Source organism: Pseudophryne corroboree, chromosome 6 (genome assembly GCF_028390025.1).
Source record: "Pseudophryne corroboree isolate aPseCor3 chromosome 6, aPseCor3.hap2, whole genome shotgun sequence".
Classification (NCBI taxonomy): Eukaryota; Metazoa; Chordata; class Amphibia; order Anura; family Myobatrachidae; genus Pseudophryne; species Pseudophryne corroboree.
In genome coordinates this window covers 28,226,774-28,370,952 of record NC_086449.1, presented here as the reverse complement: position 1 = coordinate 28,370,952, position 144,179 = coordinate 28,226,774, and the positions used below count along the sequence as shown (strand labels likewise).

General features: G+C 47.4%; 1 protein-coding gene and 1 pseudogene across 1 annotated transcript; both read left to right on the top strand.

The window, feature by feature from the left end:
- The first annotated feature begins 31,427 nt into the window (after positions 1 to 31,427).
- LOC134935971 (gastrula zinc finger protein XlCGF17.1-like) lies at positions 31,428 to 92,535 on the top strand. Its single transcript, XM_063930833.1, has 3 exons — positions 31,428 to 31,636; positions 78,011 to 79,297; positions 90,878 to 92,535. The coding sequence occupies exon 2, from the start codon at positions 78,202 to 78,204 to the stop codon at positions 79,234 to 79,236; it is 1,035 nt and encodes a 344-aa protein (XP_063786903.1). The 5' UTR covers positions 31,428 to 31,636; positions 78,011 to 78,201; the 3' UTR covers positions 79,237 to 79,297; positions 90,878 to 92,535.
- On the top strand, positions 46,563 to 46,680 carry LOC134937415 (5S ribosomal RNA; annotated as a pseudogene).
- Positions 92,536 to 144,179: the final 51,644 nt, after the last annotated feature.

The following is a 144,179-nucleotide window of genomic DNA, read 5'->3' as shown; positions in this document are numbered from 1 at the left end:
GTGGCGTTTACCAGTGCTAGCAATCCGGAGGCTACACTGGTTTTCATCTTTTCACCGGTTACCATTAATTGAAATGTATGTGAGTTGATAAGTGTTAGTAAAAACTACTTGTGATTTACCACTCACGATTGCGCCCTCAATTTCTTTTTCTTTAACATGTTTGAGGAGTACGGTAACTCCTGGAGGACAGCGGCAAGTTACATTTCGGACTTTTATTGCAATTAAAAGACTTTGTTTTTCTCATTACGCGGTCTTGTTCACCCATATATATATATATATATATATATATATATATATATATATATATATATATATATATATATATATATATATATATATGCTCCTCGTTACAGTCCGGCACTCTCTCTCCTCCTGGGAATTTGCTCCGGTGCCCTCCTCATGGAGTGCTTCTCCAAATGCATGTGCAGAAGAGAGGCGGCACTCAGAGTCTTGAGTATCAAGTGAAAAATCGACCCGTGTTTATTTCAACGTTTCGGGGGACGGACCCCCGTCTTCAGGAAACACAAAACAAGTGTAATGTACAATGTGCAAACTTAAATAACTCACCCCATCCGTGAAACGCCAGCCTCCGGTGCGAAGGTGGTTTGGGAACTAGAGGCTGTATCACACACTGGGTACCTGCAAAAGGAAGCTCGCCATAGCTACAGCAGACACCCATCACTGGGTGTACTAACCGATAACGCACATGGCTACCAAAGAGGGTGATCCAGGTGACCCCTTATCCTATGTATTACAGTGTGAGAATTACGACACACTAAGCTTCTCGGACATTGAAGCTGAACTTATACTCATTAAAGAGGGTGATCCATGCGAGGACTCCACTGTTACAAATGATGAACTGTTTCGTGAGCTATTTAAACTACGTAAACGGGAGATTGATTTTATGTATCACGGAAAGACCCTTTCTGATTATTTCAGAAATAAGCAAATTCCGAGAGGTTTTCGTGTACAGAACACCCCCACCATTGGGCGGTATAATGCCTCATTCTGCAAACGATGGATTTCGGTCCTGAACAAGTGCGCAATGGACCTGATGCTGCTCGTCATAGAGGAGTCCACCCGGGAAGTCAACCTTACAAAAGAAAAATTGCGCCTATTTGAAGAAAAACATCTACAGACGCTAGTAGAGGATAAATCCGCAAACTGGCTGGAAAAACTGAAGTCACAGGTGGACACATATAGAATTGAACTTACCAAATACAAAAAAGAAAAACTACGCAAGGTACAGGCTGACTACGAACAGCACAGAGTCTACACATGGCTAGCTAACACCGCCAGCAATCAAGGAGGCGCACGCCCAGGCCGGGGACGCAGATGGAGAACAGTGAGACATCAACAAAGTACATCAGCTAGCGACACTGATGACACAGTCGCCTCTGACACAGTTTCTATCACGAAGGAAGTCCCTTTAGGGGCCGTTACCCGGGCAGTGGCCTCGGGAAAGAGAAAAAATCCACAAGGAGGGGCGGCCAGTCGAGGAGGCAGACGGGGCGGAAGACCCCCCCGGTCGCATCGGACTTAATTTTCAACCTGTCCTCCTCCCCTCTTTCCCCAGCAGAAACATCAGTGCTCAGTAAGGGCCTCTCTTACATACCTACCAATGCTCCGAGCAAATTTGGATGGAAGGTGGAGACATACAAGTTTAACAGGTCGTTAAAATTAAAGGAGTATTTTGGTAAATCCACGGAGAAATTCACGGAGAGTGCCTTGAAGCCTCAGATCAGGAAATTGGGACAATCTTCGCTATTTGATCCAGTGTCACAACATCCTTCTATTAGAACTTTCACACGCATGATGGACTCTCTACAGGATGAACCAGCCCCGATGATGTATAAGAACCTCACCAAAGATGAAAACCTTGCACTTAAGTCTCTCAGGGACAGGCAGGACATCATCATCAGGGGGGCGGATAAGGGGGGTGCTATTGTAGTGATGAACACGACAGATTATATTATGGAATGCAACCGGCTATTGGCTGATGGTGATACATACTTAGCTTTAGATAGCGACCCCACCACGGTCTTTAAGACCGAACTTGACTCCATATTAATGGAGGCCAAGGGTGAGGGACTTATATCATCAGAAGTGTATAACAAATTAATCTGTGCACACCCTGTGGTGCCTGTGTTCTACATAATTCCAAAAGTCCATAAGGATGCGAAAAATCCCCCTGGGCGCCCGATTATATCGGCCAGGGGTTCCTTATGCGAACCAATATCCATTTTTTTAGACACGTTCTTACAACCGTGTGTACAGGCTACTTCTTCACATTTGAAAGATACAAATATGCTCCTTAATAAATTGTTATCTTTAGATAGGATACCATCTGGGATGACTATGGCATCCATGGACGTCACCAGCCTATATACATGTATTCCCCACCAGGCAGGCATCATGGCAGTAAAGCATTTGATTCTTAACAACTGTGCTTACGAGGGGCCTGATATTGAGCTTTTTGTGCGGTTATTAGAATTTACGTTAACCAAGAATTATTTTCTATTTAACGGGCGGTTTTTTCAGCAAACCGCCGGATGCGCAATGGGGTCGGCCGTGGCTCCATCCCTGGCTAATGCATATATGTGGGAGGTGGAGAGACAACTGTTCTTCACGGACAGATCCATCTCCACACACATAATACTGTATTACAGGTACATTGATGATTTACTGTTGTTTTGGGATGGGGATCCGGAAGTCCTGAGATTCTTGGTAGACAAACAAAATGCCTCAGATAGTCCAGTTAAGCTTACACTAGTCATGGATGCACAGCGAATTTGTTTCTTGGACGTGCAAATTATGATTAAACATGGCAAGATTCAGACATCCATTTATACCAAACCCACAGACCGCAACACTCTGTTGCGGTTTGATAGCTTTCATCCTCCAGCCACAGTCAGAGGTTTGCCTTTCTCCCAGTTCCTCAGGGTCCACAGGATTACCAGTGAACCCGAGGAGCTGGAAGTACAACTTAACATCATGACGAAAAAATTTTTACAAAGAGGATATCCCCTGAAATTGTTACAGATAGCGAAAAAGAAAGCAACTGCCAAAAACAGATTGGAGTTACTCCGTGGCCAGCCGGCTAAATCTGCGGACAACAGGGTTCCGTGGATAAATGAATTTAATACAGCTAGTCGGAGAACGGGGAAACAAATGAAACAGCTGTGGCCGATGGTGGCATCGGACCCCAGTTTACCCGCTTTACAACATAAAACAATTATGCCATGCTACACTCGCAGTGCAAATCTAAAAGATCTTCTGGTGAAAAGTGACGTCACAGGGTTTACCAGTACAGCGGCCGCCACAAATTTTTTGAGTCGTAAGCCAGGTTGCTATAAGTGCCTGGGATGTACGACCTGCAGCTATATGCTGACAGGGAATTATATATCACATCCCCACACGGGTAAAAAGATCCCAATCAAAAGGCCACTGACATGCAGCTCCAATTTTGTCATTTACGTGCTCACCTGCCCATGTAGTACTTACTACGTGGGAAAAACACAGTGCCAATTTAAGGAACGAATGGCCCAGCATAGATCGGCCATCCGGGCAGCACTGCAATCAGGAACAAGTGAGCAGCCAGTGGCACGACACTTTGCCCAAGCCCAACATCCACTAGCTTCACTGCGATACAAGATAGTAGACCAAGTCCCAGCATCCCTGCGGGGAGGAAATAGGGCAAAAAAACTGCTACAGCTTGAATCGCGGTGGATCTATAAATTAGACACCATTACCCCAAGAGGTTTGAATGATGGCCTAGGGCTGAGTTGTTTCCTTTAAAGATAACGGATCAGTAGCATGTGTAATATGCATTGACCAGAGGGCTGCTGAGCTTTATAATGATCTGGGTGATCGGATTGGTGACACACTAGGGAAGGGATGGCCTGGTGCCAGAACAATGAATGCTATGAGCAGTTAAATATGTTCACACAATAATGTTACAGATATAATGTTAGTAGGGATTTGCAGGACCCAGAAGTTGATACAGAGTCTATTTTAACTTATTTTATTATATTTTATTCTTAGCACGTTTCACACTGGAATATTTACAACCAGTGTGTCCTATATGGGCACTTTTTATTACACTTTGTATATGACTGACAGTCTGTATATGTATATGATTATGTCCTTTCAGCCCTAATGTGAGATTGGGCTGCACGAAATGGTGTTGGGAATATTCACTGTGTTTAAGATGTGATATTTGTATTCATTGACATGTTTCCATGCCAACAGCCGCTGCAGGACGCCGTCGGGCTACGTGGTGACGCAGCTTCCGCAAACAGGGGAGTCACGTGACCGGAAGTTCGGGACCCGGAGCCGCGGGCGGCGCCTTCGCACCGGAGGCTGGCGTTTCACGGATGGGGTGAGTTATTTAAGTTTGCACATTGTACATTACACTTGTTTTGTGTTTCCTGAAGACGGGGGTCCGTCCCCCGAAACGTTGAAATAAACACGGGTCGATTTTTCACTTGATACTCAAGACTCTGAGTGCCGCCTCTCTTCTGCACATATATATATATATATATATAAAGTGAATGGCCTGCAATGGTGGGAGACAGAAGTCCACTGACGAAGCCTGCTAGACAGGCGAAACTAGTTGATGCTAGAGCACCACAACACGTCTGCCGGCGGACATCTGATGCTTTGCTCTCCTTACCACCTATGGATTTACAAGTAAGTTGCGGTGATTCCCAACTTTGAAGAACAAGTCAGGCTGTTATTGCATATGCTCTTGATTTAGATATGGATATTACCAGCCTGTTAGGATATTCTTGAGAAGGATACTGCACACTATTCTGGACTTACCAGCTGATACACCAGAGAAGAGATTTAACATTCTTATCCTTCAAGGTGTTAGACTTTTTACATTCACTTTTTTGGAGAATTTATGTTTTATGTGGTATTGTCATGTATGTAGTATACCGGTATTAGAACTCACTTTACAATAGGTAGTAAATTGGTTTTGTGTAGTAATGTTTTAAATTATATTTCAAATAAATATAGATTTATTCCAAATGGATGTGTGATTACTTGTTAACTCAAATATCTGATACTAGCGTGATTTAACAACTAAAATAGAAGTGTTATCATCAGATGACATAGCGCTTGGGGGTTTTTGTCTTTGTCTAAACGGAATATTGGGAAAGGTGGATTCCCTTCACACTCCGACAGCAGCTTACCCATCTGATAGCGATAAGCGCAGTCCTTGATTGTTGTTTTTTCTTTAGAAGTCCACTGCACCCGTGTCACAAAACCAGGCGGCACTGCACGGATTTGGTGAAAGAAGTCAAAATTTATGAAAGAAACAACATGAGGGTCCGACGTTTCAACACCGCGGCGGGTGTTTTTTTCAAGGACACATGGTGAAGCAAACAGTGGTTGAACAATTCTTACCTTAAATACTTTACACAAACCACTGCAACCAATCGGGCGCGGGACAGTCTCCGGCGGCGCCAGCGTCCGGCCACAGAGAATGACGTCACCGTTGCCAGGCAACCAGTCAACAAACCGCCCGGCGCGTCCTATTGATGCAGTGGAATGTGAGATACAAACTAACAATAAAGGGGGTAATTCCAAGTTGATCGCAGCAGGAATTTTTTTTAGCAGTTGGGCAAAACCATGTGCACTGCAGGGGGGGGGGGGGGCGCAGATATAACATTTACAGAGAGAGTTAGATTTGGGGGGGTTATTTTGTTTCTCTGCAGGGAAAATACTGGCTGCTTTATTTTTACACTGCAATTTAGATTGCAGATTGAACACACCACACCCAAATCTAACTCTCTCTGCACATGTTATATCTGCCCCCCTGCTGTGCACATGGGTGGTCATTCCGAGTTGTTCGCTCGCAAGCTGTTTCTCCAGCCACTCCCGCGTTTTTCCCGGAAACGGTAGCGTTTTTTCGCACACACCAATAAAACGGCCAGTTTCCGCCCAGAAACACCCACTTCCTGTCAATCACATTACGATCACCAGAACGATGAAAAAGCCGTGAGTAAAATTGCGCAATGAGCGGAAAATCGCTGCGATGCGAAGAAAAATACCGAGAGAACAACTCGGAATGACCACCATGGTTTTGCCCAACTGCTAACAAAATTCCTACTGCGATCAAATCAGAATTACCCCAAAGTGCAATGTGCATAGTGATAAATAAAGTGACAAATGCAAATGTGATGAGTAAATTACTAAGAGGAAACAAGATAATGTTTCTAACAGCGTGTAAGTGAAAAATTAAAACTGGCTGTATATTATAGAATTGGTTGATTGCACCCCCTCCTATATAAAATACTCTCTAATATTAGGAAGAAAGGGGTTTATATTAAGTGGGTTTATGGTGACGAAAAACATATACCCACAATATATTAGTACAATATTGAGTGTGCAGATACTATACTTGTGTGTATATTATAGAACCGGGAATTAATATTAGAAAGCTCAAAGTAAGCAAATGCTTGAATCATAAAAATAAGAATTTACTCACCGGTAATTCTATTTCTCGTAGTCCGTAGTGGATGCTGGGGACTCCGTAAGGTCCATGGGGAATAGACGGCTCCGCAGGAGACTGGGCACAATTAAAGAAAGATTCAGGACTATCTGGTGTGCACTGGCTCCTCCCCCTATGACCCTCCTCCAGACCTCAGTTAAGATACGGTGCCCGGAAGAGCTGACACAATAAGGAAGGATTTTGAATCCCGGGTAAGACTCATACCAGCCACACCTATCGCACCGTACAACTCGTAATATGAACCCCGGTTAACAGTATGATAACGGAGCCTCTGAACAGATGGCTCGCAATAACAACCCGATTTGTGTAACAATAACTATTTACAAGTATTGCAGACAATCCGCACTTGGGATGGGCGCCCAGCATCCACTACGGACTACGAGAAATAGAATTACCGGTGAGTAAATTCTTATTTTCTCTGACGTCCTAGTGGATGCTGGGGACTCCGTAAGGACCATGGGGATTATACCAAAGCTCCCAAACGGGCGGGAGAGTGCGGATGACTCTGCAGCACCGAATGAGCAAACTCAAGGTCCTCCTCAGCCAGGGTATCAAATTTGTAAAATTTAGCAAAAGTGTTAGACCAAGTAGCCGCTCGGCAAAGTTGCAATGCCAAGACCCCTCGGGCAGCCGCCCAAGATGAGCCCACCTTCCTTGTGGAGTGGGCTTTTACTGATTTTGGCTGCGGCAGTCCTACCGCAGAATGCGCAAGCTGAATAGTGCTACAAATCCAGCGAGCAATAGTCTGCTTAGAAGCAGGACCACCCAGCTTATTGGGTGCATACAGGATAAACAGCGAGTCAGTTTTCCTGACTCCAGCCGTCCTGGAAACATACATTTTCAGGGCCCTGACTACGTCCAGCAACTTGGAATCCTCCAAGTCCCCCGTAGCCGCAGGCACCACAATAGGTTGGTTCAAGTGAAAAGCTGAGACCACCTTCGGGAGAAACTGAGGACGAGTCCTCAACTCTGCCCTATCCATATGGAAAATCAGATAAGGGCTTTTACACGACAAAGCCGCCAATTCTGATACACGCCTGGCCGAAGCCAGGGCCAACAACATGACCACCTTCCACGTGAGATATTTTAAATCCACGGATTTAAGTAGCTCGAACCAATGTGACTTCAGGAATCCCAAAACCACATTGAGATCCCAGGGTGCCACTGGAGGCACGTAAGGAGGCTGAATATGCAGAACTCCCTTGACAAAAGTCTGAACTTCAGGCAACGAAGCCAGTTCCTTTTTAAAGAAAATCGACAGCGCTGAAATTTGAGGCCCATCGTCACCCCTGCTTGCAGGAAATGCAGGAATCGACACAGTTGAAATTCCTCCGTTGGGGCCTTCCTGGCCTCACACCAAGCCACATACTTCCGCCAAATGCGGTGATAGTGGTTTGCAGTGACATCCTTCCTGGCCTTGATCAGGGTAGGGATGACTTCCTCCGGAATACCTTTTTCCTTCAGGATCCGGCGTTCAACCGCCATGCCGTCAAACGCAGTCGCGGTAAGTCTTGGAACAGGCAGGGCCCCTGCTGCAGCAGGTCCCGCCGTAGCGGTAGAGGCCATGGGTCCTCTGAGAGCATCTCTTGAAGGTCCGGGTACCAAGTCCTTCTTGGCCAGTCCGGAACCACGAGTATAGTTCTCACTCCTCCTCTTCGAATTATTCTCAGCACCTTGAGGGGGAAACATGTAAACCGACTGGTACACCCACGGTGTCACTAGAGCGTCCACAGCTATCGCCTGAGGGTCCCTTGACCTGGCGCAATACCTTTTTAGTTTTTTGTTGAGGCGGGACGCCATCATATCCACCTGTGGTCTTTCCCACCGGTTTACAATCAATTGGAAAACTTCTGGATGAAGTCCCCACTCTCCCGGGTGAAGGTCGTGTCTGCTGAGGAAGTCTGCTTCCCAGTTGTCCACACCCGGAATGAACACTGCTGACAGTGCTAGCATGTGATTTTCCGCCCATCGGAGAATCCTTGTGGCTTCTGCCATTGCCCTCCTGCTTCTTGTGCCGCCCTGTCTGTTTACATGGGCGACCGCCGTGATGTTGTCTGATTGGATCAGTACCGGTCTGTTTTGAAGCAGGAGTGTTGCTTGGCTTAGGGCATTGTAAATGGCTCTTAGCTCCAGGATATTTATGTGTAGTGAAATCTCCTGAGTTGACCACAGCCCTTGGAAATTTCTTCCCTGTGTGACTGCTCCCCAGCCCCGAAGGCTGGCATCCGTGGTCACCAGGACCCAGTCCTGTATTCCGAATCTGCGGCCCTCTAGAAGATGAGCCCTCTGCAGCCACCACAGTAGACACCCTGGTCCTTGTCCACAGGGTTATCTGCTGCTGCATCTGGAGATGCGATCCGGACCACTTGTCCAACAGGTCCCACTGGAAAATCCTTGCGTGGAACCTTCCGAACGGGATTGCTTCGTACGAAGCTACCATTTTTCCCAGGACTCGCGTGCATTCATGTACCGACACCTGTCCTGGTTTTAGGAGGTTTCTGACTAGAGATGACAACTCCTCGGCTTTCTCCACTGGAAGAAACACTTTTTTCTGGTCTGTGTCCAGAATCATTCCCAGGAACAGAAGACGTGTAGTCGGGACCAGCTGTGACTTTGGGATATTGAGAATCCAGCCGTGCTGCTGCAGCACTTCCCGAGAAAGTGCTACCCCCACTAACAACTGTTCCTTGGACCTCGCCTTTATCAGGAGATCATCCAAGTACGGGATAATTAAAACCCCCTTCTTCCGAAGGAGTATCATCATTTCGGCCATTACCTTGGTAAAGACCCTCGGTGCCGTGGATAACCCAAACGGCAGCGTCTGGAACTGATAGTGACAGTCCTGTACCACAAACCTGAGGTACTCCTGGTGAGGAGGGTAAATGGGGACATGCAGGTAAGCATCCTTGATGTCCAGGGAGACCATGTAATCCCCCTCGTCCAGGCTCGCGATAACCGCCCCGAGCGATTCCATCTTGAACTTGAATCTTTTGATATGTGTTCAAGGATTTTAAATTTAAGATGGGTCTCACCGAACCGTCCGGTTTCGGTACCACAAACATTGTGGAATAGTAACCCTTTCCTTGTTGAAGGAGGGGTACTTTGATAATCACTTGCTGTGCATACAGCTTTTGGATAGCCACCAACACTGCCTCCCTGGCAGAGGGAGTTGCTGGCAAGGCAGATTTTAGGAAACGGCGGGGGGGAGACGTCTCGAATTTCAGCCTGTACCCCTGAGATACTACTTGAAGGATCCAGGGATCCACCTGTGAGAGAGCCCACTGTGCGCTCAAATTCCTGAGACGGGCCCCCACCGTACCCGGGTCCGCCTGTGCAGCCCCAGCGTCATGCTGTGGACTTACCGGACGCGGGGGAGGACTTCTGCTCTTGGGAACTAGCTGTGTGCTGCAGCTTTTTCCCTCTACCTTTGCCTCTTGGCAGAAAGGATGAGTCCCTAGCCCTCTTGCTTTTCTGGGGCCGAAAGGACTGTACCTGATAATACAGTGCTTTCTTTTGCTGTGGGGTAGCCTGTGGCAAAAATGTCGATTTCCCAGCCGTAGCTGTGGAAACGATGTCTGAAAGACCATCCCCAAACAGTTCCACCCCCTTATAAGGCAAAACTTCCATGTGCCGTTTTGAATCGGCATCACCTGACCACTGCCATGTCCATAACCCCCTCCTGGCGGCAATGGACATTGCGCTTATTTTTGATGCCAGCCAGCAAATATCCCTCTGTGCATCACGCATGTATAAGACAGCGTCCTTTATATGCTCTATTGTCAGCAAAATATCGTCCCTAGCCAGAGTATCAATATTCTCCGACAGGGAATCTGACCACGCAGCTGCAGCACTGCACATCCATGCCGATGCAATAGCTGGTCGCAATATAATGCCCGTGTGTGTGTATATAGCTTTAAGGGTAGCCTCCTGCTTTCTATCAGCAGGTTCCTTTAGGGCGGCCGTATCCGGAGACGGTAGTGCCACCTTTTTTGATAAACGCGTAAGCACTTTATCTACCCTAGGGGGTGTTTCCCAACGTGATCTATCCTCTGGCGGGAAAGGGTACGCTGCCAGTAACCGTTTAGAAATTATCAATTTCTTATCGGGGGAAGACCACGCTTCCTCACACACCTCATTTAATTCCTCAGATGCAGGAAAAACTACTGGTAGTTTTTTCTCACCAAACATAATACCCTTTTTTGTGGTACCTGGGGTACTATCAGAAATGTGTAATACATTTTTCATTGCCTCAATCATGTAACAGGTGGCCCTATTGGAAGGTACACTAGTCTCATCGTCGTCGACACTGGAGTCGGTATCCGTGTCAACATCTGTGTCTGCCATCTGAGGTAGCAGGCGTTTTAAAGCCCCTGATGACATTTGAGACGCTTGGACAAGCACAAGCTGAGTAGCCGGCTGTCCTATGTCGTCAAACCTTTTATGTAAGGAGCTGACACTGTCACGTAATTCCTTCCATAAGTCCATCCACACAGGTGTCGACCCCGCAGGGGGTGACATCACATTCACAGGCATTTGCTCTGCCTCCACATCATTATCCTCATCATACATGTCGACACAGCAGTACCGACACACAGCACACACACAGGGAATGCTCTGACAGAGGACAGGACCCCACAAAGCCCTTTGGGGAGACAGAGGGAGAGTATGCCAGCACACACCAGAGCGCTATATACCACAGGAATATCACTATACAGAGTGTTTTCCCTTATAGCTGCTTATAATAAATATACTGCGCCTAAATTTATTGCCCCCCCCCTCTCTTTTTTACCCTTTCTGTAGTGCAGGACTGCAGGGGAGAGCCAGGGAGCGATCCTTCCAGCGGAGCGCCAGTGTGCTGAGGGAGATGGCTCCGCCCCTTTTTCGGCTGGCTTTCTCCCGCTGTTTTTGTAACTCTAGCAGGGGTAATTTACACCCATATAGCCCCTGGGGCTATATATGGTGTCAGTTTTGCCAGCCAAGGAGTTAATATTGCTGCTCAGGGCGCCCCCCCCCCCCCCCCCCCCCCCCCCCCCAGCGCCCTGCACCTATCAGTGACCGGAGTGGGTGGTGTGCATGAGGAGCAATGGCGCACAGCTGCAGTGCTGTGCGCTACCTTGGAGAAGACAGAAGTCTTCAGCCGCCGATTTTCCGGACACTTCTTGCTTCTGGCTCTGTAAGGGGGAAGGCAGCGCGGCTCCGGGACCGGACGACGAGGTCGGGTCCTGTGTGCGATCCCTCTGGAGCTAATGGTGTCCAGTAGCCTAAGAAGCCCAAGCTACCACCAATTAGGTAGGTTCGCTTCTTCTCCCCTTAGTCCCTCGTTGCAGTGAGCCTGTTGCCAGCAGGTCTCACTGTAAAATAAAAAACCTAAAATATACTTTCTTTCTAGGAGCTCAGGAGAGCCCCTAGTGTGCATCCAGCACGGCCGGGCACAGAAATCTAACTGAGGTCTGGAGGAGGGTCATAGGGGGAGAAGCCAGTGCACACCAGATAGTCCTGAATCTTTCTTTAATTGTGCCCAGTCTCCTGCGGAGCCGTCTATTCCCCATGGTCCTTACGGAGTCCCCAGCATCCACTACGGACTACGAGAAATAGAATTACCGGTGAGTAAATTCTTATTTTTATGATTCAAGCATTTGCTTACTTTGAGCTTTCTAATATTAATTCCCGGTTCTATAATATACACACAAGTCCCCAGCATCCACTAGGACGTCAGAGAAACAATAATGACTGACTATGGAAAACAGCTCTGTCACATCCTGCACTACTGAACTGGGCTCAATGTTATATGTTAAGGAAAAGCAGTGGTAACTAGAGACATGATGATTAAATAGCAACGGTGTGTCATTAAAGGAATACGCTCCATGCTAATTTTTCATTAAGTCCATGCGGTGCTACAGTGTTCAGCAGGACAATCCACCGTGTTTCACGTTGTGACAGCAATTTCTGTCTATCGCCGCCTCTAGTAGAGATAGGGATATGATCCACTATTTGATATTTCAAACTAGATAATGGATGTTGGCAAAGTTTGAAATGGCGTGCGACTGGCTGGTCGCCTGGCAACGGTGACGTCATTCTCTGTGGCCGGACGCTGGCGCCGCCAGAGACTCTCCCGCCACCCGTGCCCGTTTGGTTGCAATGGCGTGTGTAAAGTATTTAAGGTAAGAATTGTTCAACCACTGTTTGCTTCACCATGTGTCCTTGAAAAAAAACACCCGCCGCGGTGTTGAAACGTCAGACCCTCATGTTGTTTCATTTATAAATTTTTACTTCTTTCACCAAATCCGTGGAGTGCCACCTGGTTTTGTGACACGGGGCAGTGGACTTCTGTCTCCCACCATTGCAGGCCATTCATTTTGTACACTTGAAGGAGGGCACCTCGGTCATATGTTTTTGTAATTGAGTGGCAGCTACACCGTACGGAGATATATATATATATATGTATATATATATATATATATATATATATATATATATATATATAAAACCCTCCAATGGCGGCACTCCAGGGTTCAAGAAAAAATTATACCATGGGATCACTCTATCTAACTATTATAAGGATAAACGTATCCCGCGTGGGTTTAGGATTAAAAACTCACCCACGATTGGGAGATTTAATGTAGAATTTTGCAAAAAATGGACAGCTATTTTAAATAAATGTTCCTTTGATTTAATATTATTAGTTATTGAAGAATCCAAACGTGAAGTATCTTGCATCAAGGACAAGATTGTTACTTTTGAATCTAATCATTTGGCTACATTGTCTACTGACAAACAAACTGATTGGATTACAAAACTGAGTTCTCAGCTTGAGGTCTATAAAAATGAACTTGGTAAATTTAAAGCTGATAAAAGGAGGAAGGTTGACATGGATTATACCCAACAGCGTGTGTATCCTTGGTTAACTGGGGCTTACCCCAGTAATAATAGACGTCCTTTGTTTAGGCGGACTTGGAATAAAGAAAGGGGTGTTAGGTCAGACGACACTGGTACAACTGAGAGTGACAATGACAGTAGTCAGAGTAGAGGTAGGGGTGTCAAGAATCCAGCATCTGGGCCACGTACTAGGGCCCGTTTTTTAGATCAAAGTCCAGGTACACCCGTAGAGGTGGGCAAAACAAACCCCCAAAGGCGAGGAAGACCTAGTCTATAATTTATCTGATAGAAGTTTGACAGAGAATGAGCTTAGTGTTTTGCGCAAAGGTCTTTCATTTGTCCCGACCGTACCCTTTGATCCTATACGTTGGAAAATTGAGTCATACCAGCTTAATCGTAGCTTAAAGATCAAGGAGTTTTTTGGTAATAAACCTCCTAGTCCCACCACATTACCCCCACAATTGCGCAAAATACAGGCTCGTTCTAAATTTGATCCAGTTAGCAACAACGCCTCTATTAAAACATTTACTAGGCTATTAGATAAGGAGGTGTGTGAGTCCCCCCTGGCAAAGAAACCACCATTCTGGAATTTGTCCAGGGAGGAACGTATGGCATTGAGCAATTTGTGCACATATGACGATAATAAGATTTTACTTACCGATAAATCTATTTCTCATAGTCCGTAGTGGATGCTGGGGACTCCGTCAGGACCATGGGGAATAGCGGCTCCGCAGGAGACAGGGCACAAAAGCAAGCTTTTAGGATCACATGGTGTGTACTGGCTCCTCCCCCTATGACCCTCCTCCAAGCCTCAGTTAGGTACTGTGCCCGGACGAGCGTACACAATAAGGAAGGATCTTGGATCCCGGGTAAGACTCATACCAGCCACACCAATCACACCGTACAACTTGTGATTTGAACCCAGTTAACAGTATGATAACAATGAAGTAGCCTCTAAAAAAGATGGCTCACAACAATAATAACCCGATTTTTTGTAACAATAACTATGTACAAGTAATGCAGACAATCCGCACTTGGGATGGGCGCCCAGCATCCACTACGGACTATGAGAAATAGATTTATCTGTAAGTAAAATCTTATTTTCTCTAACGTCCTAGTGGATGCTGGGGACTCCGTCAGGACCATGGGGATTATACCAAAGCTCCCAAACGGGCGGGAGAGTGCGGATGACTCTGCAGCACCGAATGAGAGAACTCCAGGTCCTCCTCAGCCAGGGTATCAAATTTGTAGAATTTTGCAAACGTGTTTGCCCCTGACCAAGTAGCTGCTCGGCAAAGTTGTAAAGCCGAGACCCCTCGGGCAGCCGCCCAAGATGAGCCCACCTTCCTTGTGGAATGGGCATTTACAGATTTTGGCTGTGGCAGGCCTGCCACAGAATGTGCAAGCTGAATTGTACTACAAATCCAACGAGCAATAGTCTGCTTAGAAGCAGGAGCACCCAGCTTTTTGGGTGCCTACAATATAAACAGCAAGTCAGACTTTCTGACTCCAGCCGTCCTGGAATTATATATATATATATATATATATATATTTTCAGGGCCCTGACAACGTCTAGCAACTTGGAGTCCTCCAAGTCCCTAGTAGCCGCAGGCACCACAATAGGTTGTTTCAGGTGAAACGCTGACACCACCTTAGGAAGAAACTGGGGACGAGTCCGCAGTTCTGCCCTGTCCGAATGGAAAATCAAATATGGGCTTTTGTAAGACAAAGCCGCCAATTTTGACAATCGCCTGGCCGAGGCCAGGGCCAACAGCATGGTCACTTTCCATGTGAGATATTTCAAATCCACAGATTTGAGTGGTTCAAACCAATATGATTTGAGGAATCCCAACACTACGTTGAGATCCCACGGTGCCACTGGAGGCACACAAGGGCTGTATATGCAATACTCCCTTGACAAACGTCTGGACTTCAGGAACTGAAGCCAATTCTTTCTGGAAGAAAATCTATAGGGCCGAAACTTGAACCTTAATGGACCCCAATTTGAGGCTCATAGACACTCCTGTTTGCAGGAAGTGCAGAAATCGACCTAGTTGAAATTTTTTCGTGGGGCCTTCCTGGCCTCACCCACGCAACATATTTTTACCACATGTGGTGATAACGTTGTGCGGTCACCTCCTTCCTGGCTTTGACCAGGGTAGGTATGACCTCTTCCGGAATGCCTTTTCCCTTAGGATCCGGCATTCAAACCGCCATGCCGTCAAACGCAGTCGCGGTAAGTCTTGGAACAGACAAGGTCCCTGCTGGAGCAGGTCCTTTCTTAAAGGCCGATGCCACGGTTCCTCTTGGAACAGACATGGTACTTGCTGAAAGCAAATCCCTTCTTAGCTCCCGAGGCCATTAGTCCTCTGTGAGCATCTCTTGAAGTTCCGGTTACCAAGTCCCTCTTGGCCAATCCGGAGCCACGAGTATAGTTCTTACTCCTCTATGTCTTATAATTCTCAATACCTTGGTTATGAGAAGCAGAGGAGGGAACACATACACCGACTGTTACACCCACGGTGTTACCAGGACGTCCACAGCTATCGCCTGAAGGTCTCGTGACCTAGCGCAATACCTGTCCCATTTTTTGTTCGGGCGGGACGCCATCATGTCCACCTTTGGTCTTTCCCAACGGTTCACAATCATGCGGAAAACTTCCCGATGAAGTTCCCACTCTCCCGGGTGGAGGTCGTGCCTGCTGAGGAAGTCTGCTTCCCAGTCGTCCACTCCCGGAATGAACACTGCTGACAGTGCTATCACATGATTTTCCGCCTAGCGAAAAATCCTTGCAGTTTTGCCACTGCCCTCCTGCTTCTTGTGCCGCCCTTTCTGTTTACGTGGGCGACTGCCGTGATGTTATCCCACTGGATCAATACCGGCTGACCTTGAAGCAGAGGTCTTGCTAAGCTTAGAGCATTATAAATTTGCTCTTAGCTCCAGTATATTTATGTGGAGAGAATTCTCCAGACTTGATCACACTCCTTGTGTGACTGCTCCCCAGCCTCTCAGGCTGGCCTCCGTGGTCACCAGCATCCAATCCTGAATGCCGAATCTGCGGCCCTCTAGAAGATGAGCACTCTGTAATCACCACAGGAGAGACACCCTTGTCCTTGGATATAGGGTTATCCGCTGATGCATCTGAAGATGCGATCCGGACCATTTGTCCAGCAGATCCCACTGAAGAGTTCTTGCGTGAAATCTGCCGAATGGAAGCGCTTCGTAATAAGCCACCATTTTTACCAGGACTCTTGTGCAATGATGCACTGATACTTTTCCTGGTTTTAGGAGGATCCCGATTAGCTCGGATAACTCCCTGGCTTTCTCCTCTGGGAGAAACACCTTTTCCTGGACTGTGTCCAGAATCATCCCTAGGACCAGCAGACGTGTCGTCGGAACAACTGCGGTTTTGGAATATTTAGAATCCACCCGTGCTGTCGTAGAACTACTTGAGATAGTGCTACTCCGACCTCCAACTGTTCTCTGGACCTTGTTCTTATCAGGAGGTCGTCCATTTTCTTTGAAGACGAATCCTCCTTTCGGTCATTACCTTGGTAAGGACCCGGGGTGCCTTGGACAATCCAACGGCATCGTCTTGAAACTGATAGTGACAGTTCTGTACCACGAACCTGAGGTACCCTTGGTGAGAAAAGGCAAATTTTGGGACATGGAGGTAAGCATCCCTGATGTCCCGGGACACCATATAGTCCCCTTGTTCTTTGCTATCACTGCTCTGAGTGACTCCATCTGGATTTGAACCCTTGCAAGTGTTCAAATTTTTCAGATTTAGAATAGGTCTCACCTAGCCTTCAGTACCACCATATAGTGTGGAGTAATACCCCTTTCCTTGTTGTCGGAGGGGTAATTTTATTATCACCTGCTGGGAATACAGCTTGTGAATTGTTTTCAATACTGCCTCCCTGTCGGAGGGAGACATTGGTACAGCAGACTACAGGAACCTGCGAGGGGGGAAACCTCTCGACATTCCAATCTGTACCCCTTGGATACTACTTGTAGGATCCAGGGGTCCTGTACGGTCCCAGCGTCATGCTGAGAACTTGGTAGAAGCGGTGGAGGGCTTCTGTTCCTGGGAATGGGCTGCCTGCTGCAGTCTTCTTCCCTTTCCTCTATCCCTGGGCAGATATGACTCTTATAGGGACGAAAGGACTGAGGCTGAAAAGACGGTGTCTTTTTCTGCAGAGATGTGACTTAGGGTAAAAAACGGTGGATTTTCCAGCAGTTGCCCTGGCCACCAGGTCCCATGGACCGACCCCAAATAACTCCTCCCCTTTATACGGCAATACATCTTTGTGCCGTTTGGAATCTGCATCACCTGACCACTGTCGTGTCCATAAACATCTTCTTGCAGATATGGACATCGCATTTACTCTTGATGCCAGAGTGCAAATATCCCTCTGCGCATCTCGCATATATAGAAATGCATCCTTTAAATGCTCTATAGTCAATAAAATACTGTCCCTGTCAAAGGTATCAATATTTTTAGTCAGGGAATCCGACCAAGCCACCTCAGCTCTGCACATCCAGGCTGAGGCGATCGCTGGTCGCAGTATAACACCAGCATGTGTGTGTATACTTTTTAGGATATTTTTCAGCCTCCTATCAGCTGGCTCCTTAAGTACGGCCCTATCCGTAGATGGTACCGCCACTTGTTCTGATAAGCGTGTGAGCGCCTTATCCACCCTGTGGGGTGTTTCCCACCGCGCCTTAACTTCTGGCGGGAAAGGGTATACCGCCAATAATTTTCTATCGGGGGAAACCCACGCATCATCACACACTTCATTTAATTTATCTGATTCAGGAAAAACTACAGGTAGTTTTTTCACCTCACACATAATACCCTTTTTTGTGGTACTTGGAGTATCAGAAATATGTAACACCTCCTTCATTGCCCTTAACGTGTGGCCCTAAAAGAAAATACGTTTGTTTCTTCACCGTCGACACTGAAATCAGTGTCCGTGTCTGGGTCTGTGTCGACCGACTGAGGTAAATGGGCATTTTACAGCCCCTGACGGTGTTTGAGACGCCTGGACAGATACTAATTTGTTCGCCGGCCCTCTCATGTCGTCAACCGGCTTGCAGCGTGTTGACATTGTCACGTAATTTCCATAAATAAACCATCCATTCCGGTGTCGACTCCCTAGAGAGTGACATCACCATTACAGGCAATTTGCTCCGCCTCCTCACCAATATTTTCCTCATACATGTCGACACACACGTACCGACATACAGCACACACATAGGGAATGCTCTGATAGAGGACAGGACCCACTAGCCCTTTGGGGAGACAGAGGGAGAGTTTGCCAGCACACACCAAAACGCTATAATTATCCAGGGACAACCTTTATATAAGTGTTCCTTTTATAGCATTTTAATATATATACATATCGCCAAATCAGTGCCCCCCCTCTCTGTTTTAACCCTGTTTCTGTAGTGCAGTGCAGGGGAGATCATGGGAGCCTTCCCACCAGCCTTTCTGTGAGGGAAAATGGCGCTGTGTGCTGAGGAGAATAGGCCCCGCCCCCTTTTCGGCGGGCTTCTTCTCCGGAGTTTTAGATATCTGGCAGGGGTTAAATACATCCATATAGCCTCAAGGGCTATATGTGATGTATTTTTCGCCATACAGGTATTATACATTGCTGCCCAGGGCGCCCCCCCCCAGCGCCCTGCACCCTCCGTGACCGCTGTGTGAAGTGTGCTGACAACAATGGCGCACAGCTGCAGTGCTGTGCGCTACCTGATGAAGACTGAGAGTCTTCTGCCGCCTGGTTCCGGACCTCTTCATCTTCAGCATCTGCAAGGGGGGTCGGCGGCGCGGCTCCGGGACGAACCCCAGGGCGAGCCCTGTGTTCCGACTCCCTCTGGAGCTATGTCCAGTAGCCTAAGAATCCAATCCATCCTGCACGCAGGTGAGTTGAAAATCTCTCCCCTAAGTCCCTCGATGCAGTGAGCCTGTTGCCAGCAGGACTCACTGAAAATAAAGAACCTAAAAACTTTTTCTAAGCAACTCTTTAAGAGAGCCACCTAGATTGCACCCTTCTCGGCCGGGCACAAAAACCTAACTGAGGCTTGGAGGAGGGTCATAGGGGGAGGAGCCAGTACACACCATGTGATCCTAAAAGCTTGCTTTTGTGCCCTGTCTCCTGCGGAGCCGCTATTCCCCATGGTCCTGACGGAGTCCCCAGCATCCACTAGGACGTTAGAGAAATTGTCTTTCGACAGGCAGATAAGGGTAGGGCATTGGTGGTGTTAAATCTGAGTGATTATAAACTGGAAGTTGAGCGTCAATTAAAGGATAATCTACGTATCGACTGTTAGATGCTGATCCTATGGTCACATTTAAGAATGAACTTGACAGTTTGTTGAGTGAAGCTCATACACAAGGGTGGATCTCCAGTGAGATTAAGAGTGCTTTAGTGGTTCAATACCCTATTGTACCACTTCTATACATGATTCCTAAGATTCACAAAAATCTTCATCAACCCCCAGGGCGACCTATCATCGCTGCTAGGGGGTCCTTGTATCAGCCTATCTCCACGCCATTCTACAACCATGTGTACAGGCAAGACCAACGTATTTGAAGGACACCAATACGTTGCTATTGTCTTTACAAAGGTTACCTGAGCTACCCGATTCTTGTTTGCTGTGTTCTGTAGATGTAAGTAGCCTGTATACTTGCATCCCACATGGTGCGGGATTACAGGCTACACGAGAGTTGATTACAGATAATGCACTGTTTCAGGGTCCTCCTGTGGATTTCTTCATGAGACTTTTGGAATTGGTACTGACAAGAAATTATTTCTTTTACGATAGTAAGACATACCTACAAACATCGGGGTGTGCGATGGAGTCCAATGTGGCCCCATCGTACGCCAATACCTACATGTTCCGTATTGAAAAGGATCTATTCTTTTTTGATGTCTGTGTTTCTGATAAAATCTTAGCATTTTATAGATACATAGATGATTTGTTGATCATATGGGGAGGTACAGCTGACGAGTTTACAACACTTATGGATACCTACAATGCCAGTGACAGCCCAGTAAAGTTTACCTACACATTGGATGCTAATTGTGTAAATTTTCTTGATGTAGCTTTAACCAAATGTGAAGGCAGGCTATGCCCGGCGTTGTATACTAAACCGACAGACAGAAATAACTTATTAGCCTCTAGTGCCCACCCTGAGCCCTTGAAACATGCCCTCCCCTATTCACAATTTTTAAGAGCATTACGCATTTCCACCAATAGGGAGATGGGAGAAAGACAATTAGATTCCATGTTTGAGAAATTTTTAAAGAGAGGCTATGGAATTAATGATTTGATTAAGGCAAAAACCAAGGCCATGGCAGTATCCCCTGATTTACTATTGGTGTCTAAGAAAAAGGATAACTGTTCCAATCGTCATATGTGGAGTAATCGTTACACACATATGAGTTCTGTGATCAATAAAAAAGCGAAAGCCTTATGGCCAATAGTTGAATCTGACAAAAACCTTCCGGCTCTCCAACACAAATCATTAATGGTATGCTATAAAAGAGGCAAGAATCTCAGGGATTACCTGGTACGTAATGATATATCAGGTATGAATAAACCCGCACATGGGAGTTTCTTGGGCAAACCTAAAAATGGTTGTTTCAGGTGTCCGAATTGTACCACTTGTGGCTTTTTACAGACGGGCCCGAGTTTTCACCATCCATTCACAGGTCGAAAATTTGACATTAGACACCGGCTTACATGTACTAGCCGGTTTGTTGTCTATGCCATCACATGTCCATGTGCGAAGGTGTATATAGGCAAAACTGAAGTTACTTTTCGTGAACGCATGGCACAACATCGTGCTGCCATACGTGCAGCTTTGAATTCAGGGTCGAGTGTACAACCTGTCGCACGTCATTTCGCTGAGGCAAAACATAATTTGTCTACTTTGAGATATCGGATTATAGACCATGTGCCGCCACTTACTAGAGGTGGAGACAGGTCTGTAAAATTGTTACAACGTGAGTGTGAATGGATCATGCGTCTCGATACATTGGTTCCCCGTGGCCTAAATGAGACATTGGGCTTACAGGTCTTTATTTGATTGAGATTAGCAGTGTTCTTTATAATGTAGCATTTATAGCTTTTAGTGTAAGTCACGACATGAAATATCTTGATACATTTGTTGCTCCTTTAATGTTGTTACTTCTATTGATATTATGCTATTAAATTTTCTACAGCTAAAGATATTGAATAAATAACAGTTTGATAATGCTGTTGTTTAGATGTAACTGTTTGTGGTTCTCAGATACAGCCTGTTGTTTGTAATCATTGTTTGTCTTTTTAATTATATGTATGTGTATCTATTTGTATTCATGCATTACACAGTTGTGGTGATTTGTTAGGTTACTATGGTAACAGCCCTGCAACCTGAGCAGGTCTGTGGGGTGACCTGGATACGGAAGTGGGCGGAGCCTATGGTGGTGGGAGCACTTAAATACCGGTATGTGTCAATCACATTTGTAACTGGCTTGATAAAAGCGCTGAACGGCGCTGAAACGTTGCCTTAAACAGCCGACTTGTGTCATTTTTTCTTGAACCCTGGAGTGCCGCCATTGGAGGGTTATATTACGTGGAGCCGTGCAGGTTTACATGAGGAAGGCACCGGGTGCAGTATGATATTTATGTCAGCGGAGTGCCAGACTTGGAGAAATATATATATATATATATATATATATATAATAAAACAAACAAAAAGTATGAGCGCAAACAAAAAAGGTAATAAACCTTCTTTCAGATGTTATAATGTATATATATATATATATAAAGTCCCATAGAGGTCAAATGTCCTCAAGATTGAACAAGAAGAAGTGATCTTCGAACTCGCTGACAGCCAATATCGTTTGGAAAGGAAATTTGTCAGTATGCACTTCTGGAACTTCCAGCTGTCGCCTCCCCAATAATACCCGATCCCGAACGGGTGGAAGTCCTGGCAAGAAATTGAAGAAGCAGGGAGCGCCAATAGTGCATTAAACGAGTACAATGATTTTTATTTTTTTTAAAAATCCAAATCGGTCACAAGTAAAAAAAACCCGTACCATAAAAGGCGGTCAAACCACCGCTTGTATAACCAGCTTAATATTTTACCCCACTGTGCAAAGCAGTGATCTCGATTTCAAATCCACAACGTCAGACCACGCGTGGTCTGACGTTGTGGATTTGAAATCGAGATCACTGCTTTGCACAGTGGGGTAAAATATTAAGCTGGTTATACAAGCGGTGGTTTGACCGCCTTTTATGGTACGGTTTTTTTTTACTTGTGACCGATTTGGATTTTTTAAAAAAATAAAAATCATTGTACTCGTTTAATGCACTATTGGCGCTCCCTGCTTCTTCAATTTCTTGCCATATATATATATATATATATACACTGCTTAAAAAAAATAAACCCAGGGCCAACCGCACCAGCATATGGTCTCACAAGGGGTCTGAGGATCTCATCTCGGTACCTAATGGCAGTCAGGCTACCTCTGGTGAGCACATGGAGAGCTGTGCGGCCCCCCAAAGAAATGCCACCCCACACCATTACTGACCCACTGCCAAACCGGTCATGCTGGAGGATGTTGCAGGCAGCAGAACGTTCTCCTTGGCATCTCCAGACTCTGTCACGTGTTTAGTGAGAAATTGCTTTCATCTGCGAAGAGTGTAGAATTTGACAATCTTGGTGTTCTCTGGCAAATGCCAAACGTCCTGCACAGTGTTGGGCTGTAAGCACAAGCCCCACCTGTGGACGTCGGGCCCGCATACCACCCTCATGGAGGCTGTTTCCGATCGTTTTAAGTAGACACATGCACATTTGTGGCTTGCTGGAGGTCATTTTGCAGGGCTCTGGCAGTGCTCCTCCTGTTCCTCCTTGCACAAAGGCGGAGGTTGCGGTCCTGCTGCTGGGTTGTTGCCCACCTACGGCCTCCTCCACATCTCCCGATATACTGGCCTGTCTCCTGGTAGCACCTCCATGCTCTGGACACTACGCTGACAAACACAGCAAACCTTCTTGCCACAGCTCGCATTGATGTGCCATCCTGGATGAGCTGCACTACCTGAGCCGCTTGTGTGGGTTGTAGGGAGGTCATACAGGCATGTGGAGGCCACACACACTATTGAGCCTCACTTTGACTTGTTTTAAGGACATTACATCAAAGTTGGATCAGCCTGTAGTGTGTTTTTCCAATTTAATTTTAAGTGCGACTCCAAATCTAGACCTCCATGGGTTAATAAATTTGATTTCCATTGATAATTTTTGTGTGATTTTGTTGTCAGCACATTCATCTATGTAAAGAACAAAGTATTTCATAAGAACATTTCATTCATTCAGATCTAGGATGTGTTATTTTAGTGTTCCCTTTATTTTTTTGAGCAGTGTATATTTAGCAGAATGGATTTCCTCCTCCTACTGCTGTGGCCCCCAGGGTGTGATGTTGTGGTCTGTGACCGCCCTCATCACTCCAGAAATCACACACCAGAATGCATGATCATCAGCCCTCTCCTCCCGACTGACGCTTTCCTGCACTCTGCTATAAGGTGTGGAGATGGGTCTATATTGGGTGGGTGGATGGGAAGGTAACAGGGGTCATCTCTTGGCACTGGAGTGGGATCACTGCCCCTCAAAAAGGTTTTGCTTAGAGGGAAGAATAAATTTAAAATAATAAATGACATATGGGGGCACTAAATAGTGGGGGTCCCATAGACACTGGGATTGAGGATGGTGGTTCTCCCACACGGATCCATTGCCATGAGGGGGTGGGGCTGGATGGAGATGAGTATCTATTTCCATTGGGGGGCTATTTTTGACAGGGGGCAGGGACATAATTTTACAGTGGGGGTCTAAGGATATGGGTATGGGGGGGGCAAAACCCTCTAGATTTAGTTTTTAAAATACAGTTTACTATATTAGAAATACTTCATTAAACAGGATTTTAATACCTACCGGTAAATCCTTTTCTCCTAGTCCGTAGGGGATGCGGGGGTCCACTTCATGACCATGGGGTATAGACGGTTCCGCAGGAGCCATGGGCACTTTAAGACTTTTCAATGGGCGTGAACTGGCTCTTCCCTCTATGCCCCTCCTCCAGACCTCAGTTATAGGAACTGTGCCCAGGGAGACGGACATTTTGAGGAAAGTATATACTTTAATACTAGTGGTGAGATATATATACCAGCTCACACCTCAACCATGCCGCACAACATGGCATTCAACATGACACACGCCAACAGGCATGAACCAATTACAGCAACACGCTGAACTAATAAAACAACCTGTGTAACTCTAATGAACTAAACTGCAGGTAAAGTACGCACTGGGACGGGCGCCCAGCATCCTCTACGGACTAGGAGAAAAGGATTTACCGGTAGGTATTAAAATCCTGTTTTCTCATACGTCCTAGAGGATGCTGGGGTCCACTTCATGACCCAGTACAGGCGGGAGAGTGCGGATGATGCTGCAGCACCTATTGACAGAACTTGAGGTCTTCATCGGCCAAGATGTCAAACTTGTAAAATTTTGCACGTGTTTTACCCCGACCAAGTAGCTGCTCGGCAAAGTTGTAATGACGAGACCCCCCGGCCAGGATGAGCCCACCTTCCTAGTGTAATGGGCCTTCACCGACGTCAGTATCGGCAATCCAGCCGTAGTATGAGCTTGCTGAATCGTACCTCTGATCCAACTCGCAATAGTCTGCTTGGAAGCAGGACACCCAATCTTGTTGGGACCATACCAGACAAACAAAGACTCTGTTTTCCGAATTCGAGCTGTTCTAGCGACATAAATCTTCAAAGCTCTAACCACATCTAGAGACTTTGATTCAGTGAACGTGTCAGTAACTACCGGCACCACAATAGGTTGGTTTATGTGGAAAGATGAAACCACCTTTGGAAGAAAATGTTGAAGAGTTCTCAACTCTGCCATATCTTCATGTTGTATCAACACTTTCCAAGTGAGAAACTTCAACTCTATCTCTCGTAGAGGCTCAAACCAGTTCGATTGAAGGAACTGCAACACCACATTAAGGTCCCATGGTGCCACTGGAGGCACAAATGGAGGCTGGATGTGCAGAACCCCTTTCACAAAGGTCTGAACCTCTGGAAGAGAAGCCAATTGTTTTTGGAAGAACACTGACAAGGCCGAAATCTGGACCTTGATTGATCCCAATCAGAGGCCCACCTCCACACCAGCCTGCAGAAAATGGAGAAAACGTCCCAAGTGAAACTTCCATAGGAGTCTTCTTGGCTTCACGCCAAGACACACATTTTCTCCAAATACGGTGGTAATGTTTCGATGTTACTCCTTTCCTGGCCTGAATAAGTGTGGGAATGACTTCTTTCATCATACGCTTTCGGGCTAAGATCCGGCGCTCAACAGCCATCCCATAAAATGTAGCCGCAGTAAGTCCCGATACACACACGGCCTCTGCTGCAGCAGGTCTTCGCGAAGAGGAAAAGGATCTTCTATGAGCAACTCCTGAAGATCTGGGTACCAAGCCTTCCTTGGCCAGTCTGGGGCAATGAGGATTGCTCGAACTCTTGTTCTTATGATCCTGAGAACTTTTGGGATCAGCGGAAGTGGAGGGAAGACATACACTGACTGGAATACCCACTGGTTCACTAGCGCATCCACCACTATTGCTTGAGGGTCTCTCGACCTGGAACAATATCTCTGAAGCTTCTTGTTGAGACGAGATGCCATCATGTCTTTTTGAGGAACTCCCCAAAGACTTGTCACTTCTGCAAAGACTTCTTGGTGGAGGCCCCACTCTCCTGGATGAAGATTGTGTCTGCTGAGGAAGTCTGCTTCCCAGTTTTCTACTCCCAGAATGAAAATTGCCGACAGAGCCTGTACATGCTTTTCTACCCAGAGGAGGTTCTTCGCCACCTCTGCCATTGCCGCTCTGCTTTTCGTTCCGCCTTGACGGTTTATGTACGCGACTGCTGTTACATTGTCCGACTGGATCTGCACGGGATGATCTTGAAGAAGATGTACCGATTGTTGAAGGCCGTTGTTAATGGCTCTCAATTCCAGGACATTTATATGAAGGCAGGATTCCTGACTTGACCATTTTCCTTGGAAGTTTTCCCCCTGAGTGACAGCTCCCCAGCCTCGGAGACTTGCATCCGTGGTTACCAGGACCCAGTCCTGAATCCTGAACCTGCGTCCCTCTAGTAGGTGCGAACTGTGTAGCCACCACAGGAGTGAAATCCTGGCTTTTGACGACAGAACTATCTTCCGGTGCATGTGTAGGTGGGATCCCGACCATTTGTCCAACAGGTCCCACTGGAATATTCTGGCATGGAACCTGCCAAACTGTATGGCCTCGTAGGCCGCCACCATTTTTCCAAACAACCGAATGCACTGATGGATTGACACACGTGATGGTTTCAATAACTGTTTTACCATTTTTTGGATTTCCAGAGCCTTTTCCGCCGGAAGAAAAACTCTCTGAACGTCTGTTTCCAGAATCATCCCGAGAAAAGACAATCTTGTCGTCGGCTCCACCTGTGTCTTTGGAAGATTTATGATCCAACCGTGTTATTGGAGTAGAGACAGGGAGCGTGTGATGTTCTGCAGCACCTGCTCCCTCGATCTCGCCTTTATCAGGAGATCGTCCAGATAAGGAATTATACTGACTCCTTTTTGACGAAGGAGGACCATCATCTCTGCCATCACCTTGGTGAATACCCTCGGCGCCATGGAGAGACCGAAAGGCAACGTCTGGAACTGGTAATGGCAGTCCTAAACCGCAAATCTCAGATAAGTCTGGTGAAGAGGATAAATAGGAACACGCAGGTAAGTATCCTTTATGTCTACTGACACCATGTAATCCCCCTCCTACAGACTGGAAATCACCACCCTGAGTGATTCCATTTTGAACTTGTACCGTTTCAGATTTTTTAGGTTTAGGATCGGTCTGACCAAGCCATCTGGCTTCGGAACTACAAAGAGGCTTGAATAAAACCCCTTGTTGTGGCAAAGGTACCAGGACTATGACCTGGTCCTGACATAATTTTTGAATTGCCGCTGTTACTGCTTCTCTTTCTGGAAGAGAAGCTGGCAAATTCAATTTAAAAATCTGCATGGGGGAACGTCTTGAAACTCCAGTTTGTAACCCTGGGACACTATTTGTAAAACCCATGGATCCAGGCCAGATTGAATCCAACCCTGACCGAATAGTTTGAGACGTGCCCCCACCAGAGCGGCCTCCCGCAGGGGAGCCCCAGCGACATGCTGTAGATTTGGCAGAAGTAGGGGTAGACTTCTGCTCCTGGGAACCTGGAGCCGCTGTGGACTTCTTTCCCTTTCCCCTACCTGCAAAGAAGGGGGAACCTCTTGCTTTTTTCTATTTACTGGGCCGAAAGGACCGCATGTGAGGGTGATATGTCTTTTTTGCCGGTGCCGGCGCATAGGGCAAAAATGTCGACTTACTGCGGTAGCCGCCGAGACTAACGCATCCAGTCCATCGCCAAATAAGGCCTCACCTTTATATGGGAGGGCCTCCATATTTCTTTTGGAATCTGCATCCACGTCCCACTGGCGAATCCACAACGCCTGCCGAGCCGATACTGCCATGGTAGCGGCTTGTGAACTTGAGTCCAATATCTTTAATTGCTTCCAGCATGTAGGCGGCAGCGTCTTTCATATTCCCTAACTTAAGGAGTATCTCATCTCTATCAATCGTGTCAATTTCTGATGACACACTTTCTGACCATTTTTCAGTAGTGCGACTAACGCACGCACAAGCAATTGTGGGTCTGAGTAGCGTACCATTTGCAACATAAATGGATTTCAACGTAGTTTCCATCTTTTGGTCCGCCGGCTCTTTTAGTGAAGCCGTGCCAGGTGCAGGGAGAATTAGCTTCTTTGTCAACCTGAACAGAGCACTGTCTAATACAGGGGGTGACTCCCATTTTTTCGGTCCTCCATCGGGAAAGGATAAGCTATCTGAATTCTCTTGGGAATATGAAATTTATTTTCGGGATTCACCCACATCCCTTCAAAGAGAGTATTAAGCTCGTGGGAAGGAGGGAAAGTGACCTTAGATTTATTTTCTTTACCTAAATAAGCCTTCTCCTGAGGTACAGGAGTGGATTCTGTGACTTCCAGAACTTCCCTTATAGCTACAATTATATATTGTATATTTTTCGCCAATTTATGATCTATTTCTCTGGAGTCACTGTTATCGACACAAGAATCAGTGTCCGTGTCAGTATGCACAATATTCGCAAATGGTCTGTTATGTGACCCAGAGGGGTCGCCTGCGGATAGAAGAACAGAGTCCCGAAATATCACATCCTCCACAGATTTTCTCCAGCAATCAGCATGAGATTCAGATTTATCTAATCTCCTATTGATATGATGCATACTATTGCAAACAAAGAATTGTATATCCCGCACAGAACTTAGAAACTAATAAATAAATGCAATTGTGTTTAAACCAACTTATATATGAATTATCTCACATTAATTTAATGTCAACGCTGGAGGTGCTCTACGGAACTGAATATCACATACTCAAAAACAAGGAAACCCAGAAATGATTTCCAAAAGAAAAAAGTCCCTTTTTGGAGCACTCTTTTATATGTATGTATATATATATATATATATATATATATATATATATATATATATATATGAGTTAGTAATTAAATAAAACATAAAAGAGTAGTGGTATTTCACCAGCGGCGCCCCGTGGAAGGGGGCCGGGGGCCTCCCACTTATCCTACACCTCTCATGTCTCTTCACCGTTGCAGACTAGAGTCAAGCTCAACAGGGTCTTCTTTCCCCGCTGATTCCGCCAAGCCCGTTCCCTTTTATGTTTTATTTAATTACTAACTATATATATATATATATATATATATATATATAAAAGAGTGCTCCAAAAAGGGACTTTTTTCTTTTGGAAATCATTTCTGGGTTTCCTTGTTTTTGAGTATGATGCATACTATCACGTATTTCTTTCACCTATGCAGGCTCTCGGTGTGTCGGCAGCGCCACCACATTACAACTCTGTGTCCCTAACATGGTTTCCTCCAGGGAGGAACTCCCTGCCTCAGACATGTCTCACACACGTGCACAACACACACACGTGCACAACACACACACAGACACACTGGTACTTATAGGGGACAGACCCACAGTAAAATCTGTCAGAGGGACACAGTTGAGGAGCAGCCAGTTCACAACCCCAGCGCCAGTATCTAATGCCTGTGAACACAGAATGCCCACTGACATGCAGCGTAATTTACACAGTATGAACACACTTGTAAAGCACCAAAATCACTTGTTATGCACCCTGATACTTGTAGTCAGAAGTGGAGGACCAGCAACGTCTCTGCAGCCTGAGGGGAGAGAGAAAATAGCGCTGAGCAGTGTGCTGGCTGCCTGAGGAAGAAGCTCCACCCCCGCAATGGCACGTTTCTACCTCAGAGACTTTAAAGAATATTTATACTGGCGGGGGTAGGGCTGTGCCTGGGCATCTTATGCCCCCTTTATGCCAGTTTATTGAGGTATTTTGCTGCCCAGGGCGCACCCCTTGCACCCTGCAGTGCCTGTGTGTGTGGGCAGCAATGGCGCACTGCGCTCCCGCCAGCCGCGCTGTACCTTAGCCGTCACTGTACTTGATAGAAGATCTATCTTCTTCTACTCACCTGTCTCCTGACTTCTGGCTCTGCGAGGGGGGTGACGGCGTGCTGTGGGAGTGAGCATCTAGGCACGGCTAGCGTTCAGTTCCCTTCAGGAGCTAATGGTGTCCTGTCAGCCAGAAGCAGAGCCATGAAACTCTTCAGGAAGTTGGTTCCTACGTCTGCCCCCTCAGTCCCACGAAGCAGAGAGTCTGTTGCCAGCAGTTCTCCCTGAAAATAAAAAACCTAACATAAGTCTTTTCAGAAAAACTCAGTAGAGCACCTCAGAGTGCATCCGGTCTGCCTGGGCACATTTCTAAAACTGAGGTCTGGAGGAATGGCATAGGGGGAGGAGCCAGTTCACACCCATTTAAAAGTCTTAAGAGTGCCCATGGCTCCTGCGGAACCGTCTATACCTCATGGTCATGAAGTGGACCCCAGCATCCTCTAGGACGTATGAGAAAATAAAAAAATTCCAAAGATTTGTGAGTGGCATTTGGGGAATAAACTCGTCTGTTGAGTGGTAATCTTATCTGTTACATCATAAACAGTAGGACGTCTCCTCCAGCACAGCACTTACTTGCAGCGGTACATAATCAAAAAAAGGGCAATCTGCTCCAATCAATGTATTACTACATTACAGGCGCTTACAACGGAGGGGACAGTCCAGACAAGAAGAAAATGACAGAATTCCTCCAGCACCATCGATAGCATAGTTTCTAGCCATCGATGGTTCCAGCTAAAACACACATTGATGGGTGTAATACCTATGGCCACCCAAAGTGTGTGGTGCACCTGCTGGGGTGGCACTGGGGTTTACTACTTGTGCCACCACCACCCTGTAACCCGGCCCTGTCCAGGCCCCCCCACACTTCACATACAAGTGCCACCACCTCGGCCTGGCATCCTAGGCGCCTGCACCATCCGCATACCCCTAGCTGCTTGTCATGTTAAACCCTGAGCAAACCCATAGAAAAGGGCGCTGTGTGGCCAGAGCTCTGTAAATGGCCCATAGTGATGGAATGAACAGCATATAGGGCATCACAGGGGCTGACACCACACTGGGCCCGGGCACAAGTACCAGGCAGCAGGAGGAGTGATGGGGAACACGCTGCTGGGCAGGAGATTGCTCTGTGAGTGAGGTAACAAAACAACCTCAAGCAAACAGAATATATAAAACATTAAGGCGCTGTAAGGGCGGAAGTTCTCATCTGCCCTCTCGTGCACTGCAGTCACTTCCGGGTCATGATCAGGAAGGGAAAGGATCACGGTACATCGGCGCCGCCATTACTGCTGTAGAGTCACATGACCTGGCGACGTCACGATGAAAACCACGGCCGCCGCGAGAAGAACCCAGGTGCGTGCTCCTGATTGTTGGGAGAGTCTCAGCGTCCCCGTGTACCCGCCCACTCTCCTCCCCTTTTCCCTCGTGTCCCCACCCAGTGTAATTTCGCGTGGGCGCGCCGCTCACCCCCTGACTGACCACCCGGCGGGCGCTCGGTCACTCATACAGCAGAAGGCGGGAGAGCGGGAACGTGCGCGGTGACTGAGAGCCCGTCAGCGGCGGGGAGTGAGGTGAGCGCCGCTGTGTGCGGGGGCGGGGGTAACGCACGTGCCCCCTCATCCTGTGTGCTGCTAGTCGGGGGGGGGGGGGGGGCAGCTTCTCTCATTGCCTGCACTGCTCTGTAATATCCTCCTCTATAATAGTATAGTGATTGCTGTGTATAAGCTGGGCCGTTTCTAGCCAATTTGGCTCCCAGTGTGATATTTAAAAATGCGCCCTCCTCCATCCATATAAGAAAAAATGAGGAAAAGGATGTGCGTGCTCCCTGTAAGGGGGCGTGACCTCGTTAAAATGGGCGTGGTTTTAAGATTGGCATGGTCCATCTGATCTCATCATCGTGGCCACCACAGGATAAAAAAAAAAAGTCCTAATTTGACACATTACAGCAGGCACGCGACCGACCCCATTTTACACAGCACGGCAGGCAAGTGTCCCCATTTTACACATTGCGGCAGACACTTGCCCCCATTTTACACAGTACGGCAGACACGTGTCCCCATTTTCCACATTTCGGCAGGCACGTGCCCAATCTTACACGTTCCAGCAGGCAAGTGTCCCCATTTTCTCTGACGTCCTAAGTGGATGCTCGGACTCCGTAAGGACCATGGGGAATAGTGGCTCCGCAGGAGACTGGGCACAACTAAAGAAAGCTTTAGGACTACCTGGTGTGCACTGGCTCCTCCCACGATGACCCTTCTCCAGACCTCAGTTAGAATCTTGTGCCCGGCTGAGCTGTATGCACACTAGGGGCTCTCCTGAGCTCCTAGAAAAAGAAAGTATATTTTAGGTTTTTTATTTTCAGTGAGATCTGCTGGCAACAGACTCACTGCTACGAGGGACTAAGGGGAGAAGAAGCGAACCTACCTGCTTGCAGCTAGCTTGGGCTTCTTAGGCTACTGGACACCATTAGCTCCAGAGGGATCGAACACAGGGCCCAACCTCGATCGTCCGGTCCCGGAGCCGCGCCGCCGTCCCCCTTACAGAGCCAGAAGCAAGAAGACGGTCCTGGAAATCGGCGGCAGATGACTTCGGTCTTCACCAAGGTAGCGCACAGCACTGCAGCTGTGCGCCATTGCTCCTCATGCACACCTCACACTCCAGTCACTGATGGGTGCAGGGCGCTGGAGGGGGGGTGCCCTGAGCAGCAATATTAAACACCTTGGCTGGCAAATCTACACAATATATGGTCACACAGGCTATATATGTGTAAAATGCCCCTGCCAGAGATCCATAAAATAGCGGGAGAGGTCCGCCGAAAAAGGGGCGGGGCTATCTCCCTCAGCACACTGGCACCATTTTCTCTTCACAGTGCAGCTGGAAGACAGCTCCCCAGGCTCTCCCCTGTAGTTTTCAGGCTCAAAGGGTTAAAAAGAGAGGGGGGGGGCACTAAATTTAGGCGCAATATTGTGTATACATGCAGCTATGGGGGGAAAAATCACTGTTATAGTGTTAATCCCTGCATTATATAGCGCTCTGGTGTGTGCTGGCATACTCTCTCTCTGTCTCCCCAAAGGACTTTGTGGGGTCCTGTCCTCAGTCAGAGCATTCCCTGTGTGTGTGCGGTGTGTCGGTACGGCTGTGTCGACATGTTTGAGGAGGAAGGTTATGTGGAGGCGGAGCAGGTGCCGATAAATGGGATGTCGCCCCGTGTGGGGCCGACACCAGAGTGGATGGATAGGTGGAAGGTATTAACAGACAGTGTCAACTCCTTACATAAAAGGCTGGATGACGTAACAGCTGTGGGACAGCCGGCGTCTCAGCCCGCGCCTGCCCAGGCGTCTCAAAGGTCATCAGGGGCTCAAAAACGCCCGCTACGTCAGATGGCAGACACAGATGTTGACACGGAGTTTGACTCCAGTGTCGACGAGGTTGAGACATACACACAATCCACTAAGAGCATCCGTTGCATGATCTCGGCAATGTAAAATGTGTTACACATTTCTGACATTAACCCAAGTACCACAAACAAGGGGTGTTATGTTTGGGGAGAAAAAGCAGCCAGTGTTTTGTTCCCCCATCAGATGAGTGAATGAAGTGTGTGAAGAAGCGTGGGTTCCCCCGATAAGAAACTGGTAATTTCTAAAAAGTTACTGATGGCGTACCCTTTCCCGCCAGAGGACAGGTTACGTTGGGAGACATCCCCTAGGGTGGATAAGGCGCTCACACATTTGTCAAAAAAGGTGGCACTGCCGTCTTAGCATACGGCCACTTTGAAGGAGCCTGCTGATAAAAAGCAGGAGGCTATCCTGAAGTCTGTGTATACACACTCAGGTACTATACTGAGACCTGCAATTGCCTCAGCATGGATAGTGCTGCTGCAGCGTGGTCTATTACCCTGTCAGGACAGGGATACTATTTTGCTAACCATAGAGCATGTTAAAGACGTCGTCTTATATATGAGGGATGCACAGAGGGATATTTGCCGGCTGGCATCCAGAATTAAGGCAATGTCCATTCTGCCAGGAGGGTATTAGGGACCCGGCAGTGGACAGGGGATGCTGATTTTAAAAGGCACATGGAGATTCTGCCTTATAAGGGTGAGGAATTGTTTGTGGATGGTCTCTGGGACCTCGTCTCCACAGCAACAGCTGGGAAGAAATTTTTTTACCTCAGGTTTCCTCACAGCCTAAGAAAGCACCGTATTATCAGGTACAGTCCTTTCAGTTTCAGAAAAGCAAGCGGGTCAAAGGCGCTTCCTTTCTACACAGAGACAAGGGAAGAGGGAAACAGCTGCACCAGACAGCCAGTTCCCAGGATCAAAAATCTTCCCCCGCTTCCTCTGAGTCCACCGCATGACGCTGGGGCTCCACAGGTGGAGCCAGGTGCGGTGGGGGGGCGTCTCGGGAACTTCAGCGACCAGTGGTCTCGCTCACAGGTGGATCCCTGGGTTCTGCAAGTAGTATCACAGGGATACAAGCTGGAGTTCGAGGCGAATCCCCCTCGCCGTTACCTCAAATCAGCCTAGCCTGCTGCCCTTGAGGGGAGGTAATACTGGCGGCAATTCACAAGCTGTACTTCCAGCAGGTGATAATAAAAGTACCCCTCCTTCAACAAGGCCGGGGTTACTATTACACAATGTTTGTGGTACCGAAACCAGACGGTTCGGTGAGACCAATTCTAAAATTGAATTCCTTGAACACTTTTATACGAAGGTTCAAGTTCAAAATGGAATCGCTCAGGGCGGTTATTGCAGGCCTGGACGAAGGAGATTACATGGTATCACTGGACATCAAGGATGCTTACCTGCATGTCCCCATTTACCCTCCTCACCAGGAGTACCTCAAAATTGTGGTACAGGATTCATTACCAATTCCAGACGTTGCCGTTCGGTCTGTCCACGGCACCGAGGGTATTTACCAAGGTAATGGCCGAAATGATGATACTCCTTCGAAAAAAGGGAGTTTTAATTATCCCGTACTTGGACGATCTCCTGATAAAGGCGAGGTCCAGGGAGCAGTTGTTGGTCGGGGTAGCACTATCTCAGGAGGTGCTACAACAGCATGGTTGGATTTTAAATATTCCAAAGTCACCGCTAGTCCCTACGACACGTCTACTGTTCCTGGGGATGGTTCTGGACACAGACCAGAAAAAAGTGTTTCTCCCGGAGGAGAAAGCCAAGGAGCTGTCATCTCTAGTCAGAGGCCTCCTGAAACCAAAACAGGTGTCGGTGCATCACTGCACGCGAGTCCTGGGAAAGATGGTAGCTTCCTACGAAGCAATTCCATTTGGCAGGTTCCATGCAAGAACCTTTTCAGTGGGACCTGTTGGACAAGTAGTCCGGATCGCATCTTCAGATGCATCGGCTGATAACCCTGTCTACAAGGACCAGGGTGTCTCTGCTGTGGTGGCTGCAGAGTGCTCATCTTCAAGAGGGCCGCAGATTCGGCATACAGGACTGGGTCCTGGTGACCACGGTCGCCAGCCGTCGAGGCTGGGGGGGCAGTCACACAGGGAAGAAACTTCCGAGGACTAGGGTCAAGCCAGGAGACTTCCCTACACATAAATATTCTGGAACTGAGGGCCATTTACAATGCCCTAAGTCAGGCAAGGCCCCTGCTTCAAAACCAGCCGGTACTGATTCAGTCAGACAACATCACGGCGGTCGCCCATGTTAACTGACAGGGCGGCACAAGAAGCAGGATGGCGATGGCAGAAGCCACAAGGATTCTCCGATGGGCGGAAAATCATGTGTTAGCACTGTCAGCAGTGTTCATTCCGGGAGTGGACAACTGGGAAGCAGACTTCTTCAGCAGGCACGACCTACAAAAGTCTTCCAAATGATTGTAAACCATTGGGAGAGGCCACAGGTGGACATGATGGCGTCCCGCCTCAACAAAAAGCTAAAAAGATATTGCGCCAGGTCAAGGGACCCTCAGGTGATAGCTGTGGACGCTCTAGTGACACCGTGGGTGTCCCAGTCGGTTTATGTGTTCCCTCCTCTGCCTCTCATACCCAAGGTACTGAGAATAATAAGAAGGAGAGGAGTAAAAATTATACTCGTGGTTCCGGATTGGCCAAGAAGAGCTTGGTACCCAGAACTTCAAGAAATGATCTCAGAGGACCCATGGCCTCTGCCGCTCAGACAGGACCTGCTGCAGCAGGGGCCCTGTCTGTTCCAAGACTTACCACGGCTGCGTTTGACGGCATGGCGGTTGAACACCGGATCCTAAAAGAAAAGGGCATTCCGGAGGATGTCATTCCTACGCTGATTGAAGCCAGGAAAGATGTAACCGCAAAACATTATCACCGCATATGGCGAAAATAGGTTGCGTGGTGTGAGGCCAGGAAGGCCCCAACGGAGGAGTTTCAGCTGGGTCGATTTCTGCACACCAGTTAGTCCTAAAGCTTTCTTTAGTTTGTGCCCAGTCTCCTGTGGAGCCGCTATCCCCATGGTCCTTACGGAGTCCCAGCATCCACTACGGACTACGAGAAATAGATTTACCGGTGAGTAAAATCTTATTTCTCTGACGTCCTAGTGGATGCTGGGAACTCCGAAAGGACCATGGGGAATAGCGGCTCCGCAGGAGACTGGGCACAACTAAAGAAAGCTTTTAGGTCACCTGGTGTGCACTGGCTCCTCCCACTATGGCCCTCCTCCAAGCCTCAGTTAGATTGTTGTGCCCGGCCGAGGCTGGATGCTCACTAGGGGCTCTCCTGAGCTTCTAATAAGAAAGTATATATTTAGGTTTTTTATTTTCAGTGAGACCTGCTGGCAACAGGCTCACTGCACCGAGGGACTAAGGGGAGAAGAAGCGAACCTACCTGCTTGCAGCTAGCTTGGGCTTCTTAGGCTACTGGACACCATTAGCTCCAGAGGGATCGACCGCAGGCCCGTCCTTGGTGTTCGGTCCCGGAGCCGCGCCGCCGGCCCCCTTACAGAGCCAGAAGCAAGAAGAGGTCCGGAAAATCGGCGGCAGAAGACATCAGTCTTCACCAAGGTAGCGCACAGCACTGCAGCTGTGCGCCATTGCTCCTCATACACACTTCACACTCCGGTCACTGAGGGTGCAGGGTGCTTGGGGGGGGGCGCCCTGAGCAGCAATAAAAACACCTTGGCTGGCAAAAATACCACAATATATAGCCCCAGAGGCTATATATGTGGTAAATACCCCTGCCAGAATCCAGAAAAAAGCGGGAGAATAGTCCCCGAAAAAGTGGCGGAGCTATCTCCTTCAGCACACTGGCGCCATTTTCTCCCTCACAGCTCCGCTGGAAGGAAGCTCCCTGGCTCTCCCCTGCAGTCTACACTACAGAAAAGGGTAAAAAAGAGAGGGGGGGCACTAAATTTAGGCGCAGTATATATAAAAGCAGCTATAGGGGACATAATTCAGTTAGTCCCTGCATTATATAGCGCTCTGGTGTGTGCTGGCATACTCTCACTCTGTCTCCCCAAAGGGCTTTTGTGGGTCCTGTCCTCTGTTAGAGCATTCCCTGTGTGTGTGCGGTGTGTCGGTACGGCTGTGTCGACATGTTTGATGAGGATAATGATGTGGAGGCGGAGCAGATGCCTATAGAAGGGATGTCGCCCCCTGCGGGGCAGACACCTGAGTGGATGGACTTATGGAAAGATACAAAATTTGATACTGACACCAGTGTCGACGACGATGAGTCTAGTCTAATGTCCACTAAGGCCATTCGCTGCATGATTGAGGCAATGAAAGAGGTGTTACACATTTCTGATATAAATCCAGGTACCACTAAAAAGGGTATTATGTTTGGGGAGAAAAGACTACCCGTAGTTTCTCTGACGTCCTAGTGGATGCTGGGAACTCCGAAAGGACCATGGGGAATAGCGGCTCCGCAGGAGACTGGGCACAACTAAAGAAAGCTTTAGGTCACCTGGTGTGCACTGGCTCCTCCCACTATGACCCTCCTCCAAGCCTCAGTTAGATTTTGTGCCCGGCCGAGGTTGGATGCACACTAGGGGCTCTCCTTAGCTTCTAGAAAGAAAGTATAGAATTAGGTTTTTTATTTTCAGTGAGACCTGCTGGCAACAGGCTCACTGCAGCGAGGGACTAAGGGGAGAAGAAGCGAACCTGCCTGCTTGCAGCCAGCTTGGGCTTCTTAGGCTACTGGACACCATTAGCTCCAGAGGGATCGACCGCAGGCCCAGCCTTGGTGTTCGGTCCCGGAGCTGCGCCGCTGTCCCCCTTACAGAGCCAGAAGCAAGAAGAGGTCCGGAAAATCGGCGGCAGAAGACATCAGTCTTCAACAAGGTAGCGCACAGCACTGCAGCTGTGCGCCATTGCTCCTCATACACACTTCAAACTCCGGTCACTGAGGGTGCAGGGCGCTTGGGGGGGGTGCCCTGAGCAGCAATAAAAACACGTTGGCTGGCAAAAATACCACAATATATAGCCCCAGAGGCTATATATGTGGTAAATACCCCTGCCAGAATCCAGAAAAAAGCGGGAGAATAGTCTGCGGAAAAGGGGCGGAGCTATCTCCTTCAGCACACTGGCGCCATTTTCTCCCTCACAGCTCCGCTGGAAGGAAGCTCCCTGGCTCTCCCCTGCAGTCTACACTACAGAAAAGGGTAAAAAAGCGAGGGGGGGCACTAAATTTAGGCGCAGTATATATATATATATATATATATATATATATATATATATATATAGATATATATATATATAGATATATATAGATAGATATATATAGATAGATAAAAGCAGCTATTGGGGACATAATTCAGTTAGTCCCTGCATTATATAGCGCTCTGGTGTGTGCTGGCATACTCTCACTCTGTCTCCCCAAAGGGCTTTTGTGGGTCCTGTCCCCTGTTAGAGCATTCCCTGTGTGTGTGCGGTGTGTCGGTACGGCTGTGTCGACATGTTTGATGAGGATAATGATGTGGAGGCGGAGCAGATGCCTATAGAAGGGATGTCACCCCCTGCGGGGCAGACACCTGAGTGGATGGTTTTATGGAAAGAATTGAGTGCACGTATAGACTCTTTACACAAAAAATTTGATGACATGCCAAATGCGGGACAGCCGGCTTCTCAGCTCGTGCCTGTCCAGGCGTCTCAAAGGTCATCAGGGGCTCTAAAACGCCCGCTACCGCAGTTGGCAGACGCGGATGTCGACACGGATACTGACACCAGTGTCGACGACGATGAGTCTAGTCTAATGCCTACTAGGGCCATTCACTGCACGATTGAGGCAATGAAAGAGGTGTTACACATTTCTGATATAAATCCAGGTACCACTAAAAAGGGTATTATGTTTGGGGAGAAAAAACTACCCGTAGTTTTTCCCCCATCTGAAGAATTAAATGAATTGTGTGAAGAAGCGTGGGCTTCCCCTGATAAAAAATTGGTAATTCCTAAGAAGTTACTAATGGCGTTCCCTTTCCCGCCAGAGGATAGGTCACGTTGGGAAACACCTCCTAGGGTGGATAAAGCGCTCACACGTTTGTCTAAAAAGGTGGCACTACCGTCTCCGGATACGGCCGCCCTCAAGGAACCTGCTGATAGAAAGCAGGAGGCGATCCTGAAGTCTGTATACACACACTCAGGCATTATACTTAGACCAGCTATTGCGTCAGCATGGATGTGCAGTGCTGCCGCTGCGTGGTCAGAATCCCTGTCAGAAAATATTGACACACTAGACAGAGACACTGTTCTGCTAACCATAGAGCATATCAAAGACTCAGTCTTATACATGAGAGATGCACAGAGGGAGATCTGCCGGCTGGCATCTAAAATAAGTGCATTGTCCATTTCTGCTAGGAGAGGCTTATGGACTCGCCAGTGGACAGGGGATGCAGATTCAAAAAGGCACATGGAAGTTTTGCCTTATAAGGGTGAGGAGTTATTTGGGGATGGTCTCTCGGACCTAGTTTCCACAGCAACATCTGGGAAGTCAGCATTTTTACCCCATGTTCCCTCACAGCCTAAGAAGGCGCCGTTTTATCAGGTTCAGTCCTTTCGGACCCAGAAAAACAGGCGTGGAAAAGGCGGGTCTTTTCTGTCCAGAGGTAGGGGAAAAAGGCTGCAGCAAACGGCAGGTTCCCAGGAGCAAAAGTCCTCCCCCCGCTTCTTCTTCCAAGTCCGCCGCATGACGGTGGGGCTCCACAGGCAGAGCCAGGTACGGTGGGGGGCCGCCTCAAAAATGTCAGCGATCCGTGAGCTCGCTCACAGGTGGATCCCTGGATCCTTCAAATAGTATCTCAGGGGTACAAACTGGAATTCGAGGCGTCTCCACCCCACCGGTTCCTAAAATCTGCCTTGCCGATTGCTTCCTCAGACAGGGAGGCGGTGCTAGCGGCAATTCACAAGCTGTATTCCCAGCAGGTGATAATCAAGGTGCCCCTACTTCAACAAGGCCGGGGTTACTATTCCACACTATTTGTGGTACCGAAACCGGACGGTTCGGTGAGACCCATTTTAAATTTGAAATCCTTGAACACATACATAAAAAAATTCAAGTTCAAGATGGAATCGCTCAGGGCGGTTATTGCAAGTCTGGACGAGGGGGATTACATGGTATCCCTGGACATCAAGGATGCTTACCTGCATGTCCCCGTTTACCATCCTCACCAGGAGTACCTCAGATTTGTGGTACAGGATTGCCATTACCAATTCCAGACGTTGCCATTTGGACTGTCCACGGCACCAAGGGTGTTTACCAAGGTAATGGCGGAAATGATGATACTCCATCGAAAAAAGGGAGTTTTAATTATCCCGTACTTGGACGATCTCCTAATAAAAGCGAGGTCCAAGGAACAGTTGTTGGTAGGAGTAGCACTATCTCAGGAGGTGCTGCACCAGCACGGTTGGATTCTGAATATTCCAAAATCACAGCTGGTTCCGACGACACGTCTGCTGTTCCTGGGTATGATTCTGGATACAGTCCAGAGAAAAGTGTTTCTCCCGGAGGAGAAAGCCAAGGAGCTGTCATCTCTAGTCAGAGACCTCCTGAAACCAAAACAGGTATCGGTGCATCACTGCACGCGGGTCCTGGGAAAGATGGTAGCTTCTTACGAAGCAATTCCTTACGGCAGGTTCCATGCCAGAATCTTTCAGTGGGACCTGCTGGACCAATGGTCCGGATCGCATCTCCAGATGCATCGCTTAATAACCCTGTCTCCAAGAACCAGGGTGTCTCTGCTGTGGTGGCTGCAGAGGGCTCATCTTCTAGAGGGCCGCTGATTCGGTATACAGGACTGGGTCCTGGTGACCACGGATGCCAGCCTTCGAGGCTGGGGGGCAGTCACACAGGGAAGAAACTTCCAAGGACTGTGGTCGAGTCAGGAGACTTCCCTACACATAAATATTCTGGAAGTAAGGGCCATTTACAATGCCCTAAGTCAGGCAAAATCCCTGCTTCTACACCAGCCGGTACTGATCCAATCAGACAACATCACGGCAGTCGCCCATGTAAATCGACAGGGCGGCACAAGAAGCAGGATGGCAATGGCAGAAGCCACAAGGATTCTCCGTTGGGCGGAAAATCATGTACTAGCACTGTCAGCAGTGTTCATCCCAGGAGTGGACAACTGGGAAGCAGACTTTCTCAGCAGGCACGACCTCCACCCGGGAGAGTGGGGACTTCATCCAGAAGTCTTCCAGATGCTGGTAAACCGTTGGGAAAAACCACAGGTGGACATGATGGCGTCCCGCCTCAACAAAAAGTTAAAAAGATATTGCGGCAGGTCAAGGGACCCTCAGGCGATAGCTGTGGACGCTCTAGTGACACCGTGGGTGTACCAGTCAGTTTATGTGTTCCCTCCTCTGCCTCTCATACCAAAGGTATTGAGAATAATAAAAAGACTAGGAGTAAGAACAATACTCGTGGTTCCGGATTGGCCACGACGAGCGTGGTACCCGGAACTTCAAGAGATGGTCTCAGAGGACCCATGGCCTCTGCCGCTCAGACAGGACCTGCTGCAGCAGGGGCCTTGTCTATTCCAAAACTTACCGCGGCTGCGTTTGACGGCATGGCCGTTGAACGCCGGATCCTGAAGGAATAGGGCATTCCGGAGGAAGTCATTCCTACGCTGATTAAAGCCAGGAAAGATGTAACTGCAAAGCATTATCACCGCATATGGCGAAAATATGTTGCTTGGTGTGAGGCCAAAAAGGCCCCAACATAGGAATTTCAACTAGGTCGATTTCTGCAGTTCCTGCAAGCAGGAGTGGATATGGGCCTAAAACTAGGTTCCATTAAGGTACAGATCTCGGCTCTGTCGATTTTCTTTCAAAAAGAACTAGCTTCACTACCTGAAGTTCAGACATTTGTTAAAGGAGTGCTGCATATTCAGCCCCCGTTTGTGCCTCCTGTGGCACCTTGGGATCTCAACGTGGTGTTGAGTTTCTTAAGATCACATTGGTTTGAGCCACTAAAAACCGTGGATCTAAAATATCTCACGTGGAAAGTGGTCATGTTATTGGCCTTGGCTTCGGCTAGGCGTGTATCAGAATTGGCGGCTTTGTCATATAAAAGCCCTTATCTGATTTTCCATATGGATAGAGCAGAATTGAGGACTCGTCCCGAGTTTCTTCCTAAAGTGGTATCAGCGTTTCACTTGAACCAACCTATTGTAGTACCTGCGGCTACTAGGGACTTGGAGGATTCCAAGTTACTGGACGTAGTCAGGGCCTTGAAAATTTATGTTTCCAGGACGGCTGGAGTCAGGAAAACTGACTCGCTGTTTATCCTGTATGCACCCAACAAACTGGGTGCTCCTGCTTCTAAGCAGACTATTGCTCGCTGGATTTGTAGCACAATTCAGCTGGCGCATTCTGCGGCGGGACTGCCGCATCCTAAATCTGTAAAAGCTCACTCCACAAGGAAAGTGGGCTCATCTTGGGCGGCTGCCCGAGGGGTCTCGGCTTTACAACTTTGCCGAGCTGCTACTTGGTCAGGGGCAAACACGTTTGCTAAATTCTACAAATTTGATACCCTGGCTGAGGAGGACCTGGAGTTCTCTCATTCGGTGCTGCAGAGTCATCCGCACTCTCCCGCCCGTTTGGGAGCTCCCCATGGTCCTTTCGGAGTTCCCAGCATCCACTAGGACGTCAGAGAAAATAAGAATTTACTCACCGGTAATTCTATTTCTCGTAGTCCGTAGTGGATGCTGGGCGCCCATCCCAAGTGCGGTTTGTCTGCAATAATTGTACATAGTTATTGTTACCTAAAGGGTTATTTTTGAGCCATCTGTTAAGAGGCTCAGTTGTTTCATACTGTTAACTGGGTTTCATATCACGAGTTATACGGTGTGATTGGTGTGGCTGGTATGAGTCTTACCCGGGATTCAAAATCCTTCCTTATTATGTCAGCTCGTCCGGGCACAGTATCTAACTGAAGCTTGGAGGGGGGTCATAGTGGGAGGAGCCAGTGCACACCAGGTGACCTAAAAGCTTTCTTTAGTTGTGCCCAGTCTCCTGCGGAGCCGCTATTCCCCATGGTCCTTTCGGAGTTCCCAGCATCCACTACGGACTACGAGAAATAGAATTACCGGTGAGTAAATTCTTATTTTCTCTGACGTCCTAAGTGGATGCTGGGACTCCGTAAGGACCATGGGGATAGCGGCTCCGCAGGAGACTGGGCACAAACTAAAGAAAGCTTTAGGACTAACTGGTGTGCACTGGCTCCTCCCACTATGACCCTCCTCCAGACCTCAGTTAGATTTTTGTGCCCGGCTGAGCTGGATGCACACTAGGAGGCTCTCCTGAGCCTGCTAGAAAGAAAGTTAGTATTAGGTTTTTTATTTTCAGTGAGATCTGCTGGCAACAGACTCACTGCAACGAGGGACTAAGTGGAGAATAAGCGAACCTACCTGCTTGCAGCTAGCTTGGGCTTCTTAGGCTACTGGACACCATTAGCCCCAGAGGGATCGAACACAGGGCCCGACCTCGATCGTCCGGTCCCGGAGCCGCGCCGCCGTCCCCCTTACAGAGCCAGAAGCAAGAAGGTGGTCCTGGAAATCGGCGGCAGAAGACATCAGTCTTCACCAAGGTAGCGCACAGCACTGCAGCTGTGCACCATTGCTCCTCATGCACACCTCACACTCCGGTCACTGATGGGTGCAGGGCGCTGGGGGGGGCGCCCTGAGCAGCAATAAGGCACCTTGTCTGGCAAATATACACCATATATAGTCCAAAAGGATATATAGGTGTAAATTAACCCCTGCCAGATTTCCAGAAAAAGCGGGAGAAAGTCAGCCGAAAAAGGGGCGGAGCTATCTCCTTCAGCACACTGGCACCATTTTTCCCTCACAGCTCCGCTGGAAGGAAGCTCCCTGGCTCTCCCCTGTAGTCTTGCATACAAAAGGGTAAAAAAGAGAGGGGGGGGCACTAAATTTAGGCGCAGTATATATTATTTCTCTGACGTCCTAGTGGATGCTGGGGACTCCGTAAGGACCATGGGGAATAGACGGGCTCCGCAGGAGACTGGGCACTCTAAGAAAGATTTAGTACTACCTGGTGTGCACTGGCTCCTCCCCCTATGACCCTCCTCCAAGCCTCAGTTAGATTTTGTGCCCGGCTGAGCTGGATGCACACTAGGGGCTCTCCTGAGCTTCTAGAAAGAAAGTGTTTATTAGGTTTTTTATTTTCAGTGAGACCTGCTGGCAACAGGCTCACTGCATCGAGGGACTAAGGGGAGAAGAAGCGAACCTACCTAAGTGGTGGTAGCTTGGGCTTCTTAGGCTACTGGACACCATTAGCTCCAGAGGGTTCGAACACAGGCACCGATCTCGTCGTCCGTTCCCGGAGCCGCGTCGCCGTCCCCCTTACAGAGCCAGAAGCAAGAAGAGGTCCAGAAACTCGGCGTCTGAAGACTTCTGTCTTCTCCAAGGTAGCGCACAGCACTGCAACTGTGCGCCATTGCTCCTCATGCACACCACACACTGCGGTCACTGATGGGTGCAGGGCGCTGGGGGGGGGGGGTGCCCTGAGCAGCAATTATTACACCTTGGCTGGCAAACTGGCACCATATATAGCCTCATAGGCTATATAGGTGCTTTTTAACCCCTAAGAAAAAATGGAGTACAGAAGACTCTTGTTTGGGTGCACTCTTGTAGAAATGATGATATTAAAACATAACGTTTATTAGACCTTATTAAAATAAAGTCAGTATTCACTCATTCTCCCCATGGAGTTGGTACAGAAAAAGACAAAGACAAAATATAGATAACACAAACATGTTAATGGAGTAAAAAGTGTTTATATGGTATGTTCTGGTTTTGGTCTATGCCAATATAGATTGACAAAAAAGATGTAGGCACAGTTGTCTTACATCTATTATGCCTTACCAGTACAAGCAATGCTTGTTTTAATGGGACCTGAATAGGTCTTGCACGAATAGGTATCTAATACAACGGGAAATATATGTCCCATATATCCGCTGTCACATCTCATTATCTATTATTCAGAGTGCAATGGAAGTGAACAAGCCCGCCTGACGGGTGAAACGCGTTTTCAGACCAAACCAAGTATGCAGTGGGACCTTGAACCTCTGAGACAGCCATGAAATAGGACCTAATCTCGGGAGAACATCACTAATACAAATTTCCATAACTGACCCAGGGACCTGGGCGGTATCCGGTATTCAGTCTGATATACATATATACCTAACCTTCATAATACACAATATTCTATCTATTAATTTTGTTTCCTCGAATAGAGGGATAATTTGGTATATATAGACAGATCCTTTTTAGAACTATATATTTTGCTGGATATCATTAACCCGTGTGATGGTAAACACTTGTGAGGATAGCAATCACATGTACACATGAAAAAGATTTTTACACATGCCCAGGGTCGATACAAATTTTTGACTGATGTGGTATTGTATTTCTACTAGGCTTCCGCATATAAATTGGGTCATTGATAGTGACTCTCTGTCTGACATAGCTCTATATGCTGCAGACTATATGTGGACATAGATGTGGACTCTGTTTTCTCAGAGTGATAATTTTGTGTGCGTAAACAGATCCTCCTCAGAACTGTATAATTGCTGTAGATCATTAACCCATGTAATGTTAAACACTGGAGAGGATAGCAATTATATTCACACATGGAAAGGAGTTTACACATTCCCAGGGCTGATACAATTTTCTCAATAATTGATTAATAGGATATTGTACGTCTCCCATACTTCCGCATACAAATGGAATTGTGGATGGTGAATCTCTGTCTGACATAGCTCTATATGCTGTAAACCATATGTGGACAAGGGCAGGGGCGTACTCGCAATGAGTCTATGTAGCAACTGCAGAAAACATTAATTGCATCAGCTGTGATTTTGAATGGATGTACCGCATCCTCTTCTTCTTCTCCAATTCGCTTTTTCACTCTTTATCTTATTTCGTGGACTCTCATCTATGATTCCTAGATGTATCTGGGTTTAACATAGACAGCAGATCCACACTTTTTCTCTAATCTATTTAATAGGTGCACTCTCATTGGTGAGTGGGACACCTCGGCTACGTGTTACTATCATACCTCACCGCTAGAGCCCAATCTCGTCCGATCTTGGAAGCAAAACGGTGATGGGCTGGGTCAGTATCTATGGGGTGACCCCTTGAGAATACCCAGTATAGTAATTTGAGGTTGTTCTTTTCAAACTCAGTACCAACAGCAGGATCACCACTGCCTCTTCTTTCTAATCTTTGACCAACCCTGGTGCAATTCAGGCAGGATTTGGATCAAATAAGAATTTGACCTTCTGAGTGATACACAGATGCATATACCCCCACAAAGCCATTTATCGAGTGAATATGTCAGTTAGGGAAACAAACTTATGTGTTGACTGAGCACTCTGAATAATAGATAATGAGATGTGACAGCGGATATATGGGACATATATTTCCCGTTGTATTAGATACCTATTCGTGCAAGACCTATTCAGGTCCCATTAAAACAAGCATTGCTTGTACTGGTAAGGCATAATAGATGTAAGACAACTGTGCCTACATCTTTTTTGTCAATCTATATTGGCATAGACCAAAACCAGAACATACCATATAAACACTTTTTACTCCATTAACATGTTTGTTTTATCTATATTTTGTCTTTGTCTTTTTCTGTACCAACTCCATGGGGAGAATGAGTGAATACTGACTTTATTTTAATAAGGTCTAATAAACGTTATGTTTTAATATCATCATTTCTACAAGAGTGCACCCAAACAAGAGTCTTCTGTACTCCATTTTTTCTTAAGCTGTTTTCTGACTCTGGGTGCACCACCAGACTTTAAATAGAGATTTTCTCTGTATATATGAATACTGGTCCATATAAACACGTGTAATTGTGTAAGACTGGTGCGGAATCACCAACCTTTCTTGCTTTTTAACCCCTGCCAGAATCCATAAAAATGCGGGAGAAAAGTCCGCGAAAAAGGGGCGGAGCTATCTCCCTCAGCACACTGGCGCCATTTTCCCTGACAGCTCCGCTGGAGGGAAGCTCCCTGGCTCTCCCCTGCAGTCAATACACTACAGCAAGGGTTAAAAAAGAGAGGGGGGGCACAATTTAGGCGCAGTATACAATATATATATATATATATATGCAGTTATAAGGGAAAACACTCTTTATAGGTGATATCCCTGTGATATATAGCGCCCTGGTGTGTGCTGGCATACTCTCCCTCTGTCTCCCCAAAGGGCTTTGTGAGGTCCTGTCCTCTGTAAGAGCATTCCCTGTGTGTGTGCTGTGTGTCGGTACGGCTGTGTCGACATGTATGAGGAGGATAATGATGTGGAGGCGGAGCGAATGCCTGTAAATGTGATGTCACCCCCCTGCGGGGTCGACACCGGAGTGATTGGACTTATGGAAGGATTACGTGAAAGTGTCAACTCCTTACACAACAGGTCGACGACACAGAACAGCCGGCTACTCAGCTTGTGCCTGTTCCAGCGTCTCAAATGTCATGGGGGGCTCTAAAATCGGCCGCTACCTCAGATGGCAGACACAGATGTCGACACGGATACCGTCTCCAGTGTCGACGACGATGAGACTAGTGTACCCTCCAAATAGGTCCACCCGTTACATGATTGAGGCAATGAAAAATGTATTATACATTTATGATAATACCCCAGGTACCACATAAAAGGGTATTATGTTGGTGAGAGAAAACTACCAGTAGTTTTTCCTGCATCTGAGAAATTAAATGAGGTGTGTGAGGAAGCGTGGTCTTCCCCCGGTAAGAAATTGATAATTTCTAAACGGTTATTGGCGGCGTACCCTTTCCCGCCAGAGGATAGGTCACGTTGGGAAACACCCCATAGGGTAGATACAGCGCTTACACGCTTATCAGAAAAGGTGGCACTACCGTCTCCGGATACGGCCGCCCTGAAGGAACCTGCTGATAGAAAGCAGGTGGTTACCCTAAAAGATATAGTCACACACTCGGGCATTATATTGCGACCAGCCATGGCTTCGGCATGGATGTGCAGTGCTCCCGCTGCGTGGTCAGATTCCCTGTCGGAAAATAACTATGGATAGGGACGATATTTTGCTGAAAATAGAGCATATAAAAGACGTGGTCTTATACATGCGTGATGCACAGAGGGATATTTGCCGGCTGGCATCAAAAATAAGTGCTAGGTCCATTGCCGCCAGACGGGGGTTATGGACTTGGCAATGGTCAGGCGATGCCGACTTGAATTGGCACATGGAAGTTTGCCCTATAAGGGGGTAAAACTGTTGGGGGATGGTCTTTCAGACCTCGTTTCCACAGCTACTGCTGGGAAATCGATTTTTTTGCCACTGGCTACCCCACAACAAAAGAAAGCACCGTATCATCAAGTACAGTCCTTTCGGCCCCAGAAAAGCAAGAGGGCTAGAGGCTCATCCTTTCTGCCGAAAGGCAAAGGTAGAGGAAAAAGCTGCAGCACACAGCTAGTTCCCAAGAGCAGAAGTCCTCCCTGCGTCCGGTAGGTCCACAGCATGGCGCTGGGACTGCTCAGGCGGACCCGGGTGCGGTGGGGGCCCGTCTCAGAAATTTCAGCGCCCAGTGGGCTCTCTCACATGGATCCCTGGGTCCTTCAAGTAGTATCTCAGGGGTACAGGCTGGAGTTCGAGACGTTTTTCCCCCCGCCGTTTCCTAAAATCTACCTTACCGGCACCTCCCTCTGCAAGGGAGGCGGTGTTGGTGGCTATTCAACACTATAATCACAACAAGTGATTGTCAAGGTGCCCCTCCTTCAGCAAGGAAGGGGTTACTATTCCACAGTGGTTGTGGTACCGAAACAGAACGGTTCGGTGAGACCCATCTTAAAATTAAAATACTTTAACTTTTATATCAGAAGATTCAAGTTCAAGATGGAATCGCTCAGGGCGGTTATTACGAGCCTGGACGAGGGGGATTACAGGGTCTCCCTGGACATCAAGGATGCGTACCTGCATGTCCCCATTTACCCCTCCTCACCAGGAGTACCTAAGATATGTGGCACTGGACTGTCACTATCAGTTCCAGACGCTGCCGTTGGAGTGGTCCACGGCACCAAAGGTCTTTACCAAGGTAATGGCCGAAATGATGATACTCCTTCGCAAGAAGGAAGTTTTTATTATCCTGTACTTGGACGATCTCCTGATAAAGGCGAGGTCCAAAGAACAGTTGGTAGTGGGGGTAGCACTCTCTCGGGAAGTGCTACAACAGCACGGCTGGATTCTCAATATTCCAAAGCCACAGCTGGTCCCGACCACAAGTCTTCTGTTCCTGGGAATGATTCTGGACACAACCCAGAAAAGAGTGTTTCTTCCAGTGGAAAAAACCGAGGAGTTGTCATCTCTAGTCAGAGACATCCTAAAACCAGGACAGGTGTCGGTACATCAATGCACATGAGTCCTGGGAAAAATGGTAGCTTCGTACGAAGCATAATTCCATTCGGAAGGTTCCACGCAAGGACGTTCCAGTGGGACCTGTGGGACAAATGGTCCGGGTCCCATCTACAGATATAACAGCGGATAACCCTGTCAGCAAGAAACAGGGTGTCGCTGCTGTGGTGGCTGCAGAGGGCTCATCTACTAGAGGGCCGCAGATTCGGAATACAGGACTGGGTCCTGGTGACCACGGATGCCAGCCTTCGGGGCTGGGGTGCAGTCACACAGGGAAGAGATTTCCAAGGAGATTTCGCTTCATATAAATTTTCTGGAGCTAAGGGCCATTTACAATGCCCTAAGCCAAGCAAGGCCCCTGCTTCAGAACCAGCCGGTACTGATCCAATCAGACAACATCACGGCGGTCGCCCATGTAAACAGACAGGGCGGCACAAGAAGCAGGATGGCGATGGCAGAAGCCACAAGGATTCTCCGATGGGCGACCTACACCCAGGAGAATGGGGACTTCATTCAGAAGTTTTCCAAATGCGGGTAAACCGTTGGGAATGACCACGGGTGGACATGATGGCGTCCCGCCTCAACAAGAAGTTGAAAAGATATTGCGCCAGGTCAAGGGACCCTCAGGCGATCGCTGGGGACGCTCTAGTGACACCGTGGGTGTACCAGTCGGTTTATGTGTTTCCTCCTCTACCTCTCATACCCAAGGTACTGAGAATAATAAGAAGGCGAGGAGTGAAAACCATACTCGTGGTTCCGGATTGGCCAAGAAGAGCTTGGTACCCGGAACTTCAAGAGATGCTGGCAGAGGACCCTTGGCCTCTGCCGCTCAGACAAGACCTGCTGCAGCAGGGACCCTGTCTGTTCCAAGACTTACCGCGGCTGCGTTTGACGGCATGACAGTTGAACACCGGATCCTAAAGGAAAAGGGTATTCCGGAGGAAGTCATCCCTACCCTGATCAAAGCCAGGAAGGATGTCACCGCAAGACATTATCACCGCGTTTGGCGGAAATATGTTGCTTGGTGTGAGGCCATGAAGGCCCCGACGGAGGAATTTCAACTAGGTCGATTCCTGCAAGCAGGGGTGACGTTGGGCCTCAAATTGGGGTCCATCAAGGTCCAGATTTCGGCTCTGTCGATTTTCTTCCAGAAAGAACTGGCTTCACTGCCTGAAGTTCAGACTTTTGTTAAAGGAGTGCTACATATTCAGCCTCCTTTTGTGCCTCCTGTGGCACCTTGGGATCTCAACGTGGTGTAGGATTTCCTAAAGTCGCATTGGTTTGAGCCACTTAAAACCGTGGAGCTAAAGTATCTCACGTGGAAAGTGGTCATGCTGTTGGCCTTGGCCTCGGCCAGGCGTGTGTCAGAATTGTCGGCTTTGTCATGTAAAAGCCCTTATCTGATTTTCCATATGGATAGGGCAGAGTTGAGGACTCGTCCTCAGTTTCTCCCGAAGGTGGTCTCCGCTTTTCACTTGAACCAACCTATTGTGGTGCCTGCGGCTACTAGGGACTTGGAGGATTCCAAGTTGCTGGACTTAGTCAGGGCCCTGAAAATTTATGTTTCCAGGACGGCTGGAGTCAGGAGAACTGACTCGCTGTTTATCCTGTATGCACCCAACAAGCTGGGTGCTCCTGCTTCTAAGCAGTCTATGGCGCGCTGGATTTGTAGCACTATTCAGCTGGCGCATTCTGCGGTAGGATTACCGCAGCCTAAATCAATAAAAGCCCATTCCACAAGGAAGGTGGGCTCATCCTGGGCGGCTGCCCGAGGGGTCTCGGCTTTACAACTTTGCCGAGCAGCTACTTGGTCAGGGGCAAACACGTTTGCTAAATTCTACAAAATTGATTCCCTGACTGAGGAGGACCGGGAGTTCTCTCATTCGGTGCTGCAGAGTCATCCACACTCTCCCGCCCGTTTGGGAGCTTTGGTATAATCCCCATGGTCCTTACGGAGTCCCCAGCATCCACTAGGACGTCAGAGAAAATAAGATTTTACTCACCGGTAAATCTATTTCTCGTAGTCCGTAGTGGATGCTGGGCGCCCATCCCAAGTGCGGATTGTCTGCAATACTTGTACATAGTTATTGTTACAAAAATCGGGTTTTGTTGTGAGCCATCTCTCCAGAGGCTCCAATTGTTATCATACTGTTAACCGGGGTTCCTATCACGTGTTATATGGTGTGATTGGTGTGGCTGGTATGAGTCTTACCCGGGATTCAAACTCCTTCCTTATTGTGTCAGCTCTTCCGGGCACAGTTCCTAACTGAGGCTTGGAGGAGGGTCATAGGGGGAGGAGCCAGTGCACACCAGATAGTCCTAAATCTTTCTTTAGAGTGCCCAGTCTCCTGCGGAACCCGTCTATTCCCCATGGTCCTTACGGAGTCCCCAGCATCCACTACGGACTACGAGAAATAGATTTACCGGTGAGTAAAATCTTATTATAAGCAGCTATAAGGGAAAAACACTCATTTATAGTGGGATCCCTGTTTTATATAGTGCTCTGGTGTGTGCTGGCATACTCTCTCTCTGTCTCCCCAAAGGGCTTTGTGGGGTCCTGTCCTCTATCAGAGCATTCCCTGTGTGTGCGGTGTGTCGGTACGGCTGTGTCGACATGTATGATGAGGAGGCTTATGTGGAGGCGGAGCAGATGCCTGTAAATGTGTTGTCACCCCCTGCGGGGTCGACACCTGAGTGGATGGACTTATGGAAGGAATTACGTGAAAGTGTCAACTCCTTACATAAAAGGTTTGACGACATGGGACAGCCGGCTTCTTAGCCTGTGCCTGCCCAGCCGTCTCAAAAGCCATCAGGGGCTCTAAAACGGCCGCTACCTCAGATGGCAGACACAGATGTCGACACGGATACTGACTCCAGTGTCGACGACAATGAGACAAATGTAACTTCCAATAGGGCCACACGTTACATGATTGAGGCAATGAAAAATGTGTTGCACATTACTGATATTACCCCGGGTGCCACAAAAAAGGGTATTATGTTTGGAGAGAAAAAACTACCAGTAGTTTTCCCTCATCTGAGGAATTAAACGAAGTGTGTGAAGAAGCGTGGGCTTCGCCTGATAAAAAATTGGTAATTTCTATAAGGTTTCTAATGACGTACCCTTTCCCGCCAGAGGATAGGTCACGTTGGGAAACACCCCCTAGGGTGGATAAAGCGCTCACACGCTTGTCAAAAAAGGTGGCACTACCGTCTCCGGATACGGCCGCCCTAAAGGAGCCTGCTGATAGAAAGCAGGAGGCTATCCTGAAGTCTGTGTATACACACTCAGGCATTATACTGAGACCAGCTATTGCTTCAGCATGGATGTGCAGTGCTGCAGCAGCGTGGTCAGATTCCCTGTCAGAAAATATTGACACCCTAGACAGGGACACTATATTGCTAACCGTAGAGCATATAAAAGACGCAGTCTTATATATGAGAGATGCACAGAGGGATATTTGCCGGCTGGCATCTAAAATAAGTGCAATGTCCATTTCTGCCAGGAGACGGTTATGGACTCGGCAGTGGACAGGGGAAGCAGATTCTAAAAGGCACATGGAGGTTTTGCCTTACAAGGGTGAGGAGTTATTTGGGGATGGTCTCTCGGACCTAGTTTCCACAGCAACAGCTGGGAAGTCAGCATTTTTACCCCATATTCCCTCACAGACAAAGAAAGCACCGTATTATCAGGTGCAGTCCTTTCGGCCCCAGAAGAGCAAGCGGGGAAAAGGAGCGTCCTTTCTGCCCAGAGGCAGAGGTAGGGGGAAAAAGCTGCAGCATACAGCCAGCTCCCAGGAACAAAAGTCCTCCCCCGCTTCCTCCAAAGCCACCGCATGAAGGTGGGGCTCCACAGGCGGAGCCAGGTACGGTGGGGGGGCGGCTAAAAAATTTCAGCAATCAGTGGGCTTGCTCACAGGTGGATCCCTGGATTCTACAAGTAGTATCTCAGGGGTACAAGCTGGAATTCGAAACGTCTCCCCCCCCCCCCCCCCCCCCCCCGCCGTTTCCTCAAATCTGCCTTGCCTACAACTCCCTCAGGAAGGGAGGCTGTGCTAGAGGCAATTCACAAGCTGTATTCCCAGCAGGTGATAGTCAAGGTGCCCCTCCTTCAACAAGGAAGGGGTTACTATTCCACAATGTTTGTGGTACCGAAACCGGACGGTTCGGTGAGACCCATTTTAAATTTGAATTTCTTGAACACATATATAAAAAAATTCAAGTTCAAGATGGAATCGCTCAGGGCGGTTTTTGCAAGCCTGGACGAGGGTATCTCTGGACATCAAGGATGCTTACCTGCATGTCCCCATTTACCATCCTCACCAGGAGTACCTCAGATTTGTGGTACAGGATTGTCATTACCAATTCCAGACGTTGCCGTTCGGTCTGTCCACGGCACCGAGGATATTTACCAAGGTAATGGCCGAAATGATGATACTCCTTCGAAAAAAGGGAGTTTTAATTATCCCGTACTTGGACGATCTCCTAATAAAGGCGAGATCCAGGGAGCAGTTGTTGGTCGGGGTAGCACTATCTCAGGAAGTGCTACAACAGCACGGTTGGATTCTAAATATTCCAAAGTCACAGCTGGTCCCTACGACGCGTCTACTGTTCCTGGGGATGGTCTGGACACAGACCAGAAAAAAGTGTTTCTCCCGGAGGAAAAAGCCAAGGAGCTGTCATCTCTAGTCAGAGGCCTCCTGAAACCAAAACAGGTGTCGGTGCATCTCTGCACGCGAGTCCTGGGAAAAATGGTAGCTTCTTATGAAGCAATTCCATTCGGCAGGTTCCATGCAAGAACTTTTCAGTGGGATCTGTTGGACAAGTGGTCCGGATCGCATCTTCAGATGCATCGGCTGATAACCCTGTCTCCAAGGACCAGGGTGTCTCTGCTGTGGTGGTTGCAGAGTGCTCATCTCCGAGAGGGCCGCAGATTCGGCATACAGGACTGAGTCCTGGTGACCACGTATGCCAGCCTTCGAGGCTGGGGGGCAGTCACACAGGGAAGAAACTTCCAAGGACTTTGGTAAAGTCAGGAGACTTCCCTACACATAAATATTCTGGAACTGAGGGCCATTTACAATGCCCTAAGTCAGGCAAGACCCCTGCTTCAAAACCAGCCGGTACTGATCCAGTCAGACAACATCACGGCAGTCGCCCATGTAAACCGACAGGGCGGCACAAGAAGCAGGATGGCGATGGCAGAAGCCACAAGGATTCTCCGATGGGCGGAAAATCACGTGTTAGCACTGTCAGCAGTGTTCATTCCGGGAGTGGACAACTGGGAAGCAGACTTCCTCAGCAGACACGACCTACACCCGGGAGAGTGGGGACTTCATCCAGAAGTCTTCCAACTGATTGTAAACTGTTGGGAAAGGCCACAGGTGGACATGATGGCGTCCCGCCTAAACAAAAAGCTAGAAAGATATTGCGCCAGGTCGAGAGACCCTCAGGCAATAGCCGTGGACGCTCTAGTGACACCGTGGGTGTACCAGTCGGTTTATGTCTTCCCTCCTCTTCCTCTCATACCCAAGGTACTGAGGATAATAAGAAAAAGAGGAGTAAGAACTATACTCATTGTTCCGGATTGGCCAAGAAGAACTTGGTACCCGGAACTTCAAGAAATGATCTCAGAGGACCCATGGCCTCTGCCGCTCAGACTGAACCTGCTGTAGCAGGGCCCCTGTCTGTTCCAAGACTTACCGCGGCTGCGTTTTGACGGCATGGCGGTTCAACGCCGGATCCTGAAGGAAAAGGGCATTCCGGAGGAAGTCATTCCTACGCTGATTAAAGCTAGGAAAGAAGTAACCGCAAACCATTATCACCGCATTTGGCGAAAATATGTTGCTTGGTGTGAGGCCAGGAAGGCCCCAACAGAGGAATTTCAGCTGGGTCGATTTCTGCACTTCCTACAGTCAGGAGTGACTATGGGCCTAAAATTGGGTTCCATTAAGGTCCAGATTTCGGCTCTGTCGATTTTCTTCCAGAAAGAACTGGCTTCACTGCCTGAAGTTCAGACATTTGTGAAGGGAGTGCTGCATATTCAACCCCCTTTTGTGCCTCCTGTGGCACCTTGGGATCTCAACGTGGTGTTGGATTTTCTAAAATCACATTGGTTTGAGCCACTTAAAACCGTGGATTTAAAATATCTCACGTGGAAGGTGGTCATGCTATTGACCTTGACTTCGGCCAGGCATGTGTCAGAATTGGCGGCTTTGTCGTGTAAAAGCCCCTATCTGATTTTCCATTTCGATAGGGCAGAATTGAAGACTCGTCCCCAGTTTCTCCCTAAGGTGGTTTCAGCTTTTCATTTGAACCAACCTATTGTGGTGCCTGCGGCTACTAGGGACTTGGAGGATTCCAAGTTACTGGACGTTGTCAGGGCCTTGAAAATATATGTTTCCAGGACGGCTGGAGTCAGGAAAACTGACTCGCTATTTATCCTGTATGCACCCAACAAGCTGGGTGCTCCTGCTTTTAAGCAGACTATTGCTCGCTGGATCTGTAGTACAATTCAGCTTGCGCATTCTGCGGCTGGAATGCCGCATCCTAAATCTGTAAAAGCCCATTCCACAAGGAAGGTGGGTTCTTCTTGGGCGGCTGCCCGAGGGGTCTCGGCTTTACAGCTTTGCCGAGCAGCTACTTGGTCGGGTCCAAACACATTTGCTAAGTTCTACAAGTTTGTTACCCTGGCTGAGGAGGACCTTGAGTTTGCTCATTCGTTTCTGCAGAGTCATTTGCACTCTCCCGCCCGTTTGGGAGCTTTGGTATAATCCCCATGGTCCTTACGGAGTCCCCAGCATCCACTAGGACGTCAGAGAAAATAAGAATTGACTCACGGGTAATTCTATTTCTCGTAGTCCGTAGTGGATGCTGGGCGCCCGTCCCAAGTGCGGACTTCTTCTGCAATACGTGTATATAGTTATTGCTTAACTAAAGGGTTCTTGTTATGAGCCATCCGTTGAATGAGGCTCAGTTGTTGTTTATACTGTTAACTGGGTATGGTTATCACAAGTTGTACGGTGTGATTGGTGTGGCTGGTATGAGTCTTACCCTGGATTCCAAATCCTTTCCTTGTAGTGTCAGCTCTTCCGGGCACAGTTTCCCTAACTGAGGTCTCGAGGAGAGGCATAGAGGGAGGAGCCAGTGCACACCAGATATAGTACCTAATCTTTCTTTTAGAGTGCCCAGTCTCCTGCAGAGCCCGTTTATTCCCCATGGTCCTTACGGAGTCCCCAGCATCCACTACGGACTACGAGAAATAGAATTACCGGTGAGTAAATTCTTATTTTCTCTGACGTCCTAGTGGATGCTGGGACTCCGTAAGGACCATGGGGAATAGCGGCTCCGCAGGAGACAGGGCACAAAATAAAAGCTTAAGGATCAGGTGGTGTGCACTGGCTCCTCCCCCTATGACCCTCCTCCAAGCCTCAGTTAGATTTTTGTGCCCGGCCGAGAAGGGTGCAATCTAGGTGGCTCTCCTGAGCTGCTTAGAATAAAAGTTTAGTTTAGGTTTTTTTATTTTCAGTGAGTCCTGCTGGCAACAGGCTCACTGCATCGTGGGACTAAGGGGAGAAGAAACGGACTCACCTGAGTGCAGAGTGGATCGGGTTTCTTAGGCTACTGGACATTAGCTCCAGAGGGACGATCACAGGTTCAGCCTGGATGGGTCACCGGAGCCGCGCCGCCGTCCCCCTTACAGAGCCAGAAGAGACGAAGAGGTCCGGTGAAATCGGCGGCAGAAGACATCCTGTCTTCAGTCTAAGGTAGCGCACAGCACCGCAGCTGTGCGCCATTGCTCTCAGCACACTTCACACTCCGGTCACTGAGGGTGCAGGGCGCTGGGAGGGAGCGCCCTGAGACGCAATATAACAGTATATACCTTAGGTGGCAAAAAGAATACATCACATATAGCTCCTGGGCTATATGGATGTATTTTAACCCCTGCCATTTTTACACAAAAAAGCGGGAGATAAGGACGTCGTGAAGGGGCGGAGCCTATCTCCTCAGCACACAAGCGCCATTTTCCCTCACAGCTCCGCTGGAAGGACGGCTCCCTGACTCTCCCCTGCAGTCCTGCTTCAGAATCAGGGTAAAAAAGAGAAGGGGGGGCATTTTTGGCAGCAAATAACGATAATAACAGCAGCTATAAGGGAATAACACTTATATAAGGTTATCCCTGTATATATATATATAGCGCTGGGTGTGTGCTGGCAGACTCTCCCTCTGTCTCTCCAAAGGGCTAAGTGGGGTCCTGTCCTCTATCAGAGCATTCCCGGTGTGTGTGCTGTGTGTCGGTACGCGTGTGTCGACATGTATGAGGAGGAAAATGATGTGGAGGCGGAGCAGTTGCCTGTGTTGGTGATGTCACCCCCTAGGGAGTCGACACCTGACTGGATGATTGTATTTAAACAATTAAGTGATAATGTCAGCAATTTGCAAAAAACTGTTGACGACATGAGACAGCCGGCAAATCAATTAGTGCCTGTCCAGGCGTCTCAGACACCGTCAGGGGCGCTAAAACGCCCGTTACCTCAGTGGGTCGACACAGACCCTGACACAGATACTGAGTCTAGTGTCGACGGTGACGAGACAAACGTAATGTCCAGTAGGGCCACACGTTACATGATCACGGCAATGAAAGAGGCATTGAACCTTTCTGACACTACAAGTACCACAAAGAAGGGTATTATGTGGGGTGTGAAAAAACTACCAATAGTTTTTCCTGAGTCAGAGGAAATAAATGAGGTGTGTGATAAAGCGTGGGTTTCCCCCGATAAAAAACAGCTAATTTCTAAAAAATTATTAGCATTATATCCCTTCCCGCCAGAGGTTAGGGCGCGTTGGGAAACACCCCCTAGGGTAGATAAGGCGCTCACACGTTTATCTAAACAAGTAGCGTTACCGTCTCCTGATACGGCCACCCTCAAAGAACCAGCTGATAGAAGGCTGGAAAATATCCTAAAAAGTATATACACACATACTGGTGTTATACTGCGACCAGCAATCGCCTCAGCCTGGATGTGCAGTGCTGGAGTCGCATGGTCGGATTCCCTGACTGAGAATATTGATACCCTGGATAGGGACAATATTTTGTTAACTATAGAACATTTAAAGGATGCATTACTATATATGCGTGATGCACAGAGGGATATTTGCACCCTGGCATCAAGAGTAAGTGCTATGTCCATCTCTGCCAGAAGAGCGTTATGGACGCGACAGTGGTCAGGGGATGCGGATTCCAAACGGCACATGGAAGTATTGCCGTATAAAGGGGAGGAGTTATTTGGGGCTGGTCTATCGGACCTGGTGGCCACGGCAACGGCTGGAAAATCCACCTTTTTACCCCAGGTCACTTCACATCAGCAGAAAAAGACACCGTCTTTTCAAACTCAGTCCTTTCGTTCCCATAAGTACAAGCGAGCAAAAGGCCACTCTTTTCTGCCCCGGGGCAGAGGAAGAGGAAAAAGACTGCACCATGCAGCCGCTTCCCAGGAGCAGAAGCCCTCCCCTGCTTCTGCCAAGTCTTCAGCATGACGCTGGGGCTTTACAAGCAGACTCAGATATGGTGGGGGCCCGTCTCAAGAATTTCAACGCGCAGTGGGCTCACTCGCAAGTGGATCCCTGGATTCTACAGGTAGTATCGCAGGGGTACAAACTGGAATTCGAGGCGTTTCCCCCTCGTCGGTTCCTGAAGTCTGCTTTACCAAAGTCTCCCTCCGACAGGGAGGCAGTTTTGGAAGCCATTCACAAGCTGTATTCCCAGCAGGTGATAATCAAGGTACCCCTCCTGCAACAAGGAAAGGGGTATTATTCCACGCTGTTTGTGGTACCGAAGCCGGACGGCTCGGTGAGACCAATTTTAAATCTGAAATCCTTGAACACTTACATAAAAAGGTTCAAATTCAAGATGGAGTCACTCAGAGCAGTGATAGCGAACCTGGAAGAAGGGGACTATATGGTGTCTCTGGACATCAAAGATGCTTATCTCCACGTCCCAATATACCCTTCTCACCAAGGGTACCTCAGGTTTGTGGTACAAAACTGTCATTATCAGTTTCAGACGCTGCCGTTTGGATTGTCCACGGCACCTCGGGTCTTTACCAAGGTAATGGCCGAAATGATGATTCTTCTACGAAGAAAAGGCATTTTAATTATCCCTTACTTGGACGATCTCCTGATAAGGGCAAGATCCAGGGAACAGTTAGAAGTCGGAGTAGCACTATCTCAGGTAGTGTTACGTCAGCACGGGTGGATTCTAAATATTCCAAAATCGCAGCTGATTCCAACGACACGTCTACTGTTCCTAGGAATGATTCTGGACACAGTCCAGAAGAAGGTGTTTCTCCCGGAGGAGAAGGCCAGGGAGTTATCCGAGCTAGTCAGGAACCTCCTAAAACCAGGCCAGGTCTCAGTGCACGAGGGTCCTGGGAAAAATGGTGGCTTCTTACGAAGCGATTCCATTCGGAAGATTCCATGCAAGAACGTTTCAGTGGGATCTACTGGACAAATGGTCCGGATCGCATCTGCAGATGCATCAGCGGATAACCCTGTCGCCAAGGACAAGGGTGTCTCTCCTGTGGTGGCTGCAGAGTGCTCATCTACTAGAGGGCCGCAGATTTGGCATTCAGGATTGGATCCTGGTAACCACGGATGCCAGCCTGAGAGGCTGGGGAGCAGTCACACAGGGAAGGAATTTCCAGGGCTTGTGGTCAAGCATGGAAACATCTCTTCATATAAACATTCTGGAACTAAGGGCCATTTACAATGCCCTAAGTCAAGCAAAACCTCTGCTTCAGGGTCAGGCGGTGTTGATCCAATCGGACAACATCACGTCAGTCGCCCACGTAAACAGACAGGGCGGCACGAGAAGCAGGAGGGCAATGGCAGAAGCTGCAAGGATTCTTCGCTGGGCGGAAAATCATGTGATAGCACTGTCAGCAGTGTTCATTCCGGGAGTGGACAACTGGGAAGCAGACTTCCTCAGCAGACACGACCTTCACCCGGGAGAGTGGGGACTTCACCCAGAAGTCTTCCACCTGATTGTAAACCGTTGGGAAAAACCAAAGGTGGACATGATGGCGTCACGTCTAAACAAAAAACTGGACAGATATTGCGCCAGGTCAAGGGACCCTCAGGCAATAGCAGTGGACGCTCTGGTAACGCCGTGGGTGTACCAGTCAGTGTATGTGTTCCCTCCTCTGCCTCTCATACCAAAAGTACTGAGAATCATAAGAAGGAGAGGAGTAAGAACTATACTCGTGGTTCCGGATTGGCCAAGAAGGACTTGGTACCCGGAACTTCAAGAGATGCTCACGGACGAACCGTGGCCTCTACCTCTAAGAAAGGACCTGCTACTGCAGGGGCCTTGTCTGTTCCAAGACTTACCGCGGCTGCGTTTGACGGCATGGCGGTTGAACGCCGGATCCTGAGGGAAAAAGGCATTCCAGAAGAAGTCATTCCTACTCTGGTCAAAGCCAGGAAGGACGTAACCGCAAAACATTATCACCGCATTTGGCGTAAATATGTTGCGTGGTGTGAGGCCAAGAGAGCCCCTACAGAGGAATTTCAACTGGGTCGTTTCCTTCATTTCCTGCAAACAGGACTGTCTATGGGCCTAAAATTAGGGTCCATTAAGGTTCAAATTTCGGCCCTGTCGATTTTCTTCCAGAAAGAACTGGCTTCAGTACCTGAAGTTCAGACATTTGTAAAAGGGGTGCTGCACATACAGCCTCCTTTTGTGCCTCCAGTGGCACCTTGGGATCTCAATGTGGTGTTGAGTTTTCTAAAGTCACATTGGTTTGAACCACTTTCCACTGTGGACTTAAAATATCTCACATGGAAGGTGTCAATGCTGTTAGCCTTGGCTTCAGCCAGGCGTGTGTCAGAATTGGCGGCTTTATCATATAAAAGCCCTTACTTAATTTTTCATTCTGACAGGGCGGAATTGAGGACTCGTCCTCAATTTCTACCTAAGGTGGTTTCTGCATTTCACATGAACCAACCTATTGTGGTACCTGCGGCTACCAGGGACTTAGAGGACTCTAAGTTGCTTGACGTTGTCAGGGCCTTGAAAATATATGTTTCCAGGACGGCTGGAGTCAGAAAATCTGACTCGCTGTTTATCCTGTATGCACCCAACAAGCTGGGTGCTCCTGCTTCTAAGCAGACGATTGCTCGTTGGATTTGTAGTACAATTCAGCTTGCACATTCTGTGGCAGGATTGCCACAGCCAAAATCAGTAAAAGCCCATTCCACAAGGAAAGTGGGCTCATCTTGGGCGGCTGCCCGAGGGGTCTCGGCTTTACAACTTTGCCGAGCAGCTACTTGGTCAGGGGCAAACACGTTTGCTAAATTCTACAAATTTGATACCCTGGCTGAGGAGGACCTGGAGTTCTCTCATTCGGTGCTGCAGAGTCATCCGCACTCTCCCGCCCGTTTGGGAGCTTTGGTATAATCCCCATGGTCCTTACGGAGTCCCAGCATCCACTAGGACGTCAGAGAAAATAAGATTTTACTTACCGATAAATCTATTTCTCGTAGTCCGTAGTGGATGCTGGGCGCCCATCCCTAGTGCGGATTGTCTGCAATACTTGTATATAGTTATTGTTACAAAAATTCGGGTTATTATTGTTGTGAGCCATCTTTTCAGAGGCTCCTTTGCGTTTATCATACTGTTAACTGGGTTCAGATCACAAGTTGTACGGTGTGATTGGTGTGGCTGGTATGAGTCTTACCCGGGATTCAATATCCTTCCTTATTATGTACGCTCGTCCGGGCACAGTATCCTAACTGAGGCTTGGAGGAGGGTCATAGGGGGAGGAGCCAGTGCACACCACCTGATCCTTAAGCTTTTATTTTGTGCCCTGTCTCCTGCGGAGCCGCTATTCCCCATGGTCCTTACGGAGTCCCAGCATCCACTACGGACTACGAGAAATAGATTTATCGGTAAGTAAAATCTTATTTTTACACATTCCGGCAGGCAAGTGTCCCCATTTTACACATTCCGGCAGACAGGTGTCCCCATTTTACACATTAAGGCGGGCAAGAGTCCCCATTTTACACATTCCGGCAGGCAAGTGTCCCCATTTTACACATTCCGGCAAACAGGTGTCCCCGTTTTACACAGTACGGCAGGTGGTGGTGGGAGGTAGGGAGAGGGGCTAACTTACATTTGAAGCCGTTCTTCCCGCTCTTCAGCCGCCTCTCCCTCGTCTGCGCGGCGCCGGCCGGCTTGGCTCCCCCTTCTCCCTCCTCCCGAATGCCCAGCTCGGCGGGCGGGGTTTCACGGATATATCCCTGCACCCATAGACACTGGTAGACAGCAGGGAACATTACACCAGATCTGGTGACAGCTATATATCAGTAGCCTGTGCCCTGTACTCACATTACAGGCGATGCCCCCAGTGTTTTACTCTGATGCGCATTTCGCCCATAGGTTATTCATGGATAAGCTACAGGAGAAATGCGCTTCGGGGTAATGCTCTAGGGCAGCGTTTTTCAACCTGTGTGCCGCGGCACACTAGAGTGCCGCAAGCAGCTGCCAGGTGTGCCGCCGTCGCCAGCCAGAGATGCGCTACCACCCACCAGAGACCCGCTGCCTGCCCAGCTGCCGCCGCCAGCAGTAACAAGCTCGGGCAGCGCTGTACTTCTGCAAGAGCCCTCCAGTGACCTATCATGACTATAAGGTCACGGACCGCACGTCTTATTCCCGCCTGGAGTACCCGCCCACTGCTGCTCCGTGCTGCCTGATCACGTCTCAGCGCTCACTTCTCCCCACTTAGAGGGAAAGATTATTTTCAGGTTTACAAAAAAAAAAAGAACACCCATTATTAATAAATGTAATTACAGTGTGTAGGGGCAAGTATGTGGAATTACTATGGGGGCATGTGTATGTAATAACTATAGGGGGGGGGGGTCAGGAGTGTGGAATCACTATGGGGGGCAGTGAGTGGAATTGTATATAAGGAGTAAATACTGAGCAGGTTAAGTTGGAAGTGAAAGTACTGGAGGCCAATGTGTTTGTATTACTGTGGGGGCCAGTTGTTTGTTTAATTACTGTGGGGCCGATGTGTGTGTGTGTTTTTTTTTGTATGATTTTTCCCCCCGTGGGGCACTGATGGTGTGCCTTGACAATTTTAAAGTCTTGTTGGTGTGCTGCGATTTGAAAAAGGTTGAAAATCACTGCTCTAGGGACCCATCTGTATCTCTCACTGGGCGGGATGCTCCTGTTGCCGTTACCCTATAGAACCCTATAGGCTTCTTTCTGCACTGTGCTAGGGATCCTAGAGGGATGATGGCGCCAGCATTGTGATCCTACTCCGGGCACCAGGGTTGTGATGCTATGTACATAATGCCATTACCCTGTGTGAGGGTATTAGGCGACATCCGGCAGCGTGTGAGGCCCTGTATGTAACCCAATTACCCTGTGCGAGGGTATGTGACTACATCCGGCAGCGTGTGAGGCCCTGTATGTAACCCCAGCGTGTGAGGCCGTGTACGTAACCCCATTAACCTGTGTGAGGGTATTAGGCTACATCCGGCAGTGTGTGAAGCAGATTATATATGGGGATATAGAATAATCATTGGTCATAATCCTTAATTCTCTAACGTCCTAGTGGATGCTGGGGACTCCGTAAGGACCATGGGGAATAGACGGGCTCCGCAGGAGACATGGGCACTTTAAGAAAGAATTTAGGTTCTGGTGTCCACTGGCTCCTCCCTCTATGCCCCTCCTCCAGACCTCAGTTTGATACTGTGCCCGGACGAGCTGGGTGCTGTTCAGTGAGCTCTCCTGAGCTTGCTTTGAGAAAGTATTTTGTTAGGTTTTTTATTTTCAGAGAGCTCTGCTGGCAACAGACTCCCAGCATCGTGATACTGAGGGGAGAGAAGCAGCCCTACTCTCTGCAGATAGGTCCTGCTTCTTAGGCTACTGGACACCATTAGCTCCAGAGGGATCGTACACAGGATCTCACCCTCGTCGTCCGATCACCAGAAGCCTGGTGAGTATGAGAAGCAAGAAGACTTCGAAATCGGCGGCAGAAGACTCCGTTCTTCACTGAGGTAACGCACAGCACTGCAGCTGTGCGCCATTGCTCCCACACACCTCACATACTACGGTCACTGTAAGGGCGCGGGGGGGGGGGGCGGGGGGGCGGGCGTCCTCGGCCTCGGCAGCATATGGACCTCGTTTGGCAAAAGTACACATATATACAGTTGTGCACTGTATATATGTATGAGCCCCCGCCAAGAAAATGTATATTTAAGCGGGACAGAAGCCCGCCGTCGAGGCTTCTTCCCCAGCACTCACCTGCGCCATTTTTTCTCCACAGCTCCGCTGAGAGGAAGCTCCCCAGGCTCTCCCCTGCAGATACACGGTAGAAGAGGGTAAAAAGAGGGTGGGGGGGGGCACATAATTAGGTGCAAAAATTAATATAAACAGCAGCTACTGGGTTAACATTAAGTTACTGTGTTATTCCTGGGTTAATAGCGCTGGGGTGTGTGCTGGCATACTCTCTCTCTGTCTCTCCAAAGGGCCTTGTGGGGGAATTGTCTTCAGATGAGCATTCCCTGAGTGTGTGGTGTGTCGGTACGCTTGTGTCGACATGTCTGAGGTATAAGGCTCCCCTAAGGAGGAGATGGAGCAAATGTGTGTGTGAGTGGTGTCTCCGTCGACAACGCCGACACCTGATTGGATATGTGAAATTAAGTGCTAAGATTAATTTATTACACAAAAGATTAGATAACAGACAGGAAATCTACCCATGTCTGTCCCTATGTCGCAGAGACCTTCAGAGTCTCTCAATGCTCACTATCCAAAATATATCGACACGGAGTCTGACTCCAGTGTCGACTACGATAATGCAAAGTTACAGCCAAAATGGCAGACAAGAATTCAATATATGATTATTGTAATAAAAAAATGTTTTGCATATCACTGATGACTCATCTGTCCCTGACACGAGGGTACACATGTTTAAGGGGAAGAAAGCTGAGGTAAATTTCCCTCCTCTCATGAGGAAAAAGATCGGGAATCTCCAGAAAAGAGACTGCATTTGGAGTATCCTTTCCCTACTAGGGCCAGGATACGATGGGAATCTTCCCCTAGGGTGTCACGTTTGCCCAAAAGGTAGCGCTGACTTAACAGCTATCCTCAGGGTTCCTGCAGATAGCATGCAGTAAAAGTACTTTGAAGTCCATTTACACACATTCTGGTACACTACTCAGACCGGCGATTGTGTCTGCATGGGTTTATAGCGCTGTAGCAGCGTGGACAGATACCTTATCAGCAGAGATTGAGACCCTAGTGTATATATATATATATATATATATATATATATATATATAATGCTGTCTTAGATATATATATATATATAAAACATGCCCAAAGAGACATTAGTCTACTGGGTTCTAGAGTCAACGCTATGTCGATTTCTGCTTGACGTGTCCTGTGGAACATGCAATGGACAGGTGATGCCGACTTAAGAGGCATATGGAAGGTTTACCTAACAAGGCTGAGGATTGTGTGGAGAAGGGATCTCTGACCTGGTCTCCACAGCTATAGCTGGTAATTCTGATCTTTTGCCTTATATTCCAGCACAGCCTAGGAAAGCACGACATTATCAAATGCAGTCCTTTCGATCACAAAGAAACAAAGTACGAGGTGCGTCCTTTCTTGCCAGATTACCAGTCCCGGGATCTACCGCGTTGAAGTACCCGGCTGATCGCAAGTTGGATGCTACGCTAAAATCCATTTACACAGCATCAGGGGCTATACTGCGGCCTACTATAGCCTATGCTTGGATTTCTAAAGCAATTGCCAGGTGGTCAATCACTCTGCAGGATGAATCGACTACGATGGATAAAGGTGACGTTAATTTATTTTTACGTAATATTTAGGATTCTGCAGGTCATATTCAGGTTCCTGGTAGATTCCATGAAGGACCTGGGTTCCATGGCTGCGGGGATCTCCTCCATGTCCGTCTCGGCTCGCAGGGGTCTCTTGCTGCGCCACTGGTCTGCGGACGCGGAATCCAGGAAGAGTGTGGAGGGCCTACCATATACAGGTCAGGCTCTCTTTGGGGAGGCGCTAGATGCGTGGATTGCCACGGCTACAGCGGGTAAGTCTCCTTTTCTCCCCTCAGCTGCGCCGGTTATGAAGAAGCCTTTTACACCTGCCACATCACAGCCCTTTCGGCCCACGAGACCTAGAAAGACCAAGCCTTTGAACACCTTCTTCGGAGGTGGTCGTGCTAGAGGAATAAAGCCTGCTCCCGCTGGCTCCCAGAACCAGAAGCCTACTTCTGATGCCCCAAAGTTCTCCATGACGGTGGACAGCTGGGCCTGGAGGATGGTCAGGTGGGGACAAGACTCTGGCATTTCAGCCACGTCTGGGTGTCGTCTGGCCTGGACCCCTGGGTACTGGATATAGTGTCCAGGGGGTACAGGCTGGAGTTTCAAGATTTCCCGCCCCACCGTTTCTTCAAGTCAGGCTTTCTTGCCAGCTCTGCTGGCAGACAGAACAGTTCTTCTGGAAGCTATCCAAAAATTGGTGGTGCCCAGGGTCATTGTTCCTGTTCCACCTCATCAGTGGAACAAAGGTTACTATTCGATCCTTTTCGTGGAACCGAAGCCGGATGGTTCGGTACGGCCAATTCTGAACTTAAAGTCTCTGAACCCATACCTCAGGGAGTTCAAATTCAAGAATGGAGTCTCTGAGAGCTATCATCTCAGGTCTGACGGATGGGGAGTTTCTGGTGTCCCTGGACATCAAGGGTGCGTACCTCCACATTCCCATCTGGTCTCCGCATAAGGCATATCTCAGGTTTGCACTGTTGGACGATCACTATCCGTTTCAGGCGCTGCCGTTTGGCCTCTCCACAGCTCCGATGGTCTTCCCCAAGGTGATGGTGGAGATGATGGTTCTCCTGTGCAAGCAAGGGGTGAACGTAATTCCGTATCTGGACGATCTCCTGATTAAGGCGTCGTCCAGGGAGAAGTTGTTGAGATCCATTACTCTCACGACACATCTGCTAAGAAGCACGGTTGGATCCTGAACCTTCAAAACTTTCATCTGGGGCCGACAAGGAGGTTGTCTTTCCTGGGTATGATCACAGACACAGAAGTGCAGAGGGTGTTTCTACCGGTGATTCAATCAATGGTCCGGGATGTTTTTAAGCCTACCCGGGTCTCTGTTCATCAGTGCATCCGCCTTCTGGGGAAGATGGTTCTACAGTACGGAAGGTTTCATGCTCAATCCTTTCAGCTGGATCTCTTGGACCAGTGGTCGGGATCTCACCTACACATGGACCAGAGGATACGTCTGTCACCGAAAGCCAGGATTTCACTCCTCTGGTGGCTATACCTACCACACCTTCTGGAAGGCCGAAGGTTCAGAGTTCAAGACTGGATCCTTCTGACCACAGATGCAAGTCTGAGGTTCGGGAACAATCGCTCAGGGGGAAACCTTCCAAGGAAGGTGGTCAGATCAAGAATCCCTTCTACCTATAAACATTCTGGAGCTAAGAGCAGTGTACAACGGCCTTCTACAAGCAGCACACCTTCTACAGGATCGGCCTGTTCAGGTGCAGTCGGACAACGTGACCACAGTGGCCTACATAAACCGACAAGGCGGAACGGAGAGCAGAGCTGCCATGTCAGAGGTGTCATGAATCCGCCTTTGTGCAGAAAGGCACGCCGTGGCGATGTCAGCAATCTTCATTCCGGGAGTATATAACTGGGAAGCAGACTTCCTCAGCAGACATGATCTCCATCCAGAAGAGTGGGGCCTCCATCCCGAGGTGTTCGAGGAGGTAACCGGTTGGTGGGGGGTTCCTCACATAGACATGATGGCCTCCCGCCTCAACAATAAGCTATGGAGGTACTGTTCCCGGTCAAGAGACACACAGGCAGTGGTGGTGGACGCACTGTTAACACCTTGGGTGTTCAAGTCAGTGTATGTGTTCACTCCACTTCCTCTGGTACCAAAGGTTCTTCAGCTCGTGAGAAGAACAAAGGTTCTGGCAATCCTCATTGCTCCGGACTGCCCAAGGAGGGCTTGGTACGCGGATCTGCTGGAAGATCCATGGACTTTGCCTCTTCGGGAGGATCTGCTTCTGCAGGGGCCGTTCGCTTATGAAGACTTACCGCGGCTTCGTTTGACGGCATGGCGGTTGAACGCCGGATCTTAGCTCGGAAGGGTATCCCGAGTGAGGTCATTCCTACCTTGATACAGGCCAGGAAGGGGGTAACGTCTAAGCATTACCATCGCATTTGGAAGAAATATGTTTCTTGGTGTGAGGCCAAGAAGATTCCGGTCGTGGAGTTTCAACTTGGCCGTTTTCTCCTTTTCCTGCAAGCAGGGGTGGATATGGGTCTGAGACTGGGCTCCATCAAGGTCCAGATCACTGCTTTGTCCATCTTCTTCCAAAAACAATTGGCTGTTCTTCCTGAGGTTCAGACCCTTTTTGAAAGGGGTTCTGCACATCCAGCCTCCCTTTGTGGTGCCTACGGCTCCATGGGATCTTGATGTGGTGTTGCAGTTTTTGCAATCTGCTTGGTTTGAGCCTCTACAGGAGGCTGATCTCAAGTTTCTCACGTGGAAGGCGGTCACTTTGTTGGCCTTGGCTTCTGCACGACGCGTGTCGGAATTGGGGGCTTTATCTTGTGAAAGCCCCTATCTGATCTTCCGTGAAGACAGGGTGGAACTTCGGTTTCGTCCACCGTTCCTATCTAAGGTTGTGTCGGGTTTCCTCATCAACCAACCTATTGTGGTTCCAGTAGCTACTGACTCCTCAGTTACTTCAAAGGCCTTGGATGTAGTGAGGACTTTGAAGATTTACGTAACGAGGACGGCTTGTCATAGGAAAAGTGATTGTTTGTCCTCTATGATCCAAGGAAAATTGGATGTCCTGCTTCTAAGCAGTCGATTTCACGCTGGATCAGGTTCACTATCCAGCATGCTTATTCCACGGCAGGATTGCAGTGTCCAAAATCTGTAAAGGCCCACTCTACTCGTAAAGTGGGTTCTTCCTGGGCGGCTGCCCGGGGTGTCTCAGCGATACAACTCTGCCGAGCGGCTACTTGGTCTGGGTCGAACACGTTTGCCAAGTTTTACAAGTTCGATACTTTGGCCTCTGATGACCTCCAGTTTGGTCAAGCAGTGTTGCAGGAGCCTCCGCGCTCTCCCTCCCGTACTGGGAGCTTTGGTACATCACCATGGTACTAATATGGACCCCAGCATCCTCTAGGACAGTGGTTTTCAACCACTGTGCTGCGGCACACTGGTGTCCCGCCAGTGGCTTTAAGATGTGCCACCAGAGATGCGCTGGCCGTCATCACGCCGGTGAACTTTAGCAACGCAGCGCGAAACATCACCTGCCCGCCCGGCTGCTCGCCCGCCGCCGCCAGCCAAGTCCTGCTCCCTGCTGCTCTTGCATTACTGCCAGCCGCCAGCAAAGTGCTGCACCTCACTGCTCATGGCTGCATTAACTCTTGCCGGCTGACGCTATGGGGGTATGTGTAATTACTGTGTGTGGGGAGCCAATGTGTGTAATTGCTGGTGGGGCAATGTCTAATTACTGTGGGGGGACAATAGGTGCAATTAATGTGTGTGTGGGGGGGTATAATTGCTGTGGGGGGACAATATGTGCAATTAATGTAGAGGGACAATGTTTAATTACTGTGGGGGGGATGTGTGTAATTGCTGTAGGGGGACAATATATGCAGATACTGTGGGGAGCCAATGTATTTAATTACTGTGGGAGCCAGTGCATTTGTTGAATTACTGTGGGTACCAATGTGTGTTTTAATTCCCCATGTGGGCCAAAGTGAGTGTTTTGAGGGGGTGGGGTGGGGGGGGGGGGGTGTTTGTTTGTGGGGTACTGATGGTGTGCCTTGGCAATTTTAGAATTTTGTTTGCCGTGCCCCGAGTTGGAAAAGGTTGAAAATCACTGCTCTAGGACGTAAGAGAAAACAGGATTTTAATTATCTGAAACGGTAAATCCTTTTCTCGTAGTCCATAGAGGATGCTGGGCGCCCACCCAGCGCTTCGTTTTCCTGCATTGGTTATAGTTCAGTGTTACCTGGTTCCTAGGTAAGTTCTGCGTTATTTACTGTTCAGCTGTTGCTGAGTTGTTCCGGCATGTTGGCGTGTTTTTCATGTTTGTGTGAGCTGGTATGAATCTCGCCACTATCTGTGTAATTCCTTCTTTCGAAGTATGTCGTCTCCTCAGGCACAGTTTCTAGACTGAGTCTGGTAGGAGGGGCATAGAGGGAGGAGCCAGCTTACACTATTAAACTCTTAAAGTGCCAATGGCTCCTGGTGGACCTGTCTATACTCCATGGTACTAATATGGACCCCAGCATCCTCTACGGACTACGAGAAAAGGATTTACCGGTAGGTAATTAAAATGCTATTTTTTGTCAGAAGCTTATTATGGGATTCGAACCCATGACCTCGACGCTGTGAGGCAGTAATGCTAACCATTACACCATCCGTACTGCCCTGTGTGTGTGTATATATATATATGTCTGTGTGTGTGTGTGTGTGTGTGTGTGTGTATATATATATGTGTGCGTGTGCATATGTGTATTATATATGTGTGTGTGTGTGTGTGTGTGTGTGTGTGTGTGTGTATATATGTGTGTGTGTGTGTGTGTATGTGTATGTATATATATATATATATATATACATACACATACATACACACACACACACACACACACACACTCCATTCCCATGGTGTGTGCAGAGAGAATGGCGACTTACTGGTGACAGTAGGTGTGACCTTATCCGTAGCATGTGTTACCCATCTATGGTCTGTGCAGTAATGTGTGGTCAGAGTATGAGGGTTATACAATTATCATAGAAACATTAATAGACCATATTTCTCCGGCTGGGTCCACAGGTTATCCACAGGATAACATTAGGATATGCCGAAGCGACAGCGGAAATTGCACCAAATAGCCGTGAGCTTTCTGGCCTCCCAGGGCTCCTCCATATAATCCCGCCCACCGACTCAGTCAAATCAGTTTTTTGTTTGGTGCGGCAGGAGCCGGACCATGGTCACAGGGCTGCTGTTAAAGCCAACCCTAAGCTTTTATTATTTTATTTTTATAGTCTTACTATGTTTTGAGTGATCTTTCTTAACAGCGTCTTAAACGCATGCTAGAAAGAGTCGCTCCAACAACTCTCCACCGGGTCGCAACAACACTTACCCTCGGGTATAAGTGCTGTCTCGACGGGCGTCTGTGTCGGATGTTCTAGCAGGTCCAGCAGACGTTACCAGGCTGTGGCCGGAGCATGGGGAGAGAAGGTAAGGCATTGGTTCCACTTACTAGGGGATTCCGGACACAGCTGCACTGTATTGGAGGAGATCACAAACAGTGGCTGATGCGCCGCCACTCTTAAGTGCTACAGCGCTATGCTTTAGGGATCATAGGTGCCAGGACTAGGTTGAGGCCGCGATCCCTGGAGTTTGTCAGCAGTGGGAGTCAGACGCTCTCCTGGCCACCCCTCCCCCATTTCATGACCAGTTTCCGTGCGTCTTCCGTCCATGAACTGATTACCTCACTTTCGTCTCAGACGCTACCACAAGGGTACTCGGTCGCAACTTAGGCCGCTGCGGTTGTGTACATTAGAGTTGCCGCCGAGACCAGGTCGCAGACAGGAGCGTCTGCATACACTCATCGTTCACTGAGCGTCTTTGTCCGTTATTGAGCGTCTGTGTCTCTTATCAGTTACCGGAGCGGCAGTGTACACTATTAGCGTCTGAATCCACTCAGCGTCATTTGAGCGTATTGATCGATCCTGGAAGTGGGGTGAGTCTCCGTGTATCCCACTCTACTGAGTAAGGGTTATACAGTACTAAAATTCTATCTACTGTGTAGTATGAATAGTTAATTTTGGTACACAATGCGTATGAGGCCTGTACAGTACTGTGGTTTTCTGCATTATTTGACTGAAAAACTTAAATTAAAATAACTGTTTAAAAACAGAAACAGTAGTTTGTACTACTACATACTGGACTAGTATTTTGTGGCTGATTATATACTCATGTGACACATGCTGATATTTAACATGTGACTGCTAGTGGTATTGCTGACTTTTATATGTTTGTCGGTATTGTTTCTGAACCTCAATTCGGGTGCTTGGGTTGTGGTCAGATTGATATCACTTTTATATTTATATAAGTGATCTCAGTCACACAGAGTGTAGTATATTGTGTAAACAGATTATTTACCATGTCTATGAGCGGCAAAAGTGACGAGGATTCTTTATCAGGGACTCCTACACCCTTAACATGTCTATCTTGTAAAGTAGGGGTGAAAGCCCAGTATCTAATTTATGACGGGTTATGTGCAACCTGTTGTGCGTATCAGCAAAATAAAAGACAGATTCAGCAACCAGTAGACCCACCATGGGGTGTGTTTGCACAGACTCTGTCTACAATAGCCACACCCGGGAGTAGGATACACTATTAACCCTTACATGCAGCTCCCTTCTTGTGGGTTAATTCCAGCAGCTTCAACAAGTAAGCAGGCTAGTGAAGCCAGGGTAGATACATCTATGTTACAGACTGCAGAAGACGATACAACAGATGAGGATACTGTGTATTCAAATTCCCCATATGACGACCAGTCGGAGGGTTTCAGCTCAGGATATAGCTGAGCTTATTGATGCCATGAAGGCTGTTCTGTCTCTGGAAGAATCAGCCAAAGCAATAACAAAATCTTAAGCACCTGTGTTTAAACGTCCAAAAGCAGTTAGGATTGAATTTCCAGGGTCAGAAGATCTGACGGAAATCATGGAAGAACCATGGGCTACACCCAATAAAAAATATAAAATTCAGAAAAAGTGGGATTCTTACTATCCTTTTCCGGCCGAGGACTGTTCTAAAATAGAAGTTCCTCCTAAAGTAGATGCACATGTCGTGCGACTTGTGCGAAAATCTATTTTACCATTGTTGTCTACCTCATTGAATGATGTCACAGATAGAAGAGTAGATGGTTTCTTGAAAAACATTTTTTCTCTGTCAGGGGCTGTTGTGAGGCCAGCTATGGCTTCAGCCTGGATGGCAAAAGCAATGGTAGAATGGGCGGAAGAACTAGAGAATGGCCTCTCTGCACCTACCAGGGAACAGGAGTCTCATCTAGGTCATATAAAACAAGCTGCGCAATATTTGGAAGAAGCAGCAATTGATATGGGTATGATTGCTTCTAAAGCATCAGCCTTAACGGTAGCCGCTCGTAGAGCAATTTGACTACGTACTTGGAAAGCAGATGCAGAATCCAAGAAGGCTCTGGAAGCGTTGCCTTTCGCGGGTAATATTCTGTTTGGAAAGCAATTGACAGATATTCTGGAATCGGAAGCTGAATCCAAAAAGGTCAGGTTTCCTGCTAGTTATAAACCTAAACCGAGGGGTTCTAAATTTTGGCATTTCGATGGCAAGGTAGAGGGAAAGGATAATTCTAACCAACCCCAGTACAATAAATCAGCTAGAGGTAGGAAGCAATGGGCCAATAGATGGCCAGCTTCCAAACCAGAGCAGAAGCCATCAGTTTGAGGGTGCGGGCCTCCGCCTGGAGGATTCCAGGGTTGGGGGCTGACTCCTTCATTTTGCACACATATAGCAGCAGTCGACGACAGATGCTTGGGTGCAGAAGGTGGTATCTCTCGGTTATGGTTTACCTTTCAAGAAGCAACCTCCTCAAAGGTTTTTCTGCAGCAGCCCGTCTCGTATAGAGTCGAAGGCCAGAGCTCTTGCAGGAAGCAGTTCAGAAATTGCTTCAGTCTGGGGTAATTATCCCAGTACCCCTGACACAAAGGGGACAGGGCTTTTACTCCAACCTATTTTTTATTCAGAATCCAAATGGATCATTCCGACCAATTCTCAATCTCAAGAAGTTAAACGAATACGTTTGGGTTCCAAAGTTTCACATGGAGACATTATGCTCCATAGTTTTGGCCATGGAACCAGGAGATTACATGGTATCTCTGGATGTACAGGATGCTTACCTGCATGTGCCCATAGCACGGTCCCAACAGTGTTACCTCAGGTTTGCCATCCTCCAGCAACATTTTCCGTCCCAGGCTTTGCCCTTTGGGCTAGCAACAGCCCCCAGGGCATTTACCAAAATGATGGTGGTTATGGCAGCTTATCTCCGCAAGCAGGGGATAAGAATTTTTCCATGCCTCGACGATCTTTTAATCCTGGAACAGTCCCAGGAATTACTCTTAGGCCATCTCCAACAGACAATAGCTTGTCTACAAAGACACGGATGGCTCATAAATTGGGAAAAGTCGTCTGAGTCCATCACAATGGACGGTTCACTTGGGGGCCATATTGGATTCAAGTCTAGATATCCAAGGTGCAGATAATGATTCAGAAATTGTTGCACAGTCAGACAGTATCAGTCCATGCAGCAATGCGAGTGATGGGTCTGATGGTGTCAACATTCGACATGGTGGAATATGCACAATTCCACTCCAGACCCCTACGGCACCTTATTTTAACCAGATGGAATGGAAATCATCAGACAATAAAAAGACAGATGATAAAGCTTCCAGTAAACATAAAAAGGTCATTAGCCTGGTGGCTATAGACGGACCATCTAGACAAGGGGAGACCCTTTTGGATAGCAGATTGGCAAGTACTGACAACGGATGCCAGTCTTCAAGGCTGGGGAGCAGTGTTCGAAAATTTCTGGTTCCAGGGAAAATGGACCACAAGGGAAAGTTGCCTGCCAATAAATCTGTTGGAGATAAGGGCCATATATATGGCTCTGGTTCAGGCAAAGTACAGTCTGCAAGGAAGACCGGTCCAGATCCGTTGAGACAATGCAACAGCAGTAGCGTACCTCAACCATCAGGGAGGAACTCACAGCAAAAGATTGATGGAGGAAATAACTCACATACTAAGATGGGCAGAACTCCATCTTCTGGCAGTGTTTGTGCCAGGAGTGCTGAACTGGGAAGCGGACTTTCTCAGTCGACACACCATTCAGGAGACCGAATGGGCGTTACACACGGAAGTATTTAAAACTCTAGTAAACAGATGGGGTCTGCCAGAGATGGATCTTATGGCGTCCCGTTTGAACAACAAAGTTCCGGCATACGGGTCAAGAACAACGGATCCCGGGGCAATCCTTGTAGACGTACTACCAGTGAAATGGGAATTTCATCTGGCATATCTGTTTCCTCCAATCTCCCTGTTACCCAGGGTGGTGAGAAAAATAAAGCAAGCAAAGGGAGCCATAATTCTAATAGCTCCAGCCTGGCTTAGAAGGCATTGGTACATAGATCTACTAAGGATGTCCGTGGAAGCTCCAATTCTGCTTCCTCAACGTCCAGATCTACTAATGCAGGGGCCTTGCTATCACAGCCACCTGGAACGGCTGTCTTTGACGGTGTGGCTGTTGAAACCTCTATCCTAAAATCAAGAGGATTTTCACAACAGGTAATTCAAACGATGCTTAGAGCAAGAATGCCTTCTTCAGCTCATATTTATCATCGAATATGGCAGGCCTATATTCATTGGTGTAGCGAAAGAGGTATGGATCCAAGATCTTTTAAAGTATCCAGGATTTTGGATTTCCTCCAAGCAGGAATGGATAAGGGTTTAAAGGATACTTGAGAGTTCAAGTATCAGCATTAACTGTATGGTTTCAGAAAAAGATTGCTAACCTACAGGATGTGCATACTTTTTTTCAGGGAATGTTGCACATTAAACCACCGTTTGTTCCTCCTGCAGTACCCTGGGATTTAAATCTGGTTCTTAAAATCCTTCAGGGGGCTCCGTTTGAACCACTTAAGAGAGCAGATCTTAAATGGTTGATGGCTAAAGTTCTCTTTCTACTGGCAATGGCGTCAGCTAGAAGATTGTCAGATTTAGGAGCACTGTCATGTAAGTCTCCTTTTCTGATCTTTTATCCAGATAAAGCAGTTCTCAGAACTAAATCTGGCTATCTTCCAAAGGTGATTTCAAAGTTTCACCTGAATGAAGAAATTGTAGTCCCGGCTTTTCAGGTATCGGGACTTTCTGTGGGAGAAGCGCCGCTGGACGTAGTCCGTGCATTAAGAATTTATGTAGATCGTACTAGTGCCATCAGAAAGACAGATTCTCTCTTCATTCTCTAAAAAAGAGGATGGCCTGCTACTAAACAGACGCTAGCAAGATGGCTTCGAATGACCATTTCAGAAGCATATTCTCATGCTGATCTCTCTGCTCCGGCTAATGTCTCTGCGCACTCTACACGTAGGGTTGGTCCTTCATGGGCAGCACAACATGATGCTTCAGCAGAACAGATTTATAAGGCAGTCACATGGTCTTCCATGAACACATTCATTAGACATGCCTTGGATACTTTTGCCTCTCATGATGCGGAATTCGGGCGATAGGTTCTCCTGGCTAATCAGGAGCGTCCCCACCACTAAGAATGGCTTTGGGAATCCCAATGTTATCCTGTGGATAACCTGTGGACCCAGCCGGAGAAATATACTGTTATGGTAAGAACTTACCGTTGATAACGGGATTTCTCCTATGTCCACAGGGATCCCACCCTGATGCACCTGATTTGAGGATCTTTACAATCACTAAACCTCTTCCCTCTTGCGTGGAAGGTTGTGCATGTGTGTTCTTATCGCCTGAATAGGGTTCTACATGATGCTCCTGCCTAATTGCTATGAAAACAACTGATTTGACTGAGTCGGGCGGGATTATATGGAGGAGCCCGATGCATCCTGGGAGGCCAGAAAGCTCGTGACTGCTTGGTGCCATTTCCGCTGTCGCTCCGGCATATCCCAATGTTATCCTGTGGATACCTGTGGACATAGGAGAAATTCTGTTATCAACGGTAAGTTCTTACCATAACGGTATATATATATATATAAGTATTGGTACCTGCTGCGGGATGGTAGAGGTCTCTGTGCTGCACATCTCACTGCAAATGGAGTTTCAGCAATTTGGCAACATACACAAATATAAAACAATGGTTAGTGACTGATTTTTGTTATTGTATATAAATATACATCATCTTCTCTTCTGCGTTAAAAGTATAATTACCTGGTTACTTTTCTGCTTTAACATATTACCTTTCTTACAGGACAAGTAAGGAGCAGGCTTAATAAGAATACACAAGACCCAAAAAAAGACGTTGGGGAAAGTGACATTGTAATCTGATCAAGCCAACTAAAGATGTCATTTCTTCTTACACCTCTGGTGGAGCCATAGAATCTTCTCAATTTCTGGATAAACGAAACATTCAAGTAATTTACGTCTCCTCTCTTATACGTGATGAGTCTCAAAGAAGAGAGACCATATCTGTGCTCTGAGTGTGACAAATGCTTCAAATATAAATCACATCTTCTCATACATGAGAGGACCCACACAGGAGAGAAAACATTTAAATGCTCTGAATGCAGCAAATGTTATACTTCCAAGATGAACCTTGTTTTACATCAGAGGAATCACACAGGAGAGAAACCATATAAATGTTCTGAATGCAGCAAGTGTTTTTCCTCCAATATATACCTTTCTAAACATCAGAGGAGTCACACGGGAGAGAAACCATATAAATGCTCTGAATGTAGCAAGTGTTTTTCCTATAAGTCACAACTTCTCAGTCATCGGAGGATTCACACAGGAGAGAAACCATTTAAATGCTCTGAATGTAGCAAGTGTTTTTCTTCCAAGCGACAACTTATTAGGCATCAGAGGATTCACACAGGAGAGAAACCATTTAAATGCTCTGAATGTAGCAAGTGTTTTACCTCCAAGAGAAGCCTTGTTACACATCAGAGGAGTCACACAGGAGAGAAACCATATCAATGCACTGAATGCAGCAAGCGTTTTTCTTCCAAGCAACAGCTTGTTGTGCATCAGAGGAGTCACACAGGAGAGAAACCATTTAAATGCTTTGAATGTAGCAAGTGTTTTTCTTCCAAGGAACAACTTGTTATGCATCAGAGGATTCACACAGGAGAGAAACCATTTAAATGCTCTGAATGTAGCAAGTGTTTTTCTTCCAAGCAACAACTTGTTGTGCATCAGAGGATTCACACAGGAGAGAAACCATTTAAATGCTTTGAATGTAGCAAGTGTTTTTCTTCCAAGCAACAGCTTGTTGTGCATCAGAGGATTCTCACAGGAGAGAAACCATTTAAATGCTCTGAATGTAGAAAGTGTTTTTCTTCCAAGCCACAACTTGTTGTGCATCAGAGGATTCACACAGGAGAGAAACCATTTAAATGCTCTGAATGTAGCAAGGGTTTTACCTCCAAGAGAAACCTTGTTACACATCATAGGATTCACACAGGAGAGAAACTATAAATATACAGATGTAGAAATATTAACGCTCTCCCTTGCGCTTCGAATTGTCCAACAATAGATGGTGATAACATTTTCCCTTATATTCAGTGAAATTGTCCTTGTATGTAAACAGAATAAACAGTTTGATAGTGTAATATTGTAAAAAATAGGATTTCAATTACCTACCGGTAAATACTTTTCTCGTAGTCCGTAGGGGATACTGGGAATCCATTTAGTACAAAGGGTATAGACGGGTCCACTAGGAGCCATGGGCACAATAAAAGTTTGAATACGTGTGCTGGCCCCTCCCTCTATGCCCCTCCCACCAGACCTAGTCTAGGAAGCTGTGCCCGGAGATGTACATACTTTGAGAAGGAAAATGGGATAAGTACAGTGGTGAGATTTCAAACCAGCACACCCATATAAAGAGGATAGCCATAATAACCAGAACGTGAACAGCTGAACCAAACAACAGTTAACAGGTAACTTAGCAGGAAGAACGAAGCACCGGGCGGGCGCCCAGTATCCCCTACGGACTACGAGAAAAGGATTTACCAGCAGGTAATTTAAATCCTATTTTTTATTTCTCTGACGTCCTAGTGGATTGCTGGGGACTCCGTATGGACCATGGGGAATAGACGGGCTCCGCAGGAGACTGGGCACTCTAAAGAAAGATTCAGGACTATCTTGTGTGCACTGGCTCCTCCCCCTATGACCCTCCTCCAGACCTCAGTTAGATTTCTGTGCCCGGCCGAGCTGGATGCACACTAGGGGCTCTCCTGAGCTCCTAGAAAGAAAGTTTAGTTTAGGTTTTTTATTTTACAGTGAGACCTGCTGGCAACAGGCTCACTGCAACGAGGGACTAAGGGGAGAAGAAGCGAACCTACGTAACCTTTCCCCCTCACATGAGCTAAATGAGTTATGTGAAAAGGCTTGGGAATCGCCAGATAAAAAACTGCAGATTTCCAAAAGGATTCTTATGGCGTACCCTTTCCCGCCAACGGACAGGTTACGCTGGGAATCCTCCCCTAGTGTAGACAAAGCTTTAACACGCTTATCCAAGAAGGTAGCCCTGCCGTCACAGGATACGGCTACTCTCAAAGATGCTGCGGATCGCAAACAGGAGGTTACCCTGAAGTCCATTTATACACATTCAGGTACCTTACTGAGGCCGGCGATCGCGACAGCCTGTGTGTGTAGTGCTGTAGCAGCATGGACGGATACCTTATCTGAGGAAATTGATACCTTAGACAAGGATACTATGTTGTTGACCCTGGGGCATATTAAAGACGCTGTCCTATATATGAGAGATGCTCAGAGAGACATTAGTCTACTGGGTTCTAGAATAAATGCTATGTCGATTTCTGCCAGAAGGGTCCTGTGGACTCGGCAATGGACAGGTGATGCCGACTCAAAAAGGCATATGGAGGTTTTACCTTACAAGGGTGAGGAATTGTTCGGGGAGGGTCTCTCGGACCTGGTCTCCACAGCTACAGCTGGAAAGTCAAATTTTTTGCCTTATATTCCCTCACAGCCTAAGAAAGCACCGCATTATCAAATGCAGTCCTTTCGTTCACAAAGGAACAAGAAAGTCCGAGGTGCGTCCTTTCTTGCCAGGGGCAGAGGAAAGAAGCTGCACAACACAGCTGTTCCCAGGAACAGAAGTCCTCCCCAACCTCTACAAAATCCACCGCATGACGCTGGGGCTCCACAGGCTGAGCTAGGCCCGGTGGGGGCACGTCTTCGAAATTTCAGCCACAAGTGGGTTCACTCCCAGGTGGATCCCTGGGCAATAGAAATTGTGTCTCAGGGATACAAGCTGGAATTCGAAGAGATGCCCCCTCACCTATACCTCAAATCGGCCCTACCAGCTTCCCCCAACAGGGAAATAGTGTTAACTGCAATTCACAAATTGTATCTTCAACAGGTGGTGGTAAAAGTTCCCCTCCTGCAACAGGGAAGGGGTTATTATTCGACCATGTTTGTAGTCCCGAAACCGGACGGTTCGATCAGACCCATATTGAATTTAAAATTCCTGAACATATACCTGAAAAGGTTCAAGTTCAAGATGGAATCGCTGAGAGCGGTCATCGCAAGCATGGAAGGGGGGGATTTTATGGTGTCTCTGGACATTAAGGATGCATACCTTCATGTCCCCATCTATCCACCTCATCAGGCGTACCTCAGATTTGTGGTACAGGATTGTCATTACCAATTTCAGACGTTGCCGTTTGGTCTCTCCACGGCACCGAGAATATTTACCAAGGTAATGGTGGAAATGATGGTACTCCTGCGGAAGCAAGGGGTCACAATTATCCCGTACTTCGACGATCTCATAAAAGCGAGATCAAGAAAGCAGTTGCTGAACAGCGTATCACTTTCTCTGGTTACGGCAACACGGCTGGATTCTAAATATTCCAAAGTCGCAGTTGGTTCCTACGACTCTATTGCCTTTCCTGTGCATGATTCTGTACACAGACCAGAAAAGGGTTTATCTTCCAATAGAGAAAGCTCAGGAACTCATGACACTGGTCAGGAACCTATTAAAACCAAAACAGGTGTCAGTACATCAATGCACTCGAGTCCTGGGAAAGATTGTGGCATCATACGAGGCCATTCCCTTCGGTAGGTTCCATGCGAGGACTTTTCAATGGGACTTACTGGACAAGTGGTCCGGATCACATCTTCAGATGCTTTGGTTAATCACCCTATCCCCCAGGGCCAGGGTTGTCACTCCTGTGGTGGCTGCAGAGTGCTCACCTTCTGGAGGGCCGCAGATTCGGCATTCAAGACTGGGTCCTGGTGACCACGGATGCAAGCCTCCGAGGTTGGGGAGCAGTCACACAGTGAAGAAATTTCCAAGGGCTGTGGTCAAGTCAAGAGACTTGCCTTCACATCAACATCCTGGAACTAAGGGCCATATACAACGCCCTGCGTCAAGCAGAGAACTTGCTTCGCGACCAACTGGTTCTGATTCAGTCGGACAACATCACCGCAGTGGCTCATGTAAACCGACAAGGTGGCACAAGGAGCAGAGTGGCGATGGCGGAAGCCACCAGAATTCTTCGCTGGGCGAAGAGCACGGTCGGCAGTGTTCATCCCGGGAGTGGACAACTGGGAAGCAGACTTCCTCAGCAGACACGACCTCCACCCGGGAGAGTGGGGACTTTATCAGGAAGTCTTCGCACAGATTACAAGTCGATGGGAACAGCCACAGGTGGACATGATGGCATCCTGCCTCAACAAAAAGCTACAAAGGTATTGCGCCAGGTCAAGAGACCCTCAGGCAGTAGCTGTGGACGCCCTGGTGACACCGTGGGTGTTCCGGTCGGTCTATGTATTTCCTCCTCTTCCTCTCATACCCAAGGTGCTGAGGATAATAAGAAAAAGGGGAGTGAGAAAATTCTCATTGTTCCAGATTGGCCACGAAGGACTTGGTATCCAGATGTGCAAGAAATGCTCACAGAGGACCCATGGCCTCTTCCTCTAAGACAGGACCTGTTGCAACAGGGGCCCTGTCTGTTTCAAGACTTACCGCGGCTGCGTTTGATGGCATAGCGGTTGAACGCCGGATCCTAGCAGAAAAGGGCATTCCGGATGAGGTCATTCCTACGCTGGTAAAGGCTAGGAAAGACGTGACAGTTAAACATTATCACCGAATATGGCGAAAATATGTTTCTTGGTGTGAGGCCAGGAATGCTCCTGTCACAACTGAGGGCCTGAGCTGACGGAAGGCAGCCTCAGTTGTAGGGGCTGAGATGTAACGGAACCTGGGAGGTTGTATCAGACCCCTAGACATGTAAGTAACATGTAGAATAACTGCCCGAAGGCGTGACCACGACAACCAGGATAAAAGTCAATGATGTTTATTATGACAAACTCGTAACACAGCAGCAGTAAAGGAAACATAAAAGTCAACAGAGGATAAATACAATTCCTGGGTACTACAGGGTGGCAAGGGCCACAGGCACTGGTAGTGTGAGACAGTTCTTATAATCTTCTAGTTGGAAAGTCCTTACCAGGCCTGACTAGCAATGGAGAGAACCCAGGATCGTACCAGCTGGTGTTCCAGGAAAGGCTGGGCTGCTGAAGATAAAACGGCTGCTGTGGATACTGGCTGGAACCAGACTGTTGTTGGTACGGAGTGGATACTGGCTGGAACCAGTTAAATAATAAACGAACTTGAGAGCGATGAAATAATAATGAAGTTTGGAGTTTGAGAGCGGTGAAATAATAATACCGGTGGAGAGTGGTAAACTGCAGAAAGGACACCGGCCCTTTAAGAGAAGCTGTACACTGCTGGAAGCTGGGCTGGAAGCAGGTGATTGATAATGAAGTTTGGAGTTTGAGAGCGGTGAAATAATAATACCGGTGGAGAGTGGTAAACTGCAGAAAGGACACCGGCCCTTTAAGAGAAGCTGTACACTGCTGGAAGCTGGGCTGGAAGCAGGTGATTGTTGTAACTGGAAACAGGTGAGTCCAGAATGGATCGGAGAGTCAGGCTACACCGCAGATGGAATGCTGGTGCGGGTCTCTATAGCAGAAGTCTGGAGACAGGAGCTGGAACCTGGAAGACAACCACAGGAGAGAGACAAACTGGAACTAGGTTAGACAACCAAAGCACTGACGCCTTCCTTGCTCAGGCACAGCTTACTTATACCTGCAGCAAGGAAGGGGTTGGCTAGGCAATTATGCAAATCAACAATACAGACAGCAGATTGGTGGAAATGATCAGATGACAAAATCCAAGATGGCTGCGCCCATGCAGACACTTGGAGGGAAGTTTGGTTTGTAATCCATGTGAGAATTGAAACAGTAATGGCGACGCCGGCCACAGGAGACAGGAGACGCCAGACTGACAAGCGCACATTTAACCACGCGGGCACAGCGGAGGCCGCGGCTGATGAAATCACCACTCTGACATTCTGCATGTGGAAACTCAGGAACAGCGGGATCCGGTCCTGGAACGCTGAGCCAGCCTTAGGAGGCATCTGAAGGGTAAGTAATGGCGTCCAGATACCCGGATCGTGACAGCACCCCCCCCTTTAGGAGTGGCCCCAGGACACTTCTTAGGCTTTAAAGGAAACTTTGCGTGGAAATTTCGGACCAAGGCAGGAGCATGGACGTCTGAGGCATTGGTCCAAGAGCGTTCTTCAGGACCATAGCCCTTCCAGTCAATGAGGTATTGTAACTGACCGTAACGGAAACGTGAGTCCAAAATCTTGGCCACCTCGTACTCGACTCCCCGTTGAGTCTGAACTTTGGGAGCTGGAGGAAGTGCGGAATGAAACCGATTCAGGATCAGCGGTTTCAACAAAGAAACATGAAATGTCCTGGGTATTTTCAAGAAGGATGGTAACTGTAACCTGTAGGCAACAGGATTGATGACTTGTTCAATCTTGAAGGGTCCGATGTAGCGAGGTGCAAATTTCATGCTGGGAACTCTCAACCTCAAATTCTTCGTGGACAGCCACACACGATCACCCACCTTGAGAGCAGGAACCGCTCTACGCTTCCTATCGGCAAACTTCTTATACCTGAATGAGGCTTTAAGCAGGGCTGCGCGGACGTTCCTCCAGTTATTTGAAAACTGACGCAGGGTGACATCCACTGCTGGAACAGAAGTTGCGGGAAGCGGTTGGAATTCTGGGACTTTAGGGTGGAATCCATAATTAATGAAGAATGGTGTAGAAGAAGATGAGGAATGGTATTGATTGTTGTGGCTGAACTCGGCCCAAGGAAGGAGTTGAACCCAGTCATCTTGAGAGGAAGACACATATATACGGAGGAAGGCCTCCAAGTCCTGATTCACCCTCTCGGCTTGACCATTGGTCTGAGGATGGTAAGCCGTGGAAAACTTTAACTTGACTTGGAGGGCTTGACACAAACTTCGCCAAAATTTGGCTACAAATTGTACTCCACGATCCGAGATGATCTCTTCAGGAAGACCGTGAAGTCGGAAGATCTCTTGTATAAACACTTGAGCCAACTTGGAAGCTGACGGAAGACCGGTGAGAGGGATGAAATGTGCCATCTTGGTGAACCGGTCAACTACCACCCAGATGGTATTAAACTTGTTGCAGATAGGTAGATCGGAAACAAAGTCCATCGACAAATGGGTCCAAGGTCGACGGGGAACAGATAATGGAACCAGTTGCCCCGCAGGCGACTGGCGGGAGAGTTTGTGTTGGGCACACTTTGGGCAGGAGGCAATAAATTCCATAACGTCCTTCTTCAGAGTTGGCCACCAGTAGGACCTAGAAATAAATTCAAGGGTTTTCTGAATGCCTGTATGTCCAGCAAAACGGGAAGCATGGGCCCAATACATGAGCTTCTTCCTTAGAACTGGCTTAACAAAACTTTTCCCTGGTGGAGGCGTAGAGTCCATCCCTACCGTGGAGAATGCCAACGGATTAATAATAGGATGCTTGTCTGCAGACTCGGACTCATTTTCTTGCTCCCATGAGCGGGAAAGGGCATCGGCCTTACGATTCTGAGAACCCGGACAGAACTGGAGTTTAAAGTCAAACCTAGAGAAGAAAAGTGCCCATCTGGCCTGACGAGGATTCAGACATTGTGCGCCTTTGAGATATAAAAGATTTTTGTGGTCGGTAAGTATGGTGATTGAGTGGGAAGCTCCCTCCAACAGGTATCTCCACTCCTCCAGAGCGAGCTTGATGGCTAGCAACTCCTGATCGCCAATGGCATAGTTGTGCTCAGCTGGGGAGAACTTCCGGGAGAAGAAACTGCAAGGATGTAGATGTCCATCTTTGGCCCTCTGGGATAACACTGCTCCTACTCCAACGGAGGAGGCATCTACCTCTAAGATAAAAGGAGAGTCGGTGTCGGGCTGTTTCAGAACTGGTGCAGAGATGAACCGTTGCTTCAGAAGGTGAAAGGCCTGTGTAGCTTCCTCGGACCACTTGGACGGATTAGCACCTTTCTTGGTTAATGCAGTGATAGGCGCCACAATGGTGGAAAAGTCTCGTATAAATTTTCTATAATAATTGGCGAACCCTAAGAACCTCTGGACCCCTTTGAGGCTTAAGGGTATAGGCCAATTCTGGATTGCTTGGAGTTTCTCAGGATCCATCTCTAGTCCGGAACCGGACACAATGTAACCTAGAAACGGAATGGTTTTAACTTCAAACACACACTTCTCCAATTTACAATAGAGGTGATTGACACGGAGACGGGAAAGAACCTCTTTTACCCAGAAACGATGATCTTCGAGATTATTAGCAAAGATGAGGATGTCGTCTAGATAAACCACGACATGGCGGTACAAGATGTCCCTGAAAATCTCATTCACGAAGTGCTGGAAGACTGCTGGAGCGTTGCTCAATCCGAAGGGCATGACGAGGTACTCATAATGTCCGTCACGGGTGTTAAAGACGGTCTTCCACTCGTCACCCTCACGGATTCGGATGAGATTGTAGGCACCCCTCAAGTCCAGCTTTGTGAAAATGGTTGCACCACTAACTCTATCAAAGAGCTCGGTAATCAGGGGTAAAGGGTATCGGTTCTTGACGGTAATGTCGTTCAGACCTCTGTAGTCGATGCACGGACGCAGACCACCGTCTTTCTTCTTAACGAAGAAGAAGCCTGCGCCGGCTGGAGAAGAAGATGGTCGGATGAAACCCTTCGCCAGGTTCTCTTTGATGTACTCTTCCATGGAGTGTGTCTCAGGCAGAGACAACGGATAAGTTCGGCCTCGCGGTGGAACCTTCCCTGGAATGAGGTCGATTGGGCAGTCCCATTCTCTATGAGGAGGAAGGATATCAGCAGAGGCTTTACTGAACACGTCCGTGAAGTCTTGATATGGAGGAGGCGGAACATCAGATGACCTGGGGAAGGAAGAACAAACAGGAAGAACTTTGGCTAAACAAGTCTCAGCACAGGAGGGACCCCATGCCAGTATTTGCGTAGTCGTCCAGTCAATTGATGGGTTGTGGAGACGGAGCCATGGAAGGCCTAAAACCACTGGATGTGTGGCTCTTGGAATCACTAAAAAAGAAATATACTCAGAATGAAGAACTCCCACTCTCAGACGAACTGGAAGAGTCCTTAAGGAAATGACTGCGTCAAAAATCTTGCTGCCATCCACGGCAGTCAAAGAGATGGACGAGGACAGTCTCTCGGTGGGTAGGGACCACCGTTTAACATAAGCTTCGGTTATGAAATTCCCAGCTGCTCCGGAATCAAGGAGGGCAATGACGTTCCTGTAACGTTGAGCAATTTGGAGCGACACTGGGAGGTTACAGTCATGAGGAGATGGAGAGGAGATCATTACTCCTAGCCGGCCCTCTCCTTGGCGAGCTAGGATCTGGAGTTTCCCGGACGTTTGGGACAGGCATTGATAGTGTGCGACGGAGCTGCACAGTAGAGACAGAGAGACTCAGAGAGACGTCTTCGGCGCTCAGCGGGAGATAGACGGGAACGACTAATTTGCATAGGCTCATCCTTGGATGGAGATGGTTGACGAGGAGGAGGAGCAGAAGATTTAGGAGTAGATGATCTTCCTCGCTCGGTTGCTCTCTCTCTGAAACGTAGATCAACCTTCGTGCAAAGAGAAATTAGCTCATCCAACTTAGAGGGCAAGTCTCTGGTAGCTAACTCATCCTTGATGCGTTCTGATAAGCCATGCCAGAATGCAGCATACAGGGCCTCGTCGTTCCATGCCAGTTCGGATGCCAGGATTTTAAACTGTATAAGATACTGTCCCACAGTACGTGTTCCCTGGCGTAAACGGAGAATCTCAGATGAAGCAGATGTTATCCGGCCTGGCTCGTCGAAGATGCGCCTGAATGTAGCTACAAAGTCAGTATAGGAGGATAGCAGGGGATCAGACTTCTCCCATAAAGGTGATGCCCAGTCAAGGGCTGAGCCACTGAGAAGGGAGATGATATAGGCAATTTTGGTACGGTCACTGAAGAAATTGCCAGGTAGAAGCTCAAAGTGGATTTCACATTGATTGAGAAATCCCCTGCAGAACCTTGGAGATCCATCAAATTTTGCTGGCGTTGGAAGATGAAGATGTGGACTGGAAATGGGTAAGGTGGGTGGGGTTACAGCTGGTGTCACTGTAGTGGACGCACCGGACGTGCCAGGTCCACGGAGGGTCGTTTGAATCCCATCCAGCCGTGTAGAGAGATCCTGGAGACAGCGGATGATGTGGCCCTGTGCAGCCTCCTGATGTTCAAGTCGGGCTGCCAGTTCTTGCATCGGCCTGGTCGCTTGATCCTGGTCTCCGGCTGGATTCATTAGGTCAGTGCTTACTGTCACAACTGAGGGCCTGAGCTGACGGAAGGCAGCCTCAGTTGTAGGGGCTGAGATGTAACGGAACCTGGGAGGTTGTATCAGACCCCTAGACATGTAAGTAACATGTAGAATAACTGCCCGAAGGCGTGACCACGACAACCAGGATAAAAGTCAATGATGTTTATTATGACAAACTCCGTAACACAGCAGCAGTAAAGGAAACATAAAAGTCAACAGAGGATAAATACAATTCCTGGGTACTACAGGGTGGCAAGGGCCACAGGCACTGGTAGTGTGAGACAGTTCTTATAATCTTCTAGTTGGAAAGTCCTTACCAGGCCTGACTGTAGCAATGGAGAGAACCCAGGATCGTACCAGCTGGTGTTCCAGGAAAGGCTGGGCTGCTGAAGATAAAACGGCTGCTGTGGATACTGGCTGGAACCAGACTGTTGTTGGTACGGAGTGGATACTGGCTGGAACCAGTTAAATAATAAACGAACTTGAGAGCGATGAAATAATAATGAAGTTTGGAGTTTGAGAGCGGTGAAATAATAATACCGGTGGAGAGTGGTAAACTGCAGAAAGGACACCGGCCCTTTAAGAGAAGCTGTACACTGCTGGAAGCTGGGCTGGAAGCAGGTGATTGATAATGAAGTTTGGAGTTTGAGAGCGGTGAAATAATAATACCGGTGGAGAGTGGTAAACTGCAGAAAGGACACCGGCCCTTTAAGAGAAGCTGTACACTGCTGGAAGCTGGGCTGGAAGCAGGTGATTGTTGTAACTGGAAACAGGTGAGTCCAGAATGGATCGGAGAGTCAGGCTACACCGCAGATGGAATGCTGGTGCGGGTCTCTATAGCAGAAGTCTGGAGACAGGAGCTGGAACCTGGAAGACAACCACAGGAGAGAGACAAACTGGAACTAGGTTAGACAACCAAAGCACTGACGCCTTCCTTGCTCAGGCACAGCTTACTTATACCTGCAGCAAGGAAGGGGTTGGCTAGGCAATTATGCAAATCAACAATACAGACAGCAGATTGGTGGAAATGATCAGATGACAAAATCCAAGATGGCTGCGCCCATGCAGACACTTGGAGGGAAGTTTGGTTTGTAATCCATGTGAGAATTGAAACAGTAATGGCGACGCCGGCCACAGGAGACAGGAGACGCCAGACTGACAAGCGCACATTTAACCACGCGGGCACAGCGGAGGCCGCGGCTGATGAAATCACCACTCTGACATTCTGCATGTGGAAACTCAGGAACAGCGGGATCCGGTCCTGGAACGCTGAGCCAGCCTTAGGAGGCATCTGAAGGGTAAGTAATGGCGTCCAGATACCCGGATCGTGACAGCTCCTACGGAGGAATTCCGTCCACAATTTCTGCCAAAAGTGGTTTCATCTTTTCATATGAATCAACGTATTGTCGTGCCAGTGGCTACTCGTGACTTGGAGGATTCCGAGTTGCTTGATGTGGTCAGGGCTTTAAAGGTTTATGTAGCCAGAACGGCAAGGGTCAGGAAAACAGAGTCGTTGTTTATCCTGTATGCATCCAACAAGCTTGGTGCTCCTGCCTCAAAGCAAATTATTGCTCGCTGGATCTGTAACACGATTCAGCAGGCTCATTCGGCGGCTGGATTGCCGCTGCCAAAATCAGTTAAGGCCCATTCCACTAGGAAGGTGGGCTCTTCTTGGGCGGCTGCCCGAGGGGTCTCGGCATTACAACTTTGCCGAGCGGCTACTTGGTCAGGTTCAAACACTTTTGCAAAGTTCTCCAAGTTTGATACCCTGGCGGAGGAGGACCTCTTGTTTGCTCAATCGGTGCTGCAGAGTCATCCGCACTCTCCCGCCCGTTTGGGAGCTTTGGTATAATCCCCACGGTCCTTACGGAGTCCCCAGCATCCACTAGGACGTTAGAGAAAATAGGATTTTACTTACCGGTAAATTATTTCTTGTAGTCCGTAGTGGATGCTGGGCGCCCATCCCAAGTGTGGACTTCTTCTGAAATACTTGTATATAGTTATTGCTTAAATAAGGGTTAAGTTATGGTTGCATCGGGGTTTTAACCTGATGCTCTGTTATTTGTCATACTGTTAACTGGTTGTTATCACATGTTATACAGTGTGATTGGTGTGGCTGGTATGAATCTTGCCCTGGATTACCAAAATCCTTTCCTTGTACTGTCAGCTCTTCTGGGCACAGTTTCTCTAACTGAGGTCTGGAGGAGGGGCATAGAGGGTGGAGCCAGTGCACACCAGAACCTAAATTCTTTCTTAAAGTGCCTATGTCTCCTGCGGAGCCCATCTGTTCCCCATGGTCCTTACGGAGTCCCCAGCATCCACTACGGACTACGAGAAATAGATTTACCGGTAAGTAAAATCTTATTTTTTCTTCCACTTCCAGTATCTGTTCAAACAAGTCCGATTAGAGGAACCGCAGAACCAACTGGAGATCCCAAGGTGCTGTGGGAGGCACAAAGGGAGGTTGGATATGAAGGACGCCTTTCAAGAACATCTGTACTTCCGGTAAAGAAGCCAATTGTTTCTGAAAGAAAATCGTCAAGGCCGAATTCTGAACCTTTAAGGAGTCTAGGCTTAGGCCTACATCCACACCTATCTGCAGGAAACGTTCCAGATGAAATTCCACCTTAGAATATCGTCTGCTTTCACACCGAGACACACATCTTCCAGATACGATGGTAATGTTTCAATGTTACCCCCTTCCTGTCTTGGATCATAGTCGGGATGACCTTGTTGGGAATCTCTTTCTGGGCTATAATCAGCTTCTCAACTTCTATGCCGTGAAACATAGCCGTGGTAAGTCTTGATAGACAAGCGGGCCCTGTTGCAGAAGATCCTCTCGAAGAGGCTAAGGCCACAGATCTTCGCTTGTCATCTCTAGAAGGTCCGCATACCAGGCCCTTCTCGGACAGTACGGAGCAATCAGGATTGCATGAACTGTTACCCTTCTTATTCTTTTGAGAACCCTTGGGATCAGAGGAATCAGAGGAAACAAGTATACCCAAGGAGTTGTGAGGGCGTCGACCGCTACAGCCTGTGGGTCCCTCAACCTGGAACAGTATAGCTTGAGCTTCTTGTTGAGATGAAAGGCCATGTTGGTTTGTGGACAACCCCACCGACATGTCAGGCGCTGGTACACCTCCGTGTGGAGGCCCTATTCTCCCGGGAGCAGGTCGTTTCTGCTGAGGAAATCTTCCCAGTTGTCTACTCCTGGAATGAAGATTGCCGACAACACCACTGTGTTTTTCCACCCAGAGGATAATTCTTGACAGCTCTGACATTGCAGGTCTGCTTTTCGTACCGCCTTACTGGTTTATGTACGTCACCGCTGTCACATTGTCCGACTGAACTTGAATGACCTGATTCTGAAGAAAAGAGGCCTGCAGAAGGGCATTGTAGATTGCCCTGAACTCCAGGATGTTTATGGGAAGTGTGGCTTCCCGACTTGACCATTTTCCTTGGAATTGTACACCCTGGGTGACTGCTCCCCAACCTCTGAGGCTTGCGTTAGTGGTTAACTGAATCCAATTTTGAATCCCGAACTGTCGACCCCTTCACTAGGTGAGACGTTTGTAACCACCACAGGAGGGAAATCCTGGCCTTCGGCGACTGACAATTCCTCTGATGCATGTGTAGATGCGATTCAGACCATTTGTCCAACAGATCCAGCTGGAAGGGCCTAGCATGAAACCTTCCGTACTGAATTGCCTCGTAAGAGGACACCATTTTCCCCAGAAGATGGATCTACTGAGATTCGGGTTGGCTTCAAGATGGCCCACACCATCGACTGGATTACCGTTGCCTTTTCCAAGGGAACACTTTCTGAGACTCTGTCCAGGACTATTCCCAGAAAATTAAGCTTCTGCTTTGGTTCTAGGTGAGATTTTGGCAGGTTTAGAATCCATAGTGTTCACTCTAGGATTTTTTTAGGGCAGGGTGCTGACCTTAGCGAGGGCACATTTTAATCTAGAAGGATAAAATGATGTACATACTGCAATATGTATGCAGGTGTCTTAATACCTAATAAAATGTGTACAGAGACTCCTGGATGCTTATTTGTTTCTCCCATTTTCTATTTAATGTTTACCTTTTACATGCTGACAAGTATTTGAAAGTGAAGACTTGCATTCAAAAGTGATTATGGTCTATTCATCACCAATGTAGTCCTTAATGATTAAGCCAGTGGTTCTCAAACTAAATAAACTGGCAGCACGTTGTATCTTATAAACCATCCTGGGACACCTTCACTTCAATCTGACAGCACATTTAAACATCAGAAATAATCTGGCAGTACATCATATCTTAAGTGTCTCAATAGGGGTTTATATAGCTACATGTGCTGCAAGATTATTTCTGAAGTGTCTCATTAGGTTTTATATAGTTTAGGTGATCAGTATGAATGCTCACCATCCCTCCGGCACAGTCAGAGGAGACACCCTGACCTGGACCCACTGTTCCTGAGGACAGGGGCAGCAGACCCAGGCCCCTTTCAGAAGCCCAGGTAATTAGTACCTATTCCTTCCCCGTCGAAATTCAATGCGGTACAGAGCTGCTCTCTGCTTTTTTTTGTGCCAGTTAAACTTACTGGGGCTTGATGCTGAGGGAATGATCGTGCTGGTCCGCCCCTCTCACACTGCAGGGCTGGATGAAAATGGTCGCCACACTGATTCTCCCCAACGTCCTCATCTCGCCAGTTCCCCAGCAGCCTACAGTATTGCCTTCAGCCAGCGCATCAGTGTGACAAGCCTAAGGCAGCGGCGGGGAGGAGTGACAGTGCGCCCGGTGCGGCGGTAAGGCAGTCCTTTGGTAATCGGCAGGGCGGACACAAACGGGTGCATTCTGTCACTGAGAAAATGGGCAGGGCATAGTGCCCGCGAAAGAAGGCTAAACGCTAACCCATGATCCAAGAGCAATCTGGTTGTGAGACCAATATTCTCCAACAACTGGTCCCTGGATGCAGCCTTTATCAGAAGATCGTCCAGGTAAGGAATAATGTTCTCTCTGCCATCACTTTGGTGAACACCCTCGGTGATGGCCGTGGAGAGACCAAATGGCAGGATCTGAAACTGGTAGTGACAGTTCTGCAGTGCAAACCGCAGGTAAGCCTGATGAGGCGGCCAGATCGGAATGTGAAGGTACAGATCCTTGATATCCAGAGACACAAGGAACTCCCCCCTCTTCCAGACCTGAGATCACCACTCACAGAGACTCCATTTTGAACTTGAATACCCGTAAGTATTCAATAATGTGAGATTCAGAATCGGTCTGACCGAACTGTCCGGTTTCGGAACTACAAACAATATGGAATAGTATCCCCTGTTTTGTAGATGAGCTGGAACAATGACCTGAATCAGTAACAGTTTTTGAATAGCTTCTTGTATGGTTAATCTTGCTTACTGTGAAGCCTGATTTGAAGAATCTGAGGTGGGATATCCTGGAACTTCAACCTGTAGCCCTGGGAAATAAGGTCTAGGACCCAGGGGTTCTGGCAAGACCTCGCCCAGGCATGACTGAAGAATTTTAGCCGGTCTCCCACCTGCCTTTCTTCCAGGCATGTGGGCCTCCTGTCATGCGGAAGGCTTTGAAGCAACAGAGCTGGACCTCTATTCCTGAGAACCAACAGATGTTGGCTTGCGTGAGTTTCCTCCTGCGGCGGTAGAGGAACCTCTGGCTCTGCCCCAAAACTTCGCAGTCTGAAAGGACTGTGAGTTGGGTCCTGAGTAGGTCTTCCTAGCAGGTGGAGCTGCAGAAGGCAGATAGGTCGATTTACCCACAGTAGCTTTTAAAATTCACTTACCAGTTCCTCGCCAAATAAGGCCTTTCACACTTTTCCTGGAGTCCGCGGTGGCAGTCCACTGACGTAACCATAACTCTGCTTGCGGACACTGCCATAGCTGTCTTGCGTGCATTTAGCAAACCTATCTCCTTTTATGGCTTCAACCATCAGGTTCACAGAATCTTGTATGTGACGCAGAAGTAAAATAATTTCACCTTGAGGTAAGGTGTCAAAACCCTCTTTAATATTACTAGACCACTTTGCAGTGGCTCTTGTAATCCATCCACATGCTATAGTAGGTCTCTGAGCCAACGCTGCAGCTGTATACAAAGATTTGAGGGTAGTCTCAATCTTACGATCTAACAAAAAGGGAGGTAATCTGCGCACTGGGGTGGTTTTACTGTATGGGATGTGCTGCTAGTCAAAAGGGTGTCCTTGCCCTTTGGTTCAATATGGATATCTGGTTTTCACCTGACTGCGCTCATCCCCTACAGTTTGAGTACTCGTGAAATGATGCAAATAGATACTTATATAAAGGTGTGTTTTACTTTCACATGTATCAAATATGACACTCAATATAATGAAACAGTGCAGATAAATATTGTTGAACAAGAAAAAGGTGGTAATCACAATGTGTGCTCCACGGGGAGCATCTGTTTAACTCAGTCCTTTAATCACTCAAATTGGTGATTAAATCCTTTAGGTTCTTGGCGTGTGTGTTCTGACACAAAGGCCAATGGGCTGGAAAAAATATATATATTTAAAGATTAAATCTGGCTGTGTTGCTTTAAAAGTCAAATATAGATTTTCCAGTGGAAATGTCTCTAGTCCTGACCGGACTGTTTAGGCTTTAAAAATCTGTCTTTAGTAATTAGATTCATATAGTTGCAGAGGACGGCGTCCCGTACCTCTGCGTGTGGAAGTCAGGTATTCGTGCACTATCGTTGCGGCCGTACTTGTAAGATGTACAGGTGCGGGGGGCAGCGGGAACCTCCTGGCAGCTCCGGACAGACTCGTCCCTCAGCTCGCGCACCCGCTCTCCGGTTCGTCCTGTTAGGGATCTCCCCGTGTGCCTGCGCCGCTCGCTGGGTTGGTCGTGTTCGCGTGGGGGGGAGCTCAGCCGCAGGATCTAAACAGAGCCTGTGGCAGTGTTGCACCTCCCCACAACGGAGTACTCACCTGTGTGGTCCTCCTGCTGCCCGTCCGTCTGTACTGCTTACCGATGTCTGCGCCGTAGAGCCGAGGGTCTCACAGCACTCTCCTGTCCTCCAATGGTTTGATGTCTCTTAGTCGTCTCCTCCAACGCGTTTCAACCGGATCGGTCTTCCTCTGGGAGTCTTTGCAGTGTTCTGATAGTGGTGGGTGTTAAAATGGCTTGTGGGCGGGACCACCTTTTTCTTGTTCAACAATATTTATCTGTACTGTTTCATTATATTGAGTGTCATATTTGATACATGTGAAAGTAAAACACACCTTTATATAAGTATCAATTTGCATCATTTCACGAGTACTCAAACTGTAGGGGATGAGCGCAGTCAGGTGAAAACCAGATATCCATATTCAATCTTACGATCAGCTGTGTTCTTTAGGGAGTCTTCACCAGGAACAGGTAAAACAATTTTACATGAGAGCCTCGAGACTGATGTATCTACAATCGGTGGATTTTCCCATTTTTTTCCTATCCTCAGGGGGAAAGGGGAAAGTTGACAGTAACTGCTTAGGGATCTGGAACTTTTTTTCTCGATTAACCCACGGTCGTTCAAACGGGGGCAGATGTATTAACCTGGAGAAGGCATAAGGAAGTGATAAACCAGTGATATGTGCAAGGTGATAAAGGCACCAGCCAATCGGCTCCTAACTGTTAATTTACATATTGGAGCTGATTGGCTGGTACCTTTATCACCTTGCACATATCACTGGTTTATCACTTCCTTATGCCATCTCCAGGTTAATACATCTGCCCCAGGGTATTTAGTTCTTTTGACACAGGTAAATGGGCTGAGGATTTTTTCTTTACATTAAAGTAAGATTCCTCACACACCTGTCACCTTATCAGGAATATTGAGGACTTTCCTGATAGCTTTTATGAGCGCTTCAACTCCCTGCAACAGAGTATCCTCCCCTACCGCCATGTCCACCTCACCTTCCTCCATTTCTGACCCTTCTTGATCAGAGTCAGAATGCAGGATCTGTGCTAAAGTATGTTTTTGAGAACAAACGTCAGAGGACTGAGACGCTGGTCCGAGTTCTTTTGCATAAACTGTCATAGACTTTCTTAAGTATTGCGTCTCTCATTTCAAGATAATTTAGTAGAGATGGTGGAAATCATCCCCCACATGGAGTCCAGCCACACTGGCTCTGCTTCCTTTGTCTGAGAAGGGACACTACACTGAGTACACACTAGTGAACCCCCCAGGAGAAGAGAAACGCTGTGTTTTACATGTAACACATGCCTTGCTTTCTGACATCCCTGCAGCAGAATGGCATACACACAGGAAATAGTTATCAGCACAATTAACCCACAAAGAGCCCTTCAGGAGAGACACAGATGTAGCTGGGTCGCAGACTAAGTACCCTAATTGGGGACTTGGTACACTATATAACGCTCCCTCTCTGCTATCACCCCCTGGTACCGCAGAGATAAACTGGAGGCTTTCCGGAGGAGCTGCGTATCCCTGCAGTCAGTGATGATGCAGTGTGTATAATGGCGCCTGTGAGCTGCTGGATCTGCTCAGTGAAGCCCCGCCCCTGCAATGGCGTGTTGTGTTCCCGCTCTTTTTTTTAATACTGGCTGAGGTTGATTTTTGTGCCTAAAATGGAGTCAGCCCCCTTATAAGTCTGTAATGCCAGTCTGGGTACTGTGTACACATAAAGTGTACTGAGACTCCGTTTGTCCCGTTAGGAGCCATGCGTCTGCACCGTGTACTAAGTCTGGAGACCCAGCCGCCCCATGTAGAAGCCGTGTGTCTGCGTACCTCATGCCTCCATAATAGCCGGTAACCCACAGGTTGGTACACCGGCTTAGTAATCACCGCTCTTCATTCTTCTGGCTGTTAGAGCTGGTGGCGTGCTGTGGGAATGTACTCTCGCCGTGGTGGGGCTTGCGAATAGTTCCCTCAGGAGCTAGTGCCCTGTCAGTGGGGAAGGGGACCATTAACCCTTTGGAAGGGGCACTTCCCCAAGTTTCACGAAACGGGCAGACTGGTGCCATCCAGTCTTGCCTGAAAACTTTAAAAATAAATGCAGAAAACTCTTCAGGAGCTTCCAGAAACGTGACCGCCTCCTACGAGCACATTTTCTAAACTGGGTCTGGCGGGTGGGGCATAGAGGGAGGAGCTATCACACGTATTCACACTTCTATTGTGCCTATAGACCCTAATAAACCCGTCTATACCCATGGTACTAAATGGATTCCCAGTATCCCCTAGGATGTAAGAGAGAACTCTGGATGAATGTCTGAAGGAAAAGGGTGGAAACTGTCTCGTCCAAGAGGTCAAGATTCCCGGATTCTGTTCTAAGCACCTAAAGCCTGGTGGATAATTCACATTGGGGGTAATTCCAAGTTGATCGCAGCAGGATTTTTGTTAGCAATTGGGCAAAACCATGTGCACTGCAGGGGAGGCAGATATAACATGTGCAGAGAGAGTTAGATTTGGGTGGGGTGTGTTCAATCTGCAATCTATTTTGCAATGTAAAAATAAAGCAGCCAGTATTTACCCTGCACAGAAATAAAATAACCCACCCAAATCTAACTCTTTCTGCACATGTTATATCTGCCTCCCCTGCAGTGCACATGGTTTTGTCCAATTGCTAACAAAAAATCCTGCTGCTATCAACTTGGAATTACCGCCTTTGTGCAGACTCTTACATGTATGCTTACTTGAGCACAGTTGGTGCTAAGCACATAAAGGTTTTTTTATAACTACTTTCTGTACCCAGAGATAATAGGATTGATGAATATCGTCCATCTTATGTACATGTAATATAATAAGAGAATCAACTGTAGTAAAAAGATTTCAAGAGACAAAATGTATCAATAAAAACAGGGTATAGGTAGCTCTACCATATATATGTCACTGAAGATTGAACCCGGGTATTCTACTTCAATAGACATTTGCATACGGACAGCTGTACCCCAAATATACATAAGACACTCCTTTCTACGCATTTCAATACACTGCAGCGTCTTTTAAGATGAGTGTCTATATGAGCATGCTGTTTCACTGTTGGACTGAACACCATAGTACACAGTCTTTGTACCGCTGAGGTTCCCTCATAGTGACTCACTTTGGTTATTTGCCGCGGTTCCAGCTCTTTAGGGACATTCCCATTTGGACTCTTACAAACCAAAACTCTCTTGTAATTTTGTCCACAACTGGTCTTTGCTCTCAGTTTAGAGCAAGGACCTGTTGTGGTTGGACTGATAAACCAATTTTCAGGACAGTTTTTGGCATGAAACCATGCCAAATGACCACAGTGACTTGCTATGAAGTAACATCGGCAGTACAAAGACTCTGTACTATGGTAACTATGAAAATGTCTATTCATATAGACAGTCATCTTGAAAGACACGGAAATCCATATTAAGGCGTGTCTTATTTATGTTTGGGGTAAGGTGGTCCGTATGCATAGGTCTAATATCCAGGTTTCATTTTCAGTGACTGTAATTTCTCTGACGTCCTAGTGGATGCTGGGAACTCCGTAAGGACCATGGGGAATAGCGGCTCCGCAGGAGACTGGGCACAAAAAGAAAGCTTTAGGACTACCCGGTGTGCACTGGCTCCTCCCCCTATGACCCTCCTCCAAGCCTCAGTTAGATTTTTGTGCCCGACTGAGCAGGGTACAATCTAGGAGCTCTCCTGAGCTTCTTAGCAAAAGTTTAGTTTTAGGTTTTTTATTTTCAGTGAGACCTGCTGGCAACAGGCTCACTGCATCGAGGGACTAAGGGGAGAAGAAGCGAACCTGCCTGCTTGCAGCCAGCTTGGGCTTCTTAGGCTACTGGACACCATTAGCTCCAGAGGGATCGAACGCAGGCCCAGCCTCGGAGTCCGGTCCCAGAGCCGCGCCGCCGGCCCCCTTACAGAGCCAGAAGCAAGAAGAGGTCCGGAAAATCGGCGGCAGAAGACATCAGTCTTCAACAAGGTAGCGCACAGCACTGCAGCTGTGCGCCATTGCTCCTCATACACACTTCACACTCCGGTCACTGAGAGTGCAGGGCACTAGGGGGGGGCGCCCTGAGCAGCAATAAAAACACCTTGGCTGGCGAAAATACACCACATATATTATACTGCGACCAGCAATCGCCTCAGCCTGGATGTGCAGTGCTGGGGTGGCTTGGTCGGATTCCCTGACTGAAAATATTGATACCCTGGATAGGGACAGTATATTACTGACTATAGAGCATTTAAAAGATGCATTTTTATATATGCGGGATGCACAGAGGGATATTTGCCGACTGGCATCAAGAGTAAGTGCGCTGTCCATTTCTGCCAGAAGAGGGTTATGGACGCGGCAGTGGTCAGGTGATGCGGATTCCAAAAGGCATATGGAAGTATTGCCTTATAAAGGGGAGGAGTTATTTGGGGTAGGTCTATCAGACCTGGTGGCCACGGCAACTGCTGGGAAATCCACATTTTTACCCCTGGTAGCCTCTCAACATAAGAAGACGCCGTATTATCAGGCGCAGTCCTTTCGTCCCCATAAGGGCAAGCGGGCAAAAGGCTCCTCATTTCTGCCCCGTGGCAGAGGAAGAGGAAAAAGGCTGCAGCAGACAGCCAGTTCCCAGGAACAGAAGCCCTCTCCCGCTTCTGCCAAGTCCTCAGCATGACGCTGGGGCTTTACAAGCGGACTCAGGCACGGTGGGGGCCCGTCTCAAGAATTTCAGCGCGCAGTGGGCTCACTCTCAAGTGGACCCCTGGATCCTTCAGGTGGTATCTAAGGGGTACAAATTGGAATTCGAGACGTCTCCCCCTCGCCGTTTCCTAAAGTCTGCTTTACCAACGTCTCCCTCCGACAGGGAGGCGGTATTGGAAGCCATTCACAAGCTGTATTCTCAGCAGGTGATAATCAAGGTACCCCTCCTGCAACAGGGAAAGGGGTATTATTCCACGCTGTTTGTGGTACCGAAGCCGGACGGCTCGGTGAGACCTATTTTAAATCTAAAATCTTTGAACACTTACATACAGAGGTTCAAATTCAAGATGGAGTCACTCAGAGCAGTGATCGCGAACCTGGAAGAAGGGGATTATATGGTGTCTCTGGACATCAAGGATGCTTACCTCCATGTCCCAATTTACCCTTCTCATCAAGGGTACCTCAGGTTTGTGGTACAGAACTGCCACTATCAGTTTCAGACGCTGCCGTTTGGATTGTCCACGGCACCCCGAGTCTTTACCAAAGTAATGGCCGAAATGATGATACTCCTCCGAAGGAATGGAGTTTTAATTATCCCTTACTTGGACGATCTCCTGATAAGGGCGAGATCCAGGGAACAGTTGGTAGTCGGCTTAGCACTATCGCAAGTAGTGCTGCGGCAGCACGGTTGGATTCTAAATTTTCCAAAATCGCAGCTGATCCCGACGACACGTCTTCTATTCCTAGGGATGATCCTGGACACAGTCCAGAAAAAGGTGTTTCTCCCGGAGGAAAAAGCAGTGGAGTTATCCGAGCTAGTCAGAAACCTCCTAAAACCAGGCCAAGTCTCAGTGCATCAATGCACATTGGTCCTGGAAAAAATGGTGGCTTCCTACGAAGCAATCCCATTCGGCAGATTCCACGCAAGAACATTCCAGTGGGACCTGCTGGACAAATGGTCCGGATCGCATCTTCAGATGCATCAGCGAATAACTCTGTCCCCAAGGACAAGGGTGTCTCTCCTGTGGTGGTTGCAGAGTGCTCATCTTCTAGAGGGCCGCAGATTCGGCATTCAGGACTGGATCCTGGTGACCACAGATGCCAGCCTGCGAGGCTGGGGAGCAGTCACACAGGGAAGAAATTTCCAGGGCTTGTGGTCAAGCCTGGAGACATCACTCCACATAAATATACTGGAGTTAAGGGCCATTTACAATGCTCTAAGCCAAGCAAGGCCTCTGCTTCAAGGTCAGCCGGTACTGATCCAGTCGGACAACATCACGGCAGTCGCCCACGTAAACAGACAGGGCGGCACAAGAAGCAGGAGGGCAATGGCAGAAGCTGCAAGGATTCTTCGCTGGGCGGAAAATCATGTGATAGCACTGTCAGCAGTGTTCATTCCGGGAGTGGACAACTGGGAAGCAGACTTCCTCAGCAGGCAATACCTCCACCCGGGAGAGTGGGGACTTCATCCAGAAGTCTTCCACATGATTGTAAACCGCTGGGAAAAACCAAAGGTGGACATGATGGCGTCCCGCCTCAACAAAAAACTGGACAGGTATTGCGCCAGGTCAAGGGACCCTCAGGCAATAGCTGTGGACGCTCTGGTAACACCGTGGGTGTACCAGTCAGTGTATGTGTTCCCTCCTCTGCCTCTCATACCCAAGGTACTGAGAATTATAAGACGGAGAGGAGTGAGAACTATACTCGTGGCTCCGGATTGGCCAAGAAGGACTTGGTACCCGGAACTTCAAGAGATGCTCACAGAGGACCCATGGCCTCTACCTCTAAGAAGGGACCTGCTCCAGCAAGGACCCTGTCTGTTCCAAGACTTACCGCGGCTGCGTTTGACGGCATGGCGGTTGAACGCCGGATCCTGAAGGGAAAAGGCATTCCGGAGGAAGTCATCCCTACCTTGATCAAAGCTAGGAAGGATGTAACCGTTAAACATTATCACCGCATTTGGCGGAAATATGTTGCGTGGTGCGAGGCCAGGAAGGCACCTACGGAGGAATTTCAACTGGGTCGTTTCCTACATTTCCTGCAAACAGGAGTGTCTATGGGCCTAAAATTGGGGTCCATTAAGGTTCAAATTTCGGCCCTGTCGATTTTCTTCCAGAAAGAACTGGCTTCAGTTCCTGAAGTTCAGACGTTTGTCAAGGGGGTGCTGCATATACAGCCTCCTTTTGTGCCTCCAGTGGCACCTTGGGATCTCAATGTAGTTTTGGGGTTCCTAAAATCACATTGGTTTGAACCACTCACCACTGTGGACTTAAAATATCTCACATGGAAAGTGGTAATGCTGTTGGCCCTGGCTTCGGCCAGGCGTGTGTCAGAATTGGCGGCTTTATCCTATAAAAGCCCTTACCTGATTTTCCATACGGACAGGGCAGAATTGAGGACTCGTCCTCAATTTCTCCCTAAGGTGGTTTCAGCGTTTCACCTGAACCAGCCTATTGTGGTACCTTCGGCTACTAGGGACTTGGAGGACTCCAAGTTGCTGGACGTAGTCAGGGCCCTGAAAATGTATGTTTCCAGGACGGCTGGAGTCAGAAAATCTGACTCGCTGTTTATCCTGTATGCACCCAATAAACTGGGTGCTCCTGCTTCTAAGCAGACTATTGCTCGTTGGATTTGTAGTACAATTCAGCTTGCACATTCTGTGGCAGGCCTGCCACAGCCAAAATCTGTAAAAGCCCATTCCACAAGGAAGGTGGGCTCATCTTGGGCGGCTGCCCGAGGGGTCTCGGCTTTGCAACTTTGCCGAGTAGCTACTTGGTCAGGGGCAAACACGTTTGCTAAATTCTACAAATTTGATACCCTGGCTGAGGAGGACCTGGAGTTCTCTCATTCGGTGCTGCAGAGTCATCCGCACTCTCCCGCCCGTTTGGGAGCTTTGGTATAATCCCCATGGTCCTTACGGAGTTCCCAGCATCCACTAGGACGTCAGAGAAAATAAGAATTTACTTACCGATAATTCTATTTCTCGTAGTCCGTAGTGGATGCTGGGCGCCCATCCCAAGTGCGGGTTGTCTGCAATACTTGTACATAGTTATTGTTAACTAAATCGGGTTATTGTTGTTGTGAGCCATCTATCCAGAGGCTCCTCTGTTATCATGCTGTTAACTGGGTTTCATATCGCAAGTTGTACGGTGTGATTGGTGTGGCTGGTATGAGTCTTACCCGGGATTCAAAATCCTTCCTTCTTGTGTACGCTCGTCCGGGCACAGTATCCTAACTGAGGCTTGGAGGAGGGTCATAGGGGGAGGAGCCAGTGCACACCAGGTAGTCCTAAAGCTTTACTTTTGTGCCCAGTCTCCTGCGGAGCCGCTATTCCCCATGGTCCTTACGGAGTTCCCAGCATCCACTACGGACTACGAGAAATAGAATTATCGGTAAGTAAATTCTTATTTTTTCCATCTGTATGGTACAGCTACCTATATCTTATGTTTTCATAAATAGTTTTGACATTTCTTTACTACCGTTGAGTTTCTCTTATATTACATGTACATGAATTGGACGATATTCGTCAATCCCACTATCTGTGGGTGGAGAATGAAGTTATAAAGAAACCTTTATGTGCTTGGCACCAACCTTGCTCAAGTAAACACTCTAGGAATCTTGACCTCTTGGACAGAACGGTTTCCACCCTTTTCCTTCAGACATTCGCGTGTGGAGGTCAGAATTTTTGGCAATATTACACTATCAAATTGCTTTGTTTCTTAGGTTTACAGATTTCATTGGAATTAAAGAAAAATCTTACTACCATCTGTTCGACAATCCGAAGCGCAAGTGAGATCGTTACTTTTTCTGCATCTGTATATTTATATAAGTTTGGTGACTTATTGTCTGTAAGGTCTTTGCTGCTTCGGAGCGCAGCACAATAGGTGGGATTATTTTTTTTATTGTTTTAAAAAGTGCTGTGCATGCAGGTAGAGAGAGATTGACAATGTGTTACTCTCATGAGGAGTCACTCTGACGGCCTGAATGCAGCATGTGTTTCATAAGTAAGGTAACTTGTATCACTACATAATGAATTCAAGGGATACTATTTTTGTTTTCTGAATGTGACAAGAGTTTTATATAAATCAGTCCTGATAAAGGGGTATATTCAATAAGTGTCAAATCCACTCCAACATACATTTGTCGGAATGGATCCGACAAGGGCAATTAAATGAATGGTCAACCCGACTGTCGGATTTGGTGGCTCCCTGTCAGCGGCCGGGATCATCAATCTGTATACGTCATACATGTATATATTTTTGTGCATAACCAAGGTAAAAGTTGGGGAACTGCACAACAGGTCTCCTCTAAGTTAAATTGTACAGAGGCTTAAATTGATATGAAATAAATTAATTAATATATGACTATTATTATTTTATAAAATCTAAATGTAAACAAACATAAAAATCAATTTAGGTTAAATTGTGACTGAATTCTTAAATTATTTTTTTTTGGAATTTTTTACTCTAATTAATTCCCTAATATGTATGAACAGCACGAATGAGTAGCAATCAGGATGATGCTCACATATGAGTGTGAGCGCTCTTCAGGCATCAGTCCATGATTGGTTTAGAACTGTCACGTGACTTAGGGACAATAGAATATGCGTTCCACTGGGACCGTTATTATATGAACTGTGTAGTTCTTTGCAGCTTGAGACGATTAGCAAATCACATGACGGAGATCGAGATTAGGATAGGTGGATTGCTCTGTTAAAAGCACTCAGGATTGGACAATCGGGTTTGCCTCCTCAAAGCAATTGCGAAACGTGCACGTCAGCGTTTCAGAGCGGTGCTCTTAAGCCCGCTCGCACTGATCACTGGGGGTAATTCCAAGTTGATCGCAGCAGGATTTTTGTTAGCAATTGGGCAAAACCATGTGCACTCCAGGGGAGGCAGATATAACGTGCAGAGAGAGTTAGATTTGGGTGGGGTGTGTTCAATCTGCAATCTAATTTGCAGTGTAAAAATAAAGCAGCCAGTATTTACCCTGCACAGAAACAAAATAACCTACCCAAATCTAACTCTTTCTGCACATGTTATATCTGCCTCCCCTGCAGTGCACATGGTTTTGCCCAATTGCTAAAAAAATAATCCTGCTGCGATCAACTTGGAATTACCCCCACTGTGTAGAAACATGCTCGAAAAATAACGTGTTTATAGAAAGATCAGTAGAAATAGACAAACGTTATCTAGGGATTGTTGAAAATGTCACAATAGCGATGCTACCATAGCCACTGTATGCAGCCAAGTGTGAGGACCATTTAATCCTAAACGGCAGCAGATCGGAGATAGCAGGAAATGAGCAGCCTTAGATTTTGCACTCTGTTATACCAATGAGGCATAAGTTAATTGGCCCTGCTTATTAATACTATTAAAGAGGTGCAAAACATACTATCAAAACTATACAAATTACAATATATTAAATAGTTGCTGGGCATCTCCATTTAAACCTCTGAGAGACGTGTCGGACAGGAGTCTTGATTCTCAGTTGGCGGCACGATTAGGGTAACGTGCTATGTAAAATTTTTGGGAAAGTGTAGTCCGCTATATTAAAGTTGCATTAATGTAATTAAAAGCAACTATATAAGGTGTTCTGTTAAGCAATATACAAATTAAATATAAAAGGTCTGTACACTGAATGTCTGATGTTACTGACACATACATACAACTTTGGTGTGGCAAATACGAACAGGGGTGTAGATTCTTTATTCTCCACTAAATCATCAGTGTGCAATCCTATTTAAATATTGATGAGAGGTACTAGGAATACAACCACTCAGTACAAACTAATTGGCAAGCACTCAAAGCTATTTCTGCAAAGCCGATGCAGATTTAGAGATCATTGCAATCCAGGCGGGCAGTACGGTTAGAGCTGCGTCTTCTGTACTTTTTACCAAACAAACACTTTGAAACCCTGTTAAAACACTTATAAGATGTGTTAGTAATACATTAGCCTAGCATATAATCACAGTAACACACCATGTTTTTGTAATAATCCTATAGATATATACTTTTGACACCTACCTTTGTCGCCTATGTGTGGAACATATGTTATCTAAGCCTACATGAATTATTATATATAATATCAACAATCCCAGAGCTGTATATATATATATAACACAATAAAGTGAGCGAAAAGAGTTCAAACTCTGCATCAGTTTTTATTATTTTGTATCAGAGAATATATTCACTTTTTTCACATAATTAATTTATATTACTTCACAATTAGGTTTCTCAATTGCTATATTTTAAGATCAGTACTAATAAAAGTTATATTTTATAAATATTCATAATACATAAATATCTCTCCCCCTTTTTTCTCAAGTGCGCCAACGAAGAGACAGTCTTTTTCTGTTCTTGCTGTTCTTCAATCTCATTGTCTATGGCAGCACCTCCAATCAATGAATGATGGAAAAAAATAGGATTTTAATACCTACCGGTAAATCCTTTTCTCTTAGTCCATAGAGGATGCTGGGGATGCTTCAAGAACCATGGGGTATGGACGGGATCCGCAGGAGACATGGGCATACTATAAGACTTTGAATGGGTGTGAACTGGCTCCTCCCTCCATGCCCCTCCTCCAGACTCCAGTTATAGGAACTGTGCCCAGGGAGATGGACATTTCGAGGAAAAGGATTTATTTAACGATTTTAAACTAAGGTGAGATACATACCAGCTCACACCTCAAACACGCCGTACAACATGGCATTCAACAACAACGCATGCAACGGCATGATCAACATCAGTCACAAACTGACTGAACTCAGCACAACATGTGCGTAACTACAACCAATAACTGCAGATACAGCCCGCACCGGGACGGGCGCCCGGCATCCTCTATGGACTAAGAGATAAAGATTTACCGGTAGGTATTAAAATCCTATTTTCTCATATGTCCTAGAGGATGCTGGGGATGCTTCAAGAACCATGGGGTTTATACCAAAGCTCTAGAATGGGTGGGAGAGTGCGGATGACTCTGCAGCACCAATTGACCAAACAAGAGGTCCTCCTCAGCCAGGGTATCAAACTTGTAGAACTTCGCAAAGGTGTTTGATCCTGACCAAGTAGCAGCTCGGCAAAGCTGTAATGCCGAGACCCCTCGGGCAGCCGCCCAGGATGAGCCCACCTTTCTGGTAGAATGGGCCTTCACTGATTTCGGTAACAGCAATCCTGCCGTAGAATGAGCCTGCTGAATTGTATTACAGATCCAGCGTGCAATAGTCTGCTTGGAAGCAGGAGCCCCAATCTTGTTGGGAGCATACAGTACAAACAGAGCATCTGTTTTCCTAACTTGAGCCGTTCTGGTGACATAGATTTTCAAAGCTCTGACCACATCAAGATTCTTTGATTCCGCCAAGGTGTCAGTAGCCACTGGCACCACAATAGGCTGGTTCACGTGAAACGATGAAACCACCTTTGGCAGAAATTGTTGACGAGTTCTCAACTCCACTCTATCAACATGGAAGATTAAATAGGGACTTTTGTGAGACAAAGCCGCCAATTCAGACACCCGCCTTGCAGATGCCAAAGCCAACAGCATGACCACTTTCCAAGTAAGGAATTTTAACTCAACCTTACGCAAAGGTTCAAACCATTGAGATTGCAGGAATTGCAACACCACATTAAGATCCCATGGAGCCACTGGGGGCACAAAGGGAGGTTGGATGTGCAGCACTCCCTTCACGAAGGTCTGAACCTCCGGAAGGGAGGCCAATTCCTTCTGAAAGAAAATTGATAATGCCGAAATTTGAACTTTAATGGAGCCTAACTTCAGGCCCGCATCCACACCTGCTTGCAAAAAATGGAGTAACCGCCCCAGCTGAAATTCCTCCGTAGGGGCCTTCTTGGATTCACACCAAGACACACATTTCCTCCAAATACGGTGGTAATGCTTTGCCGTTACTTCTTTTCTAGCTTGAAGAAGAGTGGGAATGACTTCACTTGGAATACCCTTTCGGGCTAGGATTTGGCGTTCAACCGCCATGCCGTCAAATGCAGCAGTGGTAAGTCCTGATACACATACGGTCCTTGTTGTAGCAGGTCCTCTCATAGAGGAAGAGGCCAGGGATCTTCTATGAGTAACTCCTGAAGATCTGGATACCAGGCCCTCCTTGGCCAGTCCGGAACGAGTATCACCTGCACCCTTGTTCTTATAATCTTTATCACCTTTGGAATGAGTGGAAGTGGAGGGAACACATAGACCAATGGAAACACCCACGGTGTCACTAGGGCATCCACCGCTATTGCTTGAGGGTCCCTCGACCTGGAACAATATCTCAGAAGCTTCTTGTTGAGGCGAGACGCCATCATGTCTACTTGAGGAATTCCCCAACGACTTGTCACTTCTGCAAAGAACTCTTGATAAAGACCCCATTCTCCTGGATGGAGATCGTGTCTGCTGAGGAAGTCTGCTTCCCAGTTGTCCACTCCTGGAATGAAGACTGCTGACAGAGCACTTACATGTTTCTCCGCCAAGCGAAGAACTTTCGTGGCCTCCGCCATCGCTGCTCTGCTTTTTGTTCCACCCTGGCGGTTTATGTACGCCACTGCTGTAATGTTGTCCGACTGAATCAGGAAGGGCAGACCGCGAAGAAGATATTCCGCTTGTAGTAGGCCGTTGTAAATGGCCCGTAATTCCAGAATGTTTATGTGCAGAAAAGCTTCCTGGCTTGACCATTTTCCCTGGAAATTTCTTCCCTGTGTGACTGCTCTCCAGCCCCGGAGACTTGCATCCGTGCTCACGAGGATCCAATCCTGATTCCCGAACCGGCGTCCCTCTAGGAGGTGAGAACTGTGCAGCCACCACAGGAGAGAGATTCTGGTCCTGGAAAATAGGGCTATCTTCCGGTACATGTCCAGGTGAGACCCGGACCACTTGTCCAACAGGTCCCACTGAAAGACTCTGGCATGGAACCTGCCAAACTGTATGGCCTCGTAGGCCGCCACCATCTTGCCTAACAACTGAGTGCATTGAAGAATTGACACTCTTTCTGGTTTCAGAATCTGTTTCACCAAGTTCTGTATTTCCAGAGCTTTTTCCTCTGGGAGAAAAACTCTCTGTAATTCTGTATCCAGAATCATACCCAGGAAAGACAGCCGTGTCATCGGAATCAGCTGTGATTTTGGTAAGTTTAGGAGCGAACCATGTTGTTGCAGAATCGTCAGAGAGAGCGCAACATTTTTCAGTAATTGCTCCTTGGACCTCGCCTTTATGAGGAGATCGTCCAAGTACGGGATAATTGTGACACCCTGCCGGCGCAGGAGAACCATCATCTCCGCCATAACCTTGCTGAAAATTCTCATAGCCGTGGACAGACCAAACGGCAACGTCTGAAATTGGTAATGCGCATCCTGAACCGCAAACCTCAGGTAAGCCTGATGTGGAGGATAAATGGGGACGTGTAAGTAGGCATCCTTTATGTCGACCGACACCATGAAATCCCCCTCCTCCAGACTGGAGAGCACTGCTCGGAGAGATTCCATCTTGAATTTGAACTTCTTTAAATAGAAATTGAGTGATTTTAGGTTCAGAATCGGTCTACTGAGCCATCCGGCTTTGGGACCACGAACAGGCTCGAATAAAATCCTTCCCCCTGTTGTGACGGGGGTACCGTGACAATGACTTGATTTTGACATAGCTTTAGTATTGCTCAACATACTACCTCCCTTTCTGAAAGAGAAGCTGGCAAGGCTGATTTGAAAAATCGGTGAGGGGGCATGTCTTGAAACTCCAATTTGTACCCTTGGACTACTATTTCTAATATCCAAGGGTGCAGAGCTGAGTAAATCCAGACCTGAATGAAGAGTTGGAGGCGTGCCCCCACCGGTGCAGACTCCCGCAGGGGATCCCCAATGTCATGCGGTGGATTTGGTAGAAGCCAGATAGGACTTCTGCTCTTGGGAACTTGCCACGGCCTGTGACCTTTTTCCCCTTCCTTTCATAGCAAGGAAGGAGGACCCACGTCCCTTCTTGTATTTATTGGACCGAAAGGACTGCATCTGATAGTGGGGCGTTTTCTTTAGTTATGCAGGGACATAAGGCAAAAATGACGACTTACCCGCGGTAGCCGTAGATACCAGGTCAGTGAGGCCGTCACCAAACAAGACACTACCGTTAAACAGTAGAGACTCCATAGCCTTCTTAGAATCGGCATCAGCATTCCATTGATGAATCCACAATACCCTTCTAGCTGAGACTGCCATGGCATTGGCCCTTGATCCCAATAGGCCAATATCTCTCGCAGCTTCCTTTAGATAGGCTGTGGCATCCTTTATATGACCCAGCGTCAAAAGAATGCTATCCCTGTCTAGGGTATCTAACTCAGATGACAAGTTATCTGCCCACTTTTCTATGGCGCTACTCACCAATGCCGATGCAACGGCAGGCCTGAGCAGCGTTCCCGTAGTGACATAAATGGATTTTAGTGTATTTTCCTGCTTACGATCTGCAGGATCCTTCAGGGCTGCCGTGTCCGGAGACGGAAGCGCAACCTTTTTGGACAGTCGCGACATACCTTTGTCCACCGTGGGGGTTGACTCCCACTTTTCCCTGTCCCCAGAGGGGAACGGATATGCCACCGGAATTCTCTTGGGGATCTGGAATTTCTTGTCAGGGTTTTCCCAAGCCTTTTCAAACAGAGCGTTCAGTTCATGAGAGGGAGGAAACGTTACCTCAGGTTTCTTTCCTTTAAACATACAGACCCTAGTATCAAGGATTAGTAGGGTCTTCCGTGATATGTAACACGTCTTTTATCACCACGATCATGTACCGAATGCTCTTATCCAGTTTAGGGTTTAATCTGGCATCACTATAGTCGACACTGGAATCAGAATCCGTGTCGGTACCTGTATCTACCATCTGGGTAAATGTACGTTTCTGTGACCCCGAGGGGGTCTGAACTTGTGATAATGCAACCTCCATGGACTGCCTCCATGTCTGGGCATGAGACTCTGATTTATCTAATCTTTTATGTAGCCGAGCCACATTAGCATTCAGAACACTTAACACATTTACCCAATCAGCCGTCTTCTTCTCTGTCCCCGTATCAGCTTCCTCCTGGGAAGAGCATTCAGCCTCAGACATGTCGACACACTCGTACTGACACCCACAACCACACTGGGGCTATAGGGGACAGACCCACAGCCAAGTCTGTTAGAGAAACACAGAGGGAGTTTATGCCAGCTCACACCCCAGCGCCTATCCTGGTACTGAACAAAATAAATTAATGTCTCAGACCTGCCAGCGCTTTTGTAATATGAATTTACAGCACCAAATTGATGTCTCCTCCCCCCCCCCCCCCGTTTTGCACCCTGTTACTGTACAGTAGTGAAGGAGGCCAGGACCAGCGTCTCTGCAGCTTGTGAGGAGAAAATGGCGCTGAGTGGAGCTGTTAGGGCTAAGCCACGCCCCCTTAATGGTGCGCTTCAGTCCCGCTATTTATTGAAATATCTATACTGGCGGGGGTCCAGTTTTGGTGCCTAGGCACCGTACACCTCTTTGGCCAGTGTTATTTAGAGGATTTATGCTGCCCAGGGTGCCCCCCTGCGCCCTGCACCCTGAAGTGCCGCTGTGTGTGGGAGCATGGCGCGCAGCGCGACCTCAAGCCATCACTGAAGTCTTCTGATCTTCGTTACTCACCCATCTTATGACTTCTGGCTCCAAGGGGGGGTGACGGCACAGCTCCGGGAACGAGCATCTAGGCATACCTAGCAATCAGACCCTCTGGAGCGAATGGTGTCCAGTAGCCTAAGAAGCAGAGCCTTTGAACTCACAGAAGTAGGTCTGCTTCTCTCCCCTCAGTCCCACGATGCAGGGAGCCTGTTGCCAGTGATAGCGTATGTTAACCTATTCAGGTCTGATTATGAATTCTCTTCAGTCATCAGTCAGAATGCTGTTTCCCTTAGCAACCGGTTGGAGATCAGTGAATGAATAAGTGACACAGGATCATTGTGTAACCTAAGCAGTTCATAGTTGATCTGTTAGGGGGCCATCATGGCTTTATTTTTATAGCAGAAGAACAAAGGATTCATGTGTGCCAATACAATTAGCCAATCAGCATACACCATGTATGTCTTGAAAACTGAAACACGTCATCTGTCAAACAATATTATAAATTGCAATTAAAACATATTTATTGCTTTGCGATTATCAGCTTTCCCGGAACATCCCTTCTGGAGGTCAGGACAGGTCAAAATCCTCCCCAATGTTCAGAACTTTTGGCGATATGCTTGACTGGCCTTGGAATACATCTGGCGTTATAACAATGAGTAATTCATGCTTTGAAATACAATGTTGCTTATAATATATCTGTGAAGCTTCTTAAGGAAACACTAACCTAAAGAAGTGAGGAGCAGTAAATATCTTTGTTAAATGTGAAAAAGCTTGAATCAATATATATTTGCCATTTAAAGGAAGCTCATACACTATCATTTCCCCTCTTTTTGATTCCACTTTTTCTCCCTAATATCTACCTACACTATCTAGGCCTGAACTATTTTCTTTCAGTAAACCAGTCCCCTGGACTTATAGTCCAAACCTTGGGGATTACCCCTAACAACAATCAAAGGATAAGCAACTTCATTCTTCTGGCTGGAGAGTCACTGTCAACTTCTTCAAGTGGGATGCATGTAATCAAGTATCACGACCTTTCACCTTAATTTAAGGTAGACATGGTTAGCAGCACTTGATGTGGACCATCATATCTTGGTTTAAAGGTCTTTCTCACATGTCTCTTTAAATAGACCCAATCTCCTGGATTTAGCTTATGCGTAGCTGATCCTTCTGGGTCTGGAATGGAAGAAAACACTCGGCAATGGAGGTTAGTCAATGTTTTACAGACCTCCTGTACATAACCTGTAAAAATCATCATGATTATGTTGTAATTGTTGTGGATAATAACAACCTGTTCTTAGAGCTGACCCAAACACTATTTCATATGGAGTCAGTTTACTAGGTTTCATGGGTGTGGTCCTAATATTAAACAAGACTATAGGTAGGCATTCTGGACAAGTTCTTTTGGTTTCTGTCATTTTCTGTAGTTTTAGCTTAAGGTCAAAGTTCAGATGTCCCCCCTCCCACTCGCCTGGGGCTGGTAAGGCACATGGAAGGCCTGCTGTACCCCCAAATCTTTCATTATATGCTGCATGACTTCTCTTGTGAAATGTGTACCTCTATCTGATTCTATAACCTCAGGTATCCCAAATCTACATACTACTTCTGCTATCAGTTTCTTTGCAGTGGTTTTTGCTTACTGGCCAGGCTTCGGCCCAGTGACTAAACATGTCCGTTGCTACTAGTACATATTCATATGGACTGCTTCGTCGCCACTGTATATAGTCAATTTGTAGTCTTTCAAATGGGTAAGAGGCTTTGGGTATAGTTCCTAGAGGTGTCTTGGTTCTTTTTCCTGGATTGCTGATTCCACAGATCCAGCATCCTGCTACAAAGTTTGTTGCAGCTTTATTGAAGCCTGGAGCTATCCAATGCTCTTGTAATATAGGTGGAAATAGAGCTGCTGGTAGACAGTACTTCAATTCTCTTGACTTCCAAAGTCCATGTTCATCTTCTTCTGCCCCCAATCGTCTCCATTTCTCCTTTTCTCCTTGTGATGCTTGTTGTTGAATTTTGATCAGCTCCTGTTCACTAGGCATTTGCTTCACGTCTTGAGCTACTAAGACTTGCTCAAGTTCTTTTGATTGTAAGGCAATTCTCTTGGCTTCTGCATCTGCAAATGCATTTCCTTTAGCTTCCATGGTTTGGCTCCTAGTATGTGCTTGTACCTTGATTATTCCAATTCTTTTAGGTAGTTCCAATGCTCTGAAGAGTTCCATAATCAAACTGGCATGTTTGATGGGTTTTCCGTTTGCACTTTTGAAGTCCCTACTTTTCCATATAACAGCGTAGTCTTGGGACACCCCCCAAGCATAGCGTGAATCCGTATAGATGTTGGCTGTCATATTCTCAGCATGTATGCAGGCTTTGGTCATTGCTATGAGTTCTGCTTCTTGTGCTGACATACTTGGTAGCAATGCTCCAGAGTCTATGACTTCAGTTTCAGTTGTTACTGCATATCCTGTCTTTGGGGATCCATTATCATAATATCTTGATCCATCGACGAACAGGTTCATGTCTGGATTGTCCAATGGTGTATCTTGGACATTAGGGAGAGGTAAAGTCTCTAATTCCATGAGGGCTAGGCAATCATGTGGAGATGATTGTGTTGTATTTTCTGCGTCTGTAGCAGCAATTTCCTCCTCATCTGACGATTCACCATCATTACCATCTTCTCCTCTTTTCCCCTCTTTTGAATCGTTGATGGGAAGGAGTGTAGCTGGGTTTAGTACAGTGCATCTTGTGATGGTGACATGGGAGGCACTTAACAGTGCTACTTCATATTTGGTAAGTCTGGCTGCAGAAAGATGTTTAGTTTTTGCTTGACTTAGTATTTCTGTTACAGCGTGAGGTACTTGTATACACAGTGGATGATCAAACACAATGATGTCTGTCACCTTTTCCTTCATTATTGCTGCTGCTGCCACTGCTCGGACACAGGATGGTGCTCCTCTGATAATCGGATCCAGCTGGGCTGAATAGTATGCCACCGGTCTTTGTTTTGGTCCGTATTTCTGGGTGAGCACCCCTAAAGAATGCCCTCTGTTTTCATGGCAGAATAGGTTAAAAGGCTTTTTGTAATCAGGCAATCCCAATGCTGGGGCTGTGATTATGGCTTGCTTTAGTTGTCTTACTGCTTCTTCAATGGTGTCCCTGTTTTCTGCTGACGCCTCCTTTTTTATTAATTCATATAGGGGCTGCATCAGTAATGAGGCCGAGGGAATCCATTCTCTGCAATAACCAATAAGGCCCAGAAAAGCTCTGATTTCATTTAATGTTCTTGGGGTTTTTGCTTGAGTTATTGCCTTTGTTCTTTCATCAGTAAGATGCCTTGTTCCTTGAGATATGCAGTGTCCTAAGAAGACAACTTTTTTCTGTACTAGCTGAAGCTTGTCTTTTGACACTCTGCAATCTTCTTCTGCCAAAAAGATGAGTAGTGATACTGTTTCCTTTTTGCACTTCTCTTCTGTCTGTGCAGCAATAAGCATATCATCGACATATTGAACTAACTGGGTGTCTGTAAAGTGTGGTCTCCATTTCTGCAGGATTAATGCCATTGCCTCTGAGAAATCTGATAGACTAGTGGCTCCTGCCTTGGGGTAATTGTCCCTCCTTTTGAATCTTGAGATTCAACACCTTTATTGATTAATGTTGGAAAAGGGTTGCTGCGTTGAGGGTAATACATCTTCTGATGGTTACTTGTCGCATTTTTGGCAGTGCTACTTCATACATGGTCAGCCTTGCCACTGACAGGTGTTTGGTTCTTGCTTGTTGAAGCTTCTCTGTACCTGCATGTGGACCCTGGATGATAAGTTCATGATTCAGCACTATGCCTGTGCTCTTGTCCTCTTCTAGGACTTCTGATTCATCACTGTGTCTGTGCTCTTATACTCTTCTAGGGCTGTTGCTGCTATCACTGCTCTGATGCCGGTAGGTGCTCTTTGATTACCGCTGTCAAGTTTGCTTAAGTTGTAGGCCACTGGTCTTCACCTCAGTCCATGATTTTGCATAAGGACTTCTATGTATGGCCTCCTTCTTTAATAGTCAGGTAGTTCTAGGGCTTGAGATGAGGCAACTGCTGTTTCCAACTATTCAATAGCTTAATTCATCTGTTGCTGTATGTAGGATGCGGACCCTCCTCCCTTTCAGTGTTGTCATACAATGCTTGCATGTAGACTGGTGCTAGAGGTATCCGTGTTCTGTAGTGTCCTACTAGGCCCAGGAATGATCATCTGACTTGCTTGACATTAGTTGGCATCTTAGCTTGCAGTCTGAATCTTTTCCTTTTCACTTTTGTTAGATGTCTGGTACCTTGAGTGTCCTAGGAAGATTAACTCTTGCTTGACTAGCTGCAATTTCTCCTTCTGAGGCTCTGCAGTCTTGTTCTTCCAGAAACTTCACTAAGGACACTGCCCCTTCTTGGTGCTTCTTTTAGTAGTGGTGGCAATCAGCAGTTCATTCACATCCTGTATTTAGCTGTGTGTTTTGTGGATATATCACTTGGTGATATAGCCCCTCCACAGGGCTATTCTGGTCCAGTAGTATTGCTTCCTTTCTTCTACAACTGGTACTGCGGAAATGAGCCAATACTGAACTTCTGTTTTAACTTGCTTCTAAATGGCTTTTTTGTTCTTTCCTTTGATAAGTTGCTGGAAAGTTAAACTTCTGCTGGTGTGTACTGTATTCTCCTTAGATAAGCTTTAGTACATTGTGCTTCAGCAAAGTCACTGGACATGTACTCCAAGGTCAAGAATTGGGCTGGTATTGGTGACTGCATTTCTCTCATCTCCTGTCCCTTTAAGAATTTCTGATATCATCAGTTCTTGTGGTATCTCCCTCTGCTGTCTTCTGCGTGTGCTGGCTCCAGTATTCATTAGGCACAAACGTATTTCTCCAGTGGGCAAGGTGACTGTAATCATACCTTCTGCTGTTTCTTCTGGAGACATTCTGTTCACTGGGGAGTACCTGAAGAAGCTTGTACTTCATATTGGCAGAAGAAGCATCATTCATTTGTTTTCTGGAACTTTTTCTGTCTTGTTCCTTATTATTTGCTTTAAACCCCGGAGCTTCTGTTGCTTTAAATCATGGCATTATCTCTGTAATCTTGCCAGGTAGTACTGACCACTTGTCAGATGTCTTTCTTTGTCCTTCTTAACTTGCATATTCTTTCTCACTGCTGCTGGCATGTCATTTTCTTAGTCCAAGTCCACCCAGGCTGATGTTTAACATAATGATGTTTATGCTGGGAGTTGTTGTTCCTCTTTGTCTTACTTTTCCAGTGAGAGATAGTCTTGTATAGCAGCTTGTATTTCAGGTTACATCTTTGCTTTCTTGCAGGGGTAGGGCTTAACCTCCCAATCCAGTCGTTGCAATGGCTTGATCTGTACTTAAACGTAGAGGAATCTGGTTGTGCATAAAAACAGCTCTTGAAACCCTTGGGTCTCCTGTGGGTAAAAGTCACTTTTATCGAACTGCCAGTGGTGACTGAGTACACTGTTGTCGACACAGGAGTTGCACACCTTCATATTCTATCATCTTGTGTGTCGTATAGTGACTTTATCATAGTAAGTTCTGATGGACTCAGTCTTTTCCTGTTTCAAATCTGGGGCTGCTGGTGCCCTGAGTGTCTGTGCATGACACCATCTCTTAAGTCTTGTCATGTACATCTTTCCACTTTCAAACGTTGTTCTATTTTTCTCTGTCGGAACGTCCGTTATGGCTGGGCAATCATCGACTGCATCTGCTTTTAACATGGTGCTTACTGTTTGGGCAGTTGCTGGTCCTAGTATAGCCTCACACAACTGGTGGTAGTTGACCCATGCCGGTGTCCATATGGTTTGAATTCTTTCCATATAGGCATAAACTGCTATTGGGTTTTATCTAGGATCTGGGGACTCTGCAACTATATTTGCGAGGTCATTGCCATACCATGGTTTGTGGTGTTGGCTCTGTACGATGTATGGTTCGTTCGTCCTGGCTGCATTATCTGGGTTGCGTATTTTCTGTACTTGTGCTGGATACAGAGAAACAGGCAATGATGACCGTCTTTCCGTATTTCTAGTCGCATAGATATCTTGGCATGGTGGTTCATGGTGTGAAATCCAGTTTCCACAATTTGGGCAATGTTCATATCCTTCTGGAACGCAAAACTGACATACCGGACACAATCTTTCTGGAAAATATGTCAGTTTATTCTGTACATTATGCACCTGGGCATTAAAAGCTGTAGAGGCTGTGTCTTGATCCCTTGTTTCTCCTCTCTGCCTGAATTGCACCCTGCTGCCTATAGTCCCTGATTGTGGACAATTGTTTACTGGACTCAGCTTGATTGCAGGTGTCTACCACTCGTTTAAACATGAGGGAAGCATTAGGTAGAAAATTTCTTCGCTTTAACCTTGTTGGGGTTTCTTGTGATGAAGTATCAGGACACTGGGGCATACTCTGTACACATAGCTCAGGTAAATCATTCGGATTTTCAACCACAGATCCTTCTAAGATAGGGCTGATTATTCGTCACTCTTTTAACCTTGCTCGTATCTTTTTAATTTCACTGTTAGTGAGCTTGTAGGTAATTGCATTCTGTTCATACTAGGGGTACCTTGGTGTGCATGCATGTCTGGGTATAGGGGTGGGGTATAGTGTGCAGGTGCTGTTGCTGCAATTACAGGCAGTGAGTTTAACGCTGGTTGTGGTGCTATTGAGTACTCTGGTACAATGGGGAAATCATTTTCCTCATCTCTTCTTCTATTCTCTGCTCCTAATTCTTTTGCTACAGTGATCCAGATGGATGCTTGATCTCTACTATTATGCTTAATTATCCAACTCTTGTTACAGGAGGCAAATTTTTCCCATTTCTCTAGTTCAAGTGTCCCCTCTGACGGAAAACCTGCTCTTTTGAAAATTTTACTTATTCCTTTCAGAGCTTTTTTTGCCCTCCCTGTCACTAACAATATCCACGGGTTTGTCGGGCCCTGACATCTTTACAGACCGCGCTCCCATGCCTGGGTGAACGTGCACGGAACCCCTCCTGATGTGGTATTTTAGTAACTCCTTATGAGGGACTTAAAATCTCCTTTTAAAGCTTTTTCTTCCCTCCTTGTTATTAACAATATCCACGGGTTTGAACCCATCCTGATGTGGTATTTTAATAACTCCTTATGAGGGAATTAAAATCTCCTGTTAAAGAATCTCTATCTAGGTCAAGTGTCCCCCCCTGACGGGAAGCCTGCTCCTTTGAAATTCCTTTCAGAGATTCATTACCCTACCTGTTATTAACAATATCCACGGGTTTGAACCCATCCTGATGTGGTATTTTAATAACTCCTTATGAGGGAATTAAAATCTCCTGTTAAAGAATCTCTAAAAGAGCTTCTTCAATCCGTCTGTGGACAAATGACTGGGGTTGTAGTGTTGCCTGTGTTGGTGGAGACTGCTCCCCAAGTGAGACCTGCATAATAGATTATTTCTTCTGGATCACTGAGATGCGTCCCTAATATTATTGTTAAGTTACTCCAAGGGTCTATCCCCCTGCCTATATGGACTCCTGCTTGTATCAGTATCCCTGTTGTAGTTTAATGCTTGTTTCTCTTCAGAAAGTAACAGCTAACACCGGGAATGCTTGGATGTGAGAAATACCTATCAGTGTGTGTAGGAGAATCTAGTTTCATTATTCAGCAGACAACCCGACTCCCCCCCACCTTTTCAAAAGCATATTGACAGAGTACATATAACAGTGCAAGGATACAAAAACAAAGATGACAGTAAATCCTATATCTGTTATCTGCGTGCACGGCAGCTGTTTGAGACTGCACGGCACATGGGTCTTAGACCTGGAATTATGTGGTTCCTAGGCCAATAGGTTATGATGTTAAATCAATCATTCTTAATGTAATGTTCCAACAATTCTCTTTTTAAAATGACACCCTTTTGTACAATAAAATTCATCATCATTTTCCACATAACCAAATGAGACTTCAGTGCCTGTAATTGCCAGCAATCTTGGTGCTACAGACCCTTCGTATTTTCTTAACACAACACAGGTACAAGATTTGCATATACCTCTTTGGTTATTTATCAATTCAAACTGGTTATCAGCATTAGAACATATCTTGGCCATGCGCCACTTTTATAAAACGGCTCTATTTTCTCAACAAACACACATCAGTACAATTTAAAAGTTTTCTGCATACTTGATTAATTCCCCCTGTGCACTTGTGACAAATTATCTGAAATTATTTACCCACAATTCAACAATATAACATAATTCAACTATATAACATACTTCAACAATATAACATACATGTATGGTACCTTAAAAAAAAATTTCTTCTGACTGACGCTGGGCTCTTTAAGATATTCTCTGACCTTCCCGACTGGTCTTCCTCTTGATTTACACAGGAAGCGCTGAGTTCAAGTGAGCAGGTAGAAATCTACACAATAAATCTCACTTACCGGTTTTTTTTTTGTTATCAGCGGTTCCTGAAAGATCAGAGGATTTATTGCCAGTGGAGGAGATGCTGGAATACCCCGGACGATGCCCCCAAAATGATAGCGTATGTTAACCTATTCAGGTCTGATTATGAATTCTCTTCAGTCATCAGTCAGAATGCTGTTTCCCTTAGCAACCGGTTGGAGATCAGTGAATGAATAAGTGACACAGGATCATTGTGTAACCTAAGCAGTTCATAGTTGATCTGTTAGGGGGCCATCATGGCTTTATTTTTATAGCAGAAGAACAAAGGATTCATGTGTGCCAATACAATTAGCCAATCAGCATACACCATGTATGTCTTGAAAACTGAAACACGTCATCTGTCAAACAATATTATAAATTGCAATTAAAACATATTTATTGCTTTGCGATTATCAGCTTTCCCGGAACATCCCTTCTGGAGGTCAGGACAGGTCAAAATCCTCCCCAATGTTCAGAACTTTTGGCGATATGCTTGACTGGCCTTGGAATACATCTGGCGTTATAACAATGAGTAATTCATGCTTTGAAATACAATGTTGCTTATAATATATCTGTGAAGCTTCTTAAGGAAACACTAACCTAAAGAAGTGAGGAGCAGTAAATATCTTTGTTAAATGTGAAAAAGCTTGAATCAATATATATTTGCCATTTAAAGGAAGCTCATACACTATCACCAGCAGGTCTCCCTGAAAATAATAAACCTAACATAACTCTTTTTTCTGAGAAACTCTGGAGAGCTCCTCAGTGTGCATCCAGTCTCACTGGGCACAGAATCTAACTGGAGTCTGGAGGAGGGGCATGGAGGGAGGAGCCAGTTCACACCCATTCAAAGTCTTATAGTGTGGCCATGTCTCCTGCGAATCCCGTCTATACCCCGTGGTTCTTGAAGCATCTCCAGCATCCACTAGGACGTATGAGAAAACTTCCTGTAATCACATCATTTGGGGAATTCTTTATCAAAATTACAAACATCAAAAATTGTCTGGTGCAGAAGACATCCCTATCCCCCATTTCCTTTGTATTTATTGAAGTGGTCATTAACCAGACTTGGATGAATAGTAGAAGTCGCCCTCCACACTAGGATCCCCCAGGGGGAGGCCTGTCCCATCATGCAGCAGGCTTGTCATGAGAAGCAGGCTGACGAACAGCCCAGGATAGTTAGACCTTGGGCTTAGTGTTTGTTGAGAGCACGAGACAATCTCGGATATGCCTGACCTTCGCTTTCCCTTAAGGTTGAAAGCAGAGAAAAGTGGTACCTTATGCCTTCTGTGCAGGAGGAGTAGCACTTGGGAGAAAGGCAGTCATAGTAGCTGCTGATTCAGACTTAATTTTTAAATGAAGTCTTCCCCAAATAAGATGTCCCCAGTAAAGGGGAATACCTCCAAGGACTTTTGGAGTCCAGATCCACCTTCAATGACCTCAACCACAGAATACGGCGAGCCAGGACAGACATATTTGACGCCTTGGCAGCCAACACACCCGCCTCAGGGGACGCCTCCTGGTGTAGAAAAAGGTGGCGGTGGTATTGTGAGACAGGTAATATCTGGCATTGTCAGATATATCCTCGGGCAGCTCTTTCTCTAATGCCTGATCCAGTCATCAATCTATTTTGTGGCCCCTAGAGGACACAATCGTGGTCTATGTACAACACCCGTAAGGGAGTAATAGACTTCAGGCATCCCTCCACATGCTTATCTGTCTGTTCCTACAGTGAGGGGACAGTGGTGAGAGGCAGAGTGGACGACACCCGATGGGTGACACATGAGTTCACTAGCAGTGAATTACCTACTTGTTATAGAACTCTGCAGGGGGGATATCGAGCTAATGCCCGTTGTAGACCGGGGGAATGTCTTCCCTGGATTAGACCACGGGTCTTGTCTGATGTACCCTTAATGGTCAGATTGTGGTAACAGAGTTTTATTTACCCTCTGACGTGTGAACATATCAGTTTGCTTAACCAAAGTAGGGAAATCCTCTTATCAGTGATTTCTAGGATTGGTTTTCCAGTAACCACAATGGCAATGGTATCGTTTAGCAATGAAAAATCCTTGTCAGAAACACCTAATATAGGGACTGACAGGATAGCATGATCCCCCTCTCTTCCGATAAAATATCAGAGAGATTACCGGACTGGGAGGAGGGATCAAGAAATGCAGGTATGGAGTGGTGCAACCAGGGCGCCCTCTTTCTGTGGTATTTGTGTGAAGACCAAAGCAATGATCCCCTTTAACCAATTAAATGGTGAACTTAATTGAAATATGTTGGTATGAATTCCAATGAGTATCACATAAAATTGTATAATTTAATACAATGAAAATTCACATACATAAAAATAAAAGCATACCATAAAGGTAAGCTAGGAGCCGCAGGTGTAATAGGCGGCAGGGTGGTCAAAAAGTACACCCTGCTCAGGCTCCTAAGCTTACTGATGGGTTGTGAACCCCTGGATAGATGTTGGTAAATATTCAAAACAGCTCAGGTAACAATTCAAATAATGTTGGAAAGCATACCGGAGAGGTAGCTGAGGAGCCGCAGGTGTTATGATAAGCAGGGTGGTCCAGACTTCACCCTGCTCTGGCTCCCAAGCTAACCACAAGGTAGATGTCCAAAAGATGAAAGGTTCGAGTTCCTTAATGGATCCAGATTACCAACGCGTTTCGAGATATCCAATCTCTTCCTCAGGGCTTGATGGTGTTGCATGTCTCAGAGATGGATTTTAAAGATGGTGGGAGGGTGGTTCCAGGTCGTAGGTCACTGAAGCCGGAAATGATCCCAAAAGCTCCTTTGGCAAAGTCTGAATCCTGAATTATGGTGTGTTATTGTGCCAGTGCTCATTATGGTGAGCATAAGGTGCAAAATAAGTAATTAATAGATAAATATTAAAAAAATGAGATGAGAAACGTCCAGCCGGGCGACCGGAAGTGACCCAGACCGGAAGTTAAAAACCGGAAGTGACATCGCGGCGTGAAAGGCTAATTTAAAAGCATGCAGAACCTAAACTAGGTTTGGTAAAGGTAGTGGTGGACTTGAGTTTGTATGGTGGGAATAAACACATGCTGGCAGTGGTCATGGTGATCGCGATGTGCAGCCGAACGCGCCGCTGCGATACCGGAAGTGACGCGGCGGTTTGCGTTCCACCAACCGGAAGTGACGCGGTTGTTTGCGTGTCACCGACGGGAATTGGTGGAGAGAGCAGCTTGGATGGCGGCTGTGAGCTCCAAGGATGTTTTTAACAATACAGTGGAAGAATATGGGTGATTAATAGATGGAGCTTGTTCAAAGAGGAGTGAAAATGTGTTTAAACACCTAAAAAGTTAAAATGATGGTGGTTGTTAATACCATAGTGGGTGGGTGTTAAGTTAGGTGCACATGATAACCCCCGCAATATTATTATCCATAATAATATAAATAGTCCGTGTCTGTTTAGACACATAAAGTGCATAAATAGTAAGTTGTCTCATCTGAATAAAGTCGTCTGAAAGAAGTCATGTCGTCTCCAGAGTTGTCCGTAGTTTGTCTTCATTTCAATTGATGCTCCACAGGTCCCCGTGATAGAGAAAAATAAGGAAAATAAAAATGAGTTAGGCAATACCTTATGTGGTATCTGGTTGAAGTACATGTTGACTGATGAACTACATGGGCTAATACAAGAACCACTTAAGTTCAAAGTCTTTGTTCAGACCTTTGGGACATAGGGACTGAAGTTTGTAAATCAATTTCATTTCCGCCTTTGCAAGATTTTTTTCTGTGTTTCTGTCGCGCCAGGTGGATTTTATGTGCTGTAGTCCCAAAAATTTCCTTATAGATGTGTATGAACAATTGTGTTCAGATTTGAAATGTTCCGACAGATTGTGTGTCAGGAGACCTTTTTTTATGTTGCGCAGATGTTCACCAAGTCGTGTTTTCAATGCTCTCGATGTGCGTCCAATGTATGCCTTCCCACAGGTACATTCCACTAAATATACAACGTTGCTTGTGTGGCAAGTAATGAAATCCTTGATTTTGAAGTTAATGCCATTAACGGTGATTTCTGTGTATTTTGATGTATCGGTTTTAATGAGTCGGCAAGGGAGACAGAGTCCTCACCTGTGAAAACCACTTGTTCTAACGGGATTATTGTTTTGGGGTAGGGCACTCCGGACAAGTTTGTTCTTTAAATTTGCTGCCTTACGGTAAATGAACGTGGGTTTTTTTGGGATGATGTTCTTTAATGTGTCGTCCATGCATAGTAGGTTCCAATGTTTTCTGATGATGAGTTCCATTTTTTTGTATTGGTGGTCATATCCTGTAATGAACGACCATTGTGAATGATTGGAGAATTTATCATCATTTTTCTTCTGTTTCTTGTTGTGGATGAGGGAGGTCCTATCTTTATTCATTGTTTCTATCTGAATTGTTTCCAAATTTTCAGGTTGATAACCTTTTTCAATGAAGGCGTTTTTGAGTTCGTTAATTTGGGACCTGCATACAGTGTCCTCACTGCAGTTTCTCCTTATCCTTAGAAATTGGCCCTTTGGTATGCTGTTGAGCCAATTTATATGGTGCTCACTTTCTTTACTGATGTAATTGTTTGTGTCCGTGGGTTTCTTATAAGTTTTCGTTTGGATAATGTCATCCTTGATATATATGGTAAGATCAAGGAAGTTGATTTCAGTCTGGCTGTTTTCAAATGTAAGGACAATGTTTCTCTCATTTTGATTGAGATGTTCGCAAAACAAGGTTAGACTCTCCCTGTCCCCTCTCCAAAAAAATATGACGTCGTCGATGTAACGGTTCCATATTAATATTTTATCCTTCCATGGGTTCTGTTGGTATATGTTTTCATGCTCCCAATGGGCCATGAAGAGGTATGCAAAACTGGGTGCAAATCGCGTATCCATTGCGGTACCTCTCTTTTGATGGTGTACAGGGAAGTAACATCTGCTGTGACCATGATGGTCTCACTATCCCACGATATACCTTCTAGTTTTTTGATGGTGTCACTGGTGTCCTTCAGATGTGATGGATTTTTAGTTACTATAGGTTGGAGTTCATGATCGATTAGGGCTGTTAGATTTGATGTTAGACATCCTGTGCCGGCGACAATGGGTCGTCCTGGAGGTGATGTGCTATTCTTATGTATTTTTGGTAATACATAAATAGTGGGGGTGATGGGGTCTTCAATATTAAGAAATGTGAATTCTGTTTCTGTAATACCACCTTTTTCAAGGTGGGTTTTTAGTAGTTTCTGAAAGCTGGTTTTTATTCTTGCTGATGGGTCGGTCTTGAGTTTTTGGTATGTATTACTGTCCGATAGTTGACGGTAAATTTCCTTCACATAGTCAGATTTATTCAAAATAGCAATACCTCCTCCCTTGTCGCAAGGCTTAATTACGATCTCCTGATCTTCCTGGAGAGATTTGATTGCTTCACGTTCCTTTCTTGTCATGTTGTGGCGTACTCTCTTCCTTTTTTTCCGTTTTGTTGATTGAATTTAAATCTTCTATGACCAGTTTTTGGAAAGTTTCAATGTAATTCCCTTTAATATGGGCAGGATAAAAGGTGGAAGGTTTTTTATGCACGGTTTGAGGTGTGGATTCCACAGAATTTGATGTTGAGGGAGCCTCTTCACTTCTTTTCAGTTCAAAAAACTTCTTAAGAGACATTTTTCTAATAAATTTGTGTACATCTACAAATCTGTCGAAGTCATCCGTGGTAGTTGTGGGTGCGAACTTCAATCCTTTAGTTAATACCCTTTCCTCAACATCCGTAAGAATCCTGGAACTTAGGTTATGTATAACTTTCCTTTTCGTACCTTCTTCCATGATGGTTCCTTGGTCCAAAATATTGATGGGTTTTTTCTTTTTTCGTAACGGTTGACCAGCTCTTTTACCTCTTTTTCTCTTCTTTTTTCTCTTTTTCGTTGCTTCAGATGTTATTGGTGATTGTAACCCCTCCTTTCTCCTAAAAAAGGTGAGTTCCTTCCTGTCCTGTCATTACCGTTCATGGTTTGTGCTCTCCTATGGTTGCCTGATGCAACGTTCTCTTTAGGAGTGGGTGTTCTTCTACGGTCATGGTATACGGGTCGTCTGTCTCTTCTTTCTCCAGGTCTTCTCCAGGTGTTCTGATAGTACTGGTCTTGTCTGTTCGTATCTCTCCTATACTCTTGTACTACCCTCCTATGATTCTCATGTCCGTATCTATTGGGTCGCCTTGGACTGAGATTGTGTCGTGTCCGTTGGGATTGATAAGACGAATGTTGTGGAAGAGGACGTCTATATCTTCTCTGGTCATTGTCCCTATTTTGATTTTTTTCTTGTTGCGACCGGTCTCCTTGCTTTGGTGATGCCGAATTTGTAAAAGTCGAAGTCCCGTTGTAATTTCTTTTGTTTCTTCTTTATGAGCTCCTTTGTATTGTGTTCCAATTTTTCCGCAATTCCTTTTTCAAGGGTATCATAGGAAGGGAGTTGATCATACGGTGTGATCAAAGTTTTCAGAACCTCAATCCTTTCTTTGACATCTTTCAATTTGTTTTTTCTTTCTTTTATAATGAGTACCATTAATTTCATGGAACAATCTTCTAAAATTCTTGCCCAGTCTTGGGAGGAGGGATCAGCCCGCTTAGATGACCCAGAGACACGAGAGTAAGAGTCATACGCTACAACCCGTGAGGTAAAATTTTCCTGCCCAAAGCAGAGTAACCATGGGGACATCAGTGACTGTAATGTTACAGGTGGTCCCATAGGGGGCATTAAGTGTTCAACTAGAGTACCCTGTAGGTTTTGAGAACGCACCCCAGGTTGGCTCCAGATTGATTACAGGAGCTGCGGACCGACTGGAAGATGTATGAGACTTAGTACACAGACCATCACACAAAACTTCCCCCTTGGGTAAACCCATTGCGCATGCTCTGCAGGATGCAGGAGCGTCCCCAGATTTACTGCCCTACATGTTAAACATTATACACAAATGCAACAGTAAGCGGTTTAATGCGATGAAGCCAGAGTACTATACCTGCGAATAAATCCGTTAGCATGTGACTGAGTACCCAGTACACAACATCTGCGAATAAATATGGTATTATGTGACTGAGTAGATTACACATAATAGGTAATACTGTGACGCACTATATATTGACCCAGACGCACCTAGTCCCCTAGGGTCCAGTATACAGTGATAGATATATCTGGAATACACCACAGTGAAATCACATAGCAGATACAGGCACAAATAGTCACGTTTACAAAGCAGATAATTATTTTCATGACAATAAAATTGCATAGGATTATTATATGAACACTTAAAAAAAAAAAAATATATATATATATATATATATATAAATATATATAAAACGAAATTTATGGTAAGAACGTACCGCTGTTAAATCTCTTTCTACGAGGTACACTGGGCTCCATAAGGATTAACATTGGGGTGTAGAGTAGGATCTAGATCCGAGGCACCAACAGGCTCAAAGCTTTGACTGCTCCCAAGATGCACTGCGCAGCCTCCTCTATGACCCTGTCTCCGTGCACAGGAGCTCAGTTTCGTTAACCAGCCCAATGCAGTAGCAGGTACCAGAGACGACAATCGCTCATAGCCAATTACACTACACACTCACCACAGGAGAGGGTGTCAGCGGCTATGCCACACCAACCCAAAAAAGCTAAGTTCGTCAGGGTGGGCGCCTTGTGGAGCCCAGTGTACCTCACAGAAAGAAATTTAACAACGGTAAGTTCTTACCATAAATCTCATTTTCTGCTGCGGAGTACACTGGGCTCCACAAGGATTAACATCGGGGATGTCCTAAAGCAGTTCCTTATGTGAAGGAGCGCACTGTAGCGGGCACAAGAACCTGGGGTCCAAAGGAAGCATCCTGGGAGGCGGAAGTATCAAAGGCATAGAACCTTATAAACGTGTTCCCTGGGGACCACGTAGCTGCCTTGCACAACTGTTCAAGAGTCGCACCACGGTGGGCCGCCCAAGAAGGTCTAACCGACCGAGTAGAATGGGCTTTGATGGTAGCAGGAGCTGGACGACCAGCCTGTACATAAGCATGTGCAATCACCATTCTAATCCATCTGGCCAGGGTCCGCTTGGAAGCAGGCCAGCCACGTTTGTGAAAACCAAACAGTACAGAGAATCAGATTTCCTAATGGAGATACGGAGAGCCCGTACCACATCCAAAGACCGTTCTTTGGGAGACAACTCAGGAGAATTAAAGGCCGGAACCACAATCTCTTGGGTAAGGTGGAAGGAAGACACCAACTTGGGTAAATAAACCGGGCACGTTCTAAGAACCGCCTGGTCACGGTGAAAAATCAAATGGGGGGACTTACAGGATAAGGCACCCAAGTCCGAAACCCTCCTAGCTGAAGCAATAGCCAGCAAAAACAGCACCTTAAGTGAGAGCCACTTAAGGTCAGCAGAGGCAAGAGGTTCAAATGGATACTCTTGCAGGGCCTCCAGTACCACCGAAAGATCCCAAGGGGCCACAGGAAGTACATAAGGAGGCTGAATCCGCAACACGCCCTGAGTGAATGTATGAACATCCGGAAGGATAGCAGTCTTTCTCTGAAACCAAACCAACAAGGCAGAAATGTGAACCTTGAGGGAGGACAGACGCAGGCATAAGTCCAGGCCCTGTTGCAGGAAGGCCAACAGCTTGGCCGTGCTATACTTGAAGACATAATGCAGAAGCCAGTTTACGGGCCTTCAACATAGTTTGAACGACCGCCTCAGAAAAACCCTTGGCCCCTCAGGACGGAAGCTTCAAGAGCCATGCCGTCAAAGCCAGACGGGCCAAATCCCGGTAAACACAAGGACCCTGAACAAGGAGATCTGGTCATTGTGGAAGTAGAAGGGGATGATCTAGCGAGAGGCCCTGAAGATCGGAGAATCAGTGCCGTCTGTGCCACGCTGGAGCGATCAGAATTAGGTTTCCTCCTTCTTGCTTGAACTTCCGTATTACTCTGGGCAGGAGTGACACTGGAGGGAACACGTACGGCAGCTGAAAGTTCCATGGAATTGACAGAGCATCCACGAACGCTGCTTGAGGATCCCTTGTCCTTGCTCCGAAGACCGGAACCTTGCGATTGTGTCGAGACGCCATCAGGTCCACATCTGGAAGGCCCCACTTGTTCACGAGAAGTTGAAACACCTCTGGATGGAGGTTCCATTCTCCGGAGTGTACGTCCTGACGACTGAGAAAGTCCACTTCCCAGTTTAGGACCCCCAGAATGAATACTGCGGATATGGCCAGCAGATGGCGTTCTGCCTACTGAAGAATCCGTGATACTTCCCTCATTCCCATGCAGCTTTGAGTGCCGCCTTGATGATTTATGTACGCCACCGTGGTGGCGTTGTCCGATTGTACTTGAACAGGCCTGTTCTGTATTAGGTGCTGGGCCATTGTCAATGCATTGAACACTGCCCGCAGTTCCAGAATATTTATCGGGAGTAGAGACTCCTCCTTGGTCCACCGACCCTGAAGAGAGCGTTGTTCCAACACTGCGCCCCAACCTCTCATACTGGCATCCGTCATCAGAAGAACCCAGTTGGATATCCAGAAGGGACGGCCCCTGCTCAATCGTTGGTCCTGAAGCCACCAGCTCAGTGACAGGCGGACCACCGGAGACAAGGAGATCATGTGAGATCTGACCCGGTGAGGCAGGCCGTCCCACTTGGTCAGAATTAACTTCTGCAGAGGGAGAGAATGGAATTGAGCATACTCCACCATGTCGAAAGCCGACACCATGAGACCTAGTACTTGCATTGCCGAATGTATCAACAACTTCGGACGAGATAGGAAGCATCGAATCCTGTCCTGAATCTTCAGGACTTTCTCCTGAGACAAGAACAACCGTTGGTTGTGAGTGTCCAATAACGCTCCCAGATCTAACATGCTCCGAGCAGGAACCAGGGAGGATTTCTTCCAGTTGATCAGCCACCCGTGGGCTTTCATGCACTGGACTATCAGAACGAGATGACACAGGAGAAGTTCTGGGGAATTTGCCAGGATCAACAAATCGTCCAAGTACGGTAGGATCCTGACCCTTTGACGGCGGAGTGTTGCCATCATGACCGCCATAACTTTGGTGAAAACTTGGGGAGCCGTTGTCAAACCAAAGAGTAACGCCCAAAATTGGTAATGAAGGTTGCTAACCGCAAACCACAGGTACTGCTGATGAGACACTGCAATAGGAATATGCAGGTAGGCATCCTGTATGTCCAGGGAGACCATAAAGTCCCCAGGCTCCAAGGCCAGAACAATAGAGCGCAGTTTCCATACGAAATTTGGAGACCCGCACATGCTTGATCAAGGACTTCAGATTGAGAATGGGCCATGAGGACCCATTCGGTTTCGGGACTAGAAACAGCTGTGAATAGTACCCCTTGCCTCTCTGAGCCAGAGGCACCTGTACTACCACTCCTGTGGTCAGGAGAGAATGTACCACTGAATGCAGAGTGTTTGACTTTGTTGGGTCCAGAGGAACATCTGTAGGCAAAATCGATGAGGGGGATGATTCTTGAAGGGTACGGCGAAACCTCGAGTGACGACGTCCCTTACTCAGGCATCGGTAGTGGTCTTCAACCATTCCGCAAAACCTAGAAGTCAGCCCCCCACCCTGGGGTCCCCCTCAGGGAGGCCCACCCCATCATGCGTCAGGCTTGTCAGTTTTTGAAGCAGGCTGACGGGCAGCCCAGGCTCGTTTCGGTCTGCGCTTGGCAGGTCTGGAAGCACGAGCTTGCTTTGGGTACGCCTGACCTTTTGCTTTACCTGGAGGACGAAAGGCCTGAGTGAAAGTACTTTTAGCCTTCTGTGCGGAAGGCCAAAAAATATAACAAGAGAGGTATAACTTGCGCCCAGCAGCGACTTTGTACTAGACTCTTAAGGATCACCACTCCTAGAGACACATGTAATACAAAAAATAAGAATTTACTTACCGATAATTCTATTTCTCGTAGTCCGTAGTGGATGCTGGGACTTCCGTAAGGACCATGGGGAATAGCGGCTCCGCAGCAGACTGGGCACAAAAGTAAAAGCTTTAGACTAGCTGGTGTGCACTGGCTCCTCCCCCTATGACCCTCCTCCAAGCCTCAGTTAGGATACTGTGCCCGGACGAGCGTACATAATAAGGAAGGATTTTGAATCCCGGGTAAGACTCATACCAGCCACACCAATCACACCGTACAACCTGTGATCTGAACCCAGTTAACAGTATGATAAACGTAGGAGCCTCTGAACAGACGGCTCACAACAATAAACAACCCGATTTTTTTGTAACAATAACTATATACAAGTATTGCAGACAATCCGCACTTGGGATGGGCGCCCAGCATCCACTACGGACTACGAGAAATAGAATTATCGGTAAGTAAATTCTTATTTTCTCTGACGTCCTAGTGGATGCTGGGACTTCCGTAAGGACCATGGGGATTATACCAAAGCTCCCAAACGGGCGGGAGAGAGCGGATGACTCTGCAGCACCGAATGAGAGAACTCCAGGTCCTCCTCAGCCAGGGTATCGAATTTGTAAAATTTTGCAAACGTGTTTGCCCCTGACCAAGTAGCTGCTCGGCAAAGTTGTAAAGCCGAGACCCCTCGGGCAGCCGCCCAAGATGAGCCCACCTTCCTTGTGGAATGGGCTTTAACAGATTTTGGCTGTGGCAGTCCTGCCACAGAATGTGCAAGTTGAATTTTACTACAAATCCAACGAGCAATCGCAGAGCCGGCCCTAGGTATAGGCAAACTAGGCAATTGCCTAGGGCATCTGGTATGTCTAGGGGCATCAGCAGCTTCTGCTGATTAAAATGATATGCGGCATGCCTATATTCTGTGTGTAGCATTTCGTACGCAGATACAGCCACAGTCGCACACAGTATATAGGCATGCCACATATCATTTTAATCAGCAGAAGCTGCTTGTGTATCCTAGCCACATAGCAATGCAAATAAGATGCATTTTCATAAAAAATAGACACCCGACGTTAGCAGAGCTGCCAGTTGACTCACGCTGGGAACTACATGTGTCATTATGTGTATAAGGGCATTAATAATGTGTAACATATGTGTAAGGGGCACTATGTGTGTCATTATGTGTATAAGGGCACTAATAATGTGCGGCATATGTGTAAGGCCAAATGTGCACACTGTTCTTATTTAAATTACAGGGGGTAGGAAAACAAAAAAAAGGACTGCTATGGGTGGGGGGTGATGGTGCTGGGAAAGGGGTGCAGGGTCAGAGGCGGAACTAGCGGTGGTGCTAGGGGGAACCAGCCAAAATCTTGCCTAGGGCATCATATTGGTTAGGGCCGGCTCTGAGCAATCGTCTGCTTAGAAGCAGGAGCACCCAGCTTGTTGGGTGCATACAGGATAAACAGCGAGTCAGATTTTCTGACTCCAGCCGTCCCGGAAACATATATTTTCAGGGCCCTGACTACGTCCAACAACTTGGAGTCCTCCAAGTCCCTAGTAGCCGCAGGCACCACAATAGGTTGGTTCATGTGAAACGCTGAAACCACCTTAGGGAGAAATTGAGGACGAGTCCTCAATTCTGCCCTGTCTGAATGAAAAATTAGGTAAGGGCTTTTATATGACAAAGCCGCCAATTCTGAGACACGCCTGGCTGACGCCAGAGCTAACAGCATGACCACCTTCCATGTGAGAAATCTTAATTCCACAGTGGTGAGTGGTTCAAACCAATGTGATTTTAGGAACCCTAAAACTACATTGAGATCCCAAGGTGCCACTGGTGGCACAAAAGGAGGCTGTATATGCAGTACCCCCTTGACAAACGTCTGAACTGATCAGGGTAGGGATGACTTCATCTGGAATGCCTTTTTCCATCAGGATCCGGCGTTCAACCGCCATGCCGTCAAACGCAGCCGCGGTAAGTCTTGGAACAGACAAGGTCCCTGCTGGAGCAGGTCCTTTCTTAGAGGTAGAGGCCACGGGTCCTCCGTGAGCATCTCTTGCAGTTCCGGGTACCAAGTTCTTCTTGGCCAATCCGGAGCCACGAGTATAGTTCTTACTCCTCTCCTTCTTATGATTCTCAGTACTTTGGGTATGAGAGGCAGAGGAGGGAACACATACACCGACTGGTACACCCACGGTGTTACCAGAGCGTCCACCGCTATTGCCTGAGGGTCCCTTGACCTGGCGCAATATCTGTCCAGTTTTTTGTTGAGACGGGACGCCATCATGTCCACCTTTGGTTTTTCCCAACGGTTTACAATCACTTGGAAGACTTCTGGGTGAAGTCCCCACTCCCCCGGGTGGAGGTCGTGTCTGCTGAGGAAGTCTGCTTCCCAGTTGTCCACTCCCGGAATGAACACTGCTGACAGTGCCACCACATGATTTTCCGCCCAGCGCAGAATCCTTGCAGCTTCTGCCATTGCCCTCCTGCTTCTTGTGCCGCCCTGTCTGTTGACGTGGGCGACTGCCGTGATGTTGTCCGATTGGATCAATACCGACTGACCCTGAAGCAGAGGCCTTGCTTGACTTAGGGCATTGTAAATGGCCCTTAGTTCCAGAATATTTATGTGAAGAGACGTTTCCATGCTTGACCACAAGCCCTGGAAATTTCTTCCCTGTGTGACTGCTCCCCAGCCTCTCAGACTGGCATCCGTGGTCACCAGCATCCAATCCTGAATGCCGAATCTGCGGCCCTCTAGAAGATGAGCACTCTGTAACCACCACAGGAGAGACACCCTTGTCCTTGGAGATAGGGTTATCCGCTGATGCATCTAAGGATGCGATCCGGACCATTTGTCCAGCAGATCCCACTGAAAAGTTCTTGCATGGAATCTTCCGAATGGAATTGCTTCGTAAGAAGCCACCATTTTTCCCAGGACTCTCGTGCATTGATGCACTGACACTTGGCCTGGTTTTAGGAGGTTCCTGACTAGCTCGGATAACTCCCTGGCCTTCTCCTCCGGGAGAAACACCTTTTTCTGGACTGTGTCCAGAATCATCCCCAGGAACAGTAGACGTGTTGTTGGAATCAGCTGTGATTTTGGGATATTTAGAATCCACCCGTGCTGACGTAGCACTACCTGAGACAGTGCTACTCCGAACTCGAACTGTTTCCTGGATCTTGCCCTTATCAGGAGATCGTCCAAGTAAGGGATAATTAAGACGCCTTTTCTTCGAAGAAGAATCATCATTTCGGCCATTACCTTGGTAAAGACCCGGGGTGCCGTGGACAATCCAAACGGCAGCGTCTGAAACTGATAATGACAGTTTTGAACCACAAACCTGAGGTACCCCTGGTGAGAAGGGAAGATTGGGACATGGAGATAAGCATCTTTGATGTCCAGAGATACCATATAGCCCCCTTCTTCCAGGTTCGCTATCACTGCTCTGAGTGATTCCATCTTGAATTTGAACCTTTTTATGTAAGTGTTCAAGGATTTTAGATTTAAAATTGGTCTCACCGAGCCGTCCGGCTTCGGTACCACAAACAGCGTGGAATAATACCCCTTTCCCTATTGTAGGAGGGGTACCTTGATTATCACCTGCTGGGAATACAGCTTGTGAATAGCTTCCAATACTGCCTCCCTGTCGGAGGGAGACGTTGGAAGAGCAGACTTCAGGAATCGGCGAGGGGGAGACGTCTCGAATTCCAATTTGTACCCCTGTGATACTACCTGCAGGATCCAGGGGTCCACTTGCGAGTGAGCCCACTGCGCGTTGAAATTTTTGAGACGGGCCCCCACCGTGCCTAAGTCCGCTTGTAAAGCCCCAGCGTCATGCTGAAGACTTGGCAGAAGCGGGGGAGGGCTTCTGCTCCGGGGAAGAGGCTGCCTGGTGCAGTCTTTTCCCCTTCCTCTGCCCCGGGGCAGAAATGAGTGGCCTTTTGCCCGCTTGTTCTTATAGGAACGAAAGGACTGAGTTTGAAAAGACGGTGTCTTTTTCTGCTGAGAGGTGACCTGGGGTAAAAAGGTGGACTTTCCAGCCGTTGCCGTGGCCACCAGGTCTGATAGACCGACCCCAAATAACTCCTCCCCTTTATACGGCAATACTTCCATATGTCGTTTGGAATCTGCATCACCTGACCACTGTCGCGTCCATTTCGCCCTTCTGGCAGAAATGGACATCGCACTCACTCTTGATGCCAGGGTGCAAATATCCCTCTGTGCATCTCGCATATATAGTAATGCATCCTTTAAATGCTCTATAGTTAATAAAATACTGTCCCTATCCAGGGTATCAATATTTTCAGTCAGGGAATCCGACCAAGCCACTCCAGCACTGCACATCCAGGCTGAGGCGATTGCTGGTCGCAGTATAACACCAGTATGTGTGTATATACCTTTTAGGATATTTTCCAGCCTTCTATCAGCTGGTTCCTTGAGGGCGGCCGTATCAGGAGACGGTAACGCCACTTGTTTTGATAAGCGTGTGAGCGCCTTATCTACCCTAGGGGGTGTTTCCCAACGTGCCCTAACCTCTGGCGGGAAAGGGTATAGTGCCAATAATTTGTTAGAAATCAGCAGTTTTTTATCGGGGGAAACCCACGCTTTATCACACACCTCATTTAATTCCTCTGATTCAGGAAAAACTACTGGTAGTTTTTTCACACCCCACATAATACCCTTTTTTGTGGTACTTGTAGTGTCAGAAATGTTCAATGCCTCCTTCATTGCCGTGATCATGTAACGTGTGGCCCTACTGGACATTACGTTTGTCTCCTCACCGTCGACACTGGATTCAGTATCCGTGTCTGGGTCTGTGTCGACCATCTGAGGTAACGGGCGTTTTAGCGCCCCTGACGGTGTCTGAGACGCCTGAACAGGCACTAACTGATTTGCCGGCTGTCTCATGTCGTCAACAGTTTTTTGCAAAGTGCTGACATTGTCACGTAATTCTTTAAATATGACCATCCAGTCAGGTGTCGACTCCCTAGGGGGTGACATCACTAACACAGGCAATTGCTCTGCTTCCACATCATTTTCCTCCTCATACATGTCGACACAATCGTACCGACACCCAGCACACACACAGGGAGTGTCTGATAGAGGACAGGACCCCACTAGCCCTTTGGGGAGACAGAGGGAGAGTTTGCCAGCACACACCAGAGCGCTATATATATACAGGGATAACCTTATAGAAGTGTTACTCCCTGTTATAGCTGCTGTATTTATATATTAGCTGCCAATAGTGCCCCCCCTCTCTGTTTTACCCTGTTTCTGTAGTGCAGGACTGCAGGGGAGAGTCAGGGAGCCGTCCTTCCAGCGGAGCTGTGAAAGAAAATGGCGCTTGTGTGCTGAGGAGAAAGGCTCCGCCCCCTTCACGGCGGCCTTTTCTCCCGCTTTTTTCAGGAAAACTGGCAGGGGTTAAATGCATCCATATAGCCCAGGAGCTATATGTGATGCATTTCTTTAGCCATATAAGGTTTTTACAGTGTTTTATTGCGTCTCAGGGCGCTCCCCCCCAGCGCCCTGCACCCTCAGTGACCGGAGTGTGAAGTGTGCTGAGAGCAATGGCGCACAGCTGCAGTGCTGTGCGCTACCTTATTTGAAGACAGGAACGTCTTCTGCCGCCGATTTCTCCGGACCTCTTCGCTCTTCTGGCTCTGTAAGGGGGCCGGCGGCGCGGCTCCGGGACCCATCCAGGCTGAACCTGTGATCGTCCCTCTGGAGCTAATGTCCAGTAGCCAAGAAGCCCAATCCACTCTGCACGCAGGTGAGTTCGCTTCTTCTCCCCTAAGTCCCACGATGCAGTGAGCCTGTTGCCAGCAGGACTCACTGAAAATAAAAAACCTATTTAAACTTTTACTTCTAAGCAGCTCAGGAGAGCCACCTAGCATGCACCCTTCTCGTTCGGGCACAAAAATCTAACTGAGGCTTGGAGGAGGGTCATAGGGGGAGGAGCCAGTGCACACCAGCTAGTCTAAAGCTTTTACTTTTGTGCCCAGTCTCCTGCGGAGCCGCTATTCCCCATGGTCCTTACGGAAGTCCCAGCATCCACTAGGACGTCAGAGAAAGGTAGAGTAGTCCACAAGCGCTACTATTTGTAATTATGTCACGCCTTCACATGAGATCTCTCCGTGTTCAGTATATAATTTCCTTCCCAGAAATCGCACCTCTGGACTGACCTCCTCTCATAGGAGACCTCCCTCTCTATTTTGAGGGAGAGGGAGGTCTCCTATGATGCGAATAGAATACACTGTATATGACGATTAAGGATAAAGAAAAAGAAACCTTTCAAGGCATATAGGGAGTGTTTCTAAGGTGAGCGTCCCCGCTGAGGGAAAGAGCACCCTCGGGCAATAGAACAGTGGAGGAGGGTGTGGAAAGAAACCTTTATATGCGTCTTCCCTATTGAGAGGAGGTCAGTCCAGAGGTGCGATTTCTGGGAAGGAAATTATATACTGAACACGGAGAGATCTCATGTGAAGGCGTGACATAATTACAAATAGTAGCGCTTGTGGACTACTCTACCTTTTTGTATTCTGTGCGGAAGGAGCTGTACTAGGTAGGCAAGCTGTTTTAGCAGTAGCCAGATCAGCCACAATCTTATTGAGGTCTTCTCCAAAGAGAATGTCTCCCTTGAAAGGAAGCACCTCCAGGGTTTTCTTGGAATCCATATCCACCGACCACAACCAAAGGATACGTCTGGCCAAGATGGACGTAGTAGCAGCCTTGGCCGCCAGTACCACGGCATCGGAGGCCGCCTACTTAAGGTACAGAGAAGCCATGGTAATATAAGAGAGACATTGTCGAGCATGCTCAGATGCGTTGGAAGGCAGCTCTGCCTCAAGCTCCTGAACCTACGCCTCAACAGCTTCAGCAGCCCATGTTGCTGCAATGGTTGGCCTATGCACAGCCCCCATTAGGGTGTAAATCGCTTTCAAACAACCCTCCACACGTCTATCCGTCGGTTCCTTCAGAGAGGTGACTGTAGTTACTGGCAGAGCAGAGGAAACTACCATGTGCGGCACATGAGAATCTACAGGCGGAGGAGTTTCCCAATTCTTACATATCTCCGCAGAGAGAGGATAGCGAGCCAACAATCTCTCATTAGGTGTGAATTTTGTCCCCGGATTTTCTCAGTATTCCTGACGTATGTCAACCAGGAGATCAGAATGAGGAAAAATTTCCTTCTTACGTTTGAACCTATCCGGCTTTTTAGAGACACCCTCAGCTCAGGATCATCAGACACCTGAAGAATGAGCATAATTGCCTCAATCAGATCAGGGACATCCGCCAATGACTTCCCTTCCCATCAGAAACATCTGAGTCAGTGTCTGTGGGATCAGTATACGCACCATCCTCCTCAGAGGATGTGTCCGGGATAACAGTGGATTGGGAGGAGGTAATGGCCCGTTTAGAATACGATTTAGTCTTAGGTGGGCGAGAGTGACACTTAGATTTAGTCAAATGCTGTAACTGAGTGGAGATTTCATCTGCCCATGGCGGATTAATAGCAGGTACCATAAACTGCTGCAATGGCACAGGTGGTACCACAGGGGGCGCCAATTTAGTTACAAGCGTATTTAACAGCGTGGAAAAGGTAGCCCAAGGTGGGTCATTTGTTGCCCCCGGTGCTACAAACCCACTGGGAGGTAAGGAACCCACTGAACCTGAACTCTCTGCTGCCAAATTTTCCTCCAAGATGTCTGCAGCATCATCACCATGCAGTGTGGGAGAAGCCCCAGATCCGTTACCTCTTGTAGCTGACATAATAGTAAGCACAATATTTGGCAATCTGGTACAATTCGTAGCAGCGATATACCTAGCAAGAACTCCCCGTGAAGTGTAACTGTGGCAGCACAATTACCGGGAATCCAAGAGATATATATGGGGTGACTATAAATCACAAGTAAAAATACACAGCAAGTATATCTTGTGAAAAAAATCCTATATTATACAGAACACCTGATACACTTAGACCCCCCAGGTTATGGAATATAGGAGTAGCACGCTGAGTGAAATACCCAATAAGGCAGCCATGCAGCAGCTACATGCACACACACATATATAGTCACAAGCGTACCATGCAGAAATTATGTACCATAAAACTGCACTGGACTAGCAATACAAAGTAATACTCAGTATGGCTATATGTGATAACAATAGATATAACAAAGCACAGTAGATACTGGATGTATATCACAGGGCGTTTGTACCACACAACCCTGACTGTATGCACTCTTTCTTAACTAACACTGTCCCAGTGACAGGTAGAATACTTAAGTGTCCTGTAAGAAGCAGCGCTGGCGATCAGGCGGCTTTACAGAGGAGGATTTGCCCCAACAGTCCCAGGAACAGCTCAGCTCCATTTGTGATGGCTGCTGACAAGGAATGAAGGAGAGAAATGCAGCTCCAGGGCGGGAACATTTACAGAAATGGCGCCCTGGGGCTGGGGGAGGGGCTACAGGTTAGGCCTTCTCCCCCTGCTGGCATCTCCACCTGGCGCTGAAAACAGGGCTTTTTAGAGAGTTAAAACCCCCACACCTGTGCCCAACATTCCTGGTGGCTAGTGGAGCGGCTGCCCAATAACAGTGTCCATGCGGCCGCGCCGGATCGCGGTACAGAGCGGCCAAGGAGACCCCTTACCTCCCCTGTACCTGCGGCCACGCGATCCAGGAGGACAGCGGCATGTGTGTGACTGACGTTGGAAAGACACCGGAGCCTCCGCTGCAGTGACCCGGCAACCAGGGCGTGGGAGTATAGAGCGCCGCTGGGGGTGATGAAGCTGCAGCAAAGAAATTCTATGTGACTTTACACGCTGCAGCCCTTGAAGTCTGTAAAAGTATTCTTCTTTTCAAATAAAGCTATCAAATGGGCTGCAGAAGGCGGCAGCCCTCCTGTTATGTGCCTGCTTACTGCATGGCACCAACTTACAAACTGAGCTGTGCACAGAGGCGGGGTCATAGAGGAGGCAGCGCTGTGCATCTTGGGAACAGTCAAAGCTTTGAGCCTGTTAGTGCCTCGGATCAAGATCCTACTCTACACCCCGATGTTAATCCTTGTGGAGCCCAGTGTACCCGCAGCAGGAATAATATATAAAACAATGCTCAGTCCGAGACAGATATATATATTTATAGTCAGGTCCATAAATATTGGGACATTGACACAATTCTCATATTTTGGGCTCTATACACCACCACCTGGAATCTACTCAAGACCTTTCTCTAACGTCCTAGAGGATGCTGGTGTCCTCATTAGTACCATGGGGTATAGACGGGTCCACCAGGAGCCATTGGCACTTTAACAGTGTGAGCTGGCTCCTCCCTCTATACCCCTCCCTCCAGACTCAGTTTAGAAAATGTGCCCGGAGGAGCCGATCACAGCTAGGGGAGCTCTACTGAGCTTTCCTAAAGAAGTTTAGAGTTTTTTATTTTACAGGGAGGCTGCTGGCAACAGCCTCCCTGCAGCGTGGGACTAAGGGGGGGAGCAGTGCGGGGTCTGAGCCACTGACTCCGCTGACTGGACATTGAGCTCCAGAGGGGTCTGATCGGTCTCCGCCACAGGGGCACCGCTCACCCCAGCAGCATGCCACAGACCCCTTACAGAGCTGAAGCAAGTGGTGAGTTAGTCAGCGTCTCCCCTAGCAAGCGGGGGGCCGGTGTGAAGATGGCGGCAACAGTGGATGGAGCGCAGTATTAACCGCACTCCTGGATGGTACCAGAGGCACACTGTGCGGCGCCCTGGGCTTACCCCTCACACTGGTCAGCAAGCCTGTCGGCATCAAGGGATCTCAGCCAGCTCAATTCCTCAGGCCAGTTTAATCTTCAGAAGAGCGGGAAGACAGCGCCATGAAGAGGGTGGAGCTTCTCAGAGTGGACCCTGCAGCGTTCCAGCGCCATTTTCCTGCATGCAGTAGCTGAAGGAAGATTCTGGTCCCTCCACAGCAGCTCCAGTTTACTGTATTACGGTACCAGGGGGTTGTAGAAGGGAGGGGAGGCTGATAGATTGACTGTGTCCCCTATTAAGGCGCACAAGTCAGCGCACATAAGGGGTTTCTCCTTGTAAAGAAAGTGCTGGTGTGGGTTGGCTCCAATCTCTGTCTCTCTCTTGCCATTCTTGGGGGGGAAACTCTGTCTTACCCCAACCTGTGCGTGTGTGGTGTGTTTGGTGGTCACCTGCAGCAATGTCCAGGGATACAGTGTCATATGTTGCAAAGGATTTATCCTCCCAGGATGATCCCATTCCATGTAATCAGGCTAGCACTGGTTTAGCACAGATTCCAGCAAGGGAACCAGAGTGGTTTTCCTCTATCAAGACTTGGATTTCTCAGATTTCTGACAGGGTTGCCGGTAATGAATCTGCAACCCAGGTATTATAGAGCTCTATGGCTGCATGGCCCTTGTCAGGTACCTCGGGTCACCCCACTACATACCCCCACAAACGTGCGCTTGTGCAGGTAACACAAGACAACACGGATACCGATTCTGACACTACAGATGGTGATGGGGATGTGTTGCGGGGGTCCGCATCTCTTGCAAGGGGGTTGTAATTGTTAATAGAGGCTATCAGGGATGTGTTAAATGTTAATGATACCACACCTGAGCAGGTTGAGGAGGCTTTTTTCACTGAAAACAAGAAAGCCTCGCTAACCTTCCCTGCGTCAAAGGAGCCGAATGCTATATTTGAAAAGGCCTGGGTGAACCCTGTAAAGAAGTTTCAGATTCCTAAGAGGATTCTGGTAGCTTTTCCTTTCCCTGAGGAGGATAGGAAAAAGTGTGAAAACCCACCGATTGTTGACGCATCTGTATCCAGACTCTCAAAATAGGTGGTTTCACCTGTATCGGGATCTACCGCCTTAAAGGAGCCGGCAGATAGAAAAATTGATAATACACTGAAATCAATGAACACTGCTTCGGGGGCCATATTACGTCCCACTATTGCTAGTGCATGGATTGCAAAGGCTATAGTGAAGTGGTCGGCTGCCTTAATGGAGGATTTGGATACGATGGATAGGGATGAGGTTGCATTGCATTTACGCAACATTCATGATTCTGCAGGTTTTATAGTAGAATCCATGAAAGAGCTGGATTCCATGGCTGCGGGAATTTCTTCCATGTCTGTTTCAGCTAGTCGAGGACTGTGGCTCCACCAGTGGTCGGCCGACGCGGAATCCAGAAGAAGTGTGGAGTCGCTACCCTATATAGGTCAGGCTCTCTTTGGGGAAGCTCTAGATGCGTGGATATCTACCGCTACAGCGGGTAAGTCTCCGTATCTTCCCTCAGCAGCACCTGCTCCGAAAAAATCCTTCTCCTTAGCTGTGCAGCAGTCCTTTCGGCCGAACAAGACCAGAAAGGCCAGATCATCCAAAACCTTCTTCAAGGGAGGTAAGGTTAAGTCCAAGAAATCTGACGCTGCAGGTTCTTAGGAACAAAAGCCAGCTTCAGGTACCCCAAAGTCCTCCGCATGACGGTGGACGGGACTGTCCGGAGGGGGGCCTGTGGGGGCGAGACTCAGTCAGTTCTGTCATGTCTGGGTATCGTCCGGCCTGGATCCCTGGGTGATAGATATTATGTCTCAGGGATACAGGCTGGAATTTCAAAGTCTCCCTCCTCGTTTTTTCAAGTCGGGCTTACCAACTCTATTGGAGGACAGCACAGTGCATCAAGACGCTGTCCAAAAGCTGGTGGAGGCACAGGTCATTGTGCCGATACCACCTCACATGCTGACAAAGGGTTACTATTTGAACCTTTTCGTGATACCGAAACCGGATGGTTCGGTCAGGCCCATTCTGAACCTAAAATCGTTGAACCCCTTTCTAAAGGAGTTCAAGATGGAGTCTCTCAGGGTGGTGATATCAGGTCTGGAAGAGGGGGAATTCCTGGTATCACTGGATATCAAGGATGCATACCTTCACATTCCAATTTGGTTGCCGCATCAGGCTTATCTCCGCTTCGCATTGTTGGACTGTCATTTTCAGTTCCAGGCCCTGCCATTCGGCCTCTCCACAACACCAAGGGTGTTTACCAAGGTGATGGCGGAAATGATGATGCTACTCCGCAAGCAGGGTGTGAACATCATTCCTTATCTGGGCGATCTCCTGATAAAGGCGTTGTACAAGGAGAAGATGCTGCAGTCCATTGTTCTCACAATGCGACTGCTCCAGAGTCACGGGTGGATTCTGAATTTTCCAAAGTCACATTTGGAACCAACCCAGAGATTGTCATTTCTGGGAATGATCCTGGATACGGAAGTGCAGCGGGTGTTTCTCCGCGGGACAAGGCGTTGGTGATCCAATCCATGGTCCGGGGTGTCTTGAAGCCACCCCGGGTGTCGGTTCATCAATGCATTCGCCTATTGGGAAAGATGGTGGCCTCCTACGAGGCTCTCCAGTACGGGAGGTTCCATGCTCGGCCCTTCCATCTGGATCTCCTGGACAAGTGGTCGGGTTCTCACCTCCACATGCATCAGAGAATTTGTCTGCCGCCAAGGGCAAGGATTTCTCTCCTCTGTTGGCTCCAATTGCCTCACCTCCTAGAAGGCCGCAGGTACGGGATTCAGGACTGGGTCCTGCTAACAACAGATGCGAGTCTCCGGGGCTGGGGAGCAGTCACTCAAGGAGTAACCTTCCAAGGACGGTGGTCAAGCCTGGAAGCCGGCCTGCCCATCAACATCCTGGAACTAAGAGCCGTCTACAACAGTCTTCTTCAGGCGGCCCCTCTTCTGAGAAATCGGACCATCCAAGTGCAGTCAGACAACGTAACAACAGTGGCTTACATAAACCGATAGGGCGGAATGAAGAGCAGAGCGGCAATGTCAGAGGTGACAAGAATACACCTCTGGACAGAAAAACACGCGTTGGCACTGTCAGCCATCTTCATTCCGGGAGCAGACAACTGGGAAGCAGACTTCCTCAGCAGACACGATCTCCATCCAGGAGAGTGGGGACTCCATCCGGAGGTTTTCAAGGAAATAACAGATCTTTTGGGATTGACCCAAATAGACATGATGGCCTCTCGTCTCAACAAGAAGCTTCGGCGTTATTGTTCCAGGTCGAGGGACCCACAGGCAGTGGATG

Coding starts and splice junctions, on each gene's coding strand:
- LOC134935971 (XM_063930833.1), top strand. CDS start 78,202: ATGAGTCTCAAAGAAGAGAGACCATATCTGTGCTCTGAGTGTGACAAA.